The following is a 108,183-nucleotide window of genomic DNA, read 5'->3' as shown; positions in this document are numbered from 1 at the left end:
GAAAGACACACACACAGAGACAGAGAAAGGGGGAGAGAGAGAGAGAGAAACAGAAAGAGATCCCTTGCTGAATAAAGTCGGCTGGGTTTTCTCCCTGCAGGACATCTCTGAGACTTTAGTATGCTGCAGGGAAGGTTTCTGCAGCATTTCTCTAACTCTTTAAACCACAAAGCACACTTGGGATATAGGGCATTTAGCTGGGACTCACAGAATACTCTTGGGGAAATATCATAGTACTCTGTGTTCTTACACGTTAGAACTCTGAAGAACACTTCAGATTTGAAACTCAGTGATTTTCATGCAAATACAAGTAATTTTTTTTTTTTTTTTCTGAGACAGAGTTTTGCTCTTGTTGCCCAGGCTGGAGTGCAGTGGTGCAACCTCAGCTCACTACAACCTCCACCTCCTGGGTTCAAGTGATTCCCCTTCCTCAGCCTCCCAAGTAGCTGGGACTACAGGCGTGCACCACCACACCCGGCTAATTTTTTGTATTTTTAGTAGAGACAGGGTTTCATCATGTTGGCCAGGCTGGTCTCGAACTCCTGACCTCAGGTGATCCGCCCACCTCGGCCTCCCAAAGTGCTGGGATTACAGGCATGAGACACCACACCTGGCCGGCCAAATACAAGTAATTTTAAATGTCACTTTTGAGGGCTACTTTATTATTTTTTTGAAACAGAATCTGGCTCTGATGCCTGGACTGGACTGCAGTGGCAGAATCTCGGCTCACGGCAACCTCCACCCCCACGACTCAAGCCATTCTCCCACCACAGCGTCCCAAGTAGCTCAGAGTACAGGCGCACAGTACAATGCCTGCTGAATTTTTGTATTTTTTGTAAAGATGGGGTTTCGCTGTCTCGCCCAGGCTGGTCTCGAACTCCTGAGCTCAAAAGATCCACACAACTCGGCATCCCAAAGTGCTGGGATTACAGGCATGAGCCACGGGCATGAGTCGAGGGCTGCTTTCTAAATTTATTTTATTTTATTTTATTTTGAGACGGACTTTCGCTCTTGTTGCCCAGGCTGGAGTGCAATGGTGCAAATCTCGGCTCACTGCAACCTCCGCCTCCTGGGTTCAAGCAATTCTCCTGACTCAGCCTCCCGAGTAGCTGGGATTACAGGCATCTGCCACCAAGCCCGGCTAACTTTGTATTTTTAGTAGAGATGGGGTTTCTCCATGTTGGTCAGGCTGGTCTCAAACTCCGGACCTCGGGTGATCTGCCCGCCTCGGCCTCCCAAAGTGCTGGGATTACAGGCGTGAGCCACTGCACCCAGTCGAGGGCTACTTTAAAAAGGGAAGGAGGGAACCGTACTCCAGTGCCTTTCCAGTTCTCTAACTTGAGAACGGAACGCCTTGGGAAGTTGCTTTACCCCATCACCGTTTGACTTAGGAAGTGCAACTTGAAATCTTTAAACAACAGAGCCCCCTTACAGGTAAGCTTTATGGTCAAATGATTGTAACTAACACAAGATAAAATAATGTTATCCAGTGAGGAAAAAAGATTTGTCTCCTAGGAAGTCAATTTAATACATACGAAATTACAAATGTGCTTATTTTGCGCAAACTGTAACATTGTCATGAACTGATATTTTTTTTTTTTTTTGAGACGGAGTCTCGCTCTGTCACCTAGGCTGGAGTGCAGTGGCGCAATCCCGGCTCACTGCAAGCTCTACCTCTCGGGTTCACGCCATTCTCCTGCCTCAGCCTCCCGAGTAGCTAGGACTACAGGCGCCCGCCACTATGCCCGGCTATTTTTGTGTATCTTTTAGTAGAGACGGGGTTTCACTGTGTTAGCCAGGATGGTCTCGATCTCCTGACCTCGTGATCAGCCCGCCTCGGCCTCCCAAAGTGCTGGGATTACAGGTGTGAGACACCGCGCCCGGCCATGAACTGATTTTTTAAAAAATCATCACCAAGTTAAACCTGACAGATCTTCTCCAAACTAATTTAACACATATACATGACAAAACCTGCAAAAAAAAATCCTTGGCTCCCACAGGAGCTGGCCCCCAAGCCCTTCACAAGAACAGCTGCACAAGGCTAACACTTCCAACTACGGCATACAATTTGGCTTAGTAATCCTTGGTGCATTTGATATTGAGATATTTAGCAGCCTACTAAAATGCCCGCCACTCCTACTTTTTAAAGGTATTTGTTTGGTTCCGTCTAAATGACCATTAAGATACTGAGAAAACCCATCTTTGAGGTTTGGGAAGCCCTGACAAATCTTTTTTATTTTAAAAACATTGAATTGTGCCAGGCGCGGTGGCTTACGCCTGTAATCCTAGCACTTTGGGAGGCTGAGGCAGGCAGATTACTGAGGTCAGGAGTTCAACACGAGCCTGGCCAACATGGTGAAACCCCGTCTCTACTAAAAATACAAAAAAAAAGTTAGCAAAAATACAAAAAAAAGGCGCAGTGGTGCGTGCCTGTAATCCCAGCTACTCGGGAGGCTGAGGCAGGAGAATCGCTTGAACCCAGGAGGCGGAGGTTGCAGTGAGCTGAGATCACATCACTGCACTCCAGCCTGGGCTACAGACCGAGACTTTGTCTCAAAATACAAACAAACGAACGAACAAAAAACTCGTTGAATTGTGAAGGTTGCCATGCAGCAACCAGTCCAGTTACTCTAAAATACTGCCTTACTCAAGAGAGGCTTTCATAGTTATCAGTATATTCACTTCTTTTAAACCACATTTTCTTAAAAAGTGAATTATTTTCCACGAGATTATCAAACTGTTGAATCTTGTCATGGGAAACTAAAGGCAAATTAGCAATGATCTTATGGTAAAACTTGCTAGATATATTTTTCCTTTTTTTTTTTTTTTGCATGTGAGACTGAGAACAGATACTATTTTAAAACAATTTATATGTCGGCCTTGATGTGTCTAAACATCCAGAAACAATAAGAGGACTCTGTTTCCAGGACTCTTTAAAACCAAGCCAGTCGCCCCACTCTTCAGTTGCTTTGTTCTTGGTATTCCCATTCCATGTGAAAACATTTAATCCAGGTCCTAACCCTCAACTATCCCATGAGTATGTGAATTACAGATTCTTGCACATCTGAAGTACTTTCTTGTGGCTTTTTGGGGTTTTGCTTTGTTTTGTTTATCCTACACAACTTCCTTCCTTCCTTCCTACACTCAGCTCCCCAGGGCTTTTAGAGATAGGCTAACCACTAATCATGTCCTCTTGCTGCAGTGGGACAGGAGACCCAGATCCAGGCTCCTCCCTCTGCTCCTGGCTCGAGGAGGATGTAAGCAATAATGGCCATCTCAAACAACACTGCTATTCACAGCATGGAGATCTGGGAAACATCCTTGAATTCAGATAGTGAAATTAGCTGCTTTTAAAGTAACACACAGCTGTTCTGCATGGAAGCGTTGTTACCGTCTCCCAGGCGGTAACTTGCATGTTTTAGCCTCTACGGTCGGCCTCCCATTAGGTGGTCCCCTCTGAAGACAGCTGGTCTGAGAGCTAGCTCATGTAGTCGCCATTCTCAGAACGTTCCCAAAACACAGGACAAGTTCTTAGCAGATGTAGGTGATTCAAATGCTTCCCCTCCCCAAGTGTTCTTCTCAAGGGCCACTTGGATTCCAGGGGCCACTGCTAACCTTAGTAACTGTCATTCTTTCCATTTCTTGCCTTCCTCTTGCAAGTGGAGAGTTTATAAACTCCACTGACTCATTTATGAAGCTCTGAGCCAAATCCGGGGCCTTGGACCACAGTGTACACCTGCTGGTCAAAAATTAAACCTACCAAGGGGAAAAAAGCCTCAACTGATCACTCCTAAAAGTGGGACAAGCTCCTCTGGATCCAAATGCCTGTAGCCAACACTCCTTTCACTCGTTCACTCCCAGAGCTTCCACTTAAGTTTCTTCATGGAAATGGTTTGCTATCAACAGAAGAGCAAGCCCTTGTGGGCACTTCATATCAAAGCACTTTTCAAATGGCACTTGGGACGCCAACCACTCCAGGCTTGGGGCACTTGACTCACTGAGTTAAATTAAGGCACACAAAGGACAAGTGCTTTTCCCAAGGCCTGTGATGAGGCGCAGGGTCAAGACAGCCTCCTAAACTGATCAAGGCTTTGAAATAGGACAGGGCTCAATGACCACCACACAGAGCCATCAATGGGTGTTGGAAAAGCAACGGTTGTATAGTCAGGAAGATGCTTGAGCCCCACTCTGGCTCTACAGCTTCTTAGCTCTGAGTCTTTGTTCTTGTTACTTTACCTCTTAAGTCTCAGTCTCCTCATCTACAAAGTGGTGATAATTCCTACTTGCATTAAGTGAGAATGCTGGCAAATGCTTAAGGTACAGTGCCTGGCACTTCACAGACACTCATAAATGGTGACCTTACAGCTTTGTCGTGTCCTCGCTGTTGTTCTCATTGCTTCCTTTTTAGCTCTCTTAATTAACGTAGGGTCTGAAGACCATGGTTGGCTCTGCCCGCAGAAAGTCAAGGAACTTTAAAAGTTCAATAAACACGTTTGAGATGCATTCTTGTTCTCCAAAAGGCAGTAAACCAAGGCAGAAAAATGCACCCCTTTTCCAAAAGGGATTTGAAACAAAGCCCTTTGGAAGCAGATGAGACTGGTAGCATGTTCCTTTGTGAGCAAGATTAGGCACAAGAATGAAGCAAGCCAGCAGTTTTCTCAAGGTATACAGTGGCACCCTGGAGAGTAAGCCCGAAGAGTCTCAAGAGTCCCCAGGCGGAAAAGCCTTTGCCTTCATTCTCTTAGGAAACTCCTAATTAAGTGAAACCTTCTGTACAAACATACCAAGATTTTTTATTAATATCATTTAGTCTGTAGCTTAATTCTTACAAAATTTCCCTGGTTTCTGATTCACATTTTTCTAAGTGCAAAAGACCCCTTCCTAAGAGTGTCACCTCAATTTCTGGAAGTGGAGCCAGGTATCTGCATTGTCACTAGCTCAAGAGAGTCTCAGGCACCCCAAAGTTTGAGAATCACTGGCCCGAGTGTTGCTAGAAATGCTCGGAGAAGGGGCGAAGGTGGGAAAAAATGGAGCACCTACGGAGACTCGGAATTCACAGTCTAAATGGAAATCGTTTACACTGATATTGTCACAAATCCAAGCTATCTGGGGTGAATGGTTTCCTGATTTTTTCTCCATAAATCAATGTGGATATTCTTGGCAAGCTCTGCTCCTCTGCAGGGTGGGCAGCTGTGAGTCAAGCTGCCTCCTCTTCTCTTGACCTTGTCTTCCTGCTTTTTGCAGATGCAATTCTTTCCCTGTCTGCCTCACAGCTAATTATTTCAGCAGACAAGCTCAGAGCCTGAAGAAAACAGGGTGTATTCTTGAAAGTAGTAACTGTACTGAAATTTAGTGGGAAAAGTTTCTCCTTTAGCCCTATCTTCTGAATAAAATCAGCTAGTGGTGTGAGCTGCCATTTGGTTTAGGTTGACAGTTAGCAAATCATGCCTTCTGAGTTTAAGGTACTCTTTAGTATTCTATTTTATCCTAACAGTTCAGGGAACTTGGGAGCAGCAAAGGTTTTTGCGATCTGGGCCAAAGTCACAAGTTTTCTAGTTTCAATGGTGGGGATGGGGGTGGAAGAACCATAAATCCAATCCTCTTTAGACTCTTAAAACATGGAATTTCATTACATAAATCATTCTCTTCACGTATTTGTTCAAAAGTGCAACAAAACAAAGCTTTCATTTAGGATATTCAAGGAAGCCTGTCTTACTGTTATTAAAGCACCTGAGGGAGGATTTGTGTTGGCTCACACCACAAATCTTAGCTTCTTTTGAATGGTATGAACAGAAAAAAAATGTTTAAGGCATAAAAGAGTTGCTATGAAATGGAAATGATGAAGATCATTTTCATGCAACACTAAGACTGGTCGGATTAACCAAAAGAAATCAACATAAAGTTGTCATACCATTTAAAAAATAGTAGCTTAAAGTCAGAAGATAGTTTTCCTCACACCACCTATACCTTGTGTTTCAAAAACACAAATGGTGAACACTGGCACTCCCCAAATCCACATTATGAACTGCATTCTGTATTAGGGGACCATGTCAGTTTTGATATCATAAGAAACATAATTATAGCAGTCATTAATGTGTGGACTGTTGGTCACCATAAACAATTCAATACTTCCACTTTTGAACAAGTTGCATCCAAAAGTTCATTTGTCAGTTGCATAGAACTTGAAATACATACATGCTCTCTAAAAGTAAAGCTACATCTGGTAGGTTGGTTTCTTGGCCTGATTATAAATCACTTTCATGTATCAAGCAGCTAAACTTGTAGCATTAGCTGTACTAGCTTGAGTTCAGGAAGCTGGAACACTGCAAGTCGGAAGCGAGGAGAAAGGAATGTTGAAATGAGCAGTTTGCTTTGGTTATTTTACCACTTCCAGCACTCAACTCTCATCTACCAAGGTGAGCTTGCCCTAAAAAGTGAGCTTGCTCTAAAAACTGAATTTCCTCAGGAACCTACCAATTTTCTCCAATGCACTCCTTAGGCCAAAGTTACAGACCTTCCTTTCACTTACATCACAAAGAGCTGCTAATCTCCCCTAGGCGTCAGTGTGAGTCTCTGGATTTCCTTTTAATACAAATGGATGTGTAAATGACTGATGGTGCTTTAACCATCCCAGAACTGGCCTTTTTAATGAAAAGGTGTTTATCATCCATTTGAACTGAAGATCCATTTGGGGGAGGTGGAGCAGAGGTCAGCACACTGGCAAAAGATGGTCTCTAAGTGGTTCCGGCTTCCCAGGGCTGCTTCCTGTGTCACTTCTGAACCCATCTGCTAAAAGCCCTAGTTTTCCCCAGGAAGAGGAGGAAAGAAGGGCATTGCAGGTGTGGGCCCAGGAGAGTGGTTCATACTTTGAAGCCTGACTGTCCTCTTAGCCCCTAAAACAGGAGTATGAGAGTTGTGGGGGAAGAGTTGGAAAACAAGCAAACCCTCAGGCTCCATTCGGTGGTCCAGAGTGGGGCTCAAGGAAGCCTGCTTTTTTTTTTTTTTTTTTTTTTTTAAGATGGAGTCTCGCTCTGTCACCCAGGCTGGAGTGCAGTGGCTGATCCCAGCTCACTGTAACCTCCACCTCCTGGGTTCAAGCCATTCTCCTGCCTCAGCCTCCTGAGTAGGAATAGTTGGAATTACAGGCGACCGCCACCATGCCCGGTTTGTACTTTTAGTAGAGACAGGGTTTTGTCGTGTTGATCAGGCTGGTCTCGAACTCCTGACCTCAGGTGATCCCCCACTGCCTTGGCCTCCCAAAGTGCTGGGATTACAGGCGTGAGCCACCGCGCCCCGCCTAAGAGCCTGCATTTTTAACAAAAGGAACATGTGATTCTGACCCCATACTGAAAAAGACATTTGAAGGACAAGTAATTTGTTTTAAAAATACAGATAATCATACTTTAGCTACATCACTTCCTGTGGGATGTTTTCATTTTAGAGACTCCTTTAGAATTCCAAGTTGTGTAAGCAGGGAACTTAGAGGTTGAATATTATCTGCTTGAATTCCACCTAAACTACTAAGTAAAAGCAAAACAAAGAGGACAGCCTCCTTAATTGATTCTTTGAATCAAGGTCCTTTAAATTGTCACCATAGTTTAGGTTCCACTCCTTCCTAATAGCTCTTAAATAAAAATTAATTAATGCCAGAAGCTTTCAAATGTAGATCTAAGTTAGCAGGGAAAAAAAAAACACATCTGGAGGTAAATTGTAGGTTTCCAATAAAGGGGTCAAATGTGTATTATCAATTTAACAACTGAGCCTCATTTAGGCCCAAATTTCTTACTCTTCAAACACTAAGTTGTCACAAAATATAAAAATATAAGAATATATACATGTAAACATAAGAAAATATGAAAATATAAGAATTAACAACTCAGGAAACCCTTAGATTTTTATATATTATTATTATTGAGATGGAGTCTCGCTCTGTTGCCCAGGCTGGAGTGCAGTGGCATGATGTTGGCTCACTGCAGCCTCTGTCTCCTGGGTTTAAGCAATTCTCCTGCCTCAGCCTCCTGAGTAGCTGGGATTACAGGTATGCGCCACCACACCTAATTTTTTGTATTTTTAGTGGAGACAGGTTTTGCTATGTTGGCCAGGCTGGTCTCAAACTCCTGACCTCAAGTGATCCGCCTGCCTCGACCTCCCAAATTGTTGGGATTACACAATGCCCAGCAAGATTTGGTTTTCTAAAGTAAAATAGATCGCTTAATTTTCTTGTGCACAGACACCTCGAAAAAAATCTCAACCCCTACAGAACATCAAGGCACTCACATAAACATACTCATTTAAAATGATCCAATTAATATTGTGGCAGACTTTTAGAATTTCCCTAATTTCTTAAAACCTCCTTTGATATTAATGCATTTGCATTCACATTTTTATGATTACATTTTCTGTTTTTTGAGATGGAGTTTCACTCTTGTTGCCCAGGCTGCAGTGCAATGGCACAATTTCGGCTCACCACAACCTCTGCCTCCCGGGTTCAAGCGATTCTCCTGCCTCAGCTTCCCAAGTAGCTGGGATTACGGACTTGTGCCACCACACCTGGCTAATCTTGTATTTTTTAATAGAGACGGGGTTTCTGCATGTCGGTCAGGCTGGTCTCGAACTCCGACCTCAGGTTACTGGCCCCCCTCAGCCTCCCAAAGTGGTGAGATTACAGGCCTGAGCCACCGTGCCCGGTCGTAATTACACTTTTATGCACAAAAAGTATAATTTTAAAAATCCTTATCCTTGAGAGTTGAGGCCCTTTTTCAAACCCATATTTAAGGAAGAACAAATATTTTACTCACTGGAGTTTTCTTTTTACCGATTTTTTAAAGCATTCATCAGGCAAAAGCTCCACTTGCTGTGAATGGCAAAGGGTACAGTTCTTAAAGGCTACCCTGGGCATAAGAATCACTCTGTAATACCTTTGTGATTGCTTTCTGCACTTGCCAAACCCAAACCTTTCAACTGGTCCATGAAAATCTACTCAACATTCTCTAATTCTTCTATTCCTACGTCAAATGTTTCATGGAAAATTATATGCCAAGTCTTTTCCAGTCTTTCCTTTTTTCCTCTGGTGGGTGGGAGGAGTTGAGGGGGTAGATATGAAAGAGACAGGAACTCCATTCTGCCAAAAGGAAGAGATAAATCATTTGAATTCCCCCTACTCAGATATTTTACATCTGCAGATAACGCAAACTGAGACACTTATAATAGGCAACAAGACTTTTTGTCACTGCCAGTCTAGATAATTTAAACAAAAGTAACTATGGTTCAATAGCTTCTTTCTTCCTAATTTCAGATGTTAAACAATACAAAGAAAGATGCTTTAGAATGTTTTTAAAATGTTATATTAATGTGAACATCACTTGAAATTTTTGTAATAGCTGCCTATTTTCACCTCCTCTAAATCAAGTTTATTTCTATTCTATGACTAAAAGTTACTTTCAATATAATGGTTAAAGTCACTAATTTTAGCCTTTTAGTTATTCACACATGCAAACATGCTTTCCCAGGTACGTCCCCTTACCTCCTCCACTTACCTCTGATGTAGCATTTTTCAATCTTCAAAGAGGTCAGAGATTTTTGAGCCAGAGGAAAAAAGTATCCCAGTATTGTGTGTAGTTGGCCAATTAGTCCAAGGTTAGAGAGCATGTTAAATATTGAGCTTAGCCGGCCGCGGTGGCTCACGCCTGTAATCCTAGCACTTTGGGAGGCTGAGGCGGGTGGATCATCTGAGGTCGGGAGTTCGAGACCAGCCTGACCAACATGGAGAAACCCTCTCTACTAAAAATACAAAATTAGCCGGGCGTGGTGGCGCATGCCTGTAATCCCAGTTACTTGGGAGGCTGAGGCAGGAGAATCGCTTGAACCCGGGAGGTGGAGGCTGCGGTGAGCCAAGATCGCTCCATTGCACTCCAGCTGGGCAACAAGAGTGAAACTCCGTCTCAAAAGAAAGAAAAAATCGAGTTTAGATTAATCCTCGAGTTTCTGGTTCACTTTAGTTGGCTACCCTCTTTGATGGTTCTAAAATTAATACAGTTAATAAACTCACTCAATTGTATAATGGTCAAAGTTTGTGGGTGGAGGAAAAAAATGAAGTGCACTGAGAGACATTCATTCCATCAAAGGCACTATGCAGTGCCTGGTATTTTCTTCCTCCATTACATATGGAGATAGCTGTTATCATATTCTTCTTCCGCAACTCAGAAGAAACTAGATAAAACACCAGAGACAACCCTTACGTTCGCTGTCTGGGACTCCGGCCCTGAAGCGGGCAATGAGGTTTGCACATACAAGTCCACGAAGAAGGAAAGGCAAAAATACTCTCTCTACTCTCCAGCCCTCATCCTCAAGGCTAGTATAAAACAAGAAAAGGTCAGTTAAATGTATTTTCATCCTTCTTTTATTTGTTAAAAATAATATGCCTAAAAGTCTGCAGATGAGCTAATATGTCCTTGAAAGGGGGCATGTTACATACAGGTCTCTTTAGCATTTCTAATTCTGTGAAAGCCACCTTAAATCTTTTGGGAGACAAAACAGTTTGTTGGAAGAAAACAGCCTCTGATGTAGCTATAAATCGCTATTCTATTTTCTTATGTATTTATAAAATCATACCAGAAATAATGAGTTGTTTTGTCAATAATAGAACACTGACATGAACTTGACCTAACAACTAGCATAAACTGTCAATTCATCTTGCATTAACAAGAAAATGAAACAAGAAATAACTATTAGAAAGAAATGACAAAATTCAAATTGACTTTGAAAAAATCTGATTTTATTTTCTCAATCAAAATGAAGTATTTCATGTTAATTTAGACTGTTTAGCTTTCCACTGATATCTCAAGATACTTTCCAGATATTAACAGTACTCAGAACTGTGTAAAAGTTAACCACCAAAACCATGTTTTAAAGAAAAAAGTTTAAATGTAAGACTAATGTCTTGGGGACTTTACTAAATGTATTTCTAAAAAAACCCTTCTCAAATGTAGAAGTATTGGCAATTCTAATTTAAAAATTTTAAATTTTTAATTATTGGAAATTTAAGTAGCAATAGTTTCAAGAGCTAAGAATCAGATTGCTTTTTAAAACAGAATTTTTTTTTTTTCCTGAGGGACTCATACTTGACAACTCCAGTTAAACATAATACTCCACCCAAATCCCAAATTTAAATGCATTATGTCACCCTGGAATAGTAAAATTATAAAATGGTATTTCTAAATTATAATATATATACATAATGCACCATTTTAACTGTCACATTTACCAGCAGAATTATGAAATCAAAAACAAATTCTACATTCAAGGGACAAACGATAAATGCTCTTTCATTGTTTTAAGAGTCCATTCCATTCTTTGTTGTTTTCTACTCCCATATTTTAAAATTATGACCAAAGGAGCCTGAAGGCCAAGTCAATCCCATTTCCCTGAACCCAACTGCCAGTAGGTACGGGCCCTACATACGCGTCCTTTAACAAGCCCCGTTCTCAAAAGGCTGGGGGTATTTATATAAGAACTTATTCCAAAGTGACTCTAAGATCCATGTTCCCAAGATCTAGTACGGGCTATTCAGGGTTCTGAGGCATGTCCAGCATGCAGGCAAACTTATCTGTTCAAATTGAGGTAAAACAGACAAAAAACACTTAATATTAACAGAAGCTACATAATTAAAACTAACCTTCTGCTGCTTATTTAAGCTAATGATGTATTCTTACCAAACAGAGACCCTCAAGTCAATCATTTCTTTTGATTTTAGTTACCACCCCCAAATTAAGCCTCTTCTTTCAAAGCTATTATTAGTTAAAAAAAAGTTTTAAAATGAAGAAAAATATTTTTTCCAGAACTTGTATTTTGTAATTAGTGTGATGCAATTTCTTTTTATTTTTCAAACTTAGAAATAACTCATGTATGGTACTATTTGGTATTTTTTTCAGATACCAAGGAATACCGACAGGATTCATAAATAGGATTTTCTGACACTGGCAGGAAAGTCTGCTAACGTTTACAAAATACCAAAGACTCTTCTTTCAAGCTTCAAAGATGGCTGAGAATTAACAGTTATGATTAGTTTTTCAGTACAAATAAAAAAATTAAATCTTGATTTTTTTGGCCAACATTTTAAACAGTCAAATTTTACTGTATTTCCAGGTTTCAAATCAAAACAAACAAAACAACTAATGAAAATTACCCAATTGGCAACAAGTCCTGTATTCCAATGTTATTTTTAAACCACCAATTATAACCTACTGCCAGTAATTATTTGTAAGTACCTGCTTGTTTTATTAAGCACTGGTCAGTTATATAAAAGAATAATTTGCAAGAATGATACTTGGCAATGGGTTACCTTAATGCTTCTGGAATAAACAGAAGCATTAACAAAACACCAGATCTTAAGCTCTTTTAAATCTGTAATTCGAATTACCCAAAGGATTTTTAAATGTTACTTTTCCATTGAAGGACTGTAGGGAGTCTAATCCCAGCTAACATGGTTGATTTTAAAAAACAAATAAATCCCTAAGCCACATAGTAATGGAATACTACACTTGCTTTTTATATCATATGGAAACAGCTCCAGGCAGAGCACAAGTAGAAGAAAACCTGCCAAATCAAAGTACTGTAAATAAAGTTCCTCTACGTACTCCAGTTGACAAAACCTCAAAAATAAAAATCAGAAGACCACCCATTGTTACCCTCCCCCCCGCAACAAAACCCACCCAAAACACTTTAGTTCTGAACCTAACATTTCCCTAAGAAGTTCACAGGAGAAGCTTTAAGGTACTTAAAGCTGCAGCAGTACAGTTGAAAGCGCCACATTACAGAGGAAATGCCCTAAAGGGTTCAGCAGCTGCCCACCCATCCCGAACCACCCCCCATCCCAGTAATATGTAAAAGCTCCTGTTAAAGTTTTTTTTGTTTTATGCTAATAAAGGCATACCACCTAGTGTGCTAAAGACTACGACTAGCAGCATTAGAGCAGTAAAGTGAAAATAGGAAGCCTATAGGAATGATCTAAATGCCTACTTAGAAGAAACAAAGCAGCAGACAGAATCCTTAGCCCTCTAGTCTATGTAGGGAAGCAGTTGAATTAAACTCAGATTTACCCACATTAACAAAAATTTAACAAAGCTTCCCCAAGACACCAGAATAAAACTTGACCTTTCCAGTCAAAGGGCAGAGAGAGGCCTCTTCCATGTCCTGGAGTTGAATGAGTTCAAAGATTGGCAATAAAGGAAAAAAGAAAGCATTACGGGTATGACGGGAACAAGCTTTGGAGTTTATCGAACAGTCACACCAAGTTTCTCTAGCACACGGACACCCTTTTCTTGGTACTCTTGTCGGGTCATCCAAAAGTTGTCTTTGTCTTTCATGATATCCGCTAGAACTGCACCACCCAGGAATACCATGTGCTTTCTGCGGGGTGGGTCTTCAATGCGGATCTTAAATTTCTAAAGGAGAAAGAAAGGATAATGAAATGGTACATGTGCACAGTGCTTTCTGCTTTATGAAAATGGCTTTTTAAATATATGCTCTCCCTCAAACTTGCAACAGTCCTGTAATATAAGTAGAACGTAATATTTGGTACCTGAGGTACAGAAACATTTAGTAATTTGCCCAAAGCTCATGTTTAGGAGACCACACATCCATCCCAGCATGCTTGGAACAGTCCTGATTTACACGTGGTGTCCCATCATTATTAATACCACCCTTTCCATTCTTGAGTGTCCTAATTTGATCAGTAAATTACATGACTTAACACCCTACTGAGAGACCAAACATCCAAGACATAATTAGAGCAAATTTCCCATCCAATGGCAGATGACCACTTGGGAAAGTCACTTTGCTGTCAAGCAAAGTCTGGATAAGAGGACTTGCATGGCTGGGTGTGGTGGCTCAAGTGTAATCCCAGCACTTTGGGAGGCCAAGGCGGGCGGATCACGAGGTCAGGAGATCGAGACCATCCTGGCTAACACAGTGAAACCCCGTCTCTACTAAAAATACAAAAAAATTAGCCGGGCATGGTAGTGGGTGCCTGTAGTCCCAGCTACTCGGGAGGCTGAGGCAGGAGAATGACGTAAACCTGGGAGGTGGAGCTTGCAGTGAGCCCAGAGACTCAATCTCAAAAAAAAAAAAAAAAAAAAAAAAAAAAGAGGACTTGCATGACTTCTTCAAGGTCTCATACTGTTATGATTCTAGTCCAGGGCAATAGAGTAAAACTGAAGTTCTTTTCTTTTAAGCAAAGCTTACTTTCTATTGTCTCAAAATCAAATGAAATGTTCTTAAAATAAACAAGGCCAAATATGGTCAAAACAAATCATCAGGATGTTATGAGAAAATGAACACAGTAACCAAAATTAAAGGCAATTGGGAAAAGTTTTATACTCTGTAGCTACTATTAAGTGTCTAGGAAGGACACATCCTTATCTTTATGGTTGGTCAACACCTGAAAGAGAAACCTTAAAATGACATAGCAAGTTTTTCATTTACAGTATCACGATCTGCAAAAAAGACCCAATGTAACTATGTCATTCTAAATCATTTGTATATTTATGTCACATAAATGAACTGTAAGGGTTCTAACAATCCAAGATAAAGAAAAACATCAGTTTATTTACCAATTCTGAGACTGTTTTAATTGTTCCTTTTACTTTCTTGCTCTTACATAGGGGTCAGCAAACTTTTTTTGTGAAGGGCCAGATACTTGAGGCTTTGTAGGCGTGACAAGTACCCAACCCCACATGTAGCTAGAAGGTGCCCACAGACAATATGTGACAACAGGTAACATTATGTAAACAAATGGGCTTGGCTGTGTTCCAATAAAACTTAAAAAAAACAAACAAACCAGTTTTGGCATAAGGGCTATAGATGACCACCTCTACTCTAAGGGAAACTTAGCTAGCCCCTGAAGACACTGCTTCTGTAAATACCTCAACTGCTTTACTGTTTCTCTCTCACACACTACCTTAACCCTGGAGGTTTGGTAATATGAGTTATTGCTCTTCATTGCTGCTTCTATCTCGCTCATCCCTAAAACTCCATAGCCCCACTGAAACTCATTCTATCAGATCATTCCATCTACCACTCCCTCCTTGCTGAACTCATCTACAGATTCCTACAGACAAATTGCACCTGCTGTCAAGCAGCTGAACAAGATAGGAAAGAAACAAAACATCTTGCTATAATGTATCACTAACCTCAACTGAGCCCTTCCTGCTGCATGGCAATCCTATTACATTTCTCTATTCTCGCTTCCATTCTCCAAAACAACCATTTCAACCTCCTCCTCTATTCTAAAACTCTACCATCCCTCCCCTCCTCTCAGTGCCTCCTAACTGGTCTCTCTATGCCCACCTTTGTTCCCTCTTCCCCCAAGAGTCTATTCACCACACCAGACTTAATGATCCTTTAAAAATATACATCAGATCCTATCATTTCTCTGCTTAAACCGCCCCCACACCCAAGACTTTCCATTTCACCAGGAGTCAAGCCAAACCCTTTACCATGGCTGAACAAGACCTGCCCTCCTGCTACCCTTCTGACCTCATATCCCACCTGCCCCCCTCCCTTGCTCACTCTGCTCCAGCCACACTGGCACACTCCCACCAACCTGGGGCTTTTGCATTTTTCCTGCCTGGAAGATTCTTCCCCCAGACAGTCACAAGGCTCACTCCTCTCACGCTCAACTTAGGTCTCTGATCAAAAGTCACTTCATCCAAAAGGCCTTTCCTGATCACAGTTTATGAAGGAGCACACTACCTCCCCAACCACTAACATTTTCCAGCTCTTCACCTTACTTTTCTTCATATCACTTATTACCACTAATACATTATTTAGACTAAAAGCAGGGATTCTGTTTTCATTGTTTTGTTTGTCCCCGGCACCTAGACCTATGTCTGGCACCCAGGAGTTCAAGAAATGTTTGCTGAATAAATGATCACCTGAGATTAATTATAAATTATATGTAAAACTCAATAAAATCAGAAAAATAAGTGAAGTACTTAGACAGTATGGCTCCTTTCCAGTCTGTTAATCTGTTTAATGTATGTGAGCCCATACTCAATTTAATTTCAACAATGAGTCATATATGAAAGATGTAACATACAGTACTCTGTAATACATAATCTCATTATCTAAAACAGTTGATCAAAGTCAGTGAGACAAAGCTCAGAGATTAACTCAGGATTAGATAACTCTTGGTTAAGTATACAGCACATACTGTATACTTCACATAGTCCAGAGTCTGGTGGAAAAAACACAAAAACCTATGCCAAAGAAACATCAACTATTTCTAGTTTAAAAATTTCTTTCTACTGTACATACCAACAACAACCAATTAAAGTCTGTTTCAAGAGTTATGACAGTCACCGGAATGCAAAAAATTTTGAGACATGATGTTTTTCAATCTGACTGAGAAGACAACATATGCAACAAATAAAGTCAGAAATATGAGATAGCCCAAGAGAAGTGCTGAAGGCTGATTGCATATCCAAAAAATAAGTTTAAAAAAAGAACAAAACTCAAGTGGGGCATTTATTTCCCTATAGTACAGCAGGTTCTTCTCATGCATATACAGGTGCCTCAGAGTCCGTGCTGGTTGTTACAGATGAACCAGAACTTTTGGCCCTGACCTCACTGCCTCCATCCACCAACTCTATAGAGGTGACCAGAGCTTATCTTGAACTATTTCCTTCTTGCTATCATTTCCAGGATGCACTTGACTGCAGTAGGAATTTGTTTTGGAAGACGTCTTGCTCCCTCTGGTGGTTGTCAAGATTCACAAACTACTGTATAGCCTTTTAAAAGAATGTTAGTAATAGTTGATTTACTAATACTTACAGAAAGTTTTTCCACATCACCCTTCAAAACTCGTTCTAAGTAAAGCTGTTTAAGTTCTCGTTCCAACCGTGATGGCAGGCCAGGATACATAGTAGACCCTCCAGAAAGCACAATGTGTTTGTAGAATTCAGATCTAGAAAGGCACAATGGTTATTCATTTGGAGTTTTAGGTTAGGAAAATGGTATCTCAGGGTTACTGTTACTTATGTCAGCCTCGGGGTTGCTGGGAGAATTAAATAAAATTCCACATGTAAATCACAGGGCTGAATATTTGCTGTTATTACTACTGTGAAGTAACGACCCCTCTTTACATATAAAATCTTTTCATAATTTTGATGAAAATAAAATACTTCTAAAAGTATATAATACACTTTTTTGTGAATATAACTGAGACTTCTAATAATGACCAAGATTTACATTACAAACTATTTTATCACATGCTTCCCTAAAGCCACTAAGATGTGGTTGTTTACTATAATTAGCCCTATTCTACTTTAATCCAGAATTCCTGCTTTTTAATTTTTCATTTATCTTTTGTAGTTTTCTTTTTTGTTCCTTTGCTTAGAGGCTGTCTGCTGTTATTTTTGGCTAGACTGATGTGTATGCTTCTTATAGCAGTACCCTCTTTTCTGATACAGTACCCTGCTATCTACTGACAGCAGTACCCTCTATTCTGATATCTATGAGATCAGAAAATCCAATCTAAAAAGACTGCATATGTAGTAAAAGTAACAGAATCTGAGCGAGGGTCTGAGGAATAATTCTCACAGTAAAGTTTGGGAGCTGATTTGCACCCATTTTGGCCTTTTTCAACCTGGCTTCCAGGTTCTCAATGGCTAAAGCTACTGCAACTCTAACAAAGCATTGCTTTTGTATTTAATTGCCATAGCAAGCCCAGTGAATGTCGCATAAACTAAGCAGTTGAAATACAGATTCATGTGATAAGTACTCACAAGCATTTACATGTACATTTTCAACATGCAGAACACACAAAACAAAATTTGAGTTGTTCCACTTTGCAATGCAAACTCTGTGGAGAAGGTACTGAATCTGACTCCGCACTTTAGGTACGTCGAAGCTCTAATCAGCAACAGGCATGTACTTTTCTTTTTTTATTTTTTAATACAGAGTCTCACTCTGTCACCCAGGCTGGAGAGCAGTGGTGCGATCTCGGCTCACTGCAACCTCCGCCTCCCAGGTTCACGCCATTCTCCTGCCTCAGCCTCCCGAGTAGCTGGGATTACAGGCACCCGTCACCACACCCAGCTAATTTTTTGTATTTTTAGTAGAGACGGGGTTTCACCATTTTGGCCAGACTGGTCTTGAACTCCTGACCTCGTGATTCGCCGGCCTCGTGATTCACCGGCCTCAGCCTCCCAAAGTGCTGGGATTACAGGCGTGAGCCACCGCGCCCAGCTGGCATGTACTTTTAAATACAATTTTGCTGTGAATGAACATCAAAGAACAAAATCATCTCCCTAATCCCTATCATGAGAATTTACCATAATTATGAAGGCTAGATTCGATTTCTGATCATCTTCTACCAGGTTTATAGCTTGTTATGAGTCAATTGCTATTTTTATTAATTTCTATTACTATCCTGGCTCCAAAGCCATCCCATCAAAATTAATTAGGTGGCTATTTAACTCAGGGTTACACAAATAAATGCTTGCTGTACAAAATGCTTCTGGGTGAATTCCTCTATAACCTGAGTGTAGAGAAGGGATTTCTAACTATGACTCAAGCTCTAGATGTAATAAGACTATAAATCTTTTTATATGACTAAATAAAAACAAACTTTTGCATGGCCAAAACACTAAGAGCAATAGACAAATGGCAAACAGAGAGAGTATCTGTGAAAGATATCAGAAAGCTAAAAGAAAACTTTTCAAAACTGAAAAAAAAAAAAACCCAAAACTCCAAAATCTACAAAAAGCCATTAACAATTTGCCAAAAAAAAAAATTTAAAATGTCCCTTAAGGCTGGGCGTGGTGGCTCACGTCTGCAATTCCAGCTACTTGGGAGGCTGAGGCAGGAGAATCACTCCACCCAGGTTGCAGTGAGCCGAGACTGCACCACTGCACTCCAGCCTGGCGACAGAGCGAGACTCTATCTCAAACAAACAAACAAGTCCCTTAAACATATAAAAATATGTTTTATATATATATATATGTTTTTTTTTTAGGAACTTTCTTTTGTGGCGGTGGGGAGAGACAGGGTCTCACTCTGTCACCCAGGCTGGAGTGCAGTGACACAATCATGGCTCACTGCAGCCTCTACCTCTCAAGCTCAAGCAATCCTCCCACTTCAGCCTTCTGAGTAGCTAGGACTACAGGAGTACACCACCACCATACCTGGCTAATCTTTTTGAAAAAAATTTATGTAAAGACAGGATCTCCATATGTTGCCCAGGCTGGTCTTAAACTCCTAGGCTTAAGCAAACCTCCCACCTCAGCCTCCAAAGTGCTGCGATTACAGCCAGAAGCCACCACCCCTGGTTTGACTTCACTCTTAATGACAGAAATAAAAAGTAAAATTACACTGAAATAATTTCTCACTCATCAGATCGGTGGAAAAGGATAAACGATACAATTGCCAGAGAGGGAAATTTGGCAATATCTAACAAAAATATACATGCATTTACATCAAACTAAGAAGTTTCTCTCAGCACTTTGGTAGGCTGAGGTGGGGTGGATCACTTGAGGCCAGGAGTTCGAGACCAGCCTGGTCAATACGGCAAAACCCCATCTCTACTAAAAAATACAAAAAAAAAAAAAAAAATTCTGGGCATGGTGGTACATGCCTGTAATCTCAGCTACTTGGGAGGCTGAGGCAGGAGAATCGCTTGAAAACGGGAGGCAGAGGTTGCAGTGAGCCAAGATTGCACCACTACACTTCAGCCTGGGTGAGAGAGTGACATTCCGTCTCAAAAAACAAACAACAACAAAAGAAGTTTCTGCACAGCAAAGGAATTAATCAACAAAGTGAAGATATAACCTATAGAATGTGAGAATATATTTGCAAATCAGACATCTGATAAGTGGTTAATATCCAAAATATGTAAGGAACTCAAATCTCAAATGACTCAATAGCAAGAAAGCAAATAACCCAATTAATAAATGGGCAAAGGACCTGAATAGACATTTCTCAAAAGACATACAAATGGAAAAAATGCTAAGCATCCCTAATCATCAGGGAAATAAATGCAAATTAAACCACAATGAGATATCACTTCACATCTGTTGGAATGGCTATTATCAAAAAGAGGAAAGGTAACGAATACTGGCGAGGATGTGGAGAAAAGGAAACCCTTGTACACTGCTGGTGGGAGTGTGAATTAGTACAGCTATTACAGAAAACAGTATGGAGGTTCCTCGGAAAGTTAAAAATAGAACTACCATATGATCCAGCAATTCCACTACTGGGTGTATCTCCAAAGGATCTGAAATCAGCATGACTATGTAAGAGAGTATCTTTATCCTTAGGAAACACCAACTAGTAAAGAACTGATGCATTTAATCTACCCTCAAACGGTTCAGAAAAAACAGAATGAAAAAGCAAACATGAAGAACATTAGAATTAGTAAAATGGTAAATCCAGATAAAGGATACAGATAAGTTTTCTGCATTTTTCTTGCAACCTTTCCGTAAGTCTGAAATTATTTCAAGTAAGTTTATAAACTTAGTCATTCTATTTAATTCCATCTATTTCTGATAAATAACTTTAAAACTATTTTTATGATTTTTCTGATAAATAACTTTGAAATCACCACTTCTAATGTACCTGGTATCAATGTCAGCTGCCTGAATTGTGTTAAAAAGCAATTCAGCAACACCAACTCCTTCAACATTGATCAAGTGAGGCTGAAATAAAGCTTCTGGTGCTTCAAATCTCTCTCCCCCAACTTTGATGATACGTCCATCTGGGAGCTAGAAACCAAGAATAATCAGGTACTAATCAGCAAAAGATTAAAATTTCCCAGTGTTCTCCGGAACACTAGTACTTATAAATACATCTGTTCTGTAACCAAAATCATTACCAACAACAATTTTTCCTAAAATATATTTGGGGAAAAAAAGGTAAATTAAATAGATTTAGGTAACTGCTCTTATCACATTCTGTTTTGCTTTTAAAAATGTTATGCCAGGCTGGGCGTGGTGGCTCACGTCTGTAATCCCAGCACTTTGGGAGGCTGAGCTGGGCGGATCACAAGGTCAGGAGATTGAGACCATCCTGACTAACACAATGAAACCCTGTCTCTACTAAAAATACAAAAAATTAGCCGGGTGTGGTGGCGGGCGCCTATAGTCCCAGCTACTCGGGGAGGCTGAGGCAGGAGAATGGCGTGAACCCGGGAGGCAGAGCTTGCAGTGAGCCAAGATCACGCCACTGCACTCCAGCAGGGGCAATAGAGCGAGACTCCATCTCAAAAAAAAAAAAAAAAAAGGTATGCCACGCCCCCAAATATCAGGAATTTCTTGGAGAAATCACTGATGCATGAGTGCATGATGTTTGCAGCAAAGCAGAAACAAGCATCACTGACCAACCATTGTATTTTGATTATTGCTGGTATGTGTTACTACAGTTTTATAATTTTAACATATTTGTGATTTTATGGATATTTCTGCTATGTAGAACAGACATGTTAAAACACTGATTGACTGATTGATTGAGACAGAGTTTCTCTTGTCGCCCAGGCTGGAGTGCAATGGCACGATCTCGGCTCACTGCAACCTCTGTCTCCTAGGTTCAAGCAATTCTCCTGCCTCAGCCTCCTGAGTAGCTCGGATTACAGGCATGTGCCACCACGCCAGCATATTTTTGTATTTTTAGTAAAGACGGGGTTTCATCATGTTGACCAGGCGGTCTTGAACTCCTGGCCTCAGGTGATCTGCTCGCCTCAACCTCCCAAAGTGTTGGGATTACAAGCATGAACCACTGCGCCTAGCCACATTAAACATTTTAAATAATTTTATTTCATCAAATAATTACTCTGTGAAACTATTATTTTGCCAAAATACTTTATAACATGTGTACCACTTCTATCAAATCATTTAATCCAAAAAATGTCTTATGATCAAAAAAGTTTACAGAACACTGGTCTAGACTATTTTTATTAGGCAATTCTGTTGTATCCTACTAGGTCCTAATACATTTTAAGTAACTGATAAATATAATTTCAATTTAAGCAAATAAGATTTAAACAAATCAGGTATCATATTATGACTTTGTACAAAAAAATCTTGTCAGTCACACATCATGTTCATATTTAATTAAATGAGAAGTGTTAAGTAGAAACTTCCTCTCATAACACCTCACAATTCACTGGATTGTCCTAAGTAATAAGCACGCCCATGTATGCTAGCATTTGACACATTTCCATGAGATACCAGAATTAATTTTACATTAACAAGTCTAACAGTACATTTATAATTTAATTTTTTTTTGAGACAGAGTCTCGCTCTGTTGCCCAGGCTGGAGTGTAGTGGCTTGATCGTGGCTCAGTGCAACCTCTGCCTACTGGGTTCAAATGATTCTCATACCTCAGCCCCCCAAGTAGCTGAGATTACAGGCATGTGCCACCACGCCTGGCTAATTTTTGTATTTTTAGTAGAGACAGAGTTTCTGCATGTTGGCTGGGCTGGTCTCGAGCTCCTGGCCTCAAGTGATCTGCCTGGCTTGGCCTCCCAAAAGTGCTGGGATTACAGGCATGAGCCACCATGCCTGGCCCTACAATACATATATATTTTTTTTGAGATAGGGTCTTCATCTGTTGTCCAGGCTAGAGGGCAGTGGTGTGATCATGGCTCACTGCAGCCTCAATCTCCCAGATTCAAGGGATTCTCCCACCTCAGCCTCCCAAGTAGCTGGCACTACAGATGCACACTACTATGGCTGGCTAATTTTATTTTTTGTAGAGACGGGGGTCTTGCTTTGTTACTCAGACTGGTCTTGAACTCCTGGGCTCAAATGATCCTCCCATCTTGGCCTCCCAAATTGCTGGGATTATGGGGAAGAGCCACCGCGCCTGGCCAATTACAATGATTGTTTAGATTCCAGCTTTGGTCCCAGCTACCTAGGAGGCTGAGGTGGGAGGATCACCTAACCCTGGGAGATTGAGACTGAAGTGAGCCGAGATCATGCCACTGCACTGCAGCCTGAGCAACAGAGTGAGGAAACCCTGTCTCAAAACAGAAAGAAAAAAAAAAGGTTACCAAAACTTATACCCTTAAAAAAACCACCTCCACCTTCAGGTGGGTTCACATGAAATCACCCAAAATATCTGGAAAAACTTCACACAGCAGATCTTATTAGCAAAACCTCCTGCCTTAAGCACTTGAAGCCTGATAGTGTGGCTTCTCTCCATTCTCTGGCTGCTGGCCAGCATGGGGTCAAGTTTTCTAATCACCTTAATGAACTGTTAAAACTGCAGGCATCCCATTTCTTTGCACCAAATCTTATCCTGTTCTGTATTTGTCCACCCATGTCCCTCCTCACTTATTCATCAGCTTATTACTTTATACTTGTGTATATGTGTGTGTGTGCATATATATATCAAATATATATATGGATTTTGTTTTGTTTTTGAGACAGGGTCTCGCTCCTTCACCCAGGCTGGAGTGCAGTGGTGCAATCCTAGCTCTCTGCCTCAAAACTTGAGCCTTGAACTCCTGGGCTCAAGCAATCTTCCCACCTCAACCTCTCAACTAGCTAGGACTACAGGCACGTGCCACTACGCCTGGCAAATTTTTGTATTTTTTTTGTAGAGACAGGGTCTCATTATATTGCCCAGGCTGGCCATGAACTCCTGGCCTCAAGTGATCCTCGTATCTCAGCCTCCCAAAGTGCTGGGATTACCGGTGTGAGCCACTACACCCAGCCTATTTGTATATATTTTTGTAGCCTACCTCAAATTCTTTGAGAAAAGAGAGAAGGAAGAAATAAAACATGTTTTACATTCCTAGTTTGCTTATCTTTTGCCCTGTGCCAGCCACTTTCTTCCAAAATAGTCAGGTAGATGGAAAATCAGACAACTAGAGAAACTGTCAAGAAGACTTCAGGAAGGAATCTCCAGAGCAAATCTGGAGATGATTAAGTTACAAAATGGGTTTACTCCTAGAAGAAAACCTAGCCAATACCATTCAGGACATAGGCATGGGCAAAGACTTCATGACTAAAACACCAAAAGCAATTGCAACAAAAGCCAAAATTGACAAATGGGTTCTAATTAAACTAAAGAGCTTCTTGCATAGCAAAAGAAACTATCATCAGAGTGAACAGGCAACCTACAGAATGGGAAAAAATTTTTGCAATCTATCCATCTGACAAAGCCTTAATAACCAGAATCTACAAGGAACTTAAACAAATTTACCAGAAAAAGACAAATAACCCCATGAAAAAGTGGGCAAAGGATACGAACAGACACTTTTCAAAAGAAGACATTTATGTGGCCAATAAACATAAGAAAAAAAGCTCATCATCGCTGGTCATTAGAGAAATACAAATCAAAACCACAAAATCTCATGCCAGTTAGAATGGCGATCCTTAAAAAGTCAGGAAACAACAGATGCTGGAGAGGATATGGAGAAATAGGAACGCTTTTACACTGTTGGTGGGAGTGTAAATTAGTTCAACCATTGTGGAAGACAATGTGGTGATTCCTCAAGGATCTAGAACTAGAAATACCATTTGACCCAGCGATCCCATTACTGGGTATATACCCAAAGGATTATAAATCATGCTACTATAAAGACACATGCACACATATGTTTACTGCAGCACTATTCACAATAGCAAAGACTTGGAACCAACCCAAATGCCCATCAACGTTAGACTGGATAAAGAAAATGTGGCACATATACACCATGGAATACTATGCAGCCATAAAAAAATGAATGAGTTCATGTCCTTTACAGGGGCATGGGTGAAGCTGGAAACCATCATTCTCAGCAAATTAACACAGGAACAGAAAACCAAACACCAAATGTTCTCATTCATAAGTGGGAGCTGACAATGAGAACATATGGGCACAGGGAGGGGAACAACACACATGGGGCCTGTTGGGTGGGGGGCGGCAAGGGGAGGGAGGTATAGCATTAGGAGAAATATCTAATGCAGATGACAGGTTGATGGGTGCAGCAAACCACCATGGCACATGTGTACCTATGTAACAAACCTGCATTTTCTGCACATGTATCCCAGAACTTAAAGTATAATAAAAAATAAATTTAAAAAAATTTTAAATGGGGGTTTACTGAATATTTGGATCACTATCTTAACTTTTTTTTTTTTTTTTTTTTTACCGACATGGAGTCTTGCTCTGTCACCCAGGCTGGAGTGCAGTGGCACGATCTCAGCTCACTGCAACCTCTGCCTCCTGGGTTGAAGCAATTCTCCTGCCTCAGCCTCCTGAATAGCTGGGACTACAGGTGCCCACCACCTTGCCCAGCTAATTTTTTGTATTTTCAGTAAAGACGGGTTTCACCATGTTGGCCAGGCTGTTCTCCAACTCCTGACTTCAGGTGATCCGCCTGCCTCGGCCTCCCAAAGTGCTGGGATTACAGGCGTGAGCCACCGCGCCCGGCCAACAACAAATTTTTTATAATTACTTTAAAAATGACTATTTTGCATATATTTGTGAATATGTAGAGCTAGTATGCATCATATGGTTTTAAAATACTTGCCTTCATTGCCTATTACTGTTTCATTTTAGTAATAACTAGATCAAAGATGAGACCTGGAAGTACTTTATACTCAGACAAATTTAATAGGCTTAAGATGGTAATTCATTAAAAATTCAAGTAGGATCAACTCCTCTGGTGTTATAAACTATAACCAGGTACTAAATCTCATTAGTTACAATTTCAAGTTAACATTTAACACCTCATTAAAGAATATTAAGTCAGGAAAGGCTGCCACCTACTGAATTAGTAAAGCAATGCTCTAGAATGACCATTTCCAAAGTATGTTTCTTAGATCACTAATCCCATGAAATTCTGAAAAGTCCTAGAGCATAAGTCTGAAAAACACGCATACTATATTAATTGTGCCCATATTAGCATACCAAAGGCTCTGAGTTCTACAGTGAAGTGAAATCAACTCTTTCTCAAACTCATCTGACAATGTAATCCTTTTTAATTTTTGTGAAATGCTTATTAGCATCTCAGGGAAATAAAGTTCTGTAAAACATACATTGAGAAATGCTATGCCAAATACTAGAATCTCAAAATAACATCTCGCATCTAATTATATCCTAGTATAGAGAGTAATTTATGATTCTTGCCTTAATTTGCATTATATGGTGCCCTAAAATAATTAAATAGAAACTTAATGTAGAAAGAGACATTAAAAGTCACACATATACATATTACAACAACCCAAGACAAAAATACTGATTCTAAGAAAACCTCCTTAAGCTGACACCAATAATCATGGCTGTCCACTTTAAAACACATATATATTATACACTGGAAACACTTACTGTATAAGATTCAACTAATACTGTGGTTTCTAAGGCCAGTTTCTGCTCTTGCTCAATATTATATCCCACGTAACACAGTTTTTCTTTAATCATGCGAACCGTTTCAAAATCAGCAGAGTGGTTGAAGGCGTATCCTCGCAACAGAAGTAGCTGGTACAAAACAATAGCAATAAGTTCATAATACATCTGAATGAGTTCTACTCTGCAAAAGCTAGTAATGCTCATTAAATATGTCACATCAATAACAAACAGAATGGGCAGTGGATCCTCAGCTCCTACTATTTCAGAAGCAGGATTTTATCCGCCATAAAAGGATTTATATTTCAGTTTCAGAGAGGGTAAAAGAATTAACAATTCATAAGTAAGTCAGTAAAATGACTAGAAAAGTCAGTTTTTGAAAAGCACTGCATGAGTACTAATGTTTTGATAGTTTTGATAAACAATCAAAAGTATATTAATGAATAAATATTATTTTAGTACTGGACTCCTGTAGCCTGCAGTTTGCTCACACAATTAATGCCATATTTATGAAATGCCCCCAAGTCTTTAAAAGTTTTATCTTTAGCTTCTAGTACTGTGTCTGGCACATATTAGAAGGACAATAGCATTTGTTTAACGAATGATAAGGGAATTATTGGGATACTCAAAGGTATAATCTCCATTGTTACATTTCTTAAATGCTAGAAAATACTACTATTTTTTTAAAAACCCACTGAGAGAAAAAAAATTACTAGACTTTACAAATAAAAAAAAAATCCTCTAATATTTGAGTCTGTGTTCTAAAGACAACCCCAGAAATTCTGTTAGTTACGCTTTGAATTTTGGCCTAAAATGAGAGTATTATAATTCTCATTAATTTAATCTCCCCTCATGAGGAGGATTACTTTAAATGAGACTGAAGGAACCCAATGTCAAGGTAAAGACAGTGCAACCCAATTTAATGCAGAGACAGGGTTTCTTAATAGCAGCACCACTGACAGACTATACATTGTTTGTTGTGCAGCCAGCCCTATTCATTATAGAATGTTCAGTAGCATTCCTGCCCAGCTCAGACAACCAAAAATGTGTCCAGAAATTGCTAATATCCCCCAGAGGACAGCACTGTCCCCTGGTGAGAACCACTGTCCTGGAGAGGATAGACTGATTATAGAATTGTGGTATAAACAATTTTCTAAATTTTATTTTAATATTAAAAATGATATATGTTAGCAAGTAGACACCTTATGTACTTTCTCCAGTAATGTTTTAAAGAAAATTATAACTAGTTATATTCAGAAATAAACTAAAATAGTAAATATTAAAAACTGCATCTATTCCATGAAAACTACTAAATATTAAAGTCTGGCGTATTTGGGCTGTTTTCCTCAAATATCATTAATTTGCTATCACTGTATTTTGTAGGAAAGGACAAGAGCAGACAACCCAACCAAGATCATGGCTTAAAACATACCTGCTCAAAGAAAGGTTTTATGGCAGAAAAGGCTGCCTGAGCTGTCCAAGAAAGTTTCAAATTAGGGGTCTCTTCTATCCTTGAAATATCTGTCTACTCACTCCTCAGGAATAACAAATATAATTATGTAATGATATAATGTACTCTCATTAGTATACAGAGATCATGTGTGTACACTTTTTTCCTTGTTTTTAATGTATCTTCTTTTTTCTTCATGTGTATAAATCTTATATGAATTTTTATATAAATAAGGGAGGTAATTGGATAATTTCTCTAGTGGTACAGATTTGCTGGAATCCTAAAACGATAGATTCAATTCTGTGTTAAGGTGGTAAACAAATTACAAAATTTAATTTCCATGATATTTTCCTTTCACTTACCTTGATAAGATATCTAGTTATATCCCTCCCAGCAATATCCAGTCTCCTGGTAAGATGAGGGAGAGAAAAGCCTTCATATACTGGGCAAATGTGAGTCACACCATCTCCAGAGTCTACCACTACACCAGTCAATAAACCTGCATAAAAGCCAGGGGGATTTAAATAAAAAGTCAAATCAGGAAAACCAAAGCCAGCGAGTTCCAAATACAGTAGGGAAGCCAAAACAGAAACGTAACCAACTAGAAGCCAGAATTTATTATTTAGTTATTTTGCAGTTTGTTTCTAATGCATAAGTATTAAAGCGAGTGTTCTCTTTTAAGACTTTTAGTCTACTATTATGTGCTGTCCAAGGAGATGAGAAGAAACAGACCCTGAGACTGAGGACTGAAAAACAGGACTTTTTTTTCCTTTTTTTTTTTGAGACAGGGTCTGGCTCTGTCACCCAGGCTGGAGGAGTACAGTGGCTCAATCTAGGCTCACTGCAATCTTCATTTCCTGGGTTCAAGTCATACCTCCCACCTTAGCCTCCTGAGCAGCTGGGACTACAGGCATGCACCACCATGCCTGGCTAATTTTTGTAATTTTTTTGTAGAGACAGAGTTTCGCCATGTTGCCCAAGCTGGTCTCGAACTCCTGGCCTCAAGTGATCTGTCTGCCTTGGCCTCTCAAACTGCTGGGGTTACAGGCGTGAGCCACCACACCCAGCAGAACACGTTCTTAAAGCTCTGTACAATTCTTTATTTTTTTCAACTTAGATAGTTTTGAATATACTACAAATAACATATACTGTGTGTTCTGGAAAAATGCCTATTGATACTAGACAGCTAGAAATCTAAGAAAAATTAAACATGGCTAGCCAAAGCATCACTTTGATTATTCACTGGAACTTATAATAAAAGGCAATGTCAGTTAAACCTCATAATAAAAGAACAGCAAAGAAGCTGCTTTGTTTCCCCTGTTTCCTCAACCTCCTGGGCTCAAGTGATCATCTCACCTCAGCCTCTCAAGTGGCTGGGATTATAGGCATGTGCAACCACACCCAGCTAATTTTACTTTTTATAGAGATAGGGATCTCACTATGTTGCCTAGGCTGGTCTCAAACTCTGGAGATACAGCAATTTGACCACCTTGGCTTCTCAAAGTGCTGGGATTACAGCCATGAGCCACCATACCTGGTCAAAAAAACTTTTTTTATTTATTTTTATTTACATATTTTTTTTGAGACAGAGTCTCACTCTGTCGCCCAGGCTGGAGTGCAATGGCACAATCTCAGCTCACTGCAACCTCTGCCTCCTGGGTTCAAGCGATTCTCCCGCCTCAGCCTCCCAAGTAGCTGGGATTACAGGCACATGCCACCATGCCCAGCTAATTTTTTGTATTTTTTTTTTAGTAGAGACGGGGTTTCACAGTGTTAGTCAGGATGGTCTCGATCTCCTGACCTCGTGATCCACCCACCTCGGCCTCCCAAAGTGCTGGGATTACAGGCGTGAGCCACCACACCCGGCCTAAAACTACCTCCTTTTTAAGTGGATATAATTCCTTGATGCAATAAGCCTCATAAAACTCATATACAGCCCTTGAATGTTGTACTCTTTTAAAAAGAAGAGGATTTCCATTGCAAAAAAGAAAAAAAAAAGGAGGAATTCACACCATCATCAATTCAAAAATACTCCCAGGAACACTGACTAATGCAAGAATTTACATTTTATTTCCCAAAGAGCCCTCCCTACCCACCTCACCTTATTTTCTACCACTTCCATCAGGTCACACACATACTGGCCTTTCTCCAAACACACTTGACCCATTTCCAGTGCCACACTCTTTTCCCACTGGATTATCCCCTGAAGTGCCTAAAAGACTCCTTGGCACATATCTGACAGGCCCAGACATTCTCAGTAAGTTCCTGTTGAATTTATAAGACCATAAAAAAAAAAAAGAGCTCTCCCAACGTGGCCAATATTTTATTTCCAATAAAGAGGGAGGCAGTTGCTAATGGCAATATCAAGAGAATATATAAGTAGTCCCCTCCATTAAACCCACCTCAAAAGTTAGAAATGCACTCCCAAATGTTTACCTTCTCCTTTTTAATCTACTATATATTTGACAGGCATGATTTTATGCTACCTTTTTGAATCTCTGCGTATTTTTTTTAACTCAAGCCAATTCTGGGGACAAATTCCATGCATAAAAAATTAAAATAGCTATGCCAGGCACGGTGACTCATGCCTGTAATCCCAGCACTTCAGGAGGCTGAGGCGGGCGGACTACCTGAGGTCAGGAGTTTGAGACCAGCCTGACCAATATGGAGAAACCCCATCTCTACTAAAAATACAAAATTAGCCAGGTGTGGTGGCACATGCCTGTAATCCCAAATACTTGGGAGGCTGAGGCAGGAAAATCACTTGAACCCAGGAGGTGGAGGTTGTGGTAAGCCAAGATTGCACTATTGCACTCCGGCCTGGGCAACAAAAGCGAAAATCTGTCTCAAAAAAAATTTAAATAGCTTAAAAGAGAGAATATCCTATTTTTTAAAAAATAAGTCTTTAAGCCTTTTTTTTTTACCTTAAATACATATTTAGCAAATAAAAATGTATATAAAATCTTATTTCACAAATTTTAAAAACTGAAAATATTTCAAAGTGTGGTATATAAATAATGTAGTTTTCTGGGGCTTATAACTTATTGAGAAACCAAATTCTCTGACATAAAACATACATAATAAATGTTTGATGAAGTGTTTTTTCTAACAGTTAAGCTTAACCTACCTTGAGCGTACAAAGTCAGAACTGCCTGGATGGCTACATATACACCGGAAAACTGGTAAGTTTCAAACATTACCTGTAAATGCAGACAGAAAGAAAAAAACTGGTATTTAGAAAATTACATAATAAATAAATGTTTTCCTCATGGTCACAGAGTGAATTAATTGCCCAAAATAGAATCAAATGGACCTGAAATAGTCTTCCATTTTCATCAGCTCCTCTTATTTCTTATTGAAGTCCTGCTGCCACAGAGCTCCAAATCTGAAGACAGATTTCTAAGTCCCCAAGCATTTCATAAGCGTGACAAAGCAAAGATTTCTTAGTGTATTAGTTAATGACTAATTAGTGTGAAAGAAAGCTCTCTGTATTGAACAAGACTTTCTTAATTGATATCCCTTAAGGGAAATTCTTTTTTTTTTTTTTTTTTTTTGAGATGAAGTCTCACTCTGTTGCCCAAGCTGGAGTGCAGTGGCGCAATCTTGGCTCACTGCAACCTCCACCTCCAGGGTTCAACTGATTCTCCTGCCTCAGCCTCCTGAGTAGCTGGGACTACAGGCATGCACCACCATGCCTGGCTAATTTTTGTATTTTTAGTACAGACAGGGTTTCACTATGTTGGCCAGGCTAGTCTCGAACTCCTGACCTCATGATCCACCCACCTCGGCCTCCCAAAGTGCTGGGATTACAGGTGTCAGCCACCACATCCAGCCAGGGAAATATCTTTTTTTTTTCTTTTTTTGAGACGGAGTCTTGCTCTGTCGCCCAGGCTGGAGTGCAGTGGTGCCATCTCAGCTCACTGCAACCTCCACCTCCCTGGTTCACGCCATTCTCCTGCCTCAGCCTCCCGAGTAGCTGGGACTACAGGCGTACACCACCACACCCGGCTAATTTTTAGTATTTTTAGTAGAGACAGGGTTTCACCGTGTTAGCCAGGATGGTCTCCATCTCCTGACCTCATGATCCGCCTGCCTCGGCCTCCCAAAGTGCTGGGATTACAGGCGTGAGCCACCGCACCCGGCCGGGAAATATCTTTTAATTCGAAGACAAAATATAGAAATTGCTTTACAGAGCCTCGTACCCCCTCCCTCAATCTGGGCCAAGAGTGTAGCTCTGTCTACCCTGAGCAGCTTAAAAATTAAAAGAAAGAAAGAAAGAAAAAATAAAAAACCCAGTAAAATGCCACGGCAAAGACAAAAATCAATGGTTAATTCCTGATTGCTGGAAGATACAGAAATGGCTTAGCTGCTGAGCCCAGTCCCTACTTGAATCAAGACTGTAATTACAACCTCCAAATGAACTACCCTGGAAGGAGGAGTTCTTTCCTTTTTGCCCTCACTGGTCACACACATGTTCATTCTCTGTAGCCCAGGTCAGCTGGGAACATCCTGCATGATTTTTTTTTTGGTGATCTTGACTGAGCACCCCTTGACTGGTAGGGTTGCCTATCACTCTGAATATCTAAATATTTAGAAATTTTACAACTGACCACAATGAAAATTACACAGAATTTAAATTCTACAACTCTGAAACACATACTCATCAATTAAGCAATTAGATAGTCTGAATAGTATTTTATTCCATCATCCTTTATTCCACCTCCACAGGGATGAAAATGGAAGAATGATCATATATATGCACATACCAATGTGAAAGCATGTTAATGAGATTAAGGTAGGACACTATCAGTCATAGACATATTTGTAGTCATAAACAAATAAGAATATTAAAATATAAGCCATAAGAAATCATATGGATTCTTTAAAACCATGATCTTAGATTTTCAAAACACTTAATACAAAAACTGAGTTTTAATACAGGCTTTAAAAATACTAACAACATTTTCTTCTAAACCCTTTCAAAAATTTCCATCAACATTTAAACATATTCGTAAACAAAATATGTACATTAAACAGTAACTGGAAAGCTACAGAAGTTATTAAATTTCTACTTCATATATACAAAAATAAAAGAACCTTGAAAAATTACTTATTTAAACTATGAGGATCATAGCTCTCTTGCTCTCTCTTTCCTCTGTAACTGCTTATTTCATTATTTCATTAACTTTTTTTTTCTTTTTCTTTTTTCTTTTTGAGACAGAGTCTCGCTCTGTCGCTCAGGTTGGAGTGCAGTGGGGTGATCTCAGCTCACTGCAACCTCCACCTCCTGGGTTCAAGCAATTCTCCTGCCTCAGCCTCCTGCGTAGCTGGGATTACAGGCGTGCACCACTATGCCCAGCTAATTTTGTGTTTTTAGTAGAGACGGAGTTTTGCCATGTTGGCCAGGCTGGTCTCAAATTCCTAGTCTCAAGTGATCCACCCGCCTTGGCCTCCCAAAGTGCTGGGAGCCACCTAGCCCGGCCTCAATAACGTTTTCAATCTCCTTCTGCTGGCTCCTCCTATCTCTCTGGTCCTTGGCCTTTTCACCACTGTCTACCCTCTTCTTTGTTGAACCGTATCATTTATAGCCCTACCTTCAAAACAGACCTATAATCTGGTAATTTCTCACTATCTCTACTACTACTACTTCAATCCTAACCATCATTATCTTTTGCTTAAATGACTGAAAAAGTCTCCAACTCTTCTATCTTTGCCTCCTTGTGGGATACTCACAACACAAGAGAAATCTAAATCTGAGCATCTCCTTTTCCTGTAACAGCCCCATATTTCACCCACAGTAAAAGCCCAATTCCCTTTTTTTCTTTTTGAGACTGAGTCTCACCCTGTCGCCCAGGCTGGAATGCAGTGGTGTAATCTCGGCTCACTGCAGCATCTGCCTCCTGGGTTCAAGCGATTCTCCTGCCCCAGCCTCCCAAGTAGCTGGGATTACAGGCACGCACCACTATGCCCAGTTAATTTTTGTATTTTTAGTAGAGATGGCGTTTCACTATGTTGGTCAGGCTGGTCTCGAACTCTTGACCTCGTGATCCGCCCACCTCGGCCTCCCAGAAGTGCTGGGATTACAGGCCTGAACCACCACTTCCAGCCGCCCAATTCCTAATTAGAGCCTACAAGGCACCAATATTACTTACTCGACCTCATCTTCTGTTGCTCTCTCCTCAACCACACTGGCTTCCTTGCTTATTCTTTAATATACCAAGCTTGTTCCTAACTTAAGACCTTTACACTGGCTACTCCCTTTATCTGGAATACCATTCTCCTATATACCCTGGCTAACTCACTTACCCTGTCTGTTTAAACATCACCTTCTCACAACCTATGTACAATTACAACCTCCCACTCCCCGTTAACCTGATTTATTTTGCCTTTAGCATCTACAGCTGATCCATGAATAACAACAAGTTTGAACCACACAGGTCCACTTATACACGATTTTTGTCAATAAATCTTTCCTGCCTCCCCTTGCACCTCTTCTGTCTCTGCCACCCGAGACAGCAAGACCAACCCCTCCTCTTCTTCGTCGGTGTGAAGACAATGACGATGAAGATCTTTATGATGATCTACATCCACTTAAGGTATAGTAAATGTATTTTCTCTTATGATTTTTTATTTTTTTTTGAGACGGAGTCTCGCTCTGTCGCCCAGGCTGGAGTGCAGTGGCACGATCTCCACTCACTGCAAGCTCTGCCTCAAGGGTTCACGTCATTCTCCTGCCTCAGCCTCCTGAGTAGCTGGGACTACAGGCACCCGCCACCACGCCCGGCTAATTTTTTGTATTTTTAGTAGAGACGGAGTTTCACTGTGTTAGCCAGGATGGTCTCGATCTCCTGACCTTGTGATCTGCCCGCCTCCGCCTCCCAAAGTGCTGAGATTACAGGCGTGAGCCACCGCGCCCGGCCATGATTTTCTTAACAGTATTTCCTCTAGCTTACTTTATTGTTAAGAATATAGTATATAATACATATTATGTTATCAGTAAGGCTTCTGGTCAACAGTAGGCTATTAGAAGTTAAGTATTTTGGGTGGTAGTTAAGTTTGCACGTGAGTAGGGAGGGTTGGTGCCCCTAACCCCTGCATTGCTCATGGGTCAACTGGATCACTCACCTTCTAACAAACCATTTAATTAACTCTGTAACTGCTTATTGTATTAGCCTTTTCAGTCTCCTTCTGCTGGCTCCTCCATAAAAACTTAATTAACTTAATTAACTCACTAAATTAAAAACTTAATTTTTTTGGTCTGTTTTTCCCTGTTAGAATATATACACTCCATGGCAGTAGGATTTTTTGTTTACTGATCTATCCTACTTTCCTACTTAGAATAATGACTAGCATATAGTAGATACTTAATAAGATCTGAAGGAAAACAATTATTTTTATTCTCTTTATCCATAGCAACAGTAAGAAAATTTTTGATTTAACATAATATCACAGAAATACACATATGCATATCCTGCATAAAAACTCACCTCTACAATCTTCTCTCTGTTTTTGGTTGGGTTCATAGGAGGTTCTGTGAGTAAGATTTTACAATTTCTGGTATCTATATTAAGTTTCTCTGGTCCAAATGTGTAGTCCCACAGGTGTTTCATGTCATCCCAATTTCGTACTATGCCATTTTCCATAGGGTAGTTAACTTCTAACATTGATCGTAATTCACTTGCCTCATCACCAACCATAAGATCCTAGAAAATTATGTCAAAGCTGTAGATCAAAGTTTTGCATAATATTTAAGAAAACTTGGGAATAATTAATTTTAATATTTCTGACACTTGCAAAATAAATCTTTTTATTCCACAAGTTAGAAAATCTTTTCTATCAAGAACAATGTCTTAGAAAGTTTAATCATGGATAATACATTTTTACATACAATGTGGTTTAAATCAATAAATTGACCTTACCTTTAACACAAATGTTTCCAAAAGAAGAGCATTAGCACAAATAAACCCCACATTTTCATATTTTGGAGGGTTTTGTATGAGGTTTCATCTGTTTCTTTTGCTCAATTGTTCAAAAAATAAGGCCTGTGATATGTGAAATAGCACATCAGGGGGAAAAAAACTTGTAGAAAAATGCTCAATGCATGCAGCACATTTCTTTGCACTAAATATCAAAATGATAAATGTAAGTACTATAAAGCATAATGAAAGAAGCAAAAAATAAAATGATTCTTTATTACTCTATAATAATGCATACATACACCAACTAATAAATAGCACAAACTTCTATCTACATATGCCTGAATAAGAATTTAAACTGTTTCTACATATGCCTCACCAAGGTGAATGAGAATTTGTAGAGTTATAAAAAATTAAGATATAGGCAAATAACCCATCCTTTAAAATTGTCTCCTGAGCAACATTTTCAATCTTAAAGTATACTGGAAAACTACACCATCACACATGAAGCATAATACTCACAAGTCTTGTCTCCAATGAGAGCATACTTAAGATGACCCACATTTGAAAGTCACATTTTCTATATATAATAAGTAAGGATGTCCTAGCATTTAGACTTATTTTTAGAGAACAGCTAGTCAAGAGGTTAAATAATACTAATTTCTACATATGTTGATAAATTCAATTAAAAAAACTAGTATCAGAAGTAGATATTTGCTACAATACGTTAAGTTTTAATTATGGAGAGACAAAAAAAAGCAGCAGCAAAATTAACACGAGATTATTTTTTTGAGACTGAGTCTCGCTCTACTGCCCAGGCTAGAGCGCAGTGGCATGATCTCAGCTCACTACAACCTCTGCCTCCCAGGTTCAAGCGATTCTCCTGCCTCAGCCTCCTGAGTAGCTGGGATTACAGGCACCTGCCACCACGCCTGGCTAATTTTTGTATTTTTAGTAGAGATGGGGTTTCACCATGTTGGCCAAGCTGGTCTCAAACTCCTGACCTCAAGTAATTCACCCATCTCGGCCTCCCAAAGTGTTGGGATTACAGGCATGAGCCACCACACCTGGCCAACATGAGATGTTTTAAAACAAAGGCTTAAAAATATATGAGTTTTAAATTAAAAAAAAAAGAAAAAGAAAATATCAGAGATGAAACCAAGGTGAGGACTCTAACAAAAAACCAAACAGATCTCTGGAAAATCCACTAAAAGCATCAAAAAGTATAACAAAGTTAAAAACAGATGCTAGAAATGCTCAGTAAAAATTTGTTGCAATTTCTTATGAAGTTCATTTACCATAACTTACTAACTTATTACTCAAATATCTGAAATATTAAATGTTTACACTCTTTTTTTTTTTTTTTTTTGAGATGGGGTCTCACTCTGTCACCCAAGCTGGAGTGCAGTGGTGCCATTATTGCTTACCACAGCCTCAACCTCCCCAGGCTCAGGTGATCCTCCCACCTTAGCCTCCCAAGTAGCTGGGACTACAGGCTACATGCCCAGCTAATTCTTGTATTTTTAGTAGAGACAGGGTTTCACCATGTTGCCCAGGCTGGTCTTGAACTCCTGGGCTCAAGGGATCCGCCCACCTCAGCCTCCCAAAGTGCTAGGATTATAGGCATGAATCACCACACCCAACCGTTTAGATTCTTCTATGAGGAATATGCAAAACTAAAAATCTGTATTTGTGAATTCTAGTTAATAACATGCACATGTTGAAGTATTCAGGGAGAAGTATACTGGTATCTGCAACTTACTTTGAAATCCATCAAAAAACAAGATGCACTGATGAATGAACAGATGAACAGATATGTAATAAATCAGTATGATATATATTAATGTCAGAATCCAGGTGATGGATATACAAGTTTCATTGTAAAATCATTTCAATATTGCTACATTTTCTTAATACTGCTTAATAAAATGTTAGGGGGGAAATCTATACCTGTAATTATATATACCATTTTTGTTACTAACTTTACGTCTTTTTTGTGTGTTGTACAAGATAACAGATTAGATAATTAGATAATATAATCAGTATTATTTCAACCAATTTGAAATAAGTCTGATCTGATTTCAACAGAAATTTACTTTTTATTTAATGTACAAATAGGGGCTTACATTTACATGACCCAATGCCAACTCTAAATAAATGCCTCATGTATCTACTTCTAGGACCACACATACTATAAAGGATTAACTGAAAGAAATGTTTGGAATTGAGTATCCTTACCTTCCTCAGAACAAACAGGACATTTAAAATGGAGTATTAACTTATTTAAGAAGTACAAAGTTTGACTATACAAGCTATCCAATTAAAAAATTTTCATATCGAAAATTTTAATAAAAAAATCCTACTAAGTGTTATATAACTTGCCTTCATCACTCAGAACCAAGTTATAAGTGATCAGATCAGACCTTAGGTTTTAACCACCTGCCCCGCCACTGAACATCACCTATCTGAAACAATGAAAAAAATCACAGTAACTGAGATGCTGTTTCAAAGGTATTTATACTTCATGAAAAGTGGGTAGTAGGGATTACATTTGCCAAGAATCATTTTGAACAATGTCACCTCAAATTAGAATACAGAGTAAACTCAAGTTCAAAAGCACAATTAAATCCCTAGAAGAAAATTCCACTGAAAACATTTGTTTGTTTGTTCAATTAACTAATAGAGGCAGGGTTTTGCTCTGTCACCCAAGCTGGAGTGCAGTGGCCCTGTCATCACCCACTGCAGCCTCAAACTTCTGGGCTCAAGCAATACTCCTGCCTTAACCTCCCAAGTTGCTTGGGAGGCACATATCACTATGCCTGGTTACTTTTTAAAAAACTTTCTATAGAGACAGGGTCTTGCCATGTTGCCCAGGATGGTCTTGAACTCCTGGGCTCAAGCTATCCTCCCACCTCGTCCTGCCAAAGTGCTGGAATTATAGGCATGAAACACCTCACTCGGTCAAAAACTTCTGTTAAAATAAGCCTACACTGTTCTCTACAAGCGCACTCTTTCCTTTTCTTTTCTTTTTTTTGAGATGGAGTCTCACTCTTGCCCAGGCTGGAATGCAGTGGCGTGATCTCGGCTCACTGCAACCTCTGCCTCCCGGGTTCAAGCGATTCTCCTGCCTCAGCTTCCTGAGTAGCTGGAATTACAGGCACACACCACCACACCTGGCTGATTTTTCTATTTTTAGTAGAGATGGGGCTTCACCATGTTCGTCAGGCTGGTCTTGAACTCGTGACCTCGTGATCCACCCGCCTGGGCCTCCCAAAGTGCTGGGAGTACAGGCACAAGCCACCGTGCCCAGCAAGCACACCCTTTTCTTAATCTCATTAGAATATAAACACAAATGTTATGATCTTTTATTTAGGATAAATTTCCTCTTTTAAATGTTTTTGTTTATTCAAAAGAAAACTTCACAAAGTTACTATTACTAGTTAAAATATATATTAGAAGTGCCTGATTTTTGTCAGAGATTCTTACAAACAATATTAAAAACAAACTTGAAAAGTATCTACTACAGAAGCACTTAGACTATCACAGAAAAATACAATGAAGAGTTAAATGTCTGAGATAAGACCAGCAAGCTTATAGTTATAAAGAAAAACACACTGTACAATGTTTGGGGGGGAAATCTGTTGTTTATAGAAAAGCTTTACCTTTTTCTTATTTATCCTCAGATAACGTTGTGAAATCTGCTCATCAGTAAGGATGATATGGAAAGAATTCTCTTTTTCTATCTATGGTTTATTTACATATTAAAATTTTACTCAGTTTATTAAGTACACATATGATACCACACTAGATGCAAATATATATACAGGCTATGACAGTCAATGTTCAATTTAATACTGGTCAATAAAGTGAATTTATTCAAATGTAACAACTTCACTTGAATTTTTTGGATCACACATATCCTATATAAAGCCATCTGGTTTCTAATATTATGCACAACACATTCCATTTTAATTATAACATTCATCTACAAGAAAAACAAGGAAAACAATTCAAAACTATGTTAGTAATTAGTTCTTGTTTGGTCCATTGTACGCAATCAGGAAAGTATAGGACTTAATTAGTTGCTATCAAATTGAAGCAATGAAAAAGGTTAAAAATCAAAGTACTTAAAATAAAAATATGGAAATAACCCCCCCTCCCCAATACTAAAGGGACACAAAACAACAACTACTGTCCCATCAAGCAAAAGTGGAAAACAAACAGAGCATGTGTGTAACCTCACTTACCATCTTTTTGTTATTCTACTTCAACGGGTCAAGAAAGGTGAAGAGAGAGAAGGTAGAAGTAAGAGTCAGAAAAGGCCTAAATAAAATCCTCACTGAAATGTTTAAACATACAAGCAATAGAGACAATTAGGTTGAGGTCAGATGCAGTACTACTATATTTAATGGAGTTAATAATTAGGGCCAAATTAACATGGACAGTTATTCCTGAATGCAAATTAACTCATTAAACGATTTAAATTTCCATTTTTCAGTCTACCACATTTTAGCTAACAAGACACAAAAAGTATAAGTCAAAATACTAAGCACAGGAATTCCAAAAAGTAAGCTTCTTTAATTCATTACTGAACTTAAGAACTTTAATTAAGAAAAATAAATGATAACAGCAAAGGTCTAGCTGAGTAGGCAGAGTGTTAGATAGCTCAGGGTTGTTTTTCCAAGCTCTAGTGTTCAAGTTAAATTTATTTGACACAGGTATCTTTTGCTGTTTTCTACTCGAAGAATAATTTAACTTGATAGGCTTACAAGATTGCACAGAGTGAACAGAATTGAGCCAATAGAATACAGAATGACAAACCATACAAGCAAATGCTGCTAGGGAATTCCTTGGCAAAAATGTTTTATTAGCATACTGACAAATTTGATTTCTATCACTTGGCCTTAAACACGAAGAAAGTGGGCATGAAGAGATGTGTAGTTATTTGTGCCTATGTTGCAAAATAAATTTATGGCTATACATGATATTTCTTCATACCTCAAAAATTTTATTGTCCAGTATATAAAAAAGCCATTCTTTAAAAACCTGACACTGAATAAAAAGTATAGCCTTCAACTTCATTAAACAGTTTATCCTTATCACTATTATTAGCTAATTTCCAGTCAAAGTTCATTTAAGATAGAATTCATTCAGAATGAAAGGAGTTCACAATAAGCAAGTAAGGAATCCCACAAATATTCCAAAAGCTCCTTAAAAAGGAAAAACTTACACTGAGTGTCCCATTTTATTTTTTTTGTTAACAGGAGAGGCCAGAAAAATTCGCTACTTTAACTCTGAAAAAAAAAAACTAACACAGAACCCAAGTTTCAGCTTGTATTTTTATTCATTGTGTAACTCAACTCTCTATCCCAAAAGCAGAAGGCTACATAGCAAATCTCTACCACCCATTACCACCTTCCTACATAAAACAAATGTCCCAAAGAGATACGCCCTAATGCATATTTCAAATGACTCATAACCTTACACTGAAGGCTTGCTAAAGACTATCCAGATAGGACAAACAATGCTAGCGTGTTCACAAATAATTCACTAAAAAAGACCCTAAATTCTATGGCATTCTGTATAACTTGATCCTTCAGTCACCTGAAGAACTTAAAGCCAACTGGTGACTACTGTCCTCTCACTGTTCTCTTTCTTGTCAAATATTGTAACTCCTACTTGATTTCTGATCCCTTTAATATGGGAGAAAAATCGATCGTCTTTTCATGTAGTCTTTCATCTTAAATACAGCGAGTAGGCAATGAAAACTTTCCTTCCTCTTTATGGTAAGATACATAATCCAAGGCCAAATAAAGGCTTGAATGGCTTCCTTCTGCACATTATGGAAATAAGTTATATTAATGAAAAGAGGAATCAATGAGATTTACACCCTGTGTTTTCCTAAATGGCTATATAAAAAAGTAGAGGGATCAGGCCATAAAAACATGAAAAGAAAAAGTCTAAGGTGCCAAAGAGACACTCACATACAATGACAAATATATGGAATTGAAAGACATAAAAATACCAGGCCGATTTCTTTTAAAAATTATATTATGTAATAGGACTTAAGTCACTAACACAGCGTTTCACATTAATGTAATAAACTTAAGTATTTTACTCCAAAGAGTAATGGCATCAAGCCATACATAAACAAAATCAGATGAAATTAACTTCAATTTTTGTGCCCCTGTTCAGGTGTTGATATAAATTAAAAATATGAGAACTTCTACCCTCCCCTTTGCTTTTCATGGCAACATATTTTAAAACTACTTAAAAGAACTGTTAAACTACTTTTATAAGAACACCTCACATGTCTTGATTATCATTTATCAATAAATAAAATATTACCTTGATTTCAATGTTTCCCACTTTGGTGGTTGATCTGATAATAGGTCTTCCAACCAAAGCTGGGAAGATGTGTTCTGGAAAGTTAGAGCCTGCATATCCACACTTCACAAACTGGAATGAAACAGTAAAATAAAAGTGGGTTAGCATCAGGATATTTACTATATTTTAAGACAGCATCTGAAAAATATCACTTTGCATTTATATAACATTTTAAACTTTTGGTGCTTTCAGTCCACCCGAAGTAGCCACTCAATCTATCGCAACATCTCCTTTTAACTTCTTTCACGGCATTGCCTACTTCCAGGGTTCATGTTTATTTACTGCTAAATTAGTGCCTAAGTTCCCTCACTAGACCAAAAGCCTCATAAGAGCAGGGAGCTAAGCTGAGCAGTTCGTGCTGGAATCCAATACCTAACAGAGCTCCTGGCACACAGTGCTCACTCCAGAAGTATCTGTGGGATGGACAAATTCGCTGAACAAATGCTAAGGTTTTTTTTGTTTTTGTTTTGAGACGGAGTTTCACTCTTTTTGCCCAGGCAGAAGTGCAATGGCACAATCTCGGCTCACTGCAACCTCCGCCTCCTGGGTTCAAGTGATTCTCCTGCCTCAGCCTCCCAAGTAGCTGGGATTACAGGCATGCGCCACTAAGCCCAGCTAATTTTGTATTTTTAGTAGAGACGGGGTTTCTCCATGTTGGTCAGGCTGGTCTCAAACTCCCGACCTCAGGTGATCCGCCTGCCTCAGCGTCCCAAAGTGCTGGGATTACAGGCGTGAGCCACCATGCCCGGCAAAATGCTAAGTATTTTTAGAAAGAGAAATGTGAGAAAATGAACAGAACTAAAGCTTCAATTCTAAAGCAGACTTTCATTCATTTTGGGCAAATCGCTTAGAGAATGTCATTTTCCAAAATGGGAAAACCAAGTGTCATTTAAACTAATATCACCGTATTATGAAAAGAAACATTTATTAGGCATTTTTGGCTATTTATTTCTTTGAGACGGAGTTTCACTCTTGTCGCCCAGGCTGGAGTGCAGTGGCGTGATCTCAGCTCACTGCAACCTCTGCCTCCCAGGTCCAAGCAATTCTCCTGCCTTAGCCTCCCAAGTAGCTGGGATTACAGGCACCCACCACCATGCCCAGCTAATTTTTGCATTTTTAGTAGAGACAGGGTTTCACCATGTTGGCCATGCTGGTTTCGAACTCCTGACCTCAGCTGCTCTGCCCACCTCGGCCTCCCAAAGTGCTGGGATTGCAGGCGTTGAGTCACCGCGCCTGGCTAGCTATTTACTTTTTTTTTTTTTTTTTTTAGACAGTCTCGCTCTGTCGCCCAGGGTGGAGTGCAGTGGCGCCATCCCGGCTCACCGCAAGCTCCACCTCCCGGGTTCACGCCATTCTCCTGCCTCAGCATCCCGAGTAGCTGAGACTACAGGCGCCCACCACCATACCCAGCTAATTTTTTGTATTTTTAGTAGAGACGGGGTTTCACTGTGTTAGCCAGGATGGTCTCGATCTCCTGACCTCGTGATCTGCCCGCCTCAGCCTCCCAAAGTGCTGGGATTACAGGCGTGAGCCACCGCGCCTGGCCCTATTTACATTTTTACATTTAGATAAATATATTTAGTAATACCGGGTAACATAATTTCATTCTCTGTGTACTGCTCCGAGAACATATCATTGTGATAAGACTTCCATTTTATACATAAGAAGCTGATATTCTACAGGATTTAACTACAGTAAAACTTGAGAGAATCAAGAGCTTTTAATACTTTTTTAATTTAAAAAATATTTAAAATTTAGAGTTGGGGTCTTGTATGTTGCCTAGGCTGGAGTGCAGTGGCACAACTGCAGCTCACTGTGGCCTCTAACTGCTGGGCTCAAGTGATGCTCCCACCTCAGCCTCCCAAGTAGCTGGGACTACAGGTATGTGCCACCAGGCCCGAATAAGTTTTTATTTTCATTATTATTTTTTGAGACAGAGTCTCACTCTGTCGCCCAGGCTGGAGTGCAGTGGCTCCATCTCAGATCATTGCAAGCTTGGCCTCCACCGCCCCCGCCCACGGGTTCAAGTGATTCTCGTGCCTCAGCCTTCTGAGTAGCTGGGACTACAGGTGTACCTCACCACGCCCAGGTAATTCTTTTTATTTTTAGTAGAGACGGGGTTTCACCATGTTGTCCTCAAACTCCTGACCTCAAGTGGTCCACCTGCCTCGGCCTCCCAAAGTGCTGGGATTACAGGAGTGAGCCACCACGCCTAGCGTAAGTTTTAAAATTTTTTGTAGAGATGGGGTCTCACTATGTTGCACGGGCTGGTCTGGAACTCCTGGCCTCCAATGATCCTCCTGTCTCAGCCTCCTGAGTTGCTGGGATTACAGACATGAGCCACTGTGCCCGGCAGTTACAAATTCTTGTATAGTCTGTTTACGCTGGGCCCAGTGGCTCACACCTGTAATTCCAGCACTTTGGGAGGCTTAGGCAGGTAGATCACTTGAGCCCAGAAGCTCGAGACCAGTATGGGCAACACGGCAAGATTCCCCCCCGGAAAAAATTACAAAAAATTTAAAAATTGGCCAGGCATTGTGGCATGTGCTATAGTCCCAGCTATTCCAGAGACTGAGGTGGGAGGATCACTTGAGCCTGGGAGGTTAAGGCTGCCGTGATCATGTGAGACCCTGTCTCAAAAAACATACAAAAAATAAATAATACATAGTCTAGTAAGAGCAGACATTGCAAGGAAAGGGCAATTAAAAATTTCAGGGTGGGAGGAGGAAGCTATATAAGAAAGGAAATGTAATCATAGTCTGCACCCTCTTTAACAAGCATTTATTTAATGTTAGCTACACTGTGTTTACTGATGAATTCCAACTGCCTAGAACAGCGTCTGGCACATAATAGGTACACAGTAAATGATCAATAAATATTAAAAGTTTTGCTGTTGACTTAACAGTATGATACCATGATTGTTTTAAAATATATTTAATATTCAGAAAAAGTCTGTTTTTCTATGGCTCCAGGCACCACACATTCTTAGAATTAAGGATGAAAAATAGTACCTGAATGTGATACATGACAGTAATAAAACAAAGGTAGACAGAAAAGAGCAATGTACCTCTTGATAGAAGGCTACTATGCACACCACTTGAATCACATGAGGCCAGAAGTTTGAGATCAGCCTGACCAACATGATGGAAACCCATCTCTACTAAAACCAACAAAAATTAGCCAGGTATGGTGGTGCATGCCTGTAATCCCAGTTACTTGGGAGGCTGAGGTATGAGAATCACTTGAACCTGGGAGGCGGAGGTTGCAGTGAGCTGAGATCACGCCACTGCACTCCAGCCTGGGCAACAGAATGAGACCTGTCTCAAAAAAAACAAAACAAAACAAAACAAAACCCAAAAAAACAAAAAACCAACAACAAAAGAAAGCTACTATCTACAAGAAACTCTTTTGTTTAATGCGGTAAAACTTAGCAAGATCTTATGTAGCTCTCCAAAACATAAAAATTTGGTATTTTCAAAGATCTCTACAGCAGCCCTGTTGGAGATGACGCTGATGAACCACATTTAATTATAAATAGCCTAGGACATTCTGCCATCCAGAATTTCACTTGTCTTTTTTTTTTTTTTTGAGATGGAGTCTCGCTCTGTCACCCAGGCTGGAGTGCAGTGACGTCATCGCAGCTCACTGCAACCTCTGCCTCCTAGGTTCCAGCAATTCTGCCTCAGCCTCCCAAGTAGCTGGGACTACAGGCGCCTGCCACCACGCCCAGCTAATTTTTGTATTTTTAGTAGAGACGGGGTTTCACCATGTTGGCCAGGCTGGTCTCTAACTCCTGACCTCATGTAATCCACCAGCCTGGGGCTTACAGGCATAAGCCACCGCACCCGGCCCCACTTAGTCTTTTAAAAACAGAGTTTTTTCAAATATGTTACAGTCATGACAATCAGATTAAAGCTTTTATGAAAAATTCGTCTGAAATGAGGAAAGTTCACACTCCCAATGCCACCTCAATTCCTATCCTTTCACCTCATGTTTACATTTTATTAATAGAAACTACATAAAACATATTATTCAGATGTCTTCTTACAAGCCCACAAACCTAGTCTTAGTTTATATTGAGCCACCAAGGTAAGGGCATTTTTCAGGTACAGCTATCCATTTCTAAAAGTATAATACAATTCTTTTGGATTATTTTATTTTATTTTATTGAGACTGAGTCTCACTCGGTCATCCAGGCTGGAGTGCAGTGGCGTGATCTCGGCTCATTGCAACCTCTGCCTCCTGGGTTCAAGCAATTCTCCTGCCTCAGCCTCCTGAGTAGATGGGATTACAGGCGCTCGCCACTGCACCTGGCTAATTTTTGTATTTTTAGTAGAGAAGGGGTTTCACCAAGTTGGTCAAGATGGTCTCAATCTCCTGACCTCGTGATCCACTCGCCTCAGCCTCTCAAAGTGCTGGGATTACAGGCGTGAGCCACGGCACCCAGCCTGGATTACTTTTTAAGGCAGAAGTTAGCATGATATGATAGCATATGCAATAGATAACCCACTTGCTCACAGCTATTTCCCCTTGGCAGTGGTTGATAGTGATGAACTGGAATACACTTCCCACCCTTAAAATGAACAGAATTCAGGAGTAGTAGTTCATTTTTTCTCAGTGTCTTCTTAAATAATGTGACCTAAGACATGGAGGAAAAACTACCTCAGAGGAAAAGAATAACATCTAGTATTTTTTAGTATTTTCAAACTAAAACATAACACACACACCACGTGCACACACACACACACACACACCTCTCACACACTCTTCTCTCCCAAATCACAAACTCTCTTTTAAGTCAAAATCCAGTTTACTTGATACAAACTTAAATGATATGGAAGAGAATCTGTTCTCATCATTATCCCTATTGTTCCCACATTTCTGTATAACATCTGTCATGATCGCCAGCCTAATGTCAGTCATAATTTACACAAATATCTCAAATATGGGAATTAAATACTATTTTGATATTAAATTATTATGCCTACCTCCAAGTAATAAACAGATATAGTCAAAAGTATCCATTTATCCGGATGAAAATGCTCACTTATATGCGTATAAATTATCTCAAAAAAATTATAGAATGAATGAATGAATGAAAAGAGAACCTACCAGTTTGTAAGGTTCATTTTTGGCATGCTGAATGCAAATAAATAAGTTTACTAAGTGAGAAATCGTAAGAGAAGCTGGAGGTGGCAGGAGGAGCCTGGGATGGAGCATAGGTCTGATCCTAGTGCAGGGAAGAGGCTGCTAAGGTTGACACGTCTCCCCTCTCCTTCAGAGCTACACACACTGGACATACAACATGGCAAAGTGGCAAATAATCACATCACTCAAAGTCTTCCAATTATAATCGTTCAGATGGGTAGTTCGTATCTTAACATTCTTATGAGTATATTTTAAGCAACAAACATTTCCCAAGTTAGAAGACAAAAACTGAAATCCCTGAAACTATAAAAACAACTGTAAACCTACTATTACTGCCTAACAAAAAAAAAGACTTTTCATTCAAATTAAAGATTATCAATCACTTATTAATAAAACTATTCTGCTTGAGCAGTAGTTTATTGGAAGCAGATGTTGCCATAGAACTCAGCACCAGTTTTCATACAGGGTATATATTCATCCATCAAGATAGCAAAAATTGCACTATTTCACATTACTTCAAAAGTGAAAACATTAACAGTTATAATAACAAGAACTAAAATAATTGGCTGGGAATGGTGGCTCACACCTGTAATCTTGGCACTGTAGGAAGCCAAAGTGGGTGGATTGCTTGGGCCCAGGAGTTCGAGACCAGCCTGAAGCTACAGAGCAAAACCCCATTTCTACAAAAAATACAAAAATTAGCCAGGCGTGGTGACACACACCTGTAGCCCCAGAAACTCGGGAGGCTGAGGTGGGAGGATCACCTGAGCCCAGGGAGGTTGAGGCTACGTTGAGCCTTGAGCCATGATTGTACCACTGCACTCCCACCTAGGCAACAGAGTGAGACCCTGTCAGGAAAAAAAAAGGCTGAGTGTGGGGGCTCACACCTGTAATCCCAGCACTTTAGGAGGCCAAGGCAGGAGGATCATTTGAGGTCAGGAGTTCGAAACCAGCCTGGCCAATATGGTGAAACCCCATCTCTACTAAAAGTACAAAATTGGCTGGGCGTGGTGGTGCATGCCTGTAATCCCAGCTACTTGAGAGGCTGGGGCAGAAGAATCACTTGAACCTGGGAGGCGGAGGTTGCAGTGAGCCGAGATAACATGAATACACTCCAGCCTGGGAGACAGAGTGAGACTCTGTCTCAAAAACAATAATAAAATAAAATAATTAAAAAAAAAATTATACTGGCTACTCTGGGCACACTGCCTATGGGGTAGTCCTGCTCTGCAAGAAGCAGTAAAGAAAAAATAAAAATTATAATTTTTAAATTATATTATTTTTTGTGGAGACAGGGGTCTCGCTGTTGCTCAGGATGGTCTTGAACTCCCAGCCTCAAGCAATCCTCCCACCTTTACCTCCCAAAGTGCTGGGATTATAGGCATCAACCACTGTGCCTGGCCCCAATTTTTCAATAATATAAAACTGACAATCTGATTACTTCTGCAAATAATAATAATAATCAGTATTAAAAAAAATCTAGACTGGGCGCAGTGCTCACGCCTATAATCCCAGCACTTTGGGAGGCTGAGGCAGGCAGATCACCTGACGTCAGGAGTTGGAGACCAGCCTGACGAACATGGAGAAACCACATCTCTACTAAAAATACAAAAATTAGCCTGGCGTGGTGGTGCACACCTGTGATCCCAGCTACTGGGGAGGCTGAGGCAGGAGAATTGCTTGAACCCGGGAGATGGAGGCTGCAGTAAGCCAAAATCATGCCACTGCACTCTGGCCTGGGCAACGGAGCAAGACTCTGTCTAAAAAAAAAAAAAAAACTAAACCATGATGTGATAAAATACAAAGAAAACATTCCTTTCTAAACTATCATTTGGTATCATTGGTATCATCTTAATCCTTGAAATTCCTCCCCCATGTCAATCATTTTAAGACTTGGTGACTTCGTTCTTTCATTGTGTGCAGTAAGGCTGTGTTTAAGAAATAGATTTTACCATATATAGTTTCCTCTTCACAGCAGTGTGGTTTAAACTAGTTCCCTTACTTCCCACTGAGTCATCAAATGGTAAGAATATGAACAGTATAATGTTCTTTCAAGCAAAAATGAAAAATTCTATCTACATCTGCTCTAAAAGTACATTTTTTTTTTCTCTTCAAAAAAATAATAACCTGGGATTTATAAAGCCCCATTTGGGCTTATTTAATATTTATTTTCCCCTTACTAATTTTATCTCATGGTACTGATGTTCTTTAGTAAGTTAACTGCACAGTGACTGTTCTGATCTTAGGCCACCAAAATATTTATTCTACTTATACCAAAGCATTTTGCAAGATGAAACCAAATTTGGTTTTGGTTTGTTTCTGTTTCAAACACTCCTAAATTCAACATATAAAGTAGCATAAGCCCGATAAAGCAGGCCACAATCAACTACAAATGTCAATTACATAAATGCAAATGCAATTATTCTAGCACTATAAGCTTCTCTGTACGACTGGACCTTATTAAGCACTGTGCCAGCAACATAGCACGCACTGGAGAAACCTTCATTTTGTTGGTGATCTAACTCAATGCTGATGAAATCACCCTAGTCTGGTAACAAGACACGTAACACCAGGGGCCTGGGCCTAGCTCGTGAAGAGGACCTAAACCTAGAGTTTCACAGACCTCCAGATTTTCACCTATCTGGGCCACTTTAAGTGGCTTGATTTCAGAAGGAGGTTTGAATGGTTAAAATCCACATAAATTATTGGATCAAATGAGTTTTCCTCCTCTGGGCAACCCTACTGAGACACTGGTCAAGCTGGGAGATAGAAAATCAAGCGGGACCAACATTGGTCATGTGATCGTAAGTACAAACTTGTTTCCAGGCAAACTTGTCCAACCCATGGCCCACGGGCTGCATGAGGCCCAACACAAATTCACAAACTTTCTTAAAACATTATGAAATTTTTTTGGTGATTTTTTTAGTTCATCAGCTATTGTTAGTGTATTTCATGTGTGGCCCAAGACAATTCCTCTTCCAATGTGGCCCAGGGAAGCCAAAAGACTGGACACTCCTGTCCTAGAATATTTAATTTGGGTCTGCCAGAGAGGTTAAAAGAATCGTAACTTTTTAAAAAGCCTGTAATTTTATTTTTATTTTTACTAGATATGGGGTCTTGTTATACTAACCCAGGCTAGTCTCAAACTCTTGGCCTCAAGAAATCCTCTCACCTCGGCCTCCCAAAATGCTGGAAATACAGGCATGAGGAACCACACCCAGCCAGCCTACAATTTTAAAACCTAAGGCATGTAAGGAGCAAATGAAAACACCTTAGGATAACAACTATTTCCATAAATTTGCAAAATTACATCTGAATATCTTCTTTAATATTTAATTATAAAGGAATCATTATAACTTCAGGTATCTAAATAAAATCAAGATGATTATTCATGTCTACAAATGGTAAGAAACAGAATACACAATCTAAGCGGTTCCTAGTCCTCTACATACTCAGAACTATTACAGCATTCCTGTTATATGATTCATGTATTTTAACAGCACTGTTTCTTCATTTGAAACCAATCATGTCCATAGAAAATCTGCATAAAATTTTAAAATAACTAGAAGCATAAGAACAGATAAATTTTATTTGAATTAATTACACTCACTTTTTTCATTTATGACAGGAATTGATCACTTGTCTTAAGGAAAAGAATCTTAAAAACATGGATTAGACACAAGACTAATCAATAACATACTACAATCAGCTTTTTTTTTTTTTTGTGACAGTCTCACTCTGTCGCCCAGGCTGGAGTGCAGTGGCGTGATCTTGGCTCACTGCAACCTCTGCCTCCCAGGTACAAGTAATTCTCCTGCCTCAGCCTCCCAAGTAGCTGGGATTTCAGGCATCAGAAACCACACCCGGCTAATTTTTGTATTTTTAGTAGACACGGGGTTTCACCATGATGGCCATGCTGGTCTCAAACTCCTGACCTCAAGTGAACCTCCTACCTCGGCCTCCCAAAGTGCTGGGATTACAGGCATGAGCCACAACGCCCAGCCTAAAATCAGCCTTCTAATGTTAGCTAACTAATGGAATAGTAACATAACATTAGCTTCTGACAGCAGGGTGCAGTGGCTCAAGCCTGTAATCCTAGCACTTTAGGAGGCCGCAGTGGGCAGATCTTTTAACCCCAGGAGTTCAAGACCAGCCTGGGTAACATAGGGAGACCCAGTCTCTACAAAAATAAAAAAATTAACTGGGTGTGGTGGCACAAGCCTGTAGTCCCAGCTACTCGGGAGGCTGAAGCAGGAGAACCGCTTGAGCCCAGGAGGCAGAGGTTGCAGAGAGCCGAGATCACGCCATCGCTCTCCAGCCTGGGCAACAGAGCTAGATCCTGTGTCCAAAAAAAAAAAAAAAAAAAAAAAAATCAGCTTCGGTTAACATTCCCATTCTAATTTAATATTTAAAAACTCATATATACTACAAATACAGGGCTCATTACCTTGAACCCCTAAAAGAATTCATTAAAATATAACTGGCTTGACTTTCTAAAAAGAGTATCTGACACAATCACAAAACAAAAAATTTTAAATTCAATTTTTAAAGTTTTTTATTTATTTAGAGGCCAATTTGAAACTATAGTGGAAATCAGGCTAATACTTTTTTAAAAAGCACATTTAACTGAATTTTAGCCGCACATGTAACATGCGTTTATGGTTAATTTAGTTTAAATATAGTTTAATAATACTTGCTTTGTTCAAATAAAGAACATTTTTCCAATAATTCAGAAAGGTCATGAAGTCCTCTCCATCTTCCCTCACTCCCTTATCCTCTGTCTCATAGGTAACCATTATGAACATTTCTTATGTATCCCTCCAAAACTTTCATATGCGGATACAAGTTTGTGGACATACATCTTTAATAAGGAACACACACTTAAACTGAATCATTCTAAAACCTTTTTCAACTTAAAATCTTAGACGTTTCCATAGCAGTGGATCTGCCTTTTTAAAAATATTACATTCTTAAAAACCGTCACATTAATATGTTTTGTTTTTCTTTTTTTTTTTTTTTTTTTTTGAGACGGAGTCTTGCTCTGTCGCCCAGGCTGGAGTGGTGCGATCTCGGCTCACTGCAACCTCCGCCTACCGGGTTCAAGCGATTCTCCTGCCTCAGCCTACCGAGTAGCTGGGATTACAGACGCCCACCACCATGCCCGGCTAATTTTTGTATTTTTAGTAGAGACGGGGTTTCACTATGTTGGCCAGCCTGGTCTCAAACTCCTGACTTCAGGTGATCCGCCCGCCTAGACCTCCCAAAGTGCTGGGATTACAGGCATGAGCCACCGCGCCTGGCCTCAATGTACGTTAACACTCTTTTTACTCTAGTCCATTTTTAACACAGTTCAGATGAAGCTACCATAATTATTGCTTGTAAAATTGTGTAACAAATCTAATCAAGGGCAGTATTATGGCAGTAAATACCAGCTCTTTTCCCCCTCAACAATTCAGATTCCAAAGTGTTTTGTTCAAGTAAAATGAACTTTAATTCATACATCATATTTATGGGAGGGAGGGGAGAAAACTCACAAAATGTTGCAACATCAAAATGGTTAGAAATCACTATAGAAGTCATCCAGAATAAATAATATTTCCATCTTCTAATTTGCTGACTTTGCTACCCAAAATACATTTTTTTTTAATCTGGCAAGAGGGAGGTCTGAATGAAACAATTTTTTTTTTTTATAATTGAGACGGAGTTTCACTCTTGTCGCCCAGGCTGGAGTGCAGTGGCGCAATCTCGGCTCACTGCAACCTCCGCTTCCTGGCTTCAAGGGATTCTCCTGCCTCAGCCTCCCAAGTAGCTGGGATTACAGGCAAGCACCACCACGGCCGGCTAATTTTTGTATTTTTAGTAGAGACCGGGGTTTCACCACGTTGGCTGGGCTGGTCTCGAACTCCTAACCTCTGGTGATCTGCCCGCCTGGGCCTCCCAAAGTGCTGGGATTACAGAAACAATTTTCAAATAGTTTCTAAATCAGTGCTTTAGTCAGATTTTACAATTTTTGAATCTTAAAGGCTAACATTACCTGTATACTGAAACGAAGGGAAAAAAGGGGGCTGGGGGTGGGATAATCAACACTAATTAACTTCCCCTAAGGCTAGTGGAATTAACACTTGAGTCTTGCGGGATCCTAGGTCACCCAAAACCACTCAATGGAACATGCTGGTCTCCGTGGGCCTACTCCTGGGCCAAATACTAGTATGTAAAACAAAAAGTGAACGATGCGCTGCCGATCTGGACCCCTTCCCTCGAAAAAACTAATAAAAAGCCCAACAAACACAGCGAAAGGGCTGAGGTCCACACTCCATGACAGCACTTCCCTTTTTTTTTTTTTTTTTTTAAGTAAACCCGCTTCCTGCTTCTCGTTTGGTGTATCTTCAACTATACAGGAAGAGGAAGGCCTCTAGGTCTTTCTCCTTTTTACAAACCGGTGGCCCTGGGGAAAAGAGCCCTTCTCGGAACACACAAACCGAGCCTTTTACGCTTCCGTCCGCTTTAGCCCAATTGCCCCCGCATTAGCGCGGAGCAGGTCCCTGCCGGGCGGTCAGTAGGCTCCATGTCCAGTGCCGGTCTCGCCCGCCGCCCCCACCCGGAAGGGTGAGGGGGTGGCAGGCTAAATGGGTGGCAGGCTCAAGGGAGACCAGGGAACGGCCGGCTCGCTCCCACGCCCGCGGAGGTGGGAGGCACCGCCCCGCGCCCCTTCGCCCCGAGGGCCCGGAGGTGCAGCCCTGGGGGCCGAGGGCCCGTGCGCCAGCTGCTCGTCCCCGCCGGCGTCTGTGGCCGCCAAGGCCTCCTCGCGCGGCCCTTACCCCGGTGCCGTTGTCGCACACCACCACCTTCCTGCCCTGGCTGTCCATCGTCCGCCCAGGGAAGAGCCGCTGCAGCCGCACAACCTACAGCCACCGCCGCCCGGCCGTTTTCTCTTCTTCCTCTTGCGTCTTCCCGGCCCCTCCTTCGGCCCAACTTTTTTCCCCCGACCGGAAGCCGCCGCCGGGCTCCGCCCGTCATTTAGCTGAATGCCTGCACGAAAAGGGTGGGACGGGCAGGCAGCGCGACTGGCAGCGGTGAGCTCCAATAAAAGATGGAGGAGCGTCGAGGCCCCTCCCGCAGCTCCGCTTCCGGCTCGGCTGTCACGGTCGCTGCCCACCCGGGTTCTTCGCTGCTTCTAGTTCCGGGCGCTTTGCCGGGCGTTAATGGCGGCCAACATCGCCGGTGCTGCGGCTTTCTCCCTAAAGTGTCACAGGAGCTAAGGGCGCTGCTTAACGAACTGCAGAAGACGCAGGCAGGTGAAGGACACCGGTTCTGCTGCGGCAGTGGAATGTGGCGGAGAAGCTGGCGGGTAGGGCGGGGAGCAAGCCTGGAGGTCCTGGCGGACCCCACCATTCGACAGGGCTTGGTGTGTTATTGCTTCTAGGCCTTTTCAGCGGACAGAACTGGGATGGATACACACATGCTTATTTGAAATCATGCGTTTGTTCCATACTCCAATGTCAGCCCACCCCTTCTTTGCCCAAGTTGCTCTATGGTCAAGTGAGCGAGAGCAGGTGCCTGCATTTCCAGCCTCGTGGCTCACCGCCTCCTTCCAGTAGTCCCATGTTGCTTCACACCTCTTAAGTACATGTACTTCTGTGAACCCAGAGCCTTGGCTTTGAAATCAGACAACCCCAGTTTCAAACGTGGCGCTGCCACTCACGAGTTTTGTGATTTTGGCATACCCCTGTCTGCATGGGGATAATAACTTCTATCTCCATAGGTGTGGTGAGGATAAAAGTCTATGCATGGAGGAAATGTTCATTCAGTGGTAGCTATTTCTAATTCTGTTCTTCTGGACCTATGATTCTATCTACGATGCCTCATTTTTTTTCCTTTTTAATCAATTGGCAAACTTGTGCTCTGAGACCCAGCTTGTTACATCTCTGATGACAGCTGATATCCTCAGGATATTCCGTACTTCCTTTCTCCCTATTACTTTACTATGAATATATGAATAACATTGTGCTTATTGCATGCAACAAATATTTATTAGATGAATGACATTAAAATTCACCTTTAAAATGCCATCCTTTATGAGAGGTGAGAAATAGAACTTTTCCTTCGACATGGCTGTACATGTTCAACAACTAGAATAAAACAGTCATCATGAACCCTCAATCCAGTATTCTTTTTATAATATAGCTGCCTGTCAGTTTTCACTGTTCTTTTATTAGACCAGTGATTTTCAAACCTTTTTAAAGGCATACAGTGCTTTATTCAAATCTAATCTTATATGGAACCCTCAACACATAAATATTAAGATAAAAATAAAGCTGCCATTGTTGCAATTAGAAGTTTGAGAGGTTAGAATAGGTAGGAAGTCTCGGAGGAACATTTCTTCGTTTTACCTGCTTTAACAGTCAGAGAAGTACCTCAGCCAGCAGAAAAATTTATTTGTTCATAAATTCCTTGAGTATAGAGTCCGTATCTTATTTTTGTGGCCTCCAATGCTAGTGCTGTGCAGTTTTCTTGAAAGTGCATTTTATTGGTCTCAGCAAATTGAACTCAAGCATTTCTGTGTTCTTTTACTTTTCCTCTTTGTGGAATTAAGGGGATTGCTAATTTGTATTTTTAAAGAAAGAACATTATTCCGGGCGCGGTGGCTCACGCCTGTAATCCCAGCACTTGGGGAGGCCAAGGAGGGCAAATCACCTGAGATCAGGAGTTCAAGACAAGGCTGACCAACATGGCAAAACCCCGTCTCTACTAAAAATACAAAAATTAGCTGGGCGTGTTGGCACGCGCCTGTAATCCCAGCCACTCAGGAAGCTGAGGCAGGAGAATCGCTTGAACCCGGGAAGCAGAGGTTGCAGTGACAGAGATCGTGCCACTGCACTCCAGCCTGGTGAGAGCAAGACTCTGTCTCAAAAAAAAAAAAAAAAAATTGGCAAGTTTGGCCCTAAAATTTATATGAAATGAAAAGGAACCAGAATAAAAGGATTTCGAAACAGAAAAAGATGGAGAACTTCCACTACCTGAATTCAAAACTTATTATAAAGCTACAGTAATGAAGACTGTAATACTGGCATAGAGGCAGATATATCGATCAATGGAATCAAATAGTCCACAAATAAACCTTTACATTATGGTCAGTTGATTTTCAACAATGGTGCTAAAACAATCCATGGGGAAAGGGTAATCTTTTCAATGAATGATGTGGGAGGGAAAAAAAAGAACTTTGATTCTTACCTCACATCACACATAAAAATTGATTTAAGTGGATCATAGACCTAAATATAAAAGCTAAAACTATAAATTTCAGAAGAAAAAGAGGAAAATCTTTTGATATTAAGTTAAGCAAAGTTTGCTTAGATATGACGCTAAAATCGTGATCTATAAAAGAAAAAATTGATAGTTGACATAATAGAAATTTAAAGCTTTTAGTTCATGTATTGAAACAAAAAATCTAGACTGGGACAATGGCTCACATCTGTAATCCCAGCACTTTGGGAGACCAAGGTGGGTGGATCGCTTGAGCTCAGGAGTTCAAGACCAGCCTAGGCCAGATGGTGAAACCCCATCTCTACAAAAAATACAAAAATTAGCTGTGCATATAGTCCCAGCTACTTGGGAGGCAGAGGTGGGAAGATGGTTTGAGCCCAGGAGGCAGAATTTGCAGTGAGCTGAGATTGCGCTACTACGCTACAGCCTGGGTGACAGCCAGACCCTATCTAAAAAAAAAAAAAAAAAAAAAAGAAGAAGAAAACAAAAACAAAAAATCTTGGTCTGTCTTAGGCAACAAGCAATTAAAAAAAAAGTAGAAAATAAAGCAAAAGGGCCGGGCGCAGTGGCTCACGCCTGTAATTCCAGCACTTTGGGAGACTGAGGCGAGTGGATCACCTGAGGTCAGGAGTTTGAGACCAGCCTCGCCAACATGGTGAAACCCCATCTCTACTAAATACAAAAATTAGCTGGGCGTGGTGGCGGGCACCTGCAATCCCAGCTACTTGGGAGGCTGAGGCAGGAGAATTGCTTAAATCCAGGAGGCAAAGGTTGCAGTGAGCCAAAATCATGCCACTGCACTCCAGCCTGGGCAACAGAGCATAACTCCATCTCAAAAAAAAAAAAAAAAAAGAAAAAGAAAAAGAAAAGCCATGAACTAGAAGAAAATATTTGAATAGATATTTTACCAAAGAAGATTTATGAATGGCAAATAAGTACATAAAAAGATATTCATCATCATTAATCATTAGAGAAATGCACATTGAAAGCATAATAAGATAACACTTAATACCCACTAGAATGGCTATAATCAGAAAAATAGAAAACAAGTTTTGGCGGGGCTAGGTGGCTCACACCTGTAATCCCAACACTTTGGGAAGCCAAGGCGAGTGGCTCACTTCAGGTCAGGAGTTTGAGACCAGCCTGACCCAACATGGTGAAACCCCGTCTCTACTAAAAAATACAAAAATTAGCCGGGCGTGGTGGCAGGTGCCTGTAATCCCTGCTACTTGGGAGGCTCAGGCAGGAGAATCGCTTAAACCTGGGAGGCAGAGATTGCAGTGAGCGGAGATCGTGCCACTGCACTCCAGCCTGGGTGACAGCGAGACTCCGTCTCAAAAACAAACAAAACAAAATAAAACAAAAAAAAATGGAAAACAAGTTTGGCAAGAATGTGGAGAAACAAACACTCCTACATTCCTGGTGAGAATGTAAAATGGTACAGGCACTTTGGAAAGCAGTTTGACAGTTTTTTAAAAAATTAAGCATAAATTGCCATATAACCCAGCAATTTCACGCCTAGGTATATACCTAAAAGAAATGAAAACATATGTCCATGGACTCATACCTACATGTCCATTGCAGAATTACTCATAATAGGCAAAAAGTGGAAACTATTCAAATGTCTTATCAGTTTGTGAATGAGTAAACAATATGTAGTACAGCCATACAATAGAATATTTGGTGATAAAAATAAACCAATACATGCTGTAACATGGATGAAAGTAAAAAAACACTATAGCAGATAAAAAGACTGTGATTTCATAGGAAAATCACAAATATAGAAAAAGCAAGATTATAGATACAGAAAGCAGGTTAGTGATTGCTGGGGCTGAAACTGGAAGCCAGGTTTGGCTGCAGATGGGCATGGGACAACTTTACGGATTGATGGAATACTAAAACTAGATTTTGGTAATGGTTACACAACCATAAAAATTTACTAAAAATAAACTGCACACTTGTAATAGGTAAATTTTGAGATGTGTAAATTTCATGTTGTAACTCCAATAAGGCTTTAAAAAATTTAAGTTACCTGCCCAAATGTACCTATCATGTAGCAGAAGCAGGATTAGACACAGGTGTGCCTGTCCTCAAAGCCTGAGCTCTGTTTACCCAGAGTTTTGGAAACTCCAGATCTATCATGAAAACCTAAGTCATTCTTAACCCGAGTCATCCTACTCAGGAATGACTTTTTTATTATAATTTTATTGTTTTTTATTTTATTGTATTTAAAAGAAATAGAGATTGTGGCTGGGCACGGTGGCTCATGCCTGCAATGCCAGCACTTGGGGAGGCCAAGGCAGGTGGATCAGTGGAGGCCAGAAATTCAATACCAGTCTAGCCAACATGGTGAAACCCCATCTCTATTAAAAATACAAAAATTAGCTGATTGGCCTGGGAGGCAGAGGTTGTAGTGAGCTGAAATCACCCCACAGCACTCCAGCCTGGGTGACAGAGTGAGACCCTGTCTCAAAAAAAAAAAAAAAAAAAGGAAAGAAAAAGAAAGAGGGAGAGCAAGAAAGAAAGAGAGAGAGAGAAAGAAAGAAAAGAAAAAAAAAGGAAAGAGGGAGGGGGAGAGAGAGAGAAAGAGAGAGGGAGAGAGAGAGAGAGATTGGGTCTCGCTATGTTAACCAGGTTGGTCCCCAACTCCTGGCCTCAAGTGATCCTCATCTCATTGGGATCCTCCCTCCCAATCCCAACGTGTTAGGATTACAGGTGTAAGCCACTGCACCTGGCCTAGGAAGGACTTTTTGGGAGGGATTCTATCATCTCACTTGGATCTGGGAATACAGGTATGAGCCACCATGCCCAGCCTGAGAACAATACAATTATTCTTTTCTAGCTATTTTGAAATATATGATAAAATATTGTCAACTATAATTTCCCTATTGTATTTTCAAATACTAGAACTTCTATCTAACTGTATTTTTTTGACAATTAACTAATTTCTCTTTGTCTTCGCCCTCCCCAGTTTCCCTTCCCAGACTCTGATAACGACCATTCTATTCTCTATCTCCATGGTATCTACTATTTTACCTCCCATATGTAAGTGAGAATATGTAATATTTGTCTTTCTGTCCCTGGATCATTTCACTTAGCATAATGTCCTCCAGCTCCATCTATGTTGTTGCACATGACAGGATCTCATTCTTCTTTATGGCTGAATAGTACTCGATTGTGTATGTGTACTGCATTTTCTTTATCCATTCATCCATTGATGGACACTTAGGTTGATTCCCTATCTTGGCTATTGTGAATAGTGCCGCAGTAAACATGAGAGTGCAGATATCTCTCCAATATACTGATTCCTTTCTAGGGATGTATACCTCGCAGTGGGGATTGCTGGATCATATGGTAGTTCTACTGATAAACACACTTAAAACAATTTCAATACCTGCCAGGTGCGATGGCTCATGCCTGTAATCCCAGCACTTTGGGAGGCCAAGGCAGGTGGGTCACCTGAGGTCAGGAGTACGAGACCAGCCTGGTCAACATGGTGAAACTCTATCTCTGCTAAAAATACAAAAATTAGCTTGGTGTGGTGGCACGTGCCTGTAATCCTAGCTACTCCAGAGGCTGAGGCAGGAGAATCGCTTGAACCAGGAGACAGATGTTGTAGTGAGCTGAGATGGTGCCACTGCACTCCAGTCTGGGTGACAGAGTGAGACTCTGTCTCCAAAAAAAAAAGAGATAATAAAACAATTACAATGCCTTTATTATAACTAACAAAATTTACAGTAATTTCTTATTGGCTAATAGCCCATATCCAGTTTTTCCTAATTGTCTCAAAAATGTTCTAAACAATGTCCAAAAATTACATTTGTTTGATATGTCTATTTTATTTTATCTTATTTTATTTTATTTTTGAGATAGAGTCTTGCTCTGTCACCCAGGCTGGAGTGCAGTGGCGCTATCTCGGCTCACTACAATCTCCACCTCGCAGGTTCAAGCAATTCTGCTGCGTCAGCCTCCTCAATAGCTGAGAGTACAGGCGCATGCCACCACACTCAGCTAATTTCTGTAGTTTTAGTAGAAATGGGTTTTCACCACATTGGCCAGGCTCTTGACCTCAGGTGATCCACCCGCCTTGGCCTCCCAAAGTGCTGGGATTATAGGCATGAGCCACTGCTCCCAGCCGATATGTCTATTTTAGTTTACAAAATGGTGCGGCCACTTTGGAAAGCAGTCTTGCAGTTCCCCAAAAGGTTTAATATAGAGTTACCATATGACTCAGTAATTTTACTCCTAGGTATACACCCAAGATAAATGAAAAAAGTTTTTTTTAAATCATATTCTAAACAAGATTCACAAATTGCATTTGCTTGATATTTGTATTTTAGTTTATAACACTTTCTTCTCTCTCTCTCTGTCTCTTCCTGAGACAGGGTCTCTCTCTGTTGCTTAGGCAGGAGTGCAGTGGCATGATCATAACTCACTGTAACGTTGAACTAGACTCAAGCAATCCTCCCGCCTCAGCCTCCTGAATACTAGGACTACCGGCATGTACCACCATACCCAGCTAATCTTTAAAAATTATTTTGGAGAGATGGTGTCTTGCTGTGTTGCCCAGGCTGGTCTTAACTCCTGGCCTCAAGTGATCTCCCCACTCAGCCTCCCAAAATGTTGGGATTACAAGCATGAGCCACCACACCTAGCCCCTCTCTTTTTTTATGCCTTTTTTTTTGTCTGAAGCCTGGGTCATTTGGCCTGTAGGATTTCTCATGTTCTGGATTTGGCTGACTGTTCCCATAGTGTATTGTTCTTGTTCCTCTAACCTCCATATTTTTTATAAACTAGTAGTTAGATCTAGAAACTTGATTAGGTTTAGGTTCAGTTATTTTGGCAAGATTATTCATAGGCAGCAGCATGTACTTCTCATTGCATCACATTTGGAGGAATGTGATGTCTGGGTGTCCCACATTTAGTGATGTTAAAATTATTCAGTGGGTTCTGGTGTTATCACATGATCTATCACAGAGTTCCCACTGAACCTGTCACCTAATAGTTTTAGCAGCCATTAATAATTGCTGCCTTATTGGACCAGGTAACATGACTAAGTGCAGTTTGCCTAACTCATAACTTTTTATTTCCAAAAACTTATAGGTTTTGACCTTATTAGCCATTCCAGTTGCTTTCAAATAGAAGAATTATAGTTTTGAAGCTAGTTGATGATTTTTTAAAATAAAAAAAACTCTTAGGCACTTCTTGTGTACAATATAAACTATAATTTTAGTAGACATTTTAGTTGTGATATTCGTTATTCTTTTTCTTATTTTTTTTTTTTTTTTTTTTTTTGAGATGGAGTCTTGCCCTGTTACCCAGGCTGGAGCGCAGTGGCATCATCTCGGCTCACTGCAATCTCCATCTCCTGGGTTCAAGCGATTCTCCTGCCTCAGCCTCCTGAGTAGCTAGGATTACAGGCATGTGCTACCATGCCCAGCTAATTTTTTGTATTTTTAGTAAAGATGGGTTTCACCATGTTAGCTAGGCTGGTCTCGATCTCCTGACCTCGTGATCCACCCACCTCAGTCTCCCAAAGTGCTGGGATTACAGGCATGAGCCACTACGCCCAGCCTTGTTTGTTTTTTTGTTTGTTTGTTAATGAAAGTCTCGCTCTGTCAGCCAGGCTGGAGTGAGCAGCCTGATCTCAGCTGACTACAACCTCCACCTACCAGGCTCAAGCAGTTTTCCTGCCTCAGCCTTCCAAGTAGCTGGGACTACAGGTGTGTGCCACCACATACAGCTAATTTTTGTATTTGTAGTAGAGATGGGGTTTCACCATGTTGGCCAGGCTGGTCTCAAACTCCTGGTCTCAAGGGATCCTCCTACCTCAGCTTCCCAAAGTGCTAGGATTATAGGTGTGAGCCCTGCGCCTGGCCCCTCATTCTTTTATCTCTCTCTCACCTCACATCATCTACAGAAACTAACTCAAAATGGATCAAAGACCTAAATATAAGAGCTAAAATCATAAACATAGAAGGGATAGGTATAAATGTTTATGACTTCAGATTAGGCAATAGATTTTTAGATATAACATCAAGGGTACAACAACAAAAGAAAAAATAGATAAATTGGACTTCATCAAAATTTAAAATGTGTGCACTACAAATGACTCCATCAAGACAGTGAAAAGACAACTCACAGAAAGATAGAAAATATCAGCAAATCATATATCCTATAAGGGACGTGTATGTAGAATATACAAAGAACTTTTACAACTCAGTGAACAAAACAACCAAAAAACAAAACAAAATAGCCAGGCACAGTGGCTGGCATCTATAATCCCAGCTACTCGGGAGGCTAAGTTGGGAGCATCACTTGAGCCCAGGAGTTTGAGGCTGCAATGAGCCATTATCACACCACTGCTGTACTCCAGTCTGGGTGACAGAGTGACATCCCAACTCTAAAAATAAAAAAAAAAAACAAAGAACCAAAATTTTAAAATGGGCCAAACCATTTGAGCAGACATTTGGCCAAAGAAGATATAAAAATGGCCGATAAGTACACGAATCATTAGCCATCAGGTAAATGCAAATCAAAATAGCAAGATTACATTTCATACCCACTAGGTTGGCTATCATCAAAAGGACAGTAAATGTTTTTTGTGTTTTTTTTTTTTTTTTTTTTTTTTTTGAGACGGAGTCTCACTCTGTCGCCCAGGCTGGAGTGCAGTGGCGCGATGTCGGCTCACTGCAAGCTCCGCCTCCCGGATTCACGCCATCCTCCTGCCTCAGCCTCCCGAGTAGCTGGGACTACAGGCGCCCGCCACCACGCCTGGCTAATTTCTTTTTTTGTATTTTTGGTAGAGACGGAGTTTCACCATGTTAGCCAGTATGGTCTCGATCTCCTGGCCTCGTGATCCGCCCGCCTCGGCCTCCCAAAGTGCTGGGATTACAGGCGTGAGCCACCGCGCCCAGCCAAAGGACAGTAAATGTTAATGAGGGTGTGGAGAAACTGGAACCCTCATGCATTGCTGGTGGAAATGCAAAATGGTGCAGCCACTTTGGAAAGCAGTCTGGCAGTTCCCCGAAAGGTTTAACATAGATTTACCATATGACTCAATAATTTTACTCCTAGGTATATACCCAAGGGAAATGAAAACATGTGTCCATACGAAAACTTGCACACAAAGATTCATAGCAACATTAATCATAATACCCAAAAAGTGGAAACAACCCAAATGTCCATTACCTGGTGCGGGGATAAAATGTGGTGCTCATATATCCATATAATAGACTATCTTTGGCCATAAAAGGGAATGAAATACTGATACATGCCACAGCATGGATGAACCTCCAAAACAACATGTGCTGAGGGAAAGAAGCTGGTTGCAAGAGGCCACATATTGTATGATTCAATTTTATATTAAGTTTCCAGAATAGGCAAATCTATAAAGACAGAAAATAGACTAGTGGTTGCTTGAACTGGGTGGGAGGTGGGGGAGCAGGTGGCAGAGAAATGGGGAGTGACTGCTAACAGGTATGAAATTTCATTTTGTGATAATGAAAATGTTCTAAAATTGATTGTGGTGATGGTTGCACAAATTTACCATTGAATTATACACTTCAAATGAGTGAATTATATGATATGTTGATTGTATCTCAATAAAGCTATTAATGTTATTTCAGGAAAAGAAATTTGGGGATGAAAGTTAAAGCACTTCATTCAGGGATACGCTGCTCCGCTGTTAGGACTAGAACTTGATTGATTGATTTTGTCAGTACTTTTTCCAATCCAAAAGTTATCTTTCATATCAAATACTCTGATTTTGTGACTGAACTAACTCCAAATCCTAAATGCTGAGTCTTGCTTCACCAAATAAAGCTGAGATTTTTAGAGAGAAAAAAATATTCTCTTTAAGCCAGTTGAAGTGATGATCCAACTCTGACAAGGACAGTCACAGAGGCCTTTTTAGTGGTGGCACAATATAGAGGCTAAGAGCTAAGAATCCAGCATCATATCGAAGACTTGAATTTAAAACCTGGACCCCCTACTTCTTAGCTCTCTCCTTGAGGAAATTGCTTAATCTCTTACATGGATTGTCTCATTTGATACTCCCATTGGTCCTGAAATGCAGATATTACTATTCCCCTCCGGTTTTTTTGTTTGTTCGTTTGTGTTTTTTTATTTATTTTTTTAAACAAATGAGAAAACTAAAGCTCAGCAAATTTAAGTAACTGGTCAAGTTCACACTTCCATAAACAGTAAAACTGCTGTTCATAGCTTTGTCTACTTACCTCCAAAACTATGCATCCTAATCAATTATAAACCATAATCATCCCAATTTATCAATTTAGAATGGAAGACATTCCATTTATTTATTTATTTATTTATTTATTTCAGACAGTCTGGCTCTGTCACCCAGGCTGGAGTGCAGTGGTGAAATCTCGGCTCACTGCAACCTCTGCCTCCTAGGCTGAGACAATCCTTCCACTTCAGCCAGTAGCTGGGACTACAGGCAGGCACCACCAAGGCCCAGCTAATTTTTGTTTGTTTTTTTGTTTTGTTTTTTGTTGTTGTAGATACAGGGTTTCACCATGTTGGCCAGGCTGGTCTTGAACTCCTAAGTTCAAGCAATCCTCCGTCCTCGGCCTCCCAAAGTGCTGGGATTACAGATGTGAGCCACCACGCCTGGCCCATACCTTTTATTAACCAACAGATGTGAGCCATCTCTTCAGAAGCCTCATTTTCTGGTTTTAAAACGCTTGAAAGTTGAATTCGTAATCAGAAAATTGATAGGCAAGTGTGGTATCTGAACAGAGAGGCTGGAACTATTCCATGCAGATAGAGAGAGAATCTCCCTCCCTTCCTAACACCAGTAGGGTTCTGACCCAACCAGATGTTATTAGTCAACAAATATGTACAGAACACCCACGGTATGCCAGGCTCCATTCTAGGACCTGGGCATGGTTTTTGCCTTTATGAAGCTTACATTCTTGTTGGGAGAGACATATTGAACAAGCAAACTTAAAAAATGTGATAAATTCAGATAATGAGAAGTGCTATAAGGAAAAATAATTAAAAGTGACTTAGAATGGGGAACACCGCTCTAAGGAGGTAGCACACAACCTGAACCTTTTATCATTGTTAGATTCAGCTGTGAGCGACAGAAGACCCTGGTAACAGTGTCTTAGAACATCGATGTTTATTTCTCTGCCACCTAAATGAAGTTGGTAGGTAAACATTCTAGGGCCGAATGACACTCCACAGCAACAGGGATCTGGCCTCCTGTCCTTATGGCTTTGCCATCTTCATCATACAGCTTCTGCTTCATAGTATATAATGGTTGTTTTTGCTACCCTTATCATTTTTACATCTCAGCCAGTAAGAAAGAGGAAGGGGTGGGGTTTGGGACATGGAGATGATGAAGTGCAAGCTTCTTCCTTTTAGGGACTGTTTCTGGAAGCTCCATATTTTATAGTGTTTCTAGTTCCATCTCACTAGCTAGAACTTCGCTAGTCCTATTTACCTGTCAGAGAGGCTGGAAAATGTAGTCTTTGTTCTGGATAGCCATGTGCCGAGATAATAATTAGGAGTTTTATTTCCAAGAAAGAGGGAAGGATGGATATTGGGGGACAACTAGTGATCTTTGCTTTGAAGAAAAGAAAGACAGAGTGAAATAAAAAAAATTAGTTTAGTGTGTTCATTCAAGGAATAGAAGAAGGCCCGTGGGACTAGAGTATACTAAGTAAAGGGAAGAATGGTAGATGGAGGGCTTTGTAAACCATAATAACATTAGCTTCTAGTCCAGTAAGAGTGGCATACCTTTGGCAGGTTTTGTTTTAAAACTAGACTTTGAGAAATAATGACATCTGGTCAAGCATGACACATTTTCTCCACTCTTTCCTTGATTCCAACAAAGTGACAGCTAAGGTTTTGGGTTTTTTAAAAAAACAAAACCCACAAGAAGACAAAAAGACATGGAAAAGAGAGAAAAGAAGATGATCAGCAAATATAAACTGGAGAGCAGATGAAGGAATGACAATTAACTAAGAAAACTTTAGAAGGCTGAAAACTTAATGCCTGAGGTGAAAATGGAGGGAAAAAAAGCAAGCCTGTTCATGAAGCAGAATCCCGAAAAGGACCTGGTTGAAAATATGTCCAAATCAGTTGGACTCTTAAATAACCTCCTTCAGCCCTTGCAGCCAATGACCCACTCCTCTGTAATGGAGTAGAGCAGTTTTACTCTCAGGTTAGTTGAAGAAAAAGGCAGTCTATTCTCAGGGACAAGCATATCTGAGGATGAGAGCCTTATTAGAAACAGGGAGGTAATGAGAAGTCTATATCCAAAGGGTGAGAAACCTAATCTCCTTCCCAATAAGCCGGTAGTCAATTTTCCACTTCCACCCTACCTCATTCATCTTTCTCTTTTGGTGAAGAAAAAAAAAAAAAAACACCTATTCAGAGACAATATCAGCAGATACTGACAGCTGGTGGTCCCCTAACAAAAGTAGTCAAACCCCTGCTGACAGTGAAACCCACTAGTCAGCGAGACTCAGCATTTCAACACACAGCTTCCAATCAGTGGGGCTTTTTTGGTTTTGTTTTATTTTTAGTGTTTTATTTATTTATTTATTTTCTTTCTTTCTTTTCTTTCTTTCCTTCTTTAGAGACAGAGTCTTGATCTGTCAGCCAGGCTGGAGTGCAGTGGCTCAATCAGAGCTCACTGCAGTTTTGAACTCCTGGCCTCAAGTAATCCTGCCACCTCGGTCTCCCAATGTGCTGGGATTATGGGCATGACAGCCTAAACTCATCAGACCAATATCAGAATATTATTTCTAGAAAGAAAGAGCAGAAAGCAGAGATAAAAAATTATTTGAGAAAAATAAAATATTATTTTCAAGAGTCTAGAAACAATTTTCTAGATATGCTGCCTTCCTCAGATAGTTACTGAAGGGAAGTGGGGGAGTTACTCAAGAAATATGAAATCAGAGGAACTAGGAGGCCAGGGATCCAATACAGGAGGGAGACAAGAATTCCATGAATGCTGATGGAACAAAAATCCCAAGGAAGGAAATCAACCTCTCTCTCTCTTTCTCTCTCTCTCTCTCTCACTCACACACACAATAGATTTTCTGATGTATTTTAAAACTTCGAGAAATATATACTTGTAGTTTGGTGATGAATTAGTGATAGCAAGAACAAAGAAAAACTAAGGGCCGGGCACAGTGGCTCACACCTATAATCCCAGCACTTTGGGAGGCCGAGGCAGGCAGATCACCTGACATCAGGAGTTCAAGACCAGCCTGGCAAACATGGTGAAACCTTGTTTCTACTAAAAAAGAAAATCCAAAAAATTAGCTGAGCATGGTGATGCACGCCTATAATCCCAGCTACTCGGGAGGCTGAGGCAGGAGAATCTCTTGAACCTGGGAGGCGGAGGTTGCAGTGAGTTGAGATCGCGCCACTGCACTCAAGCTCAGGCAACAAGAGTGAAACTCCATCTCAAAAAAAAGAAAAGAAAAAAAGAAAAACTAAGGGAAAAATGATTAAGTCTATGAAATGATTAAGTCTAGGAAAAAATTTTAAAACTATAGGCCGTGCGTGTGGCTCACACCTGTAATCCCAGCACACTGGGAGGCCGAGGCAGGCAGATCACTGGAGGTCAGGAGTTCGAGACGAGCCAAAATGGTGAAACCCTGTCTCTACTAAAAATACAAAAATTAGCTGGGCATGGTGGCACGCGCCTGTAATCCCAGCTACTCAGGAGGCTGAGGCAGGAGAAGCGCTTGAACCCGGGAAGCAGAGTTTGCCGTGAGCCGAGATCCCACCACTGCATTCCAGTCTGGGTGACAGAGTGAGATTCCGTGTCAAAAATAAATAAATAAATAAATACAATTGTAATACCAAGGAAATGTCATCTTATGGACTATATGACTCAGTATGAATGTAAATATTGAATACTGGTCTAATCCGATATGATATATTGGTGTTCGGATGATAAGGGGAAAGGAAATGTGTATTGGGGAGGTATCCTAAGATAATTAAATGATCTCCCACAGTAGATGGTTAATAGAAGATGTCTACACTGAAAAAGATCAAGAAATAGTCAAATAAGGATGTTTAGAAATAGAGAGTTAAATATCAGAAGAAACAACTAAAGGAGTTAAAGTTTTTGCCTTATGGGAGCAGAAATTAGGAGTAGAGAGAATAAGAAATTAGGAGTAGAGGGAATAAGGCAGGGGTCTGATGCTCATCTTTCTAAATCTTGTTAAACCATTTAACTTTCTAACACGTGCGTGTGTGTATGTGTGTGTGTGTGTGCGCGCGCACGCGTATGCATACGTATTTGTAGGTAGGTAGGTTGTGGATGGAATACTCAGTACTAAATAAACAGTGGTAGATTTTTTGCTTTTTGTTTCTCCTTTTGTCAAGGCTCTATTACCTTACACACTATAAATTGCAAGATGATAGTGTATCCTGTTTAATTAAATGTTAAGCCTAGAGCTCCCTTGGGCTTCTGGATAAAATACGGAAGACACTCTACTATAAATTCATCAACAGCACTTTTACAAACCTTTGCAACATTTTAATACATGTTGCTACCAAAACTCAGGCACTTACTGTTGATTCTTTTAGGCTTTTGCTTCCAAGTTTAATTTTTTTGTCCTTGAGGCCTGCTGACCCAATGTGCTGTCCAACAAGTGAACAATGAAGCTCCTGTTGTTTAAGTTTTATTGTAAGTTGTATAATAGGTCTACACTGTAATTAAATGTCTATCACTTCTATAAATATAAACATATATGCAATAAAACACATAGATGATAAAACTTATGCCTATAGGATCTATTACACAATGATGTATCATTTTTATTGCTCTCAGAGTTTGACTTCTAGTAGCTGACTTTTCAATAAATGTCCAGTGCCCCTAGTTTTAAAAATAAATAAATTTGAGTTTCTCTTTTCATGTGATTTTAAGGAAAAAAAAAAGCTTGACAACAGTATTCAACATCAAAATGTGAACTTCTGACCTCCACATGATCTGTCATCACCAAAAGAAAAGTAAATGATCACAGCAATTGCAAATGTTTAAACTTAAGAATCATTTGGACTATCTAGATAAGATGTGTAAAATGTGATTAAATTCAGAATTTATAAATCTTTAACCTAAATAAGATATGCTATAGTCTCAATTTTGTGATTAAAATCTGATATAATAGTTTGCAATTGAAAAGAGAACAGTCTGGGTGTGGTGGCTCATACCTGTAATCCCAGCTCTTAGGGAGGCAGAGGTGGGAGGATAGCTTAAGCCCAGGAGTTCAAGACCTGCCTGGGCAATATATCAAGACACCGTTTAAGAAAAAAAAAAAATGAAAAGAGAACAGACCAGGCATGGTGGCTCACACCTGTAATCCCAGTACTTTAGGAGGTCGAGGTGGGCGGATCACCTGAGCCCAGGAGCTTGAGACCACCCTGGCCAACACGGCAAAACGCTGTCTCTATTAAAAATACAAAGATTAGCTAGGCATAATGGTGCACACCTGTGGTCTCAGCTACTTAGGTGGCTGAGGCGCGAGAATCGCTTGAGCCTGGGAGGTGGAGGTTGCAGTGAGCCCAGCTCACACCACTGCACTCCATCCTGGGCGACACAGTGAGACTCTAGCTCAAAAAAAAAAAAAAGAAAGAAAGAGAACAAACAGAAGACTTGTGTGTTCAGTGATAAATTTACATCTCTAATGAAAAATTAAAAAGGAATATATTCCATGGCCAAGTCCCCCAAAGGCAGTGTACCTGGAACAGAATGAGCTTTTTTTCACAAGCTGTTTCAGGCCTTGAAGCTTAACAAACAAGTCTAAAATAAAAAATATGTGTATTTATGGAAATAAAAATAGAGCCTAGTAAAACTAAGCTCAGATCCTGCCTCTTTCATTGGCTTGGAAGCCTAAGGTCTATGTTGTCAACCTCCCTGGGGGATTACTTCTTTTTCTTTAATTGATACATAATAATTGTACATATTCATGGATACAATGATATTTTGATGCATACATGCAATACATAATGATGACATCAGGGTAATTGGGATATCCATCACCTCAAACATTTATCAGTTCTGTTTTTTTTTTTTTTTTTTTTTTTTTTGGAGATGGAGTTTTGCTTTTGTTGCCCAGGCTGGAGTGCAATGGCTTGATCTCAGCTCACTGCAACTTCTGCCTCCCGGGTTCAAGATATTCTCCTGCCTCAACCTCCCGAGTAGCTGGGATTATAGGCATCCACCACCACGCCCGACTAATTTTTGTATTCTTAGTAGAGACAGGGTTTCACCACGTTGTGCAAGCTGGTCTCAAACTCCTGACCTCAGGTGATCTGCCCGCCTCGGCCTCCCAAAGTGCTGGGATTGCAGGCCTGAGCAACCACGCCCGGCCAAGTTTGTTCTCTTTTTAACATATAGAGCATTTTAGATGTACCATGAGTCCCTTTTTCTTCCCAGTATCACTCCCAGTTTCCTCTCACTTTCCCAAGAAGTAGTATTGCCTTAAGTCATGATGAGTTCTTAGAGACCATTTAAAAAAACACTCATTAGATGCACATGAAAAGAGGTTCAACACCATGAGCCATTATGGAAATGCAAATTAAAACCACAATGAGGCCGGGCATGGTGGCTCACACCTTTAATCCCGGCACTTCAGGAGGCCAAGGCAGAAAAATCATTTGCGCCCAGGAGTTGGAGACCAGCCCAGACAACGTAGTGAGGACCCCATCTCTACAAAAAATAAAAAATTAGCCGGGAATGGTGGCTCACACCTGTGATCCCAGCTACTTGGGGGGCTGAGGTGGGAGGATCATTTGAGCCCAGGAGTTTGAAACCAACATGGGCAACATAGTGAGACCTCATCTCTACAAAAAAATTAAATATTAGTTGGACGTGGTGGTATGCACCTGTAGTCCCAGCTTCTCGGGAGGCTGAGGTGGGAGGATCACTTGAGCACAGGAGATTGAGGCTGCAGTGAGCTGTAAGGTGCACTCTAGCCTGGACAATGGAGCAAGACTCTGTCTCCAAAACAAACAAAAAAATGAACAAAACCACAACGATATACCATTACATACCTATTAAAATATTAGAATAACTAAAATTTTTAAAAATAATGCCAAATGCTATTGAAATACCAAATACAGAAACTGTATTTCTCATATATTTCTGGTCAGCCTATGAAACGATACACTCAGGGTGGAAAATACCATTTCTTATAAAACTAAACACTTACCATACAACTCAGCAACTGTACAACTGATGTGCACTTACCATACAACCCAGCAACTGTACAATTGGGCATTTACCCCAGAGAAATGAAAACATTTATTCACATGGAAATGTATGCATGAATGTTCATAACAGTTCTATTTGCAATAACCAAAAACTGGAAACAACCAGTTTTTGTCCTTCAATGAATGAATGGTTAAACAAAATGTGATACACTCATCCCATGGAGTACTATACAGCAATAAAAAGAAAGAAATTATTGATACACACAACTTGAATAGATCCCAAAGTAATTATGCTAAATTTTTTAAAAACTCATTCTTAGAAAGTTACATACTGACATACTGTATACTTCCATTTCTATAACATTCTTGAAGTGACACAATTATAGAGATGGAGAACAAATTAGTGGTTGCCAGGCATTAGGATGTGGGAGGCAGGGAGTGGGATGGATATGACTATAAACAGGTAGCATGAGGGATCTTTGCAATGATGAAGCAGTTCTGTATCTTGACTGTGGTGGTGGTTACATATATGATAAAATTGCATAGAAGTACACACACAAATGAGTGCATATAAAACATGAAATTTGAGGTTGTGGATTATATCAATGTCAATTTAATAGTTTTGATATTGAACTGTGCTTATGTAATATATTATCACTGGGGGAAACTGAATGAAGGGGACATGGGACCTCCCTGTACTATTTTTTGCAATTTCTGTTTATTTATAATTATTAAAAAGTTAAAAAGCCAAATTGAAAAGTATCCACTAAATGCATATATGTTCCTATATAAAATTCATACTATTGATTGCTGTATGTGTCTTTTCTATAGGTAGTATCATCCCAAAAGTGTCATTCTGCAAACTTGCCTGCTCACTCAACATTCCAATTTTGAGATCCATCCAAACTAATACATAGAGAACTAGTTCCTCTAATACTGCATAGGATTCTATTATATTAATATGTCACATTTTATTTATCCCTTCCCCAACTTACGAACATTTCGATTTTTTTTACTGTTATAAAGCTTGCTGCAATGAATATCCTTGTATGTGACTTGTGCACATACAAGTTTTTCTAGTGTAGTATTTCTTAGACCTAGAAGTAATAAAAATACTAGCTGTCAATATTTCCTGAGCACTGACTGTAATATTACTATGATTGGTGAGAAAACCGAGAAGTTAGCTTACTTGCCAAAGGTCACATAGCTAGTCAAACCTATCATGTCCAGCTCCAGCATCTGCATTATTATCCACTGCAGCACATGGTTGCCTCCAGCAGTCGGATAAAAAACTGTTTCATTGGCCGGATGTAGAGGCTCACGCCTGTAATCCCAGCACTTTGGGAGGCTGAGGTGGGCAGATCACTTGAGGTTGGTAGTTCCAGACCAGCCTGGCCAACATGACGAAACCACATCTCTACTAAAAGTACAAAAAGAAAAGAAAAAAAAAAAAAAGCTGGACATGGTGGCAAGTGCTTGTAATTCCAGCCACTCAGGAAACTGAGGCAGGAGAATCGTTTGATCCCGGGAGGCAGAAGTTGCAGTGAGCGAGGCCACACCACTGGGCGATAGAGCAAGACGCAAGACTCTCCAAAAAACAAAAACAAAAACCTGTTTCACCACCTGCAAAGGATATACTAGAAAAGTGCAGTGAAGCATTACCTTTAACCAATTATATCATACAGTTTTCTTTTCTTTTTTTTTTTTTTTTTTTTTTTTTTGAGACGGAGTCTCACTCTGTTGCCCAGGCTGGAGTGCAGTGGTGCATTCTCGGCTCACTGCAAGCTCTGCCTCCCGGGTTCACGCCATTCTCCTGCCTCAGCCTCCTGAGTAGCTGGGACTACAGGCGCCCGCCACCAAGCCCAGCTAATTTTTGTATTTTTAGTAGAGGTGGGGTTTCACCTTGTTAGTCAGGATGGTCTCGATCTCCTGACCTCGTGATCCGCCTGCCTCGGCCTCCCAAAGTGCTGGGATTACAGGCATGAGCCACCGCACCTGGCTCATACAGTTTTCTTATTTTGAACTCATGTTCAGTTAAAATTTTCTGGTCTCTTTCCCGAATGCTTATCCAGGTGTCTTCAATTTTACTTTGCGATTTAATGTTTAAACCTAAAACAGTCTTTTAAAATCTTATTCTGGTTAATTTAGTCTTCTTGATTTGAGACTAATTCCGGCATGTTGAGATAAATATTTATTTTAAACACAAGAGTTTTCAGAGCATTACCTATAAAGTATTCCTGCCAAAAATGTTGAACCAGAATAAATTGGATTTTTAGAGGTAACTTCCATTTAGAGGAAATAAAAAGGGTAGAGGAATAAGTTAAATGATACCACAGGGAAGCAAATACACACATCCATAATGCATAATATTCTGTACAACGGTTAACACAGTTTTTGCAACAAATCGTTGACAGGATTAATGTGTGTGCGTGCATGTGTGTGTGTGCACTCAGGTGCGCATGTGTGTGTCGACGGGGAGGGGGAATCTTCTCTAAATGGAAAGAAATCTAAGAAACAAAACAACCAATTGTAATAATATAGACCTTTTTTGTACCTGAATTTGAATAAACCAACTAAAAAAAAGATATTTAGAGACAATTTTGAAAGTAGGATTATGTGGATTAGATGGTATTAGAAGATGCCAAGGGATTATTGTTAATTTAGGTAAGTACTATAAAGGCATTGTGGTAATGACAGAAAATATCCATTAAAAAAAAAAGATTCTTACCAAGTACTTGTAGGTGAAATGATATGATGTCTGGAATTTGCTTTAAAATACTTCAGGAAAAAAAGGATAGATTCAGCAAATGGGGCAAAATCTCGATGATGATTGAATCTGGGATATAAATATATAGGAGTGCATCCTACTCTTCTCTAGGTATATTTTTAATACGTTTAATAAGTTTTATAATAAAATGTAAGGTGTTTTATTATAAAAGTAACAGAAAACATGTCATGGGGAGAGTTTAGAAGCTCAGAAAAGTAAGAGAAAAAAATAGACTTTATAACCCCCTACCTACTACCGACTGTTAAAGTTTAGATACATTTTCTTCTAATATTTTTCTTTTTCTTCTTCTTCTTCGTTTTTTTTTTTTTTTTTTTTTGACACAGGGTCTTGCTGTGTTGCCTAGGCTGGGGTGCAGTGGCACGATCTCAGCTTACTTCAACTTCCGCCTCCCAGGTTCAAGCGATTCTCCTGCCTCAACCTCCCGAGTAGCTGGTATTACAGGTGCGCACGACCACACCCGGCTAATTTTTGTATTTTTAGTACAGACAGGGTTTTGCCACGTTGGCCAGGCTGGTTTCAAACTCCTGACCTCAAGTGATCTGCCTGCCTTGGCCTCTCAAAGTGCTGGGATTATAGGCATGAGCCACCGCACCCGGCAACATTTTCTTCTAGTATTTTTCTATGTCTCTTCTGATTTGATTTTCATAATTGAGATGAAATTATATAATTTCGTGTCTCATTTTTCCATTTACATACATAAGCATTTTAAAATATTATCATGAATTTTCTTAAGCATCATACTTAATGATGAACATAGTACTGTAAAGTACCCAAGTTAAAATAATTTTTTCTTTTACCTTAAAAATATGTTATTGAGGAATAATTTGCAAAGACTATACTGCATCTATTTAAAGTATGCAATTTTATTAATTTTGACAATGGTGATCTTATCTTTTTTTTAAAGACAGGGTCTCCCTCTGTTGCCCAGGCTGCAGTGCAGTGGCACAGTTATAGCTCACTGCAGCCTCAAGCTCCTAGGCTCAAGTGATCCTCCCATCTCAGCCTCCCAAGTAGCTGGGACTACAGGTGTGTGCCACCATGCCTGGCTATTTTTAGTTTTTTTTTATTTTTGTAGAGATTGAGTCTCACTATGTTACCCAGGCTGGTCTTGATCCTCCCGCCTCGGCCTCCCAAAGTGCTGGGATTACAAGTGTGAGTGACCACACCCAGCTGGTATTCCTGTCTTGAGGTTTATTTTATCTTATGTTAATATAAAAACTTCAGCTTTCTTAGACTTTTTTTTTTCATAAAGGTCTATTTCATTATTGGTGGGTAGCGCATTTAACAGTTAAATACATTTAAATAATGTATAGGTGACTGCAGGACTGCAGCATTGGTAACTAGATAACCAATTCAACTAGAAACCAGCTAACAAAGAACTGTCTAAATACTTAAAATACAGCTCTTGTTGAGATCATCCTTTGTTTTGATCATCTTCTTGGGGGAAAAAAGCCTGCTGCTGGTCACAATGGAAATATATTAAGGCCAAATCTTCTGATATCCATTCCCAAAGGTTTCTTTCAGCTGGATTAAGCCTCCAACTCCAGGGCGAGCCCAACCTTGTGGCCTCCAGCATTAATGCTCTTCCCGTCTACCAGAGCAGAGAGTGTAAGCTTCACACCAGGCCTCAGAGTCTGAGTATAGCCTACTCCAATTAAGCTAGAGTTGTTGACTTTTGCAGAAATGGAAGCAGTGGGATCCAACTGATATTTAGCTGCAATGCCAAAACGAGTGCAGTTGGTACCTGATGTCCAAGCAAGGTTTACTGAAGTGTCAAGATCTTCACAAACTTTCTGATAAATTGATCCTCCAAATTCTGTCCCATCATTGACATTAGTGTGTAGCTGGAAGTCCCCAGTCCTGTAGCCCACTGCAAAGTTATTCCTTGTCAGCTTTGATTTGGCACTGTCAAAGGTCATCTGGTAGCCAGCAAGCCAGCCCTCATAACCAAAGACAGCTGAACCATGGATTGCAGGTCCAGCAAAATCAAAGTCAACATCACAACCAAGGTTTATACACTCCCTCTTGTAAGACTTGATTTTACCACTTTTCTTTCCTGTGTTTGGTGAGAAGGTAGTATCAAATGTCAGTTTCAAACCTTGACAAATCTGGTCTTCAATTGCGATTTCTGTTCCCAGAGTGTTATCAGTGTTCCACTTTTCTGTGAAAGTCAGACCATACTCACACCACTTGTATTTGGTCTCCAGGGTCCCAGTAACTTTACCAGTGTCTGTATTAGATGAACCGGACGTTGAAAATTCCACGCCACTGCAAGACTTTGTTTTCACATCCAGTTTCACCAACCCAAAACCAAATCCTTTGTTGAAAATATCTCTGGCAGCTTTGCCAAGGTCAGCATATGATGGAGGAATACACATTGGACGCGCGCAAGTCTGTCCGTGGGTCGCCATGGCGAGGCCGCGGGAAGAGGGGAATCTGGTGGTCTCCTGAGCGGGGCCGCCGCCACCGCTCCGCTAGCTGCTGAAGCCGCTTGGCACGCTCGCGGTCGGGCTGCAGCTGCAGCAGCTGGAGGGCGAAGTGAAGGGCTTTCTTAGACTTTTTGTTTACATGGTTTATTTTTTCTTCCATTTACAATCAACCTCTCTGTGCCATTTATTTATTTATAATTGACAAATAATAATTGTATATATTTATGGTGTACAACCTGATGTTTTGAAATATGTATACACTGTGGAATAGCTCAATCAAGCTAATTAGTGTATGTATTACCTCACATATTTATCATTTATTTGTGGTGACAGCACTTAAAATTTACTCTCTTAGCAATCGTCAAGCATACAATACATTTTATTAACCATGGTCACCATATGGTGCAATAGATCTCTTGAACTTATTCCTCTTGCCTAACTGATATTTTGCAACCTTTGACCAACCTCTCTTAATTTGCCTCTCATTCCCCCAGCCTCTGGTAACCACTATTCTACTCTGCTTCTGAGTTAAATTTTTTGAGATTTCACATATAAGTGAGATCATATGGTATTTGTTTGTAAAAGGAGTCTAACAAGCTATTGGCTTAATGAAATTACATTAAACTGGCTTAATCAAAATACAGAATTTGTTGACATGTGGCTGAAAGGTTTAGGAGTAGACCTCAAGCATGGTGTGACCAGGGACTCAAATAATGCTATTAAGACGCAGTCTCTCTTCTCCATCTCATGGCTACGTTTCCACTGTGTTGGTTTTATTTCAGGCAGGATTTACTTTGAGGTGGTAAGACGATGTCAGCAATTCTCCATCCTATATCATTCTAGGTTCTAAGTTACTTGAAGAGAAGTATTTTCCCATGACTCATTATGATTAGATAAGGCTCTAATCCATTTTGATTTGATTTTTGTATATGGTGAGAGATAGGTATCTAGTTTCATTCTTCTGCATATGTTCTTGGCACCTTTGTTGAAAATGAGTTAACTGTAGATGTATGGATTTATCTCCGGGTTCACTATTCTGTTTCATTTGTCAACATGTCTGTTTTTATGCCTTGCTGTTCTGATTACTACTGTTCTGTAATATAATTTTAAAAAATTTTTTTGAGACAGGGTGTCGCTATGTTGCCAAGGCTGGTTTCAAACTCCTGGGCTTATGCAATCCTCCTGCCTCGGCCTCCCAAAGTGTTGGGATTACAGGCATGAGCCACCATGCCTAGCTCTGTAATATAATTTTAAGTCAGGTAGAACAGAGGGGACAAGAGTGCAGGGGTTCACATGCAGAGTCAGAAAGGGAAAGAAGAAGCAAGAAATTCAGACTCCATGTGTTTGAGAGATCAAGAAAGACTAAAAGCCAGTCTGCAGCAAGCACTTTGGAGAGTGAATCTGAGTGGAGAGTAACGTGGAGTGTCAAGAGATGTGCAGAAAATCCAAAGAAGTCTGAGGACATTGTGTGCATCAAGAAAAGAAGAACCAGAAGTCACTGGGACAGTGATGATACTTAACGTAGAAATCTAAGTGGGAAAAATATAACAAAGTTAGTTTTGTGATTAAAAAAATTTTAAGTCAGGTAATGTGATTCCTCCAGTTTTGTTCTTTCTGCTCAGGCTGGCTTTGGCTATTCTGGGTCTTTTGTGGTTCCATATACATTTTAGGTTTTTCTTTTTTGTTTTTTGTTTTTTTTTCAATTTCCATGAAGAATGTCATTAGGATTTTGATAGGGATTGCATTGAATCTATAGATTGCTTTGGGCAGTATGGACATTTTAACAATATTGATTATTCCAATCCATGGACATGAAATATCTTTCAATTTTTTGTGTCCTCTTAAATATCTTTCTTTTTTTTTTTTTTTTTTCTTTGGAGACAGAATCTTGCTCTATCACCCAGCCTGGAGTGCAATGGCATGATCATAGATTACTGCAGCCTTATACTTGGAACTCCTGGGCTCAACTGATCCTGCCACCCCAGCCTCCCAAGTAACTAGGACTACAGCTGTACACCACCATGTCCAGCCAAATTTTAAAATCTTTTGTAGAGACAGTGTCTCACTATTTTGCCCAGGCTGGGAATTTATTTCACCAATGTTTTATAGTTTTCACTGTAGATATCTTTCACTTCTTTGGTTAAGTTTATTCCTAGTCATTTTATTTTGTTTGTAGCTATTGTAAATGCGATTCCTTTTTAAATTTTTTTTCAGATTGTTCACTGTTGGCATATAGAAATGCTACTGATTTTTGTATGTTTGATTTTGTATCCTGCAACTTTACTGAATTTATCAATTCTAATAATTTTTGATGGAGTCATTAGGTTTTTCCAAATATATGACTATATCACTCGCAAACAAGGATAATTCGACTTTTTTCTTTCCAATTTGGATGTTCTTTATTTCTTTCTCTATCTCATTGCTCTAGCTAGGACTTCCAGTACTATGTTAAATAACAGTGGTAAAAGTGGGCATCCTTGTCATGTTCCAGATCTCACAGGAAAGGCTTTCAGTTTTTCCTCATTCAGTATGATGCTAGCTGTGGGTCTATCATATATGGCTTTTATTGTGTCGATATATGGTCCTTCTATACCAAGTTTTTTGAGAGTTTTATCATGAAGAGATGTTGGATTTTATTGAATGCTTTTTCAGCATTAATTGAAATGATCATATGGCTTTTGTCTTTCATTCCGTTGGTAGATCACATTGATTGATTTGCATATGTTGAACCATCATTGCATCCCTTGGATAAATCCCACTTGGTCATGATGAATGATCTTTTTGTTACGTTGTTGAATTTGGTTTGCTAGTATTTTGTTGAGGATTTTTGCATCAATGTTTATCAGGAATATGGGTCAGTAGCTTTATTTTTTTGAGGCACCTTTGTCTGATTTTGGTATCAGGGTAATACTAACCTTGTAGAATGAGTTCAGAAGTATTCCCTCCTCCTCTATAATCTGAATAAGATTGAATCTGGAATAATCTGAATAAGATTGGTACTAGTTCTTCTTTACATATTTAGTAAAATTCAGCAGTGAAGCCATCGGGTCCTGCGCTTTTCTTTGCTGGGAGACTTTTTTTTATGGCTTTAATCTCATTACATGTTATTCATCTGTTCAGATTTTTTATTTCTTCATGGTTCAATCTTGCTAGGTTGTATGTGTCCAGGAATTTACCAATTTCTTCTAAATTTTCCAATTTATTGACATATAGATGCTCATAGTAACCGCTAATGATCCTTTGAAATTCTGTGGTATCAGTCTTAATGTCTCCTTTTTTATCTCAGATTTTATTTATTTGGGTCTTCTCTCTTTCTTAGTCACATTAACTGTCTGTCAGTTTTGTTTTTCTTTTCAAAAAATCAAGGTCTTATTTCATTGATCTTTTGTATTTTTCTCATTTCAATTTGATTTATTTCTGCTCTGATGTTAACTATTTCTTTTCATCTACTAATTTTGGGTTTTGTTTGCTCTTGCATTTCTACTTCTTTAAGATGCATTGTTAGGTTATTTGAAGTTTTTCTACTTTTTTGATGTAGGCACTTATTGCTGTAGGCTTTCCTTTTAGTACTGCTTTTGCTGTATCCCATAGATTTTGGTATCTTGTGTTTCTATTTTCATTTGTTTTAATAACTTTTTAAATTTCTTTATTAATTTCTTCATTGACTCACTGGTCATTCAGGAGCATATTATTTAATTTCCATGTGTTTGTATAGTTTCCAAAATTCCTCTTGTTATTGATTTCTAGTTTTATTCCATTGTTGTCAGAGAAGATACTTGATATTATTTTCAATTTTTTTAATGCTTTAAGACTTGTTTTGTAGCCTAACATACAGTCTATCCTTGAGAATGATCCATATGCTGAGCAGAAGAATATGTAATCTGTAGCTGTTGGATGAAATGTTCTATGCCTATCTATTGGGTCCATTTGGTTGATAGTGCAGATTATATCCAATATTTTTTGTTGATTTTCTGTCTGGATAATCTGTCCAGTGCTGAAAGTGGAGTGTTGAAGTCTCCAGCTATTAATGTATTGGGGTATATCTTTCTCTTTAGCTCTTGTAATAGTTGCTTTATAAACCTGGGTGCTCCAGTGTTGGGTGCATATATATATATACAATTGTTATATCCTCTTGCTGAACTGACTCCTTTATTATTACATAGTGACCTTCTTTGTCTCTTTTTATAGTTTTTGTCTTGAAATCTACTTTGTATAATACAAGTATAGCTACTCCTACTCTTTTTTGGTTTAACCTTTTCAAGCTCACTAATTTGTTCTACTTGATTTATCCTGCTGTTGAGAGACTCTGATGCATCCTTCATTAGGTCAATTGCATTTTTCAACACCACAATTTCTGCTTGATTCTTTTAAGTTATTTCTATCTTTTGTTTAATTTATCTGATAGGATTCTGAATTCCTTCTCTGTGTTATCTTGTATTTTGTTGAGCTTCCTCAAAACAGCCATTTTGAATTCTCTATCTGAAAGGTCACATATCTCTATCTCTCTGGAATTGGTCACTGGTGCCTTAGTAAGTTCATTTGGTGAGGTCTTGTTTTCCTGGATCATTGTGATGCTTGTGGATATTTGTCAGTGTCTAGGCATTGAAGTTAGGTGTTTATTGTAAGCAGTCTGGGCTTATTTGTACCCACCCTTTTTGGGAAGGCTTTTCAGGTATTCAAAAAGACTTGGATGTTGTGATCTATGTCTTTGGTCACTGTAGCCATGTCTTCTTTAGGGGACACCCAAGCCCAGTAACATTGTGAATCCTGTAGACCTATAGAAGTACCTCCTTGATGATCTAGGTAAGATCCAGGAGAATTCTCTGGATTACGAGGTAGAGACTCTTGCTCCCTTCCCTTTTTTCCCCTAAACAGAGTCTCTCTCTCTCTCTCTGTGCTGAGCTGCCTGGAGCTGGGGGAAGGGTGACATAAGCACCCCTGTGGCCACCACCACTGGGACTGTGCTGGGTTAAACCCGAAGTCAGCACAGTACTGAGTCATTCCCAAGGCCTGCAGTGACCACTGCCTGGCTACTGCCTATGTTCACTCAAGGACCAAAGGCTCTACAATCAGCAGCTGGCAAATCCAGCCAGGCTTGTCCTTTCCTTCAGGGCAGCAAGCTCCCCCCAACCCCAGGTGGGTCCGGAGATGCCATCCAGGAGCCAAAGCCTAGAGTTGGGAACCTGAGGAATCTATCTGGTACTGTATTCTACTGTGGCTGCGTTGGCACCAAAGCCACAAGACAAAGTCCTTCCCATTCTTCTTTTCCCTTTCCTGAAGCAGGGGAGTCTCTCCCTATGGCCAAAACTGCCTCAAACCCACAGTAAATACTGCCTGGCTACCCCTGATGTTCATTCAAGTCCCAAGGCGTCTTCAATAAGCTTTTGATGAATGCTGCCAGGCCCGAGTCTCTCCCATCAGGGCAGTGGGTTCCCCTCTGGCCCAGGGCAGGTCCATAAATGCTGTCCAGGGGCCAACACCTGGAACTGGGGACCCCAAGAGCCCACTTGTTGCTCTACCCCACCATGGCTGAGCTGGTACCCAAGCTGCACGACAAAGTCCCCTTTACTGTTTTCTTTCCTTTCCTCAAGCAGAAGGGGACTCTCCCTGTAGCCACCACAGCTAGGAATGTGTTGGGTCACACCTGAAGCTAGCATGGCTCTGAGTTTCACCCATGGCTCATGACAAGTACTGTCTGGCTACCACTGCTAATTATTCAGGGCCCAAGGACCGTTTAGTCAGCAAGTGATTAATTCTACCAGGGATGGGCCCTTCTCTTCAAGGTAGTGGGTTCCCTTCTGGCCAAGGGTGTGTCTACAAATGTTGTCTAGGAAATAGGGCCTGGAATGGGGACCTCAGGACTCCACCTGGTGCCCTGTCCTGCTATGTCTGAGCTGGTACCCAAGTTGCAAGACAAAGTCCTCTTTACTCTCCCCTCTCCTCAAGCAGAGGGAAGGAGTGTCTCCTGGAGCTGCCAGCTGTGCTCCCTGAGGTTGGGGGAAAGGCGATGCAAGCACATTATTGGCTGCCCCAGCTGGTGTCTCACTATGTCACATGCATCCCAAGTCCACTGGCTCTAAGCCCAGCACAGCACCAAGACTTGCCCAGGAATTGCAGTCCTTGTGGCCTAGATTTCCTTTCAATTATATTTAGAACCCCAGAGCACTTTAGCCGATGGTGGTGGGCCTTGCCAGAACTCAGGTGCTGACTGCTGGGTTGGACTATTTTCCTCTGGCTAGGACTGGCCTAAATGCTTCCTCTATGGGTGGCTGCTAGGTTCTGCCCCATGTAGCTTTCTACTGTGACAGGACAGCACTGAGTTCCAACAAAGTCTCACAATCACTGCAATCTCCCTCCCCCAAGGGCACAGAGTCTCCCTCTGCACTATATGGCTGCTGCTGGGGGATGAGAGATGGGTGTTATAGGTGATTCAAGACTGTCTTTCTTACTTTCTTCGGTATATCTTTTCTTAATGTAATATTAAAGCCAGGTACTGTGATTGCTCACCTGATTTTTGGTTCTTATGATGGTGCTTTTTTGTGTGGATAATTGTTCAATTTGGTGTTCCTGTGAGGGGACAATTGCTGGAGGTGTCTCTTCGGCCATCTTGCTTTATCTCCTCCTAGTCCTCACTCTTATTGTCCAGATTTGGGCCACATGCTCATCATTGGACCAATCTGTAGCCAAGGGGTTGGGAGTTGCTTATTGATTTAGGGAGCATCCCGAGCCTCAAACCACAAGGATTGAGAAGAGAAGAGGGGTGGCTCTCTGAGGGCATTCTGGCATGCTGTTTTCCCAGAAAAATGGTGAATGGATGCTGAGAAGTAAAACCAACAGCTGTCCACTACATACTAATTCTTTATAAACAGTGTTATGCATGTTTATCCTGCAGTAGCCATTACCTTATAATTATTGCTGACTTATTTAGTATTACTTTGAGTAACACTTTTTATCTAGTAACATATGCTATAAAAAACTGTAGTATTTTAAAATGCCTTACTAATACTCAGAAGTTGAGAACCACTGTCCAACGGGTTGGTTTGATATATTTGTTGTTACAGTTGATCTCCCATCTATGTCTTACCATCCCCACCCACACCTTTTAATATTGTCTACAAATGTCTATAACAATATTTAATCTATTTTTCAAGATTATTCAAATTACTGTCAGCTGTTCCATGATCATGTCTGCAAAGTTTTATTACAAGACGTTGCAGTTTATCTTGACATTTGAATTCTGCCATGATAAGCTTCAATTTCATCTTTAAAATATACATTTTACTGGCCGGGCGTGGTGGCCCACGCCTGTAATCCCAGCACTTTGGGAGGCCGAGGTGGGCAGATCATGAGGTCAGGAGATCAAGAACATCCTGGCTAACATGGTGAAACCCCGTCTCTACTAAAAATGGAAAAAATTAGCCAGGCGTGGTGGTGGGCGCCTGTAGTCCCAGGTACTCGGGAGGCTGAGGCAGGAGAATGGCATGAACCCAGGAGGCGGAGCTTGCAGTGAGCTGAGATGGCACCACCGCACTCCAGCCTGGGCGACAGAGCGAGACTCTGTCTCAAAAAATACATATATATGTGTATACATTTTACCAACATCTATTCACTCATTGCTTATAATGTAGCAGCCACAAGACTTGGGGGGCATATGGATGGATCCCCATCTCTGGCTCCAAGAGATGTCTCTGGTTTAATTCAATCAGGGTAATTCCATCTCCCTTGCAACAGTCATGTTTAGGTAATCTAAATATAAACAGGAGTTTTGAGACAGAGTCTCGCTCTTCACTCCCAGCTGGTGTACGGTGGCATAATCATAGCTCACTGCAGCCTCAAACTCCTGGGCTCAAGTGATCCTCCCACCTCAGCCTCCTGAGTAGCTGGAACTACAGGCACATGCCACCATACCCGGCTAATTTTTTGTTTTTTTAATTTTTAGTAGAGGCAGTGTCTCACTATGTAACCCAGGCTGGTCTCAAATTCCTGAGCTCAAACAATCCTCAGCCTCCCAAAAGTGCTGGGATTACAGGAGTGAGCCACTGGCCTGGCCTCATTTTCATTCCTCATCCAGATGGTATTTTGTCCCTACTTTCATTGAATTTACAGTGTAGTTTAGAGATAAGATATAAAAATAAGAAAAATAAAGTAATTTCCCCAGAGCATCCCCTCTGAAGCTTTCTCACCCTCCTTGCCCTGCTCCCTTATGCTACCTTCTCTGCTCCCATGGCAATTTAGGTGGTGATCATGGAAGAAACCTCCAATATCGACAGGAGACTGTAGTTTCAACTCAATTTTAATACCAATACATTTGAGCATGCATTGTTAGTTCTGTCTTTAGAAGTTCATGCTGTTGTGTGTGTGTGCATGTGTGTGTGTGTGTGTGTCTATATAGCTATATTTTTGTTAGTCATTTTAGTATTGTGGATCAAAAGATCATAATGATTTATTTTTATTAGCAAAGTTGGAAGTTTTTATAGATAAAACTTTAAGAAATAATGGGTCGGGCGCACTGGCTCACGCATGTAATCCCAGCAGTTTGGGAGGCCGAGGCGGGTGGATCACCTGAGGTCAGGCGTTTGAGACCAGCCTGACCAACATGGTGAAACCCTGTGTCTACTAAAAATACAAAAATTAGCCATGCATGGTGGCACATGCCTGTAATACAAGCTACTTGGGAGACTGAGGCAGGAGAATTGCTTGAACCCAGGAGGCGGAGCTTGCAGTGAGCCGAAATTGTGCCATTGCACTCCAGCCTGGGCAACAAGAGCAAAACTCCTTTCCCCCCAGCCCCCCCAAAAAAAGAAATAATGAAGAATGTGTGCAAAGATTTAGCTGCTAAAGATTGCTCTTAAAAGTGTTTTCAGAAAAATTTTATAGATGTTTATTAATGTTTTATAGCAACATTGCAATAAGCATCTTTAGTAGTGAAATCTTTGTGTACATAAGTATTTCCTTAGGATATAAATTCCCAGAAGCAGAATTTTTTTATGTACACATTTTTAAGGGCTTTGCTCTCTGCGATAAGCACCTTAACTTTCTAACTAATTTTCTTGCCTCTGGCTTCCCTCCGTCTCCATTCTGAATGTCTTATGCTGGTAAATTTATCTCCCTAAAACACTGTGTTCATCATTTCACATACTTGCTGAAAATCCTTCCTTACTCCTTCCTTGCTGGAGCCCAGTTCCTTGCCCTGACATCTGAGGACTCTCACAATCTGCCTCTGCCGTGGATTTCTAGTCTTCCCTGGCACCACTCCCCTACATGAACCTTCCATTATAACTAAATTCATCTACTCCCTCTCCTCCCTTACGCCATGCAATTTCCCATCTTTACAATTTTGTTGAATTTATTACTCCTGTAATAAAGGGGGTGGGGATCATATAATAAAGGAAATGTTAGGATTAGAAATGAGTAATATCGCAACCATCTATGAACCTTTTCCCCATCTGCTTTTCTCCACCTCAGCCCAAACTATGGAGTTGTCCTAACCTCAGTGCTAAAAATATCAAAGTGTTTTCTGCTGATACTCCCTCCCTTCCCATTCAGCCCCTGACCCTCCCTGGGCTGAGGCCTATGCCACCTTTCCACCATTTTTACCTTTTTCCCTCTCTCCTGAGGTGGCTAGGTTCAACTTCTTTTGCTCAGGACTATCTCTACCAGATTCTTTGCTCCTCTGTTCCCTGTTTGTAGCCTTCTGTGTTACTTTTTGCTCATTGTTTCGAATCTTCCTTGTTTCTGCTGTCATTCTCTTCTCTCTCTTTTGGTATGCTTTCTTGTTTTGTTATGTTTCCCATATCTCAGCTTGGAGCCTCTTAGTTCTTGTGCAGAGAAAAAAGGCTTCACAGTGCCAAGAGCACGCCTTTCTGTCATTTTCAATAACTACTTTCTCAGTGTCCATTAATCAGAACATGCTTTTCCATCCTTCTAGGCTCATGTTGTCATTGCTTTCCTTCTTTTCCGTTCCTTCCGTAAATATTTTACAGCTGTTCCTGATACTTGAATGCCCTGATCTCAAAATAACAAAGACCTAAGCCTCAGTGAAGGAATTTTAATCAGTTGGGATGAGCTGAGAAGATAATGTAAAATAACTACAAAAGGTTTAGAGAGAGTAAAATATATTATTTGCTTAATAAGGTTTTTCTAGCATCAGTTTTGGTTTCTACAGCACATCACTTAAAGAAGCATGAAAGTGATATATATGGGATTGAGGAAAAAATAAATATAGCATACATAAATTCTCAAGTGTTATTAGAGTAAGAGGAACTGATATAAATAAGCTTAAAGTTAAAAGGCTTACATAAAGTACAACCAAATTGTTAACAACTCTGAAATTGTGACAGTTGCTAATGATAAAGGGAGAGTTCAGAAATAAAAACACGTAATTTGGTTAGAGAATTTAGATCTAATCAAAGAAGACATATATATATATATAATTCTCAGACAGCACAGACAAATAGATTTTTAAAAACAGTTTCCTTAACTTCATTTGGCTGTCTGGGGTTGTTATTCCCATTAAGAAACCAATTCAAAGATAAAATAAGAGATAAAAGTTAGACTTTTTAATACATTATAGGTTTTTCTGAGAGTAGAGTCAAATGATGAAGCCCTATTTTGTTTTTTCTTAGCAAATAGAATTATTTTTTATATTATGTCAATTTGTAGTAATTTGAATTTAGACATTATATACAATAAAATAATTATTTTCATTTGTTTCTATGTCCTTTGTTCATGGAATCCTGTTTGAAATGAAAAGGATTTTGAAATCAATATAGCATAAGACATACAAAGACATAAAAATGTGATTTGGTAAGAGTAAAAGGAGAGAGAGAAAATGATCAAGTAGAAAAATACCATTATCAATATTTTTAATATTCTCACTGTTCAAACATCTTACAGGATTAACTAATAATTTTTCAAAGCTTCTCATTGTCTTTTAGGTAAAGTTACCTGCAAGCACTATTTTCTTTGGTATTTTGAATTATTTTATCAATTTCCTTTTGGAAATTTGTAACTCATTTACTTCTGTTTTTTAAAAATAGCTTTATTGGCTCATGCCTGTAATCCCAGCATTTTGGGAGGCCAAGGTGGGCAGATCACATGAGGTCAAGAGCTCCAGACTAGCCTGGCCAACATGGTGAAACCCCATCTTTACTCAAAAAAAAAAAAAAAATTAGCTGGGCATGGTGGCAGGTGCCTGTAGTCCCAGCTGCTCGGGAGGCTGAAGCAGGAGAATCACTTGAACCCAGGAGGCGGGGGTTGCAGTGAGCCGAGATTGCACCACTGCACTTCAGCCCGAGTGACAAAGCACGACTCCGACCAAAAAAAAAAGTTATTAAGATATAATTTGCATATCATGCAACTCACCCATTTAAAGTATACAATTCGATGACTTTTAGTATGTTCACAGAGTTGTGCAACCATCACCACAATCTATTTTAGAATATTTTATTACCCCCAAATGAAACCACATACCCCTTAGCCATCACCCCTAACTCCCCCATCCCCTGAGACCTAGGCAACTACTAATATACTTTCTGTCTCTTTAGATTTGCCTGTCCTGGACATTTTTTTTTTTTTTTTTGAGATGGAGTTTTGCTCTTGTTGCCCGGGCTGGACTGCAATGGTACGATCTTGGCTCACTGCAATCTCTGCCTCCCAGGTTCAAGCGATTCTCCTATCTTAGCCTCCCGAGTAGCTGGGAATATAGGCAAATGCCACCACGCCCAGCTAATTTCTGTATCTTTAGTAGAGATGGCATCTCATCATATCGATCAGGCTGGTCTCGAACTCCTGACCTCAGGTGATCCTCCCGCCTTGGCCTCCCAAAGTACTGGGATTACAGGCATGAGCCACTGCTCCTGGCCCTGTCTTGGACATTTTATATAAATGGAATAATATACTATATGGCTCCTTTTCTGACTGGCTTCTTTCACTTAGTGTAGTGTTTTTAAAGTTCATCCATGTTGTGGTATGTATCAGTACTTCCTGTCTTTTTATTGCTGAATAATATTCTATTGTATGAGTATACCATATTTTATTTATCCATTCATCAGTTGATGGACATTTGGGTCATTTCCACTTTTTTGCTGTTATAAATAATGCTGCTGTACAAGTTTTCATATGGACATATGCTTTTATTTCTCATTTCTCTTATATATATCTCTAGTAGTAGAATTGCTGGATCACATGATAACTCCATGTATAACTTTTTCAGGAACTGCCAGACGATTTTCCAAAGTGGCTACACTTTATACACCAGCAGTGTAGAAGGGCTCCAATTTTTCCACATCCTTGTCAACACTTGTTATTATCTATTTTTTTATTATAGCTATCCTAGTAAGTGTGAAGTGGCATCTCATTGTGGTTTTCATTTACATTTACCTGATATACATTACCTAATAGCTAATGGTATTGAACATCTTTTCATGTGTCTTCTAGCCATTTGTGTGTTTTATTGAGAGAACTGTCCATTCAGAGTCTTTGCCTATTTTTAATTAGGTTATTTGTCTTATTATTATTATTATTCTTGTTATTTGAGACAGGGTCTCACTCTGTTGCCCAGGCGGGAGTGCAATGGTGCAATCTCAGCCCACCACAGCCTTGACATCCCAGGCTCAGGCAGTTCTCCCACCTCAGCCTCCCGAGTAGCTGGGACTACAGGTGCATGCCACTGTGCCTAGCTAATTTTATTTTTTGTAGAGGTGAGGTCTCACTATGTTGCACAGGCTGCACTCAAGCAATCTTCCCACCTTGACCTCCCAAAGTGCTGAGATTACAGGCGTGAGCCACTGTGCCTGGTCTTGTCTTTTTATTAAGTTTTAATAGTTTGTTATATATCCTAGGTAAAAGTCCCATTATCTATTTTATTTTTTGTTGCTCATGCTTTAGACATCATGTTTAAGAAACCGTAATAGTTTCACAGTTTAGCTCTTATATTTAGGTCTTTGATCCATTTTGAGTTAATTTTTGTATATTGTTTTTTGTAAGAGTCCAACCTCATTCTTTCGTGTGTGACTATCCAGATGTCCAAGCACCATTTGCTGAGAAGACTATTCTTTCCCTGTTGAATTGTCTTAGCTCCTATGTCAAAAATCAACTGACCATAAATGTAATAGTTTATTTCTGGACTCCTAATTATATTCAATTGACCTCTCTATCTATCTTTATTCCAGTCCATATTGTATTAATTACTGTAGCTTTGTAGTACATTTTGAAATCAGGAAAGGTGGGTCCTCCCATTTTATTATTCATTTTCAAGATTGTTTTGGCTATTCTGAGTCCCTCGAATCTCTGTATGAATTTTAGGATCAGTTTGTCAATTTCTGCAAAGAAACAAACTAGAATTTTAATAGAGATTGAGTTAAAACTATAGATCAATTTGAGGAGGATAGATCTCTTAACAATATTAAGGCTTCTGATTGATGGCTATGGGATATCTTTCCATCCATTAAATGTTCTTTAATTTTTTTGAACAATGTCTTGTGGTTTTCAGAGTTGTGGTCTTACACTTCTTTTGTTAAATTTGTTCCTAGATAACAGTTTGTTTTCATTTGTAGATTCGGAATTGTGAATTTGCCTATTTGCTAAAATTTATTTGCAACCCCAAAATCAATACTTGCAGCAATTTTACAGTCATTTGGGGACATGCACAGAACAATGAAAAGTTTGAGTGACCTGACACCTGACTGAAGTCAACTGCCTTTTTTTTTTTTTTTTCCTGTCACCCAGGCTTTAGAGTGCAGTGGTGCCATCATAGCTCACTGTAACCTTCTGGGCTCAAGCGATTCTCCTGCCTCAGCCTGCAGAGTAGCTAGGACTACAGGCACATGCCACCACACTTGACTAATTTTTTATTACTTTGTAGAGACAATTCTCACTCTGTCACCCAACAACCCAACCCAAGTGTTGAGGTCTGAGACAAAGTTTGTTGCTTATTTCCCTCTCCTTCCCCTAAGTGGAGGGTATACCTGGCCACACTATGCTGACTGAGGTTGAGGCAGGGGTGATGTGGATCATGCAAAACTGTCCTTCCTACCCTCCTCAATATGTCTTTTCTTATTTCTTTTTCTTTTTTCTTTTTTTTTTTTTTTTGAGACAGAGTCTCACTCTGTCGCCCAGGCTGGAGTGCAGTGGCGCCATCTTGGTTCACTGCAACCTCTGCCTCCCAGGTTCACGCCATCCTTCTGCCTCAGCCTCCTGAGTAGCTGGGACTACAGGTGCCCACCACCATGCCCAGCTAATTTTTTGTATTTTTAGTAGAGATGGGGTTTCACCATGTTAGCCAGGATGGTCTCGATCTCCTGACCTCGTGATCCACCTGCCTCTGCCTCCCAAAGTGCTGGGATTACAGGAGTCTTTTCTTATTTCTGCACTACATTCGGGTGCTGTAATCTCTCACCTGGTATCCTTAGTGCTTGTGAAGGTATTTTCATGCATGGACAGTTGTTCAAATTGATGTTTCTGTGGGAAGCAAGTGTTGGAATGGCCCATTTTGCCAACTTACTGATGTCTAGACCCTGTCTTCTTCTAGGAAGAAAGATGTTTGAGCAGGCAAGAGGAACAGATGCACAGGTCACCATCCAGAAGCCCACATGCATGCAATCCCAACAATTTCTTTGTATTGAATTATGTGGGATGTGAATTAGTAGCAACCATAATCACTTCACTTCAGTGAGTTATTAGTTACCTCCTTGGGTTTGGCTCTTTATTTTGAAGATTTAGCCTTTAGTGGCACATGTGTGTACTACAGAGGGACAGAGCATTTCTTTGTAAACTTAGAAAACCTACGAACATCGGGAAATATTTTCAAATTCAAGGGAAAAAACTTAAGTAAACCAATAGATTAAAGAAAATGAGGACGGGTACAGTGCCTCACTCCTGTGGCTCAATCCCAACACTTTGGGAGGCTGAGGTGGGCAGATCACTTGAGTCCAGGAGTTCAACACCAGCCTGGGCAAACACGGCAAAACCCCATCTCCTCAAAAAATTAACCAGGCATTGATGGCCCATGCCTGTAGTCCCGGCTACTGGGGAGGCTGAGGCAGGAGGATTGCTTGAGCTCAGGAGGTTGAAGCTGCAGTGAGCTGAGATCATGCCACTGCACTGCAGCCTAGGTGACAGAATAAGATTCCTGTCTCAATAAATAAATAAATAAGGAAATCAGAAAATCTACAAGCTGTACTAATGCTTAGTTCCTGAATGTTGGCCAACAATGAATAATTCAGGACATCCAAAATACAGTAAACACCAAAAACTTACTCGACCACTCTCCCATTTCAGAACATGAAGCATACTGAAGTAGAGACGGCAGGATTTTCTCATGCATGGAATATGGGATGTGAATGAAAACAGAAGGATCACTTGATGGCTGCGGACCTGAGCAACTGGAGGGATGGAGTTGCAATTAGGTGAAGTGAGGAATTCAGCAGGGGAAGCAAGTTTTGGGGCAGAAGATTTTATCAGGGATATTTTAGTAATTAAATAGTTAGATTAGTGTCTTAATCACAACTCCACATCCTTACCTGATTTGGAGCTTCTGTCAGTCTCCCAGCTCTGAGCTGCTTCAGGCTGGGAAGCCGACAGTCGGGGAGAAGTCATGGATAGCTTCTGGTCCTCTTTTCCCACTGTGGCTGTCCTCCTCTTCCCCGGCCCTCACTATGTTGTCTCCAGCTCCTCTTCTGGGACAGGAAGGGACAGAAAGATCTTACTGACAGGTACCCCATGAAGGTACCCCCTAGGGGATGGAGATCCCAGGGCTTCCCCTCCTTGAGTCCCTCAGAGATTCCTGGTAATGCCTCTCATCTGACTGCCATTTTGACCGCTCCCTGTCATCTTTCAGGCCACCTCTCTTTTGGGATCCCATGGTCTTTCTAGGGAAGGATCCAAGAGGGACCCAGGATCCACATTTGGTCCATAAGAACCACCCGTACTTTGCCCTGTCCTCAGAGGGCGTGTAGTCCACATCTAACACAGCCCTCTCTACTCTGCCACCTCTGGCCACTTTGGCCTGGAGAATGTTTTCAGAACTCATCTCTGTACTACACAAACTCTAAGGACCTCAAGTCAGATTCTCCAAGGAGTTCTCTTGAGGTCCTTTCTGTTGCCTACTTAAAGTGACCTGGCAACTAACCAAACATATGTGTGTGTGTATATGTGTGCATGTGTGTGTATGTGTGTATATAGACATACATATCTGTACACATATGTATGTGTGTATACATATACATACACAATACATATATACATATACACACACATACAATTAACAGAAGACATATGGATGGATGGCCATAGGAGCATAATAGTCATAATCTGGAAACAATCCAAATTTTAATCAGTAATAGAAATGGATAAATAGTGGGCCTGGCACAGTGGCTCACATCTGTAACCCTAGCACTTTGGGAGGCTGAGCTGGGAGAATTGCTTGAGCCCAGAAGTTTAAGACCAGCCTGGGCAACATGGCAAAACCCCATCTCTAGCCAAAAAAACCCACAAAAATTAGCCAGTTGTGATGGTGCACACTTGTAGTCTCAGCTACTACTTGGGAGGCTTAGGTGGGAGGATTGCTTGAGGCTGGTAGGTGGAGGTTGCAGTGAGCTGAGATCCCACCACTGCCCTCCAGCCTGGGTGACACAGCAAGACCTCGTCTCAAAAAAAAAAAAAAAAAAGAATGGATAAATAATGGTAGCATATTTTTTAATGCAATTTTTTAAAAAAGAATGAACTACTACCACAATGTGGGTAAATTTCACAGGCATATGTTAAGTCAAAGAAACAAAATACAGGCAGGGCATAGTGGCTCACGCCTGTAATCCCAGCACTTTGGGAGGCTGAGGCGGGCGGATCACAAGGTCAGGAGATCAGGACCATCCTGGCTAACACGGTGAAACCCCATCTCTACTAAAAATACAAAAAATTAGCTGGGCATGGTGGCATGCGCCTGTAATCCCAGCTACTTGGGAGGCTGAGGCAGGAGAATCACTTGAACCCGGGAGGTGCAGGTTGTAGTCAGCTGAGATTGCGCCACTGCACTCCAGCCTGGGCGACAGAGCGAGACTCCATCTCAAAAAAAAAAAAAAAAAAAAAAAAGAAAAAGAAAAGAAACAAAATACAAAAGAATGCATACAGTTTGATTCCATTTATATGACTTTCAACAACAGGCAAAACTAATCTATGCTGTTAGAAGTCAAGATAGTAGGGTAAGTAGTGAGTGGACAAGAGGGAGGTTTTGGGGAGATCTACTGGAATATGCTCTAACTTAATCTGGGTGATGATTACATTTGTTACGTAATGGGCTTATACATTTCTACAGTTTCATCTAGCTCTACAGTTGAGATGTGTGCATTTTATTACATATATGTTTACTAAGAAAGTGAAAAGACAATTCACGGAGAAATTTTTCTCCCTATTATTCATACATTGCATTTTCATCATTTGATAACATGAGTTGGGGATTATTTACAAAGAATGCTTTAGTTGTGAGGACATTCTAAGCCTAAAACTGGCAGAGACATTTCAAAAATGAAAATGTTATGTCTAAGGAAAAACAGCCCTCTTCCTTTGCTGCCTGTGACCGCTGTTACCACACTTCTCAGGTTCTCCTAAGCGAGCAGCGTGGCTTCCTGGGCTTCTACCAGAATTTACCAGCAGGGGTCAGCCCTGTACAAAACCCAGGCGCTTGAGCCTCCCGTGAATTGGAACTTGCTCTCTGGTTCTGTCAAGCCATTCTGGCCTTTTAGCTTTCTCACTTCACATTCCCAGCTACACTTCCTTCTGCTCTGTTACCACCACCCACTCCCGTGATCACAACATGGACCAGAAACTTCACAGCCTTCCTCACTCATTCAAACACGCTCTCCTCTCCTTCCGTGCTCTCAAGTAACCCCCGCAGCAACAGTCCTTTCAGCTTAGCAAGCTCTTCAGTCCAAGCCCTGCTGCTTTCTCTCCATCCTGCAGTCCCCTCCTCTCTTCACTCTCCCCTTTTCAACCCAGACATCACGGGTCATCAATGAAATCACTTTTGCAAACACCTCCAACTCTTTGACCATTCTAGGCCTCAGCTCCTAACCCCTTAGGATTTTCTGGCCGGGCGCGGTGGCTCACGTCTGTAATCCCAGCACTTTGGGAGGCCGAGGTGGGCGGATCATTTGAGGTCAGGGGTTCCAGACCAGCCTGGCCAACATGGTGAACCCCGTCTCTGCTAAAAATACAAAAATTAGCTGGGTGCGGTGGTGGGCGCCTGCAATCCCAGCTACTTGGGAGACAGGGGAATCGCTTGAACCCAGGAGGCAGACGTTGCAGTGAGCCGAGATTGCGCCACTGCAGCACTGCCGCTTGGGCAACAAGAGTAGAAAAAAAAAAAAGTTAAAAAAAAAAAAAGGATTTTCTGTTGCACTTGGGATAAAGTACAAAGCCCAATACAGAGCCCCCAAGGCCCTGAGTGACCCAACCTTGGGCTGGTATCTCTCCCACCATGACTCATGCACAGCACTCCCCTCTCCATGTTTTCCACTCTTCCCTCTCCCAGTGGAGAAAAAGTCATTTCCTCCAAGTCCACTCTCTCATTCTCTTTCCTAACAAGGGGTTTATTTCCTTCAAGACACAATATAAAACTTTATCATATTTGTATAATTGCGTATTTAATGTTTGTCTTCCGCTTGGGGCTGTGCACTCAACAGAAGCAGTGCCAAGCACTTGCTAGGTTCATAGAAGACACTTAAGTGTTTGTTGGCCAGGCGTGGGGGCTCACGCCTATAATCCCAGCACTTTGGGAGGCTGAGGCGGGCAGGTAGCTTGACCCCAGGAGTTTGAGACCAGCCTGAGCAACATGGCGAAACACCGCCTCTACAAATAATTGAAAAAATTAGCCGGGTGCGGCCAGGCGCGGCGGCTCACGCCTGTAATTCCAGCACGTGGGAGGCCGAGGCGGGTGGATCACAGGGTCAGGAGTTTGAGACCAGCCTGGCCAACATGGTGAAACCCCATCTCTACTAAAAATACAAAAATTAGCCGGGCGTGGTGGCACTCGTCTGTAGTCCCAGCTCCTCAGGAGGCTGAGAAGGGAGAATCGCTTAAACCTAGGAGGTGGAGGTTGCAGTGAGCAGAGATCATGCCACTGCACTCCAGCCAGGGCGACAGAGCCTCCAGAGCGAGACTCCGTCTCAAAAAAAAAAAAAATTATCCGGGTGCTACTCGGGAAGCTACTGTAACCCCCAGCTACTCAGGAAGCTGAGGTGGGAAGATCTCTGGAGCCTGGGCTGTTGAGGCTGCAGTGAGCTGAGATTGCGCCACTGCATTCCAGCCAGCCTGGGTGACAGACTGAGACCCTGTCTCAAAAAAAAAAAAAAAAAAAAAAAAAAAAAAGAAGAAAGAAAGAAAGAAAGAAGGAAATGTTTGTTGAATTAGAATGTCAATCTAGACCTTGACCCCACCAAGACAGAAGACAGGTGTAGTGCCCTCTGTTATTTAGAAAAATAATCGTAGTAGCACTTTACATTTGTATAGTATTTGTCTTTTCAAAGTACTTTAACATCTATTATCATAATAATAAAGATAGGTAAAAATAGGTTGCATACAATAGGTAAGTGCTATTTTCCCATTTGACAGGTTAAAAAAAAAATGAGTCACGAAGAAAGTTGGCTAAAATATCAGAGTAAGGACTAAAGCCAAAATCTCTAACCTACCCATTTGTACATCTTAATTAGTAAGTAAATATTCTGTCTTATGATCAAACTTGCAGTTGAGATAATAGCTTAATAGGTAAGTGTTCAGCCCTAGAGACATAATGTTCAGTTTCCAAACCCAGCTCCAGTACTTAACTTGCTGTGTGACCTGGCACAAGTTACCTAACTTCCCTGAGCTTCAGTTTCTCCATGCTTAAAGTGTGAATAATAATGCCTATCTGAGGTGGTTGTAGTGAGGTTATAAAGAGTATATTGCTAGGAGTGGTGGCTCATGCCTGTAATCCCAGCACTTTGGGAGCCCAAGGTGGGCGGATCACCTGAGGTCCCGTGTTCAAGACCAACCTGACCAACATGGAGAAACCTCGTTTCTACTAAAAATACAAAATTAGCCAGGTGCGGTGGCTCATGCCTGTAATCCCAGTACTTTGGGAGGCCGAGGCAGGCGGATCACCTGAGGTCAGGAGTTCGAGACCAGCCTGACCAACATGGAGAAACCCCATCTCTACTAAAAATACAAAATTAGCCGGGCGTAGTGATGCATGCCTGTAATCCCAGCTACTCAGGAGGCTGAGGCAGGAGAATAGCTTGAACCTGGGAGGCGGAGGTTGCGGTGAGCCGAGATCGCACTATTGCACTCCAGCCTGGGCAACAACAGCAAAACTCCATCTCAAAAAAAAAAAAATTAAGTAAATAAATAAAAATAATAAAAAATAAAAATACAAGATTAGCTGGGTGTGGTGGCGCATGCCTGTAATCCCAGCTACTCGAGAGGCTGAGGCAAGAGAATCACTTGAACCCGGGAGGCAGAGGTGGCAGTGAGCCAAGATGGCACCATTGCACTCCAGCCTGGGCAACAACAGCAAAACTCCATCTAAAAAAAAAAAAAAATGCTGTAATATTTTTCTCTCCTGCAATTATTAATATAAATATATAAGAATAATGACCCTTAATGAAACTTGTGAAGCAGATAAATCCATATTTAAATGGAGGTTTCCCTGGAAAGCTAACACAAATGATTAATAGGTTGCAATCTGTTAGAACAGACTAAAATGCTTTGTTTATTTACAATGAGGCCTCTTTCTCTATCTTTGTTATAATCTATTAACAGTTATTGCATGGCTACCTGAGGTGATGAATCTGCAGGAAAAATCTGTTAAAAGTACAATAAAAGCATTCTTCCCTATTCTAGTACTTTATAGAATTCAATAAACTATTAACAGCATAGGACAGAATGGTCTGTATCCTAATTAATGTTCAAGGATGCAAAGTAATGAGGTCCAGCCTTCCAGTTTTCATTTAAAAAACTACAAAGTTTTCTCTCATACCCATAGTCGACTTTTCAGAAGTGTTTGATTCCTTCCTTTTATTTAATTTTCAAAATAATGAGTTGGTTTTCTAGCATTCTCCAAAAATGACCAATGAGATTTTTAAAGTAGAATTTTGGACTTAATATTTACACCTTTTTTTTTTATACTTTAAGTTTTAGGGTAATGTGCACAATGTGCAGGCTAGTTACATATGTATACATGTGCCATGCTGGTGTGCTGCACCCATTAACTCGTCATGTAGCATTAGGTATATCTCCTAATGCTATCCCTCTCCCCTCCCCCCGCCCCACAACAGTCCCCAGAGTGTGATGTTCCCCTTCCTGTGTCCAGGCGTTCTCATTGTTCAATTCCCACCTATGAGTGAGAATATGCGGTGTTTGGTTTTTTGTTCCTGCGATAGTTTACTGAGAATGATGATTTCCAGTTTCATCCATGTCCCTACAAAGGACATGAACTCATCATTTTTTATGGCTGCATAGTATTCCATGGAATATTTACACCTATTTAATGTGTTTTCATTAATTACAGCTATTATTCTTATTGATGCTTAAAATGTCCCAACTCTGACTAGTGAGAATGTCTTCAAATTTCTCTAAGTCATGTTGACAGGACCCTGATGGCTTCCTTGCTTTCTAGTAGAATAAGATGGTCCAGAGTTCATCTTGCATGTTTCCTATTTCAGACTTGCAGTTAGCCATTTCTCCAAGAAGTTTGGTTCCTGTTAGTAAGCAACTTTATTTAGAAACTACAATCTAGTTGTTAAATGTGTTAATTGTTACTGAGTTCATAATTATTTGTAGGATTTTTCAGCAAACTACTTTTAACAAAAATTCTAATCTATCCATTCAATGTATGTTGTATCTCATTCTAGCACTTCACTTAGAATGCCTTGTTTTCCCCAAGTTCCTTGTGACTACTTGTATGGTCTTAACACTCATCTTCCTACCTGGATTTATAGAAAGTGCCCTTTCCTTCTCTTGCACACAGTGCAAACTGTCAGTAGATCTACCATTCTGGGGTCTGGAGGATGGTGACCCTCTTCTCACAGCTGCACTAGTTAGTGCCCCAGTAGGGACTCTGTGTGGGGGCTCCAACCCCACATTCCCCTTCTGCACTGCCCTAGCAGAGGTTCTCCATGAGGACCCGCCCAACATGATGAAGCAAATGTCTGTGTGGGCATCCAGCTGTTCTCCTTACATCCTCTGAAATCTAGGCAGAGCTTCCCAAACCTCAATTCTTGACTTCTGTGTGCCCACGGCCTCAACACCACATGGAATCAGCCAAGGCTCGGGGCTTCCACCCTCTGAAGCAACAGCCTGAACTGGACCTTGGCCCCTTTTAGTCACAGCTGGAGTGGCTGGGACGCAGGGCACCAAGTCCCTAGGCTGCACACAGCATGGGGACCCTGGGCCTGGCCCACAAAACCATCTTTTCTTCCTAAACCTCTGGGCCTGTGATGAGAGGGGCTGCCACGAAGGTCTCTGACAGGTCTTGGAGACATTCTCTCCATTGTCTTCATGATTAACATTTGGCACCTCAATACTTAGGCAAATTTCTGCAGCAGGCTTGAATTTCTCTTCAGAAAATGGGATTCTCTTTTTCCTTTCTTTTTTTTTTTTGAGACGGAATTTCACTCTTGTTGCCCAGGCTGGAGTACAATGGTGCCATCTCGGCTCACTGCAATCTCCGCCTCCCAGGTTCAAGCGATTCTCCTGCCTCAGCATCCCGAGTAACTGGGATTACAGGCATGTGTCACCATGCCCGGCTAATTTTTATTTTTAGTAGAGATGGGATTTCTCCATGTTGGTCAGGCTGGTCTCGTCCTCCCGACTTCAGGTGATCCACTCACTTTAGCCTCCCAAAATGCTGGGATTACAGGTGTGAGCCACCACGCCCAGCTGGGATTCTCTTTTCTATTGCATTGTCAGGCTGCAAATTTTCCAAACTTCTTTGCTCTGGTTACCTTGTAAAATGGAATGCCTTTAACAGCACCCACTTCACCTCTTGAATGCTTTGCTGCTTAGAAATTTCTTCCGCCAGATACATTAAATCATCTCTCTCAAGTTTAAAGTTCCACAAATCTCTAGGGCAGGGGCAAAATGCTGCCAGTCTCTTTGCTAAAACACAACAAGAGTCACCTTTGCTCCACTTCCCAACAAGTTCCTCATCTCCATCTGAGACCACCTCAGCCTGGACCTTATTGTTCATATCATTATCAGCATTTTTGTCAAAGCCATTAAATAAATCTCTAGGAGGTTCCAAACTTTCCCACATTATCCTGTCTTCTTCTGAGCCCTCCAAACCGTTCCAACCTCTGCCTTTTATCCAATTCCAAAGTCACTTCCACATTTTTGGGTATCTTTTCAGCAATGCCCCACTCTACTGGCACCAAAGTATTGTATTAGTTTGTTTTCACACTGCTGAAAAAGACATATGCGAAACTGGGAACAAAAAAAGGTTTAATGGGGCCTGGCACGGTGGCTCATGCCTGTAATCCCAGCACTTTGGGAGGCCGAGGTGGGTGGATCACGAGGTCAGGAGTTCAAGATCAGCCTGGCCAACATGGTGAAACCCCATCTCTACTAAAAATACAAAAATTAGCCAGGCATGGTGATGCGTGCCTATAGTCCTAGCTACTCAGGAGGCTGAGGCAGGAGAATTGCTTGAACCCAGGAGGCAGAGGTTGCAGTGAGCCGAGATTGTGCCACAGCACTCCAGCCTGGGCGACAGAGCAAGACTTCGTCTTGGAAAAAAAAAAAAAAGGTTGAATTGGACTTCCAGTTCCATGTGGCTGGGGAGGCCTCAGAATCATGGCAGGAGGTGAAAGGCACTTCTTATGTCATGGCAGCAAGAGAAAATTAAGATAAAGCAAAAGTGGAAACCCTGATAAACCCATCAGATCTCGTGAGACTTGTTCACTATCACAAGAATAGCACAGGAAAGACCGGCCCCCATGATTCAATTACCTCGCCCTGGGTCCGTCCCACAACACGTGGGAATGCTGGGAGATAGAATTCAAGTTGAGATATGAATAGGGACACAGCCAAACCATATCACTCCAGTTCCCAACAAGTTCTTCATCTCTGTGTGAGACCACCTCAGCCCAAATTTCATTGTTCATATCATTATCAGCATTTTGGTCAAAGCCATTCAACAAGTCTCTAGGGAGTTCCAAACTTTCCCACATTTTCCTGTCCTCTTCTGAGTCCTCTCAACTGTTCCCACCTTTTCCTGCTACCTAGTTCCAAACTCACTTCCACATTTTTGGTATCTTTTCAGCAGCACCCCACTCTGCGGGCACCAATTTGCTGTATTAGTTGGTTTTCATGCTGCTGATAAAGACATACAAAAAAAGAGGTTTATTGGACTTACAGTTCCACGTGGCTGCAGAACCCTCACAATCATGGCAAAAGGTGAAAGGCATGTCTCACGTGGTGGCAGACAAGAGAAGACAGCTTGTTCAGGGAAACTCCCGTTTTTTATATAATCATCAGATCTCATGAGACTTATTCACTATCATGAGAACAGCACGGGAAAGACCTGCCCCAATGATTCAATTACCTCCTACAGGGTTCCTCCCACAATAGTAGGAATTCAAGATGAGATTTGGGTGGAGACACAACCAAACCATATCACATAGTTCTTAAGATAATGGGCTTTGGAATCAGATTGCCTCGATTTTCATCTAGAATATGGGAAATTAAATTGATGCAATGGTAACTTTCAAGCATTCTCCCAGGCATGCTATCCTAGGCTAGATCATAGTACAGAATGGCTCACACACCAAATAAAGATGCTTGAATCACTTTAAAACATACGAGTAGGCTGGGCATGGTGGCTCATGCCTGTAATCCGGCACTTTGGGAGGCCAACGTGGGCAGATCACCTGAGGACAGGAGTTTGAGACCAGCCTGGCAGGTCTCTACTAAAAATACAAAAAAATTAGTTGGACATGGTGGTGTGCATCTGTAATCCCAGCTACTCTGGAGGCTGAGGCAAAAGAATCGCTTCAACCTAGGGGTGGAGGTTGCAGTGAGCTGAGATTGTGCCACTGCACTCCAGCCTGGGTGACAGAGTGGGACTCCGTCTCAAAACAACAACAACAAACAAACAAACAAACAAAAATACAACTAGAAGCAAGAGGGTAAGAGATGGGGAAGGCTGACACATTTAGGAATGGATCCCAGGGTGGTGGAGGACCACACTACCTGAATGTCCTCTCTCTCTCTCTCTCTCCTCCCACCCCCAACATTAGTCTTCCCTGCCGAACGGTTTGATTACAAAGACCAAAGCTGAGACTGAACAAGGGTGCTCTCAGCAGGTGGAAGGTGCCTGAAGCAAACATACTCCTACTTTTTCTGGGAGAGAAGTAGGGACAAGCACTTCTGACACAAAAGTGTAGTTTACCAATTAGCCTGCTGAACAGCTGTGGATTTTGTCTGCATCTCTTGAATTGAGCAAAATGGGTGCCTGATTTTGGAGATAATATTAAAGTATGATAAAAATATGGTGTTATATTTAGAAAAAATGGTATTTATCTTATAGCAAGACATGCAAAAATATGTATGGATAAAGTGAAACAGGTGGGGATGTAAATGAAAGTAGATTGACCATGAGTTGATAATTGTTAAAGCTGGGTGTGGGCCCAGGCTGCAATGAGCTGTGATTTTGCCACTGCACTCCAGTCTGAGCAATAGAGTGAGACCCTGTCTCTAAAAAAAAAAAAAAAAAAAAAGGCTGGGTTGTGGGTAAATGGGGACACATTACATCATTCTCTCAATTTATGTCTATGTATGACTTTTTCAGATAAAAAGCCTTTTTTTCTTTTTTTTTTTTTTTTTTTAACAAACAGGGTCTCACTCTATCCCCAGACTGGAGTACAGTGGTATGATCATAGCTCACTGCAGCCTTGGACTTCTATGCTCAAGCAATCCTCCCACCTCAGCTTCCCAAGTAGCTGGGACTATAGGCATGCATCACCACACCCAGATAATTAAAAAAAAACTTTTATAGAGACGGGGGTCTCACTGTCTCCACACTCTGGTCTGGAACTCCTGATCTCAAGCAATCCTCTCCCCTTGGCCTTCTAAAGCACTGAGATTACAGGTGTGAGCCACCTTTTTTCATAATAAAAAACTTTTAAAAATGAACTTGTGTCTACACACACAAAATCTTGTTTATTTGACAAATAAATGGCATGAAAAATAGGAAGAAGGAACCATTGTAAATTAAAAGAGAATTCAAGAGATATGGGTTTGAAACAATGCAGGAGAGCTTGACTTCCTCATGTTCTTCGTATATTTTAGCTCTTGAGGTTTGTAGAGCAGTTGCCTTATATTTCTGTTTGTTGGTTTTATTTTTTATTTTATTTTATTTTTTGAAATGGAGCCTCACTCTGTCACCCAGGCCGGAGTGCAGTGGCGTGATCTTGGCTCACTGCAACCTCTGCCTCCTGGGTTCAAGCGATTCTCCCACCTCAGCCACCCCAGTAGCATGAGCCACCAAGCCCAGCTAGTTTTTGCATTTTAGTAGAGATGGGGTTTCACCATGTTGGCCAGGTTGATCTTGAACTCCCGACCTCAAGTGATCTGCCTGCCTTGACCTCTGCCTCCCAAAGTGCTGGGGTTACAGGCATGAGCCACCATGCCCAGCCTGTTTCTTGGTTTTAAATCCACATTAGCAGTTCAGAAGGTGGTATACAGAGTGTGCTCTTCAGAAGTGGCCCTCTCAAGAATTTTTCAGTGCTCCATGAGCTGAGCAGGATAAGAGCTCAGCAGGATAAGGGAGAGGGATAGGGAGTAGGAAGTAGGACTGCAGGGTTACAGAGGACACCACCACATTCACCACTACAGATTAATGGTTTCGTGGGCAAATACACTTTGAAAAGTTGTGGTTGAACCAGCTCAAGCTGCATTCTTAATGGCCAGACTTCTTAAAACATTAAGTAACTATAATAATGATGGCAGTGGTAGCCTGTCTGGAGTGGCTGCTGCCATGACACCAAGGGAGGTGCCGACAGGGCTGCACGCCGCTTGGAGCTAGGGAACCAAGAACAGATGGGAGCCCTGCCCCGTTTTTGTTGGAAGGGTGGGAGCCCTGCCCTCCGGGGCACAGCTGCAGCTGCCCAGTCGCAGATGTGGAATCCAGTATCCCTGAACTCTCAGCGACCAGGAAGGCCCCCTGCCCCCCACAGTCTTGGGTGTGCCTGCTCCCACTGCCTGGCCTCTCCCCACTCCTGGTGCCTGCTCCAACTTCAGAGCAAAGGTGAGGCCAAGCCCAGATGCTGTCACAACCTAGCCAGGTGTGCACATGCTCAGGACAGCACTGACACACCTGCTGCCTCAGCCCCCTTCAGACTGTGGGCGCCTAATGAGCATGGGAGGGAGGCTGAGTGGGGGCCGAAGGCAGCTTGATGTGGGCCTGCAGGTGCTCTTTGGCATGAACAGCCTGGGTGCCATGGGCACCATGGATGGCAGAGTGATGGCAGCAGGAGGCAGACAGGCTCCTGGGCAGAAAAAGGCAGGTACCAGTGAAGCCCCACCTTCAAGCCAGGAATGGCCTGAAGCCTGGTGGCCATGCTATCAGTTCCGTTGACTGGAGTGAGAACTTATGGGTTTTTTTGGGGCCTGCCCATGGGCACCCATGGACCAATCAGCATGCATTTCCTCCCCTCTGAAGCCCATAGAAACCCCCAGACTCGGCCAGGCGTGGTGGCTCATGCCTGTAATCCTAGCACTTTGGGAGGCCGAGGGGGGTGGATCACAAGGTCAGGATATCGAGATCATCCTGGCTAAAACGGTGAAACCCCGTCTCTACTAAAAATACAAAAAATTAGCCGGGCGTGGTGGTGGGCGCCTGTAGTCCCAGCTACTCGGGAGGCTTAGGCAGGAGAATAGCGTGGACCTGGGAGGCGGAGCTTGCAGTGAGCCAAGATCACGCCACTGCACTCCAGCCTGGGCGACAGAGCAAGACTCTGTCTCCAAAAAAAGAAAAACCCCGGACTCAGCCAGACACAGACAGACTGCTGGACAACCTGCCTGCAGAGAGGAGATACCCACTGTGGGTGTCCTCTCCACTGAGAGCTGGACACTTGACAGGACAACTTGCCTGTGGAAAGGAGCTACCCACTTTGGTCTTGAATTCCTGGCCTCAAGTGATCCTCCCATCTCAGCCTCCCAAAGTGCTGGGATAACAGGCATGAGCCACCATGCCTGGCCAGGAGCTACCCAATTTGGGTCTCCTGAGAACTGTTCTGCTGCTCAATGAAGCTCCTCTCCACCTTGCTCACCCTGCAGTTGTCTGCATACCTCGTTCTTCCTGGATGCAGGACAAGAACTCAGGACCCACTGAATGGCAGGACTAAAAGAGCTGTAGCAGGCTGGGTGCAGAGACTCACTCCTGTAATCCCAGCACTTTGGAAGGCCTACATGGGTGGATCACTTGAGGTCAGGAGTTCAAGACCAGCCTGGCCAACATGGTGAGACCCTGTTTCCACTAAAAATACAAAAATTAGTCAGGCATGGTGGCGTGCGCCTGTAATCTCAGCTAATTGGGAGGGTGAGGCACGAGAATCGCTTGAACCCAGGAGGCGGAGGTTGCAGTGAGCTGAGATTGCGCCACTGCACTCTATCTGGGTGACAGAGTGAGACTCCATCTCAAAACAAAAAAAACCTGTAATAGAAACAGGGCTGAAACATGAATCCCCTGACACACACACACACACACACACACACACACACACTCGCCACATTGCGCAACGAGAAGAAGAGCTGCAGCCTTCTGGGGAGCCCAGACCTAGGGGCGCCCCGAGCCAGGACTGCGACCCCCTCTTTGGGGTTCTACGGTTCCTGCTGCCTCCAGGCTTCCAGGTGCCACTGCATTCCCCTTGTCCAGGTACGGGTGCCTGCAGCAGAAGCTGCGTGCAGTATATCTGGTTCAGTCACAGCCTTGCACGGGGCCTGTGCTGGCACCTGGAGCTGCTTGCCCTGCTGCAGCAGCCAGCACGCCTGGCTGTGCACAGTGGGTGGACCCCGCGCTTGCTCACCTACACAATCCTCGCAGCTCTGCGCCTGGTTTGCGTTTAGCAGGTATGGGATCCTGGCTGGTAGCGTGAGCTGAGTACAGCCTGCCGGACAGAGTGGGCAGAACGAGCCCAGTGGGTGCAAGCAATACTCAGGCAGAAGGTGCTGCTGACCACAGAGGTTTCTGGCTGGTAAAGCAACACCTTAAGGAACCTGTGACACTAATATACATGGTGATTCTCCCAGAGATGAAATTTAGAATGAAGTCATTCTGAAATGTATCTGACTATAGACTCCTTTTTCAAAGAGCATCTCCAGAAATTTTCATCTGAGCCGGGCGCGGTGGCTCACGCCTGTAATCCCAGCACTTTGGGAGGCCGAGACGCACGGATCACCTGAGGTCGGGAGTTCGAGACCAGCCTGACCAACATGGAGAAACCACATTTCTACTAAAAATGCAAAATTAGCCGGGTGTGGTGGCACATGCCTGTGATCCCAGCTACTCGGGAGGCTGAGGCAGGAGAATCACTTGAACCCAGGAGGTGGAGGTTGCAGTGAGCCGAGATTGCGCCATTGCACTCCAGTCTGGGCAACAAGAGCAAAACTCCATCTCAAAAAAAAAAAAGAAATTTTCATCTGAGCCATTTATTTGCTGTGAGAACTTATATGATTAGCCTCTTTAAGCCTCAGTTTCTTTATTTAGAAAATGGAGATAATAATCCTACCCCATTGCTATTGTGGAGGATTAAGTTAGAAATTGGATAACAAGTTTATGGTCCCCAGCACGAACTCATTAAAGCTATAACTATTATTAGTAATACATTCTATCCAATTTAAATACAAAGCATTGTGTGTGTGTGTGTGTGTGTGTGTGTGTGTATGTATTTAGAGAGAGAGGCTCACTCTGTCACGCAGGCTGGAGTGCGTGATCATAGCTCACTGCAGCCTAAAACTTCTGGGCTCAAATGATCCTCCTGCCTCAGCCTCCCGAAGTGCTGGGATCATAGGTGTTAGCCACTAGGCCCAGCCCTAATTATCATTTTAATTCCTCATATTTTACTTTGTTGATGTACCATAGTTTACTAAGCTATTCTAATGTCAGATACTTAGTTTGTTTTCCACTTTTTAAAATATATCATAGTCAGTGCTGTAAGGAAAAACTATACTGTTGCTTTTTTTTTACTTTACTTTAAATATTGTCTTTAGGATAAATGTTTAGAAGTCAAATTACAATAAAATAGTATGAGCTTCATTCAGTGTTTGCTATATATAGTCTCATTGTTTCTAAAAGAATTGTATCATGCACATTTTTTACGGGATATGATATTATGCAGTAGTTCCTAATCTATTTCAAAATGTTTATCTAAACTCCTTTAAAAATGCTGTTAAGGCTGGGCGCAGTGGCTCACGCCTGTAATTCCAACACTTTGGGAGGCTGAGGCGGGTGGATCACCTGAGGTCTAGAGCTCAAGACCAGCCTGGCCAACATGGTGAAACCCCATCTCTACTAAAAGTACAAAAAATTAGCCCAGCATGGTGACGGCCACCTGTAATCCCACCTACTTGGGAGGCTGAGGCTGGAGAATTGCTTGAACCCAGGGGATGGAGGTTGCAGTGAGCGGAGATCGCGCCATTGCACTCCAGCCTGGGCAACAAGAGTGAAACTCTGTCTCAAAAAAAAAAAAAAAATGCTGTTAATATTCATACATCTAAAAATAGTCCTTGAACAGCAAATAATGTAGCAGTAACAATCAACAGAAATTCTTCTCATTTACCTAAAGAGTTTAAAAATAATTTTAGGCCAGGAGCAGTGAGTCATGCCTGTAATCCCAGCACTTTGAGGGGCCAAGGCGGGTGAATCACCTGAGGTCAGGAGTTCTTGACCAGCCTGACCAACATGGTGAAACTCTGTCTCTACTAAAAATACAAAATTAGCTGGGCATGGTGGTGCACATCTGTAACCCCAGGTACTTGGGAGGCTGAGGCAGGAGAATCACTTGAACCTGGGATGCGGAGGTTGCGGTGAGCCGAGATTGCCCCACTGTACTCAAGCCTGGGCAACAGACCGAGACTCTGTCTCAAATAAATAAATAAATAAAAATAATTTAATAATATAATTAATAGATATATTAATTTAATAATATAATCTAAAATTTTCTTCTCTCTTTGAACCTCTTATTGGAAAAATTATCAATAGTCACTGACATAGCATATGGGCAGCATGAAGAAGGACATAA

At 41.0% G+C, this 108,183-nt stretch overlaps 1 protein-coding gene, 1 long non-coding RNA gene and 1 pseudogene across 3 annotated transcripts, besides 8 other annotated features; 1 reads left to right on the top strand and 2 right to left on the bottom strand.

Moving 5' to 3' along the window:
- Window positions 6,246-6,913: an enhancer, noted in NCBI's record as "OCT4-NANOG hESC enhancer chr2:65502227-65502894 (GRCh37/hg19 assembly coordinates)". NCBI's record gives its function as "activates a minimal SCP1, AML or CMV promoter by ChIP-STARR-seq in naive and primed H9 embryonic stem cells {active_cell/tissue: H9 hESC(naive and primed)}" and the evidence as "EXISTENCE:reporter gene assay evidence [ECO:0000049][PMID:30033119]".
- ACTR2 (actin related protein 2) lies at window positions 10,753-54,175 on the bottom strand. Of its 2 annotated transcripts, NM_001005386.3 has the most exons (10): window positions 54,049-54,175; window positions 42,044-42,154; window positions 39,943-39,957; window positions 35,267-35,482; window positions 30,907-30,979; window positions 28,142-28,278; window positions 26,312-26,461; window positions 20,614-20,759; window positions 16,831-16,963; window positions 10,753-13,442 (listed from the first exon to the last, which is right to left on the bottom strand). In NM_001005386.3, the coding sequence occupies exons 1-10, from the start codon at window positions 54,094-54,096 to the stop codon at window positions 13,272-13,274; spliced, it is 1,200 nt and encodes a 399-aa protein (NP_001005386.1). In that variant the 5' UTR covers window positions 54,097-54,175; the 3' UTR covers window positions 10,753-13,271. The 2 variants fall into 2 exon arrangements, with proteins under 2 accessions (NP_001005386.1, NP_005713.1); NM_005722.4 differs by lacking the exon at window positions 39,943-39,957.
- Window positions 31,088-31,257: an enhancer, noted in NCBI's record as "experimental_58697 CRE fragment used in MPRA reporter constructs". NCBI's record gives its function as "activates a minimal promoter by MPRAs in K562 erythroleukemia cells, with activity observed for the non-introgressed 2:65477968 variant allele {active_cell/tissue: K562}" and the evidence as "EXISTENCE:reporter gene assay evidence [ECO:0000049][PMID:34662402]".
- Window positions 53,244-53,333: an enhancer, noted in NCBI's record as "active region_15927". NCBI's record gives its function as "activates an Ori minimal core promoter by ATAC-STARR-seq in GM12878 lymphoblastoid cells {active_cell/tissue: GM12878}" and the evidence as "EXISTENCE:reporter gene assay evidence [ECO:0000049][PMID:35858748]".
- Window positions 53,406-54,294: an enhancer, noted in NCBI's record as "H3K27ac hESC enhancer chr2:65454846-65455734 (GRCh37/hg19 assembly coordinates)". NCBI's record gives its function as "activates a minimal SCP1, AML or CMV promoter by ChIP-STARR-seq in naive and primed H9 embryonic stem cells {active_cell/tissue: H9 hESC(naive and primed)}" and the evidence as "EXISTENCE:reporter gene assay evidence [ECO:0000049][PMID:30033119]".
- Window positions 53,834-54,023: a silencer, noted in NCBI's record as "silent region_11578". NCBI's record gives its function as "represses an Ori minimal core promoter by ATAC-STARR-seq in GM12878 lymphoblastoid cells {active_cell/tissue: GM12878}" and the evidence as "EXISTENCE:reporter gene assay evidence [ECO:0000049][PMID:35858748]".
- Window positions 54,295-55,184: an enhancer, noted in NCBI's record as "H3K27ac hESC enhancer chr2:65453956-65454845 (GRCh37/hg19 assembly coordinates)". NCBI's record gives its function as "activates a minimal SCP1, AML or CMV promoter by ChIP-STARR-seq in naive and primed H9 embryonic stem cells {active_cell/tissue: H9 hESC(naive and primed)}" and the evidence as "EXISTENCE:reporter gene assay evidence [ECO:0000049][PMID:30033119]".
- On the top strand, window positions 54,407-92,416 carry LOC124907779 (uncharacterized). The gene is made up of 2 exons (XR_007086461.1): window positions 54,407-54,525; window positions 92,195-92,416. It is a non-coding gene; the product is annotated as an uncharacterized LOC124907779 (long non-coding RNA).
- VDAC2P5 (VDAC2 pseudogene 5) lies at window positions 75,728-76,930 on the bottom strand (annotated as a pseudogene).
- Window positions 103,605-103,805: a silencer, noted in NCBI's record as "peak3732 fragment used in MPRA reporter construct". NCBI's record gives its function as "represses an SCP1 promoter by STARR-seq MPRAs in K562 erythroleukemia cells {active_cell/tissue: K562}" and the evidence as "EXISTENCE:reporter gene assay evidence [ECO:0000049][PMID:32103011]".
- Window positions 104,183-104,719: an enhancer, noted in NCBI's record as "H3K27ac-H3K4me1 hESC enhancer chr2:65404421-65404957 (GRCh37/hg19 assembly coordinates)". NCBI's record gives its function as "activates a minimal SCP1, AML or CMV promoter by ChIP-STARR-seq in primed H9 embryonic stem cells {active_cell/tissue: H9 hESC(primed)}" and the evidence as "EXISTENCE:reporter gene assay evidence [ECO:0000049][PMID:30033119]".

This window comes from Homo sapiens, chromosome 2 (genome assembly GCF_000001405.40).
Source record: "Homo sapiens chromosome 2, GRCh38.p14 Primary Assembly".
NCBI classification, from domain to species: Eukaryota; Metazoa; Chordata; class Mammalia; order Primates; family Hominidae; genus Homo; species Homo sapiens.
This window is presented reverse-complemented; position numbering and strand designations above follow the sequence as displayed.

Bases quoted from the DNA above. Each gene is read 5' to 3' on its own strand.
- ACTR2 (NM_001005386.3), bottom strand. From the start codon at position 54,096: ATGGACAGCCAGGGCAGGAAGGTGGTGGTGTGCGACAACGGCACCGGG. The intron at 30,980-35,266 runs GTGAGTTTTTAT...CTGCATTTACAG, and splicing joins ACAGAGAGAAGATTGTAGAG to GTAATGTTTGAAACTTACCA. The intron at 16,964-20,613 runs GTACATTAGAAG...GTGCCTTTCTAG, and splicing joins GCAGCTGACATTGATACCAG to ATCTGAATTCTACAAACACA.